Source organism: Lacerta agilis, chromosome 6, assembly GCF_009819535.1.
Source record: "Lacerta agilis isolate rLacAgi1 chromosome 6, rLacAgi1.pri, whole genome shotgun sequence".
Taxonomy (NCBI): domain Eukaryota; kingdom Metazoa; phylum Chordata; class Lepidosauria; order Squamata; family Lacertidae; genus Lacerta; species Lacerta agilis.
Genome location: NC_046317.1, coordinates 90,210,358 through 90,353,851, shown reverse-complemented (window position 1 = coordinate 90,353,851; position 143,494 = coordinate 90,210,358). Strand labels below are relative to the sequence as shown.

At 45.7% G+C, this 143,494-nt stretch overlaps 5 protein-coding genes across 8 annotated transcripts; 2 read left to right on the top strand and 3 right to left on the bottom strand.

Annotated features, from left to right (window-relative positions):
• The first annotated feature begins 12,315 nt into the window (after positions 1-12,315).
• FNDC11 (fibronectin type III domain containing 11) lies at positions 12,316-17,802 on the top strand. Its single transcript, XM_033153807.1, has 2 exons — positions 12,316-12,440; positions 16,783-17,802. Exons 1-2 carry the CDS (start codon positions 12,427-12,429, stop codon positions 17,732-17,734), a joined length of 966 nt encoding a protein of 321 aa, XP_033009698.1. The 5' UTR covers positions 12,316-12,426; the 3' UTR covers positions 17,735-17,802.
• Positions 17,803-24,785: 6,983 nt separating this feature from the next.
• On the bottom strand, positions 24,786-61,122 carry HELZ2 (helicase with zinc finger 2). The gene is made up of 19 exons (XM_033153806.1): positions 60,111-61,122; positions 58,933-59,116; positions 57,010-57,117; positions 55,565-56,091; positions 54,050-54,682; positions 51,780-52,566; positions 45,761-45,836; positions 40,687-44,203; positions 38,633-38,718; positions 36,617-36,751; positions 36,096-36,254; positions 35,330-35,474; positions 34,463-34,579; positions 31,755-31,950; positions 29,787-29,921; positions 28,117-28,338; positions 26,467-26,623; positions 25,550-25,717; positions 24,786-25,348 (listed from the first exon to the last, which is right to left on the bottom strand). The coding sequence occupies exons 1-19, from the start codon at positions 61,109-61,111 to the stop codon at positions 25,224-25,226; spliced, it is 8,478 nt and encodes a 2,825-aa protein (XP_033009697.1). The 5' UTR covers positions 61,112-61,122; the 3' UTR covers positions 24,786-25,223.
• Positions 61,123-83,690: 22,568 nt separating this feature from the next.
• On the top strand, positions 83,691-84,385 carry LOC117047813 (securin-like). The gene is given in 2 exon segments (XM_033151040.1): positions 83,691-84,000; positions 84,003-84,385. Coding segments are annotated over 2 exon segments (570 nt in total). The 5' UTR covers positions 83,691-83,729; the 3' UTR covers positions 84,302-84,385.
• Positions 84,386-90,294: 5,909 nt separating this feature from the next.
• Positions 90,295-107,825, bottom strand: GMEB2 (glucocorticoid modulatory element binding protein 2). Of its 4 annotated transcripts, none has more exons than XM_033153800.1 (10): positions 107,744-107,825; positions 103,593-103,795; positions 100,829-100,935; positions 99,143-99,270; positions 98,786-98,889; positions 98,320-98,477; positions 96,317-96,388; positions 95,338-95,475; positions 93,932-94,054; positions 90,296-91,753 (listed from the first exon to the last, which is right to left on the bottom strand). In XM_033153800.1, the coding sequence occupies exons 2-10, from the start codon at positions 103,721-103,723 to the stop codon at positions 91,107-91,109; spliced, it is 1,608 nt and encodes a 535-aa protein (XP_033009691.1). In that variant the 5' UTR covers positions 103,724-103,795; positions 107,744-107,825; the 3' UTR covers positions 90,296-91,106. The 4 variants fall into 4 exon arrangements, with proteins under 4 accessions (XP_033009694.1, XP_033009691.1, XP_033009692.1 ...); XM_033153801.1 differs by having other exon boundaries at positions 103,593-103,791; positions 107,743-107,792; XM_033153802.1 differs by having other exon boundaries at positions 90,298-91,753; positions 100,838-100,935.
• Positions 107,826-120,518: 12,693 nt separating this feature from the next.
• STMN3 (stathmin 3) lies at positions 120,519-138,453 on the bottom strand. Its single transcript, XM_033153804.1, has 5 exons — positions 138,234-138,453; positions 125,184-125,279; positions 123,222-123,397; positions 121,817-122,008; positions 120,519-120,861 (listed from the first exon to the last, which is right to left on the bottom strand). Exons 1-5 carry the CDS (start codon positions 138,250-138,252, stop codon positions 120,802-120,804), a joined length of 543 nt encoding a protein of 180 aa, XP_033009695.1. The 5' UTR covers positions 138,253-138,453; the 3' UTR covers positions 120,519-120,801.
• Between the last annotated feature and the right edge of the window lie 5,041 nt (positions 138,454-143,494).

The window sequence follows — 143,494 nt, the reverse complement described above, 5'->3', positions numbered from 1 at the left end:
GACACTGAGGTCCAGCTCCGAGGGCCTTCTGGCGGTTCCCTCACTGCGAGAAGCAAGGTTGCAGGGAACCAGGCAGAGGGCCTTCTCGGTAGTGGCGCCCGCCCTGTGGAACGCCCTCCTGTCAGATGTCAAGGAAATAAACAACTCTCTGACTTTTAGAAGACATCTGAAGGCAGCCCTGTTCAGGGAAGTTTTTAATGTCTGATGTTTTATTGTGTTTTTAATATTCTGTTGGGAGCTGCCCAGACTGGCTGGGGAAACCCAGCCAGATGGGCGGGGTATAAATATATTATTATTATTATTATTATTATTATTATTATTATTATTATTATTATGCCAGGTAGCAATAGATGCTGGGACAGTCCTCTGCCAGAGACCTTGGAGGGCGGCTGCCTGTCAGAACAGGCAATACTGCGCCAACTGGGTCAATTGGACTGGCTCAGAACAAGGCAGACTCTTTCGCCTCCCACACTTTTGGGGAAGGAAATTCTCCCTGAAGCCTTACAAGCCTGAGCCTTCCCGTGTCTGACTGTAGCACCTCCTGCCACCCCCTCGCCTCTCACAGGAGCCAACGCAGGCAGCTGCCTCTGCTCTCCAGAAATAAAGATTAACTTGGCAAGCTGCAAGTTCTCGCAGCTCAGCTAAAGGAAAAACCTCCCAGGAACCAGAAGCCTAGTTCGGCAGCGATCCTTCTCTCTGGGCTTTGCAAGGCGAAGAAAGAGGCAATGAGATGGAAGACTTTCTATTTTGGAGACACAGTCAGATCCTCCCAGGGTATGCAGGTTAAAAAAAGAGGATTTTAGCATCTAACTTGCTTGTAGCTGTTCTAACTTGGACCCTAACTGATTCATGGTGGGATGTGTGCCTTCATCGAATACCACCCGGTTCTGACCATCGTGGGCAGAGTGTCTATTCCACAAAGCTGAGAAGAATCATTCCTGGACAAGAGGGAGATTGCATTTTAGTCTGTGCGACTCACACAGACTTAGAATCATAGAATCCTAGAGTTGGAAGAGACCCCAAGGGCCATCCAGTCCAACCCCCTGCCAAGCAGGAAACACCATCAAAGCATTCCTGACAGATGGCTGTCAAGCCTCCGCTTAAAGACCTCCAAAGAAGGAGACTCCACCACACTCCTTGGTAGCAAATTCCACTGTCGAACAACTCTCACTGTCAGTAAGTTCTTCCTGATGTTTAGGTGGAATCTTCTTTCTTGTAGTTTGAATCCATTGCTCCATGTCCGCTTCTCTGGAGCAGCAGAAAACAACCTTTCTCCCTCCTCTATATGACATCCTTTTATATATTTGAACATGGCTATCATATCACCCCTCAACCTTCTCTTCTCCAGGCTAAACATACCCAGCTCCCTAAGCTGTTCCTCATAAGGCATTGTTTCCAGGCCTTTGACCATTTTGGTTGCCCTCTTCTGGACACGTTCCAGCTTGTCAGTATCCTAGCAGCGGTCTTAGCAGCAGACTTAGCAGCGGTCCATTCCTGGGCCACGGGGAACCTTTCGCTTTTGATGAATGCTCCCACACCCTGTCAGCATCCAGATATACGCTTCAACCTGTCAGCTTCAAAGATAACGACAACGTCCGAGTGGCGGAAAAAGCTGTATTTGCAGTATCTCTGATAGGTGTTTACTCTCCAAAAGTGACTTGTGAAACAGCTTGCTGCGCTCAGTCATCGCCACTCTGAGTGATGAGTGGGTCAATGCCCCAGGATGTCGCAGGCTCAATCTACCCAACTGCAGGACCTGTCAGGATAAAGCATAGACTGCAGTACGGGGGGGGGGTATTTTATTTGTTTAGAGAGTCTATCTCCTGCCTTTCGAATTTTTTAACGCACAGGGCAGAAAGATCACAGAGGGATGCAAATTGAAAACCAATAAAACCATAAACCACAGCAATTGTGCAATAACCATAGCAGCATCTGGGATTTATTATTATTATTAATTGTGTTTCTACACCACCCATCCTCCTGAAGGAGCTAAGAAAAAAGATATTTAAAATATAAAACCCTTTTTTAAAAAAAGTACGACTGAGCTAAGTTCCGCAACACATTGTAAAAACCAAATGGTTTGTCATTTTTATTTCCCTAAATCAGGGATGGCGGAGCTAATTAGTGTTGCAGGAATCCAACCCCTGGAACCTCTGGGCTTTGGCCACTCTGGCTGCAAGGCATGATGGGTGCTGGGAGTCCAATAGTAGTAGCTGGAGAGCCACAAGTTCTCCCTGCTCAGGAGAACATGAGTAGAGGCCAGAACGTTGGCAGGTCAGGGGAGAAGTGCCAGCTCACTGGATGACCTTGGGCCATGGGCCAGTCTCTCTGCCTCTCAACCTAACCTACCTTGCAGGGTTGTTGTTGTGGGGATTAAATGGGGAGGGAGAGATCCATATACGCCACCTTAAGTTCCTTGGGGGGGGGGGGGAAGTTGGGTTATAAATGCATCAAATAAATCCTGGGGGTTAAGGCGTGTTCCAGGGTGCCAAACAGCCTACGCTTGTCAACGTGACTGTTGATGGGATTCCCTGCTGATCTCCAGGCCCAGGTCAGCAGATATTGGAGGAGGCGCTTCTTCAAGCACGTGAGCCCTAAGCCAACATTGTTGTTGTTGTTGTTCAGTCGTTCAGTCGTGTCCGACTCTTCGTGACCCCATGGACCAGAGCACGCCAGGCACGCCTATCCTTCACTGCCTCCCGCAGTTTGGCCAAACTCATGTTAGTAGCTTCGAGAACACTGTCCAGCCATCTCATCCTCTGTCGTCCCCTTCTCCTTGTGCCCTCCATCTTTCCCAGCATCAGGGTCTTTTCTAGGGAGTCTTCTCTTCTCATGAGGTGGCCAAAGTACTGGAGCCTCAACTTCAGGATCTGTCCTTCTAGTGAGCACTCGGGGCTGATTTCTTTTAGAATGGATCGGTTTGATCTTCTTGCAGTCCATGGGACTCTCAAGAGTCTCCTCCAGCACCATAATTGAAAAAGCATCAATTCTTCGGTGATCGGCCTTCTTTATGGTCCAGCTCTCACTTCCGTACATTACTACTGGGAAAACCATAGCTTTAACTATACGGACCTTTGTCGGCAAGGTGATTTTGCTTTTTAAGATGCTGTCTAGGTTTGTCATTGCTTTTCTCCCAAGAAGCAGGCGTCTTCTAATTTCGTGACTGCTGTCACTATCTGCAGTGATCATGGAACCCAAGAAGGTGAAATCTCTCACTGCCTCCATTTCTTCCCCTTCTATTTGCCAGGAGGTGATGGGACCAGTGGCCATGATCTTAGTTTTTTTGATGTTGAGCTTCAGACCATATTTTGCGCTCTCTTCTTTCACCCTCATTATAAGGTTCTTTAATTCTTCCTCACTTTCTGCCATCAAGGTAGTATCATCAGCATATCTGAGGTTGTTGATATTTTTTCCAGCAATCTTAATTCCGGCTTGGGATTCATCCAGTCCAGCCTTTCGCATGATGAATTCTGCATATAAGTTAAATAAGCAGGGAGACAATATACAGCCTTGTCGTACTCCTTTCCCAATTTTGAACCAATCAGTTGTTCCATATCCAGTTCTAACTGTAGCTTCTTGTCCCACATAGAGATTTCTCAGGAGACAAATGAGGTGATCCAGCACTCCCATTTCTTTAAGAAGCCAACATTACTCATCGCTTTTGACTGTGTCAGAACCTAGGGTCCTCCCACTGGTTTCCCCAACTGAAAACAGTCAAAACCTGCGCCAATTACTTGGCGGAATATCACCGATCCCACCCTTCGGAGAGTTTTCACCATGGCCCATTTTCAAACTATCCCTACGGCCTATCTGTCAGGCAGATTTGCAAAAATCCCGGTAGAGCACCGTATATGTTCTTGTCACATGAGAACCAAAGAGGATCTCACACATTCCTTGTTGTACTGTCCCATCTACTCGGCCTTCAGGGATGTGATCTTACAAACTATTCCCAAATCAATAGTCAACTCTGAGGACCAAGTAAAGTTTCTGCTGGTGGACGCTGACCCACGGATTTCTCACGTGGGTGCGGTCTTTGTGGCGAGGGCTATGAAAACTAGGGTGGGGTTCCTGGATGAAGTAGTGAGGTCCCTCCCATCGCTCTCCTAACCTGTTGTTGTATCCTCTTTCCTGTATGGTGGGAGGTTTTGGGTTTTGTCTCCTTTGCTGGGACAGCGCGGCAGGAATTTTAACTTATTTTAATATTTTTATTGTTTATCTTTTTAATAATGTTATATGGTATTTTGTGTAAAGGCATGGACCTCACAAATTTAATAAACTTACTTACTTGACTGTGTCACTCCCCTCCCCACTGGGAAATAAAAAGATAAAACTATGACCAGCATAAGAAAGAAATATTCCTCTCCTTCTCCTGGCTCTGCACTTTCTAGTTTTTCTTGTGCCTTTCTGCTTCACCACATCAGGCACCTGCAACCCTCATCCCAATACCTGTGCTGAAGGTGTTCTGGAGCCTCCTCCACTAGAAGCAGGTTTGGGACATCGGAATGGAGGCTGGTCGATTTGGTACTCCGCTTGCTTGTTTTGCAATATTTGTACATTCTGGCTTCTACTCAAAGAACTCAGAAATAGCACTCAGCTGCCTATGTATGTTTTCTGGGGAACTGTTGTGGCCAAACACAGCTCTTCCGTCCGTTGAAACATCGCTTTATTGCATTGCAACTATCGCTGTTTTGATTATATAGCAGTGAGCCATATGCTGATGATGTGTTAAACTGAACATCTGGTAGGTAAGCAAACCCCTACGAACACATGCTTTTAACAAGAATGCAAAGGGAGCTTTTCCTTTTCTGTTTTGTTTCACACATAGTCAGCCTTCCTAGACTGCCAGCTGCAAGCGGAGGCATACCTAGGCTCCCTTGCACCCTTGTCAAGGAGCTGTATTGGTGGCGCCACACACACACACACAGTTCCTTGCACCCTTGGCATGGAAATGTATGTGAACCTCCAAAGCCAGAGAGAATGGGCAGGTGAGCTCCTAGCCACTCCGAGCCAGAGTGGAGAGGTGCAATTTTTGCACCCACCTGGGCCCTGCACCCTTGGCAGTGGCCAATCTATCCAACCCCTATGTGCACCCCTGGCTGCAAGACTAGCTCCCACACTTACGCTTGTCGCGCGATTTCAAATCACAGGTTTTCTGCCAATTGATGTTTGCTCCGATTCAGCGGTAGAAGGCTTTCCCAGGGAAAGTGGGAGGAGGAAAAGACAAGAAGTCCCCTTGGATCCTCGGCTTGAAATCAGGAGGGCAAATGGAAGGATGGATGAGCTCTACCTGTTGAGTTCGTGGCAGAGGTGAGGTTTGATAGATCAGTCTTGTCTGCAATGACACTAGGGTCCTTCCAGACAGGTAGATTTCGTGTCTATGTATTCTGCAACACGTCACTGAAGCAATAATAGGGAATTAGTGGTGGATTTGTACCGGACCATATCCACAAGTCATTCCTCTTTCTTAGCTGTTCTGTGGTCCTTACCCAACTTTACAGCATTATTGCTTTCTGGAGGGGCTGTCAGGCTTCAGAGAATCCTATCCCTCCCACACTGGGATGCCAAGAAGCAGCTAAACAAGAAGAGTTCTTACCAAGTAGTTTATTCAATATTCACAGAGAGACGAAGGAATGTGGTATCTCTTAGATAATGGCATTGCTCCAAGTAAAGTCCCACTCCCTCAGTCCCTCCTATTCTACGTCACCCCTGTGCCAGCTGATCTGTGCTTTCTGTTCTACTACTCTCAAGGCACGTCTGATCCTGGGAGGGGGGGGGGTCAGGAATGCTTTCTAGAGCCTCTGAGTCTGTCAACTATCTCTCCCCTGGTGCTTCTTCTTCCTGCTGCTCTCCCAATACTTCCCAGCTTCTCCCCACTGCAGCCTCTGAACTGTGACCTTCTGCAAACCACTGTTCTAAATCTATAAGAGTTTTTTTTAGTGTACTGGTCCAGTAAATGCTTCTGCTGCGCAGACCAGCAACACTTCTCTTTGCAGAGCATTAAACAAGTCCAGCTGTGGGGTTCTTGTTGCAGCAACGAAATGATGACACACGGAAGCCCATCTCTCTAAAGACAGGTTTATTGCAGACAGATAACAAACACTCCTCCGGAGCTTTCAGACATGACTGCTCCACACCCCAAGAGGCAAACAAAACAAACACTCTATATATACTGAACATCTTAACAATTTAACAAGCTTAACAACTTAAATCATGTGACCTTGCTAATTTGCCAGCGTCTCAGGTTTCAAGCCCTAACAATCTATACTGTCCTCCTCTTCTTGGCAAGGTGCCAGGGAGGGAGGGCGGTCCCCACCATTCCTTCTCAGTCCAGTCCCTGACAGGGGCTCTCTTGAGCTATAGCAACAAATAATAGGACAAAACGTTAACTGAAACCTTTGAGGTGTAAGTTATGGGACATGCACTGATTGGAAATGAAGCTGTCTGTCCGCCCTGAAGGCACGAACACTGAAATTGGGATAGCCTAAAACCACCTTGATACCATCACCACAATCTTAACACTGCTTGCCTAGGAATAAGTCCCACCGTATTCAATGGAACTTGCTTCTGAGTAGACGTGATTAGGACTGCCCTGTATGCCAGCTTTCTCCCCTCCCCTCAGGACATGCAGTTTGCCTCGATCTCTCCATCTCCCACACAAGTTGTCCTTGGAAATGGCTTCCGTCTTGGTAAGAGTTCAAAAGCACACGCGCACACACTCGGATGTGGTTTGTATTTCACTCACTAATGGAGATGGAGTGGGGGTTGAAACAGCGATCCAAAATGTGTTGTGTCAAAGCTGTGGGTTGGAGGTGAGGGGCACCGAGCAAGAACTCCGAAACTGACGAGGGTGGGTTAAAAATAAAAGGAAAGCGGTGGGCGGGCGGCTCAGAAATAAAAGAAAGCATCAGTCAGGTGCTTGGGGAATAGAAAGGTGAAGTGAGTGGGCTCTGGATAAGACATCCAGAGTGGCAGATGTATGATGGAAACCACTCAGTGGGGGTGGTAGCAGAGGAGAAAAGTGGTGTCCCCTAGGAGTGCTACCCTAGGGTGCCAGTGGTGGGTAAATTCCATGGTTCAGCTACTGCCATGTTGGAGGGCAGCTTTTTCTTACCATTTACCATTTAAGACACCTCTTTGCACAGGGATCTCCTTGATCTCTTGAACCGAGTCTCGCCTTTCACTCCCCTTAAGGAGTCTCAAAGCGGCTAACATTCTCCCTTCCCTTCCTCCCCAACAACAAACACTCTGTGGGGTAAGTGAGGCTGAGAGACTTCAGAGAAGTGTGACTAGCCCAAGGTCACCCAGCAGCTGCATGTGGAGGAGCGGGGAAGCGAACCAGGTTCACCAGATTACGAGTCCACCGCTCTTAACCACTACACCACGCTGGTCTATCTTGTTACACGCCATCCCCCAATCTCTGAGCGACAAGAGAAATCCAGCAGTTCCTCAATTTTGGCTTCTTTGGAATGAAGGTGAGCGGAGAACGCGAATATCTGGTTTTTTTATACACATATGCAACCTACAGCATAAGGTGACGGGGCTCACAGCACAGACACCCCAACAGATCTTGCTTCTCCGTTAGTCACAGCTTTGGGTCCAGCACAGAGCAAGCAGGTCTCTGTGTCTGCAGCCTCCAGCCTGTTTGCAGCTCTGCTACACTGGCTATTGTTCTCCTACCTAGCAGTTAGGTGAGGGGATGGAGGAAAGGCCCACCAATTTTGTTATAAGGCACCGAGCAACTTCTTTGGTTATGCTAATCATGGTGCTTTTTAGTCAGCCAAAGCCACTGCCCTGACAAAGGGACTGGTTTGGCAACCTTTCTACGTAAGAAGTCTATTTTGGCATTAAGCGGTGTATAAATCAGTAAACGATCGTGATGGCACCACCTCTAGAGCTGACATAGCTGAGAGCTCACTTCTTGCTATGCCAAGGAAATGAGGGAAGTAATAGTATATATTATAGTATATATTATAGTAAAGTAATAGGGAAGTAATAGTACCACTGTATTCCGCCCTGGTCAGACCTCACCTGGAATACCGTGTCCAGTTCTGGGCACCACAGTTCAAGAAGGATACTGACAAGCTGGAACGTGTCCAGAGGAGGGCAACCAAAATGGTCAAAGGCCTGGAAACGATGCCTTATGGTGGCTTAGGGAGCTGGGTATGTTTAGCCTGGAGAAGAGAAGGTTAAGGGGTGATATGATAGCCATGTTCAAATATATCAAAGGATGTCATATAGAGGAGGGTGAAAAGTTGTTTTCTGCTGCTCCAGAGAAGCGGACACGGGGCAATGGATTCAAACTACAAGAAAGAAGATTCCACCTAAACATTAGGAAGAACTTCCTGACAGTAAGAGCTGTTGGACAGTGGAATTTGCTGCCAAGGAGTGTGGTGGAGTCTCCTTCTTTGGAGGTCTTTAAGCGGAGGCTTAACAGCCATCTGTCAGGAATGCTTTGATGGTGTTTCCTGCTTGGCAGGGGGTTGGACTGGATGGCCCTTGTGGTCTCTTCCAACTCTATGATTCTATGATTCTATGAGGGCACTCAGAACCCTGCCGACCCATGGCTGCCCCTTCAGCCCTAACACCATTTGAATGCCACCAGTGGAACTTCTATATGCACAGAGTTTTTCACAGACATACCAGGAGGGGTAGAAGGGTGTCTGGCAGCCTGAGTGCAATTCTTTCCACTGGCAGAGTGGCACACATACATGGTGCCATCTGATTATCGGCTTTAGGGTGGTGCTCTACAACTCATTTTTGGTGCCCAGAGAGGCAGTGCAGGGTACAGCAATGCTGGGATAAAGACAACCTCCTAACTTTAAAACAGCCATAACACACACACACACACACACACCGCATACACAGAGAATTACATCAATGCACGAGACCAGGAAACATACCCAAGTGTGAACTGTGCCCATTCATTAACGCCAGCAATATGACTTAAAACACTAATGATGCCACCCACCACATCCACAGCACATAGACAAAAATATTTCGACAAAAATATTGCATGCATGATATCTTGACATTAGAAGCCTGTACTGGGTGCAGCCTGAGCTGTGTTTGATATACACGAAGCAGCTGCATCTTAAGGAAGACCAAATCTGGCATATGAGTAATTAATAAATTATTTTTTAGGATAATTTACTATCCTGCTCTCCAGGCACACTAAATTCTCAGCAGGATCAGAGTACTGAAAGTTTTTTTCTGGTTTTTTTCCAACCTCTGAAAATTGTTAACAAAATGTTGCCCTTTTCCTTTTTTTTCGCTTTCTTTCTCTTACAGATATATTTGCACTTAGGGCCGAGTCAAACACATCCCTGACACGCGGAAGTGATTTAGAATCCACGTCATGGGACCGTGCTCCAGATGGGCACGGTTCACATTTTATGCAGCTTGGTGCGTGCTTAGGCATAATTGCATGTAGGTGTCTCCATGCCAACAACACCCTGGAAGATGTGGCGGTGACATGGAAGATTTCTATGCGATCTGGCCGAGAGTGGTGAGCATCATTATGCAAAGGAGTGGGGGGTATGCATCCACACATCAAAGAACAGGTGTGCACAGAGTATTCTGCAGTTTGTTGCAGCTTCCTGTCACCAACCGGTCTATACATCATGGGATAAAGACTCAGATGAGTGGGAAATAATGGTGCTGTAAGAACATCTGAGCGGGTGGCACTGTGGGTTAAACCACAGAGCCCAGGGCTTGCTGATCAGAAGGTCAGTGGTTCGAATCCCTGCGACAGGGTGAGCTCCCGTTGCTCAGTCCCTGCTCCTGCCAACCTAGCAGTTCGAAAGCACGTCAAAGTGCAAGTAGATAAATAGGTACCGCTCCGGTGGGAAGGTAAACAACGTTTCCATGCGCTGCTCTGGTTCGCCAGAAGCAGCTTAGTCATACTGGCCACATGACCCAGAAGCTGTCTGCGGACAAACGCTGGCTCCCTCGGCCTATAGAGCGAGATGAGCGCCACAACCCCAGAGTCGTCCGTGACTGGACCTAATGGTCAGGGGTACCTTTACCTTTAAGAACAACCTAGCCCTGTTGGATCACGGCAAAGGCCCATCTAGTCCACCATCCTGTTTTCACAGATGCCCCAAAGCAAAGCCAAAAAGCAGGGCATCAGTGCTCTATGGCATCCGCCACTACTGAAAACCCCAGCAGAATTTGAACCCATGTGTGGGGGACAAGGATTCCCATGGATGATGTTCCTGGCCAGCTCTCACCAGGTCCTAAATTTTGGAAGTTCTTAAAGCACAGCTTCTTCCAGGATACTCATTGATAATCTGAACGCTCCTTCATGAGCAATTAGAGAGATTCCTTATAAAAATACACAAAGAGCTCTGCAAGATCACACCGAAGATCCGTTTTGTCCAACTTCCCGTTTCCACCAAATGCTTTTTGCGAAAGCCCAAAAGGCATGAAAAGAACAGGTCGCCCGTGCTGTGAGCCCTCTGACAAATGGTATACTGCCTCTGAACATGGAAGCTCCATTTAGGTGTCATGGCTAATACCCACTGATAGGCCTGTCCTTCAGGAATCTGTTTGTCTAATCCTATTGTGTGAAGCAGGTAATCTAATATTTTAACCAGGGCACAAATGAACTTCAGGGTGGGAATTATGGATTCCCACTCAAATTCTAGCATGTAAAATCCATCACTGAAAACACTCATTTTCAAAATGTCCTGGTTTTTTAAACATATGCGAAATGTCTGGCTCCCCACCCCCTGACATTTAAGACTGCTTCTTCTTCTTTTTCAATGGGCCTGAGAAGCCACAAAATCATTAAGTCTACAAGATCCTAGAAATAACCCAACATTCAGCCATTTCAGAAGTGGAAAAAGACAACTTTGCTGCCCTCTTGTGGGATAAAAAAAATGTCCTTTTGTAAATCAGGACCTGGGAATCCAAAAGGATTTGCACAGAAAAAGGCTTTTGGGCACAAACGGACCCTTCTACTTTTGCAAGAGGTTTTGGTGTGGGGATTGGGGGGGCAGCTGCTCCCCCTTGGCTAATCCCGTGGTGATGATGATGATGATGATGATGATGGGTGTGGTCAGGATTTTTGTTGCAGGAGCAGAACCACACTCAATTAAGGATTTTTATTAATTGTTATTGATTTTTATTGAGCACTCCCCCCCCCCCCTCAGCTTGGCTAATCCCATGATGATGATAATAATGGATGTAGTCAGGATTTTTGTGGGGGGGGGCAGGATTTTGTTAGGAGAGGTAAAATCTCAGTTACCGGTAGTTAAGGATTTTTATTTTTTTTTTACTGGTTTTAATTGATGGAGGGCAGCTGCCCCCCCCCCACTGATCCCAGTGATCCCAGAATTTTCCAGTGATGATGATGATAACTGAGTTTTCCACTGAGTCATAAGTCAAGCGACCTGCATAACAACAACAACAACAACAACAACAACAACAACAACAACAACAACAACGTTTGTCTATAACAGGCATGTCCAGGTAGATCGTGATCTACCGGTAGATCACTGGACGTCTGTGGTAGATCACCGGCAGATCAGTGGCTCCCTCCAAAGAAGCTAAAAAAACTTTGGCTCCCCTAAAAAAAAGCTCAACATCTTTGCCCTGCACCCCTAAAATGACCTGAACCACCAAAAACAGGACTTTCCTTCCTAAAAAAAGAAAGCTCAGTGTCGCTTTTCTCTTCCCTAAAGAAGCTCAACAACTTTACGTGAACCTCCCAAAACAGGGCATTCCTTCCTAAAAAAAAAGCTCAACAACTTTGACCTGAACTCCCCAAAAGGGGGTAGATCACTGCCAGTTTTTAACTCTGTGAGTAGATCACAGTCTCTTGGAAGTTGGCCACCCCTGGTCTATAAGGTGCTACTGGACTGCGTCAGATCATGGAAAGCACCACACTGAGCCCCATGCTGCTTCAGTGTATCTGAAGAAGTGTGCATGCCCACGAAAGCTTATACCAGAACAAACATAGTTGGTCTATAAGGGGCTACTGGACAATTTTATTTTTATTAATAATAAAAACAACTGAGTTTTCCAGTGTCGCGAGTCAAGCGACCTGCATAACAACAACAACAGCAGCAGAGCTTTCCAGTGAGTCGCAAGTCAAGCGACCTGCATAATAATAATAATAACAACAACTGAGTTTTCCAGTGAGTCGCAAGTCAAGCGACCTGCAACGATACAGACGGACGGGCCCCTTCCTCATGTCGCCCCCTCTGAAGCCTCCCCTCTCCCCGTCCCCGCCGGCCCCGGGTTCAAGTGCGGCCCTCCCTCCATGGCGCGGCCTCGCGATGCCTGCGGGGTCCAGAACGCGGCCGCGCGGAACAATGGGTTGCCATGGCGACGGGCGAGGCCTGCGCGCAGCCCCGAGCCTGGCTCCGGCCTCGGGCCCGGCAGATGGGGGGTGTCGGGTGAGCGGCTGTCCCGGGAGCAACCATGCTAAGCCACAGGTAAGGCTCCCGGCGGGGGGGGGAGGAGAAGGGGAGGGGGAGAAGCCTCGGGACCCCGGGGGGGGAGCGAAAGCGATGGGGGCTGCATAGGTGGAAGAGAGGGGAAAGGGGCGCCTCCCCACCACCACCCTCATCCCTGGGGCATTGGCCATGGGGGGTGTTTGCTCCGCGGCTTCCCAAACTTGGGTCTCCAGCTTTTGTTTTGGACTACAACTCCCATCATCCCTAGCTAGCAGGACCAGTGGCCAGGGACGATGGGAATTGTAGTCCCAAAAAAACAACTAGCTACCCAGGTTTGTTTGTTTTTTATGGAAATTCAAATTCAAACTTTATTTGCGTAGCCGACTGGCCATAGCATCTAAAAGACAAACACCAACAAAAATACAACAAATATGGCTACCAATAAAACCTTATAACCTATTAAAACTCAAGGTAATAGCTCCAGTATAGACACCCGGATTCCCAGCATAGGATTTTATTATTATCATTTTTATTATCATTTTACTATTTATGGCTACCCAGGTTTGGGGAACCCTGCTTTATGGGGGTGGGTGGGAGCCTTTGCAGGTGTCCCCCCTCAGATATTATTATTATTATTATTATTATTATTATTATTATTATTACTATTACTATTATTATTATTTATACCCCACCCATCTGGCTGGGTTTCCCCAGCCACTCTAGGCGGCTTACAGCAAAATATTAAAATACAATAATTCATCAAATATTAAAAGCTTCCCTAAACATGGCTGTGGGTGTCAGAAGTGGAAGTAAGGTCGCCTTTTGCAGAAAGGAACTCACCTGTCTCACAGGTAGGAAGGAGTCAGGTGAGGGAGAATATCTCTTGCCACCTTCACCCAAATCCATCGAGGGGTTCAGGGGGTGCAAAGTGAGGTACCCACTGACTCCAAAGCACAGCGGGGCTACAGAAAGCAGGATGAGCCCCTAGGCTGCAGTGTTTCGTTCATTTAATTTCATAAATTGATATGCCGCTTGGTTTTAGCCGGGGGTGGGGTGGGGTGGGGTGGGGTGGGGTGGGGTGGAATGGGACCTGACAGCGGTTTGCAAAGAAAGAGGAAGCTTTTTTTAAAAAAAAAACCACACACACAAAAATTGCAACCATAATTTAAAACGTACCTAAAGGTTAAAGCCACAACTGGCACGGATTAAAACAAATTAAAACTCATGCATGGAGTGGTAGAGCTGGAAGGGAACCCCAGGGTCCTTTAGTACAACATTGCAGGAATTGTAACTAAATCATACATTACACCTGGGCAGGCTTCTCTAAATGAGAAGGCCTTCAGCCCGTGCCAAAAATATATATTGAAGGCGGCTGCCTATTATCAATAGGCAGGGAGTTCCAAAGTGTCCGTGCTGCCACACTAACAATACCGCACATCAATATATGGGGAAAAGGAGGGGGGCTCAGGTCCTAGGAGGTGGTTCACACAGTCATTTTGCCCGCTGTACTCATACAAACACCTTGCATCCATTCTTAATGGGGAAATGTGCCATGTGAACAAGGTGTGTACCAGACAGCAGCAGCAAGTATACCTTGGGTGTAATTTTTCCCAAGGATTGGCTGCCAGGAAACCAGCTGCCCAGTTGTGATTTTACACACTACAGTACTTTCTCCCCCTATGACTGTGATTTTGATGCACAGGGGTAAAAAAAAAAAAATGACTGCTGGCTCACCCTATGTGCTCTCTTTAAATGGTTTAACTTTAAATGGTTTAATGACCATTGATAAACCAGCGGGTTCCAGTCTGGTTGTTGCAATAGATCGCAAGCTGAAGAGTTTGTGAGCGTCTTTAATTGGCCTCCACCCCCTGCCCCCATGAAGGTTGAGGAATGAGAACATGGGACATCCTGGGGGATGAGAAGAAGGGGTTCATAGAAGTCCAAGGAACAGGAGGATTCATGGCTAAGTCAGCTTTCTATGTTCCTATGAATTTAAAGGCTCTCAATATAGCCAAAGTCAAATACAGCATTGAAATTAAAGTTATTTTAGGGGACCCTCAAGCTGCCTACTGTATGTCCCCTTGGCTTTTGCAGCTCTTTATTAGTGCTTTATAGCTAGCATTGGGCACATTTAGCCTTACTTTATCTCTTAAGCTAGATGATGTTTTAAGTAGGTTTTGGGATCCTTAGCTAAGGAGCTGAGCTATGAACCATTCGAGTTTTACTGAATGGTGGTAGTCATTGCACATGCCATCTTACAAAAAAATCCCACCTTTGCTTTTTTTTTAAAGGGAATAACAGTATGTCTCTAGAGATCATGGCTGCGGAGATGAGTAAAAAGCTGAAAATACTGAGAATTGAGAATGCCTGAAAGAAAGTCACAGAGCGACCATGCAGATGATCCTTGTTGATCTCCGTAGGCTAGCTTTTCTCTACATACCCAGACTTCATCATCTTGTTTATTTGTATGCCACTTTCCTGCACAATTGTGCTCAAAGTGGCTTACAACATACCAAATGAACAATAGCAATTCAAATACATGAAATAACCATAATCTTTATAAGTTAATGCAGAAGAAAACTCCACATGCAGCATTGCATAAAATAATCTGAATAACCTAACCTAATTTATTCCCACAGTTTAGCCTTTAACAGAGAGCGCTTTTCACAGGCTGCCACAGAACACCTCTAGTTTCAAGGACATGGTGCCTCTTTGCATGATATGCTCATTTTACTGGAAAACCTGCAGAATGTGTCATTCAGGGTCATGACATCTGTCAGGCTTGCAGGAAACTACTAGTGCCTGTGTTTCAACTGAGCTAAATGCTCAAGAGTATGTGCCCCTAGCGCTGCCAAGAGAAGAAAACATGCTGTCACAAGAAGGTACATCAGAAACATCTTGCAGCCGTTCAGGGATGTCTCATGGCAGGGCTCCCTCTCCTTATGCACACACCAGATTTTCTGAGAGTTCTGCTGTACAACAAAAAACACAAGTCCATCCACCATTTTCAGGCTTTTGGTCACACTGACATATGCCCACTCCCAAGCGCCTGTGTGTTTGCCTTGATATTGCACTCCCTGACAGGCACTCAGAAAGGCCAACGTAAGTGGATTGCCCCCACCACCACCACCACCAAAAATGAAATAATATCAAGAGGAGATGTCATAAGCGTAACCTCTGCTTGCTTAGCCGTACCTCTTAAATAAAGCAGAGTGGGAAATACCTTGTTCCAGGATGAGCAGCAGACATTATTGTAGCCTTGAAGGGATGTTACGTCTTGTCTTTCCTCCTCCTGCTTTCCACACATTCACTGTAAATGCACTAAGGGATTGTCTGATGGTGGTAAGGTAGCCTCCAGGAGGAATTAGTTTAGTTGCCTGCTCGTCACTGGAGAGCTACATAGCCAGAAAGCCTCTAGCTCCCATTGGTGCAGATTCTCTGTTACCTAAAGGCTGATTCGTGTCTATGGGCTATCCAGCTCCTTTCCTAATCTGAGTAATACCCCTCCTCACTCTTTCACTATATATAAGGGTCTGGTGACTTCTATTTCAGTGTATCTGAAGAAGTGTGCATGCACACGGAAGCTCATACCAAGAACAAACTTAGTTGGTCTCCAAGGTGCTACTGGAAGGATTTTTTTATTATTATTATTTTGTTTTGACTGGCAGACCAACACGGCTACCTACCTGTAACTTTTCCTAAGCATGTTTGGCTAGTGGACTGGAAGTACACATTGGCAGAACTGCTCAGATCCTAGAAAAAAGCATGTGTGGCTTTCCATGTTTGACTCCCGACTCCCATCAGCCACAGCCAGCATGGCTCAGTAGTCAGAGATTATGGGAACGGCAGTCCGACAACCTGTGGACAGCCACAGGCTGCCTATCCCTGCCTTAGGCATATAGACTAAGCAAGAGCCTCGGGAAGGAGGAGGAGAGAACAGCAGCCAGCCAGGGGACTCAAAGGGGTCTGGGAAGGTAGGGTTCCCATAGGGAGTGATCCAGATGAATAACAGGGTCAGTGGGAGGAGTTTAAGAGGCGGGGAGAAACCAGGAGAGGAATGGCAAAGGGTCCAGGGGCTTCAGAACAGAGGAAGACCCTTATCACATTTATAACTGGACCAGAGCTATCAACCCTCCCTGCTGTTCCCCACTGCTACATACATAGCTGTCAACCCTCCCTGCTGTTTCCCAATGCTATAATAAGGGAATTTCCCACAGAAATGGGGGAAAAGGTTGACAGCTATGAACTGGACAAACTTTTGGCTGCAAGCCTCTGAGAACCAAAATTAACAAGAGTAAGAGGGGTCCAGAAGCCACCGCAATGACAGTCTTTCAACTGACTTGCTCTTTCTTTGTGTGCCTGTTTTGTTCTTGTGTCCCAGCCCAGGCATGATGAACATTGGAACTATTGATGTCTATTTGAACAAGTATGGGGCCAACCTCCAGACGGTGGTGTATAGTGAAGAGGAGCAGGAGAATGAAGCCTGGAGGATGTACATGGAGAGGAAGAATGTCGTGCTGGAGTTCCTGCACTCAGACCTGAGCCTCCACCTGCTCAAGCGCCACCACAAGAGGATTGAGCTCCTGAAAAAGTGCTCCTACTACATTGAAATCCTGCCTAAGCACTTGGCCCTGGGAGATCAGAACCACCTGATGCTCCCCACCACCATGTTCCAACTGATAGACCCCTGGAGGTTCCAGAGGATGAAGAAAGTGGGGACCATCCAAACCAAAATCCAGCTGCTGCTCCTGTCTGACCTGTTGGAAGAGCTGGAGAGAGGTCGGGAGGAGCTGGTCCACTTCCTGGAGACCTACGACATGATGACTTTCCTCTCCAGATGGGATGCTGTCAAACCAAGGCTGTCGAGTCTCTCTGAGCAGATGGATTATTTCCTTGCTATGCTGGTACCTGGGAGGCTGTACGTCAAGCACCGCCTGGTATCGGACGTCGGGATTACCAAGATCCCTCACATCAGGCTTGTCCTGAGCACAAAGATGCCCGTGATGTTTGACCGGAGGGAGTCGGTGGCTCACGAGGACTGGGTGAGTCTCAAGTGGTTCGTTACCAGCCAGCAGCCGCAGCTCGAACAGTACGAACTCAGCTTTAAGCTGCTGGAGCCCAGAACGCCCCAAGAGCGAGTCCACTGCGGAATAATGCCGGTCACGTCACACACGTGCGAAATCCACAACCTGTTGCCCGACCGTTTGTACAGGTTCACTGTCAAAAGGGCAGAGACTTACACACTTGTCTATGAACAGTGGCACGATTCCATCCTGCTTAAGACAAAACCGTACCTTGAGGAAGAAATGGAGACTGCTATGTCTGAACCCTGACTTTCCCATCGTAGCAATTCACAAGGAATGTAAAATAAGTCAAATTAAAAACTTATTTTTAAAGGTTTTGCATCAAACCACAAACTTTTTTCTGGTCTTGGGTGGAAACTTGGCAGGCCTTTAGCTGCCAAAACAGTAGTCTGTAGACCACTGAGGTTCCCACAGCAGTGGAGGAGAATATCACCCAGTCCAGATTTACCCCCTTTAAGGCATCAGACCCACATCCAAACACCCAGCCACCCACAGGCAAGAAAGGAGTCAGTAACAGTGTACCTATGAAGGTAATTTTTGGTAATCTCATGGTGCTAACTGGTAATTCTTAAGGTTTTAAGGGGGACAGAGAGAAATGAAATGAACTTCTGACATTTCCCCAAAACTTTCAAAATTTTACTTTCAGTGAAGGTCCAGATATTATCCTCATTTCTATTAGCAACTGGCAAAGATGTAATTGGCAAAAACAAGCTTCACGGTGCATTTCTAACATTTCCTTCCGGACTTCCTGAAATTGTACCAGTTCACTTTTTTTTTTTAGATAGCAGGGAAGACCTGGTTTTGTCTTCTCCAGTTGGATGGTTGGCCAAGGAAATGCTATCCAAAGGGCTTTCAAGTTAGGGTCCTATAAATTAGGTTGGGGGGAAAGAGTTTGTAGTAGCCCTGGTGGGTTTCACTTGTGGGCCACATGAAGACATGCAGCATAAAGAGATGCTCTTGGTCTCACCTGGAGTAAATGGAACTCAGCAAAAGCCACTGTCTTTTGTTCTGTGAACCAACCACTGCCCCCAAGATACAGCAGTGGTCTTTAAGATGGCTGTTAGTGGTTAGTTTGATGCTCAGAGGCAAAAAGCCACTGAAACAACAGATGAGGAGGCTTGTTGTTTTCACGACCCATTTCAGGACTTTCCACAGACATCTCAGTTCTTGGCAACCATGACATTTTTAAGCCATGAGGGTATTTGATTGTTTTCAATTTATTTAAAAAATATTTTGTTTGGTGTCACCTTGGGCTCCTTTGGGCAGAAGGGCCGAATAAAAATCCAAACAAATCAATAATTTAGTTTGCCATAGTGAGAAAACGGACTTGGTGGGGACCTCTGATCTAAACCAGCAAGACTCATCTTGGGCCACTGCAAGCCTCCTTTAAACTAGCGACCCAGTCTTTCTCAGAGATGCTAGAACTCAAACTGATAGCTTGGCTTGCCTCAGGACCACTGCCCTTTTCTCCCAGGCATGGGGAACATACTCCTGACATGCTCTAATGCAGGGATGGGAGAGCTGTGGACCCTCTGATGTTACTGGAGTCCAGCTCATCACACCAGCCGACATTGCTTATGGTCTGGTGATTGCAGCAACATCTGCCTTTTACTTGTGGTCCAGGAAACAGATTATGGCTTGTGTTCCCCCTGTGAGCCATATTTAAACACGCTGTTCTGTTTATTCTGTCTTCTATTGTGTCTCCTCCAAAATTCGCACCAGCTTTATATGCAAGTATAATTTGGAGCCTGGACAGCTCAGTTGGTTAGAGCGTGGTGCCGATATCGCCAAAGATACAGGTTTGCTTTCCGTGTGGGACAGCTGCATATTCCTGCTTCACGGGGTTGGACTGATGATCCTTAGGGTCCCTTACAACTACAGTTCTATGACTGTTGGGTCCTTCCACCCACTGTGGAGTGTCAGCCATTTGTTTTAATTCTGAGCCCCTCTAGGCTCCAGACTTCAGGAAAAGAGCAAAGTTTAACTTGAAACACCTCTCTCTTTCACCGGCTTCCTACAAATCACTATTGTTGTTGTTACTACTCCAGAGCACCTGAAGAACAGGTAGGTCAGTAGTTCTAAATACTGAAAGCCAAATTCTTAATACAGATCTCCATTCCCCAAAAGCATCCAGTGGGCTACAGGGGTTAAGTAATTCAGTCAGTTCCAACTAAACCATCAGGAAGAACTTTCTGACAGTAAGAGCTGTTTGACACCCCCACAAAACCCACACCATGTTTCTGTTGTTCATGACTTTGCTATCAAACCACTTGGCGATGTTTCATGGGAAGGGAAATGAATAAGTAGTTGTTGTTTCACAGTGGAATGGACTCCCTCAGGAGGTGGTGGACTCTTCTCCTTCACTGGAGGTTTTTAAGCAGAGGTTGGATGGCTGTCTGTTATGGATGCTTTAGCTGGGATTCCTGCATTGCAGGGGGCTGGACTAGATGAACCTTGGGGGGGGTCCCTTCCAACTGTAGGATAGGACTAGAGGAGAGGGAGATCAGCCCTTTCACCCAGCATCATTTTGCCGCTGAAGATGCTCATAATTGTATGTGTAAATTTCCCCTAACTGGGCCAACAGCAGTTTGGGAGACAAGGGATATGGCGGGAGGGATTCTCATGTTCCCCAGGGCCATAGTCCCAGTCCACATGCCCCAGTCCAGCTGCTTTTTGCAAACATCCAAGGAGGGCATTGCTACCAAAGGCTACTAGCCAGGATGGCTACGCCCTCCCTCCACCCACTATGCCTCTGAATCACAAGTGGGCAAAGTGCACGCCCAGCTTGCAGGCTTCCCTCGGGCATCTGGTTGGTCACTGTGAGAACAGGATGCTGGACTAGATTGGCCACTGGCCAGATCCAGCAGGCTCCTCATGTTCTTAACATGTACAAGAACTCCCAAAATCCAATCATAAATATCTATTGTATTGTGGGGCTCTTGTCTGTCGATTAACAATTAAATAAGCCTGTGTATGCTAAGGGCATAAACTCCGTAGCTTGGAGCAGAGTTTCACAGTTTTAACTATGAACTATGTAAAGAAGTATTCTTTTATCCTGATTCTTCCAACGTTCAGTATCATTGGATACCAACGAATTCTTGTTTTACTTTCTCTGCTCCATACTTCTGTCGTGTTCTCTCTTACTTTCCTTTTCTCTAAACTAAAAATTTTCCCCCAAAGCTGCAATTTCCCCTCCACCCCTTTGATTATTTTCGTGGCTTTTTTCTGAACCTTTTCCAACTACAAGAGTTGGGGGCAACCATTAGCTTTCACCTTGTGGGGGTTTATTTAGTTTGGAGCATTTTTAAAAAAATGTGACCCCTCAAGTGAAGGGGCCATAGCTCAGAGGTAGAGAGACCGCAGCCCTCCCTTTGTACATGGAAGGTCTCAGGTTCAATCTCTCGCCTCTCCGGAGTTTGCTGGGAAGGACTCCTTCTCTGAAACACCCACCCACCAAATAATTCATCACCCCGATCAGAATTCAGAAAAAGTTTTATTTCGCATAATACAATCAGCATCACTGAAAATGTTATGGTTCATATAAACATCACAGAAATATTTTAATCAGCCTGTAAATTGAAACAAAAAAATAGTACAAGGAGCCATAATTTATAAATATTAAAGCTTAAAATCTATTAAAACTTAATTTCATGCCCTCAAAAAGGGTGCTTAAGAAATTGTACATGCAAATCCAGTTTTTAAAAAAAAAAAAATACAGTGTATCCTAAAAATGGAATCCAACAGATAAAATCAAAACCAACAAGATAGCAGTGTATGTATAAAAGCAGGATTTAACTTAGTATTTCAGGGTGTTGGACTAGATGACCCTTTGGGTCTCTTCCAACGCTTACAATCCTGATTCTGTGGTTACGGCTCATCTGTCTTTTAGTCCTTTTCACAGAAAAACAAGATTTCATGCGCAGTCCAGCTGGAAACTCATGAAATGCATGGAGGCTGTGCAAGAGCCAGGCCCCCCTCAGTTCATTTGTGGGGCAGGGCTGGACTGTGTGCTTCATTTGTGTTTAAACAACATTTATTGCACTAAAAGTTTTTTTTTGTTGTTTCATTTTTAAATTGCCTCTGCCTTTATACTGATTGTCTTAAGTAGAAATGCATTGGGACGATACACGGCACAAACCTCTAAATACTTTTTAAAATACTCAGTGTTGAACATTTTCTTGAAGCACATACGTTGCAGCTATTTGAAGATAAAGTTCTACTGACGAAAAGCAAGTGAATTACTCGCTGAGGCTAGGACGCAGCCAATTACTGCAGCGTTTTCTCCTCACAATAGACTACAGGAGGAAGTTCTCCTTTGCGAGTTCCACTGAAATGAATCAGACTTGGTATCACAGAATTGTGGAGTTGGAAGGGACCCCTGAGGGTCATCTAGTCCAACCCGCTGCAATGCAGACTTGTGCATGGGTCCACTTACATAAACCCCATTCATTTCAGCAAGTATGTGCAGTAGAAGAGCCCAGGGGTTTGTGCCTAGCGGTGCCTCTCCAACACTCGTCAGACACAACCACGTAGAACTGTAAAAGGTCCCAATTACAAACTTCCAGCAGGAATGGGTACCCGAGGGTCAATGCTACAGGGAAACAAGGATTTTACCTTATATTTCCTTGCTATAACCTAGCTTGTGCCCTCTGGATAAAGATACCAGTCAGATAGGGTAAAGCAGGAGTCAACAGCTTGCTAACCTAGCAGAAGGGTGAGGGAAAAACGAGGCAATTGTGGTTTGGGAAGGAGCAACAGTGCAGGTTATAGATTTCTGCCAGGTGTGCAGCAACTACTGTATAAGGCACAAAGTTGGAAGTGGAAGAAAGGAACAGTTGACCAGGAGCAGAGCAGCTAGAATGGGCAGAAAGAACAGAGAGCAGCCTCCCGCAACCTGGTGTCTCCCATAAGAACAGCCCTGCTAGATCGGGTCAGTGGCCCATCTGGCCCAGCATCCTGTTCTCACAGTGACCAACCAGGTGCCTGTGCAAGCAAGATTCCAGCACAAGAGCCCTCTCCCTCCCTGTGGCTTATAGCAACCGATCTTACTGCCTTCCCAAGAACTCCACGTTTGGGGCCAAAACATCTGGAAAGGACAAGATTGCGGAAGGGAGACAGGATGCGGGCAGGGAAGATACCAAGTCAGGGCACAGAGGTGGGCGAGTTCAAAATGAAACGCCTAGTTTGCGAGAAGCAAAACTACAGGGAACCAGGCAGAGGGCCTTCTCGGTAGTGGCGCCCGCCCTGTGGAACGCCCTCCCATCAGAAGTCAAGGGAATAAACAACTACCTGACATTCAGAAAATACCTAAAGGCAGCCCTGTTTAGGGAAGTTTTTAAACTGTGACTTTGTATTGTATTTTGGTATTTGTTGCAGGCCACCCAGAGTGGCTGGGGAGACCCGGCCAGATGGGCGGGGTATAAATTATTATTATTATTATTATTATTATTATTATTATTATTATTATTATTATTATCACCTGTGGTGAGTAAGGATCGCCCTCCGGGTAGCCTGCAATGGAAGCTTCATTTTTCTATTTAATAAAATGTGGCGCTTGTTTTCTCTTTATGCCACTTATTACCCATGTAGTAAGCATGAAGGCTAGTGAAAATGGGCTGGCAGATTTAATTTCGAAGGCTGGCTTAAAAGCTTCCATCGCCGTTGCACAAAGAAAGGGGCGAGTGAGTAGCAGGATACGATGATGTCTGTGTACTGACTTGCTCTTTCTTTATGCATCCGCTGCTGTTCTTACAAGATCAGCACTCCTGTCCAAAACTTCCTTCCCGTTCCAGAGTAGAGCGATTCACGAAGCTGCATTTGCACTAACAAAGTTCAAACATTCACATTTAAAACAATCGAGGTAGAACTAAGGGGCAAAGAGCCTCCCCCCCCTTTTTATTGCTATTAAGACTCCTGGCAATAAGTAAACATTTCGGGGGGGGGGAGAAACCCTCATGCTAAGGGAAAGGGAATTCCAAAGGTTTGCACAAGAATTAGGTTTGCTGCTTGCAGAATTTAAGACCCTCATCCCATCCCACCTGCTGTTAAAAAGCAGCCCCATATATACATTAGTAAGTTGGTCTGTGACCGTAAAAATAAATTCATTCATTCATATATACATCACCAAAAGTGGAGAGGTGCCGGAACAGAAAAACAGTGCCCACAACCCTCATTGTTGAAGAAAAAGTAGTCTATCTTCAGAATCTTACTACAAACACGGCTCTATTCATCTCCATGGGCTTTGCAGAGCTGGATGAGGCCAGGCCAGAACAGCTAAGTCCATCAAATGCTGACTGGCAACTCAGTTTGAGCATCAAGGTCCCTGTGCATCAAGCCTCATGCAGACTTTCTCTTTTAAGGTAGGCACTTAATGGAATGATAAAAAAATAAGCCTTCTCTCCTCTCCTCTGGTGCAGTTCACACAACCCGTGTGGAAACAGTGCAATGCACACGGATCTGCTGAACTAGGTTCTCAAAGCCATGCGATATTGGGAGACGGTACCCAGCAAAGTTGGGCAGGTACATTCAGTTATCCTAGCATGACCAGGCACTGGATTGGAAACGACATCATTATGGCCCATACAGAGATCATGGGCGGTGTGTGTGTGTGTGTGTGTGTGTGTGTGTGTGTGTGTGTGGAGAAAAAGCTACTTTGCAACACCTGGTCATTCTTGGCATGCGGGGTTATTTTCTGGAGACTTGCACTGCATGTCCAGAATTGCTGGTGGATCGAAAAGCACAGGGTTTGCGGTTCTACAGTAGGTGCAACTTTTAAAAAGCAAGCTACAAAAAATATACATTATATTCTTGCCAGGAGGAAACACTTTTCAAGTAAAATTTAAAATATACGCTTTAAAAATATTTACAAAAAAGCTCCCCAGGAGAGAGGCCACCTTGTGTAAGTGATTTGGGTATAATGGCTGTGATGGCTTCATTATTTAAAAAAAACCACAAGAACTTAACCTGGGCTTGGTCCTCTGTACGTTGCGGTGTCTCTCGTCCCCAAATGCACTAAGCTGGTCTGCTCGTTTTGAGCAAGGAATCGGTGCGGCAATCGCAGCTGGGCTGGTGCAGTTTCCTTTGGCAAGCAGCAGGATCCTGAACATCCCGTTTTGGATCTCCTTTTGGTTTTCTACAGCATCCATTTGGACCCCAAGCAGAAAGCTAAGATGCACTTCCCAAGCTGGACAGGTGGCGTGTCCACAGAGCCAACCAACATTTTGCCCCTTCCCCCCCCCCCAATTCTAAAAGATTCTCTACACATATACACAAAATCAAAAGGAATGCATTCAGAAAAGAAAATGGCACAGTGTTGCAAGTGGTTGGTGCCATCCAGAGAAGTCCAGCTTCCAAGACAGCACCACCCCATGCAGCCTCCATGACCCTTAATTTACGAGAAGGCAGCATGGCAAGAGTCAGGTCCACCCAGGCACATCACAAACTCGTGCTGCCTGAGCCACGTGGTGCTGTGCTGGCCACAATCTAGTGCAATCACCAAAATAAGGTTGGAGGTCGTTCGTTGTGCTTTCTTCCCGGCTGAATGGCTCAAACGGCAGCGCCTTGCATATTATCACATAGCCATGTTCTTTACACAGTAGCATCTAAGTAGCCGTTCCCATGAGCTAGACAGGCCACTGATTCTGCCTCCGCCCAGCAATTATCGTGTCCATTAAAAAGGCGCCTGTGAAACAGGTGCCTTAAAAACGCAGAGGGGTTCTCCCCTGACCGCCGTTGGTTCTCATCGGCGAATTGCCTGCACCTTCATGACCTGGATCTCGGTGGCAGCAGTGAAGCACCAGCGGCTCCTGTAGTGTTCGAGGAGTCTATGCCACAAAGGGTTGCTCTCCAGGAGGTAACGGTTACCTGTAAGCAAAGCGGGGGAAGGGAGGAGGGGTTGGGGCAAGAGAGAAGAGTTAAGCAACAATGAAAAGCAGTCCATCCCTCTCCTCGCAGCTTCCTCCTCTTGAGAAGGCATCTTTTCAAGAAAGAAAGAGGCTCCACAGCAACGAATTTGCCCACCTCTCACTGTTTCCCTTAAGCCATGTACCTTTACAGGTCACCTACCTATAATGCAGAGCCCTTCCTGCGCCCGAGTGATGCAGACGTTGATCTGGTTCGGGTCGGTCACGAAACCCAAGTGCTTCTTCTGCCAGCTTTTGGTAGGCTTCCGGTCAACCTCGGAACGGGCGCAAGACCGAACGGTGGACACAAGGACGTACTTCCATTCGCTTCCTGGAGGCCAGAAATTGCAAACAAGGTTAAGCCCTGCTCCACCCAGGAGCCTTGCAGGAACACGAGAAGAAAAGCCCTCCCAAGGTTCAGACCAAAGTGTCTTCTAGCCCAGCATCCTGGTCTCACAGTGGCCAAGGAGGTGCACATTATGGGGAGCGCATGAGTGCAACAGCATCCTCCTCACATGCGATTCACTTGGTATTCAGAGGAGAACAGGATACCCCTGAGTACTGAATTCAGAGGCATACTGAATACCCCTAACTCACTAGTGTGGGGTGGGTGACTCTGGGCCAGTGACTTTTCATCCACAGTTCTGCTTGCCACGGCGTATGACCCGTCCTCGGGCGAGCATGACGACCCCCCCCCCCAGCTCTTCCCTTTTCCATGCACTATCAGAAAAAGATAGCCCCGAGTGCGGTGCACTTAACCTTATCAAGAGCAGTTCCTTGCTGCAGCAAACGGAAGTTACAAACTTCGTTCCTTTGCACCGCTTACACAGCTAGCAGTTGGGAGTGGGAAGAGCAGGGAAGATTAGCCATAGGGGTAATTATAAACGCTTGTGTGCAGACACAGGATGTTTTTCCCAGTGCAGGGTGGCTACCCGTCAGGTCATAAGAACATAAGAGCCTACTGGGTCATGCCCTTCTAGCCCAGCATCCTGTTAACTATGCACTGCATGAAGAACATCAACGCCAGGCAGGTCGTGCTGGCTAAAACGCAGCGCCCCGTGTCACACGGGCGCGACTTACCTTGGCTTTTCATGATGGTGCAAACAGTGACATCTCGCAGCCCTGCCTCGGAAAGAAGTTTCTTGATTTCGACCACCTGGGCATTGTAAGGAGTCAGGATGGCAATCTGGGCAGGTTTGGTGGTCCTGTCGAGTGTCAGCTGCTTTGCTATCCTCACCTGAAAGGCAGCGGAAAGACAACCATCTTTGTTTATTTCACCCACAGTAGCGTGACTCAGAAACAGAACCCCAAGATGCACCGGGCAGATGGAAACCTACCTGAGTCTCCAATTTAGGGCTGGCTCTCCAGATGTTGTTGGGACTACAACTCCCATCATCCCTGACTGCTGACCAATGTTGATGGGCAATGCAAGTCCATCAACATCTGGTTGCCCCTGCAAAGCTATCCCGAAGCTCAATTTATTTTTATTCATTTATTTTGACAGCTTATATACTGGCTAATTCCAATACTCTCTTAAGTGGTGTACAGGGAACTTTATGAAGATAAAAATGAGTCAAAACTGTAACAGCGGAGACCACAAAAATCAAATCACACAAAGAAAAAACTGTGATCTTAAAAATCTGGGTTCTTAACATCTGGTGTGTAACTAGCTTTTTCTGCAACTTTTTCTTTGCAGGCTGAAAAGGGTTTGTGCTGGTATATACTTCTTTGGTTCTTCTACTTTCATGTCTTATTTCTTGTGAGTCACAGAAATAGCATGTTACTAGACGACCTGTATAAATACAGCCAATAATAACAGCGGTACCTCGGTTTAAGAACAGTCCCGTTTACAAACGATTGGGTTTAAGAACTGCGCAAAACCAGAAGTAGTGTCCCGGTTTGCGAACTTTACCTTGGTCTAAGAACGGAATCCAAATGGTGGAAAGGCACCGGCGGCGGGAGGCCTCATTAGGGAAAGCGTGCCTCGGTTTAGGAATGGTTTCAGTTTAAGAACGGACTTCCAGAATGGATTATGTTCGTAAACCGAGGTACCGCTGTATTAATAACTGCTGGATGGTGGATAGATGTTGGCATCCGGGGGTGAAGTCAAACCGCTGGAGAATCACAGCACCTGGTGTGGCTGCAGAGGCAGGTAACTTGTAACTGCCGCCTTCCGTGCTGTTTTTGCTGCAATTGGCAGAACCAAGGATACCTCCCTGGGGTGTAAGCCTGGGCAGTGTGCATGGAGGTCCTAGGCTGCCCAGACAACAAGACCCCTATCTTGTGGTCCAAAGTAAAGTAGATTAATATGTTTGGCACCAGCTTGGCAGAGTTGCCAGAAGGAGGTGTACAAAACATCATCCAACCACCTTAGGGACTGCACTCCAGATTTGTGCGGGATTTGCCAGGGGTGCCCAAACTTTTTTCAAAGAGGGCCAGATTTGATGAAGTGAACATGCGTGAGGGCCGACAGGTTGTTGACCTCTTTTTAGGATTGAAGTTGTTGAGCTTTTGGGGGGATTTTACCCCAGGAAATAAACTGCCACAGAGGCCGGATTAAACCGACTGGTGGGCCTCCAAAACAGACTTTGGACATGCCTGCCTTAGCCTTATCTTCTCCCAAGGATGTCCTGTAAGGCAGGGGGTAGTTTTTTTCTCCTCGGGGTTTATTTTCAGTGCATTCCACATGAGGGGCAACCGAAGGAAGCCAAACCCTTACTCCTTACTCACCACTTGCTCCGCTTCTTCGAAGTTGGCCCGAGAATTCTCATTGCCGTCCTCTGTGGAGACCATGAGGCTCTTCTCTCTCCCCTCTATGTGGCCAAAGATGATGGCACAGCAGCCGGCCCTGTCCTTGTGGAAGAGGGCGCTGTGGCCACGGGCAAGGTTGGCAGGGGTCTTCAGCTTCCCGTTGTAAAACTCCTCGGAGGGGAACTGGCAGATGTCCCGGTGCTGATGGGGTGAAAAGGGGAGCCATTTGTTGTTAGTAACAATAGTAGTAGCAAATTTATAAACCGCTTACGTGCCAAAATGGCTTCTAAGTGGTTTAAAAGTCTAAAAATCAGTTATAAAATATCCACACATCATTAACCTTCATAAACTATAGGGTAAAACAAGCATGTTGGGGGGGGGGGACACACACACATAACCACCAGTACAGATAAAGGAACAATTAAAAGTATTGTGCGAGAGAAAGTCCGGTGTAGATTCACCACAGGTTTGTATAAGGGCATCAGTAGTTTTGTTTTCAATCTCTCTCCTGAGGATCCCAACATGGAACCTGCCCTTTCCACGATGCCAGACATCTCTTAGCCATGACCACTAAACAGAACTGCCATATATAGTGGCATTCTACCTCCAAATACCAAATGTTGGGGAGAGTGGTAGCAGAGGGCTGCAATAATTCATTTACCGTATTGGCTCGCAAATAAGCCGCACCTGCAAATAAGCTGCACCTTTAACATTCGGCGGCTTGGGAGATGCAGGCAGGCTGGGCACCGTTGCCCTGCGCTCCCGGGCTGTTTGCAGGGGGGGGGGGAGCTGCATCGCTTTGCCGGCAGCGTGAGGTCGAGAACATAAGCCGCACTTTTAACTTTTCACAATCAGAATTTGGAAGGGGGGGTATATTCGGGCCAATACGGTATTTACTGGTGTCCTCCTGCCTCCCCCCCTCCCCCAAAAATAAAATGTGCCCAGGGCACCTATCAGCACTAAAACTCATGCAGAGTAAACAACCATATTGTAGATAATGTTACCATGTGAGAAACAGATTAAAACAAACAAACAAAACCCACACCAATGATCTAGCACGGTATCCCCCAATAAACCGGCACAAGGGGAGAGATCCAGCAAGAAGCAAAAGGCAAAACAGGTGGACAAACTATTGTGCATCCTGCTGCAATTCCTCCTTTCCTCCAAACTCATCATGCTTTGCCAGCCTCGTCTCAACTTCGCAACAAGCAGCTGTTGGTGTTGACCTTTAAAGCCCTAAACGGCCTCGGTCCCGTATACCTGAAAGAGCGTCTCCACCCCCATCGTTCAGCCCGGACACTGAGATCCAGCGCCGAGGGCCTTCTGGCGGTTCCCTCACTGCGAGAAGCCAAGTTACAGGGAAACCAGACAGAGGGCCTTTTCGGTAGTGGCGCCCGCCCTGTGGAACACCCTTCCATCTGATGTCAAAGAAATAAGCAGCTATCCTATTTTTAAGAGACATCTGAAGGCAGCCCTGTTTAGGGACGTTTTTAATATCTAACGCTGTGTTGTTTTAACATTCGTTTGGGAGCTGCCCAGAGTGGCTGGGGAAGCTCAGCCAGATGGGCGGGGTACAAATAAATTATTATTATTATTATTATTATTATTATTATTATTATTATTATTATTATTATTACTGTGTCTCTTACCATGCGGTACTGGATATTCAGCATCAAAGCCCAGTCTTTGTAGCGTTCAAAGAGCGACGTCTCCATCCCGAGGTTCTTGCAGAAGTCATTGTGGACCACGGGTCTCAGCTGCTTATGATCTCCCAGTAGGACCACCTGGAAGGAAATAATTGTGGTGATGCCCGCTATGTTGAGGAGGAGCCTGCAACTGCAAAGAAGGCGGAACTTGTTGGTGTGATGTGAATGGTTTTTGGACTGTAGGGGAGGTGGAGGTTTTGTCTATTTGCTTATTAGTGTGTCAGAGTATTGCTTTGTTTATTATCTGAGTGCTGCTAATGTTGACGCGGGTGGCGCTGTGGGTTAAACCACAGAGCCTAGGGCTTGCCGATCAGAAGGTCGGCGGTTCGAATCCCCGCGATGGGGTGAGCTCCCGTTGCTCGGTCCCTGCTCCTGCCAACCTAGCAGTTCGAAAGCACGTCAAAGTGCAAGTAGATAAATAGGTACCACTCTGGCGGGAAGGTAAACGGCGTTTCCGTGCGCTGCTCTGGTTCGCCAGAAGCAGCTTAGTCATGCTGGCCACATGACCCGGAAGCTGTACGCCGGCTCCCTCGGCCAGTAAAGCGAGATGAGCTCCGCAACCCCAGAGTCATCCGCTATGGGACCTAATGGTCAGGGGTCCCTTTACCTTTACCTAATGTTGTTCGTTACTATTTATATGGCTGCTATGGGGTCGTTCCCCCCACCCACCCAATGGATTTATGGGGGAAAAGTAATGGATTCTATCAGTTGTTCCCAATTAGCTAAGTACTGCAGACCCCCTTTTTTCTAAGCACTGCAGACCCCCAACTTCTGACAATATTCATACCTCTGTGGTAGTTTTTGGTATGTGAATATCTTGATTTTATTCTGTGAACCACCCTGAGACCCCCGGGGTATAGGCCTGTGTCAGAGGACTGCCCTCGCTGGAAGGCAAGGAGTTGGCAGGGCGTTATCGGTATTGCGAGCCCCCGTCCCAGATGCTGAGCAACTCATCTTCATCGAGTGGGGGAAGCAGTGATCCCTCTAGTGGGGAGGGGGAGATGGCAGCAGGAAATAGGAGTCAGGGCTCTGACAGGGGAAGAGAGCCCTCGCACCAGGCAGAGGCTGGAGGAGAAGCACCCCTTCCGTCTCCCCATTTGCGCAGGGGGGAAAGACGCAGAGGGGGTAGGCGGGGGTTCCGCATCCCGCGCCTTTTATGCTGGGCAAAGAACTGGAAGGGGTCATTCCCGGACTCTGCCAAAGGATGAGCTGGACGTCTTTTTCTTAACTGCACTGGATATAATTGCACAATAAAGAAACTTAAGTTTCAGAAGTTTCGGCGTCAGCCTGGTTACTCATGAGCAGCCACTGAAAACCTTACAGCCTGTATATAAATTCAATAAATATTAATAATAATACCCGCCAACACGTCCCAGCACAAAACTGGTCCGTGCGAGTCACATGAACCCCAAGAGAGCACAGAGCCCCCAAAACACACATTTTTGGGTGCTGCGATCTCACAGCCCCCCAAAACAGGAAGTTCTGGACAATAGACAAGATATGTGTCATGGACCCCCACTTGGTCTGCGGACCACCAGTTGAGGACAACTGTATTATATGATTCCCTCCCCTCCGTATTATGTATTGTACATTTTTATTTGCTGTAAGTCACTTGGATGCCTTTGGGTGACAGGTTTAATAAACCGAACAAATGAACGAGTAAATAAATCGGCGGTTGGCAATGTGCCACCCACGCGTGGCGCCCCCCCCCCCCCATTTTGCTGGACTCCAACTCCCAAGCAGCCTGGTCAGTGTTCAGTTGCAGAGGCTGCAGTCCACCAGCAATCTGCAGGGGACCCTGGTGGCAACCTCAAGAAATAAAACAGAAGCCTGTCTGGACGTTAAGGGATATCTAAATAAACGAGCCATCCGCATAACCCCTGTGGCTGTAATCGCAAGCGACTGGCTCACCTTCTCCATCTTCTTGTAGCTCACCAGCGGGATGAGGGTCTCTGGCTCGGTGGACATGGCGCACTCGTCAATCAGCACTTGCTTCACCTGAAGGTGCTCCACCAGGGCTGGCGCAGAGGCAGTGGTGCAGGTGCACAAGATGACGTCGTGGCGCTTCAGCTCATGCGCCCGGGCTTTGCTTAGCAACTGCTTATAACTGCAAGACCGCAATGGAGACAGCTCAGGGCCTCGGCATGACCCACGACCTTACAGGGAGGCAGGTGCCTGTACCTCCCCTTTAAATCCATTAATAAATAGTAATAGTAATAAAATTCTGCACTCTGGAAATCTAGCTTCTACCCCCCTACCCCGAAAACCTCCCCTTATAGATAACACAACTGATCCCACTCATTTTGACCATCTTGCCTAACATTTGTCTAGACTGCTGACTGGGAGCGGCCGCCAAGACCACATAACACTGGTCCTGAAAGACCTACATTGGCTCCCAGTACGTTTCCGAGCACAATTCAAAGTGTTGGTGCTGACCTTGAAAGTCCTAAATGGCCTCGGTCCAGTATACCTGAAGGAGCGTCTCCACCCCCATCGTTCAGCCCAGACACTGAGGTCCAGCTCCGAGGGCCTTCTGGCGGTTCCCTCGCTGCGAGAAGCGAAGATACAGGGAACCAGGCAGAGGGCTTTCTCGGTAGTGGCACCTGCCCTGTGGAACACCCTCCGACCAGATGTCAAGGAAATAAACAACTATCTGACTTTTAGAAGACATCTGAAGGCAGCCCTGTATTGGGAAGTTTTTAATGTTTGTTTTTATTCTGTTTTTAGTGTTCTTTTGGAAGCCGCCCAGTGTGGCTGGGGAAACCCAGCCAGGTGGGTGGGGTATAAATAATAAATTTATTAAAACAAAATAAAAAATAAATTCCTTCCAGTAGCACCTTAGAGGCCAACTAAGTTTGTTCTTGGTATGAGGTTTTGTGTGCATGCACACTTCTTCAGATACGTGCTGGAAGGAATTTTTTATTTTGTTTTGACTATGGCAGACCAACACGGCTACCTACCTGTAACTGAATAAATTTATTGTTAGTGGTATTGTTATTGTTATTATTCTGTCCAATGGGACTTCAGCAGCCTTCACTCACACACTTTGATGTCTATCTTTGTAAGGCTTACAAACTTGAATTTAAAAAAAGTGGGGGGGGGAGATCCAGAAAGGGGGAAAGCGGAAGCCACCATGTTTGTGGGCATGGGAGTACAGTGGACGCTCAGTTTACGGACGTAATCTGTGATGGAGCCAAGCGCGTGACGCAATTCGCCACTTCTGTGTGATTTAGTTCTTCTGCCCATGCGCAAGCACCGAAACGCAGAAGTAACCCGTTCCGGCAGGGGCGTTCTTAGCCCCTTGGCTGCCGGGGGCGGGAAGCCAAGAGGCACCCCTGGGGGCAGGGCATTGCGGTGCGTGCGTGCGTGCGTGCATCATGACGTCATGACGCACCGCCCCCGGGGGTGCCGGGCGGCGGATTCGGGAGACTCCTGAAGCCTCCACCCGGCGGCGGCACCCCTTCATGCCGCGGCCCCTCTCCATGCCCTGGCTCCACAAGCCAGCCAGCAGCGGAGCTCGGCAAAGAGGCAAGGGGCGGGCCAACCAGGAGGGGATGGCACCCCACCTTGCTGGCCCGCCCCTTGCCTCCATGCCGAGCTGCGCCGCTGGAAGGGGGGGGCTATTGTCGGCGCTGCTGGAGCGGAGCCGCAGGGGTGGCCAGCAAGGTGGGGTGCCATCCCCTCCTGGTTGGCCCGCCCCTTGCCCCATCAACCCCTCCCCTGCGTTCCGGTACTTCCGGATTCGGCGCAGAGCGCAACCAGAAAACACATACCCCGCAGCGGCCGTAACATGAGATATGACTTTATATTTTTGTCTGAGGCAAGCCACAGATAAGCAGCTGCTGGTTCACATATTATTTCTTTTATGAGGCTGCAGCAACAGGCCCCATCCAATAGTGGGATTTTGAACATATGAACCAGGGATGTGGAGAGGCTGAACAGAATGAGGTCCCCAAATCCAAACCCCTATAAAATCCAGCCTGGTGTTCCCTTTCATCTCTGAGACTTCAGCAAAACAAGTGTCAGAACTTTTCCTGCACCCTTTGAGGGCTAGAATGTTTTAAAAAGTTTGACGTTTTTGAAAGAGAATGAAGTCTCAGGGGACTTCATCATAGTCAGCTGAGAGCAACTTAAGTGTCCCGTTGAATTACAGCAAAGTCCACCTAGCCCATTATCCTGTTTCCCCACAAGACCACAGTTCTTTGTTATGTCCATGCTTGGGAAATGGTGGTTTGTTGAAACTGGTTAGTGAGAACAAACCAGAATCAAGCTGAGGTTTAACAACCTGGCTTGTTCTCCAGCCACAGTTCAAGCAAACCATAGTTCAAGCAAACCGTACTTCTCCGTGTGAAGACATCACAGGCTACTGTGGTTTGTTGCGAATCAAAATCAGGAGCTTTCAATCTCCTATTCTGACACACATTACTAAGGGAGCTAGGAGAGTGCAAGGCCTCCAGGGCTCGTCCACATAGTTATGGTTTCCTATGAGACTGCCTATCACCACGGGACTGTCTGAAGGACCGATTCTGAAATCTCAGAATGAAAATCAAAGCAATAATAAGATAAAAGGTTTCTCCATCGAAGGCTTGGCAGAAAACTAAGCTCTGTGCTACACTCACTCTTTAATTTCATCCTCTGCTATCTCCTCTCCTCTCTTCACACGTGCATCGAATTCACAGATTTCTCTCGCAAAAGGGTTCGATGGACGACGGATCACGTAGTGTAGAGTTATGTCCCTGTGCAGAAAGTATTACCTTTTAAGTTAAAGACTAAACACAATGCCCAAGCAATAAGAGCTACCCCTTGCAAGTTTTCTCCCAAAATCATTCCAAGTTACTAGACTTTAAGATCATTTAATTACTCAATTAAAGCTTTAGTCAATCAACAAGACCATTTTATTGACAAAACTGAGAATTTGGGCTCCCTTTTCATTTTTTAGGGCTGTTTTGGATTCTGATGTGTTGCTGCTGGACAAAATGGAAAGATATATGAAGAGGGTCTTTGCCTGTAACAAGTTGGTAGTTTGGACTCATTAAGTTTTCTCCAACCCTCTTCAGTTTCTTAAAAAGCACCTCCATTTAGCTTTGCTAAAATGTCATTTGCTTTAATTTGCTTTAATTTGAGCTGTAAAAATGCAGAGGCTGCAATCCTAGCACACGTATGTGGGAGAAAGCCCCAGAAAATTTGAGTTTGTCTCTTCAGATGCAATGGGAAACTATGGTTTGCCAGAAACCAGGAAGGAACTAATTCAACACAGGGCCAAGGAAAGGAAAAGGGGAAGTGCACAAGCCAAATATTGTATCCAGGATCATCCTTGTAACACCAAACTATGGTTTGGTATCCCATCTGTTTTATATATATTATTCTCACTAGAAAAAACAATAACATTAAGCTGTACCAAATCATTTAAATAAGCAGGTTTAACTTTAAGCACTGTTAGAAAAATGTCTACATATCAGATTGCGTGAGGAAATTGAAGTTCAAACCTGATCTCCGGCTTGGATTTTGAGTCCCGCTGGGATTTCCGAGACACATGTAGGCTGCTTCCTGGATAGGGGAAATCCATGGTCTCTATAGTGTCTCCATACACCCTCAAAGGCCTTAGAGAATTCTTCATCTTCAACAGCATCTCTGCAGAGGCAGCAAAACAGCTAGGCTGAAAAACGAACTCTGCAGCCTATTAAAAGTGACCCAAAGCTTAAGATGCTACTGAGTAATACCCCTCCTCACTCTCTGACGATATATAAGGGTCTGGTGACTTCTATTTCAGTGTATCTGAAGAAGTGTGCATGCACACGAAAGCTCATACCAAGAACAAACTTAGTTGGTCTCTAAGGTGCTACTGGAAGGAATTTTTTATTTTTTATTTTGTTTTGACTATGGCAGACCAACACGGCTACCTACCTGGAACTGGATTTCTTATGGACAGTCCCAATCCTGAATGTTTTTGGATTTGAGACCATTATGCTCATTTGCCTTCAGTAGCAGCAAAGCTCTGCTGGATGAAATATTAATAGCCTCTGGTCTATTTTGGGGGGTGAATCCTGCAACGTGTTTACATTGTTACTCTGCTATACATCAGAGTTCTACTCTGGATCAATATTGAGTAGATTTTCAGCGACAGAGGGTGGAAGGATGGAGCACAGCTGTGATGGGAACAGCCCAACCCAATTTACACCCCAGACCATCTCCACTTTGACTGCTTCTCCATGATGTAAGAATGGATCTTCCGCACTCAACAAAGACAATTACCAGCAACAACATCGACGGATTTGTTTGACGGCCCACAGTACATGATGTGGCTCTTTGCTTTGTCCGGATCATCCAGAGTTGGTTCTTTCCCTTTATCTTCCAGATTCAGCTGATGGAACCAGTAGACGATATGGACACCAACCACGGTCTTGCCAGTCCCTGGACAAGGAGGGGGAGAAATAGCAATAGAAATGGCCTGCCATTATAGAATCATCGAGTTGGAAGGGAAAACAAGAGTCATCTAGTCCAACCCCTGCAATGCTGGAATCTTTTGCCCAACATGATGCTTGAACCCACCACTCTTTGAGATGAAGAGTCTCATGACCTACCGACTGAGCTACCACCACAGATATCCCTGACTTGGCGCTGGTCCTACTGAACTGCTAATGGGATTTTTAATGAGATATGTATAAATAAAGTCATGGAACAGTTGGGGCAGATTTAATATCAGCAACACATACACACACAAACACACCCGCCAAGAATCAACTGCGCACCCCACCCCCATGTTGTCAACTCACCTGGCGGGCCTTGGATGAGTGTGAAAGGCTTTCTCAAGGCCTCCGAAATGGCATGGTTCTGGCTCGGGTTGAGTTTCCGGAAGCTTCCAGGAAGATCAAAGCTTTTGAGTGCCCAGAACTTAGACTGCCTCACTGCTGTGTATTTTTAAAACAACAACAACAACGTAAAACAGACATCAAATCACCAAAACATCAATTGCATCGTTTTCGCCTGCACTCACGTCATAAATCTGCTCAACCCCGCTTTTCTGATTTTAAAAAACACATGAAAATTTCACATTTAAATGGTATCACCCATCCCTGAAGTATCACTCAACACTAAAGTATGCATCTTGAGGACTTTGCATGTTATTAAATGCATTATTACAAAATAAAATAAAATAAAATAATAATAATAATGATAATAATAATAATAATAATATATTATTATTATTATTATTTGTACCCCACCCATCTGGCTGAGTTTCCCCAGCCACTCTGGGCAGCTCCCAATCAAGTGTTAAAAACAATCCAGCATTAAATATTAAATATTTTACTTTTTCATATTAAAAATACTAAAAACTTCCCTAAACAGGGCTGCCTTCAGGTGTCTTTTAAAAATAGGATAGCTGCTTATTTCCTTGACCTCTGATGTAATATTACATATTACAACAGCCCCCACTGTTTAAGGTGGTGGAAGGAACTAACTGCAAAAAGTAACCAAGTAGGCATAGAGCAGGGTTCCCCAAACTTGGGTCTCCCGCTGTTTTTGGACTACAACTCCCATCATCCCTAGCTAGCAGGACCAGCGGTCTGGGATGATGGGAATTGTAGTCCAAAAAGAAGCGGGAGACCCTGGTATAGAGCCTGAGTGGGCTCTTCAGACCCTCCGGACTTTGTCCTGTAATGAGTTACTGAATAAAGTCTGACCAACTGAGAAATGGGTGTAAGCCTCTGCACTTGAATCCCCAGGAGAAATTTCTCCCATGCTGAGCAAATTTGTCCCCCACCCCTAGTTCCGAGTTGATGCCTCAGATTGACAGCAAAATCCTGATCAGCGTGCATGCAATTGAACCCTGAATCTTGCAAGCCCTAACAAAAGCGTTAAAGATTATTAATATTTTGAGCATCTCAAAATAACAACTAATATGAAGGTTCTGATGATATGCAAACTCAGTTGTGTAGATCAGGGGTGGCCAACTTCCAAGAGAATGTGATCTACTCACAGAGTTAAAAACTGGCAGTGATCTACCCACTTTTGGGGGGTTCAGGTCAAAAGTTCTTGAGCTTTTTTGTAGGAAGGAAAGTCCTGTTTTTTGGGGTTCACGTAAACGTTGTTGAGCTTCCTTAGGGAGGAGGAAAACGACATTGAGCTTTTTCTTAGGAAGGAAGGCCCTGTTTTTGGTGGTTTAGGTCATTTTAGGAGTGCAGGGCAAAGATGTTGAGGTTGGTTTTTTTTAGGGGAGACAAAGTTTTTTAGCTTCTTTGGGGGAGCCACTGATCTACCGGTGATCTACCACAGATGTCCAGTGATCTACCGGTAGATCACGATCTACCTGTTGGACATTCCTGGTGTAGATAATCCACAGGTCAATCAGTTAAAAGGCACGTGACTCAATCAACCCTAATAATTATTGGAAAATATAGACAGTGACAATATTGGTTTAGATTTCTTACGCAAACTTCCAACATAAAAATCCCCGTGCGGGTTACAACAATGTAAATCTACAATGCTAAAATAATGTACAATCCAAATAATGGCTGCTTTTGCAGCATCAGTGCCTATTATGGTTATTATTAAACACAATAACCTGCACAGGCAGGTAGCCGTGTTGGTTTGCCATAGTTAAAACAAAATAAAAAATTAAAAAAATTCCTTCCAGTAGCACCTTAGAGACCAGTGTAGCTGAAGAAGTGTGCATGCACACGAAAGCTCATACCAAGAACCAACTTAGTTGGTCTCTAAGGTGCTACTGGAAGGAATTTTTTTATTTTTCGTTTTGTTTTGACTACAATCTGCAGCTTGTGTCCACTTACGTTTTTCAGATATTTCCTTGCCGAGGGCAATTTGCTGAGCAAGCTCAGTCGCGTGCTCCAGTTTCCAAATGGCAATCTCCTTCCGGCTGCAGGAAGAGGAAGAAATGTTGTGTGAGGTTAAAGCCAATGAGAAGCAGGATGGCATGGAAGAAGAAAAAAAGGAAGGGGCAAGTCTGGAGAGGTTCCAGCCAAGAGTGGGAGAATGTGCTGATCTCTCTGTTTCTCATTTTTCTAATCTTGTACAGTGGTACCTTAGGTTAAGAACTTAATTCGTTTTGGAGGTCCGTTCTTAACCTGAGATACCACTTTAGCTAATGGGGCCTCCTGCTGCCGCCACCGCACCACCACCAGACAATTTGTGTTCTCATCCTGAAGCAAAGTTCTTAAACCGAGGTACTATTTCTGGGTTAGCAGAGTCTGTAACCTGAAGCGTCTGTAACCCGGGGTGCCACTGTATTTGGTTCCTCGCATTCCCTGCAGCAGTGTGTAATTTTAAAAGAGCTCTTTGTGAAAATCCACCAGCAATTCAGTGTGAATTTCTCCATAAATACACATTTGTGTGTGCCATTTTTGCATAAAAGGCACCTTTCTGCAAACTTAATTTTCTCTAAGAGCATGAATTCGAGAATGTTACCTTCACCAATGTATGCCCTTTTTATGCACGTGTTACTTTGCTGGAAAACAGCATTGCACAATTAGGAGAAGTGCGAATTTTGAAAGTTGGCAGTTCTCAAACTGTTCTGGAAACTGCTGATTTATTAGTAAAAGTAAAGGGACTCCTGACCATTAGGTCCAGTCGTGTCCGACTCTGGGGTTGCGGTGCTCATCTTGCATTACTGGCCGAGGGAGCCGGCGTACAGCTTCCGGGTCATGTGGCCAGCATGACAAAGCCACTTCTGGTGAACCAGAGCAGTGCATGGAAACACCGTTTACCTTCCTGCCGGAGCGGTACCTATTTATCTACTTGCACTTTTGACGTGCTTTCAGACTGCTAGGTGGGCAGGAGCTGGGACCGAGCAACGGGAGCTCACCCCGTCACGGGGATTCGAACCGCCGACCTTCTGATCAGCAAGCCCTAGGCTCTGTGGTTTAACCCACAACACCACCCGTGTCCTGCTGATTTGTTAGGTTTGCCTTTAAGTGCCAATAATACAGATTCTCCCTTGTGCCAAATTCTCCCTGTGTTAAAATAGCAATAGAATGGCCTTGGAGGTATAGCAGGAGAGAGGGCCAATGTTGCTTTTGCATGAAGAGGAAGAGGGAACAATCACCGGACGTGGTGGAAATGTCTCAAAAGTGGGGAGATATTGCTTCATAGTCAATGGTGCCCACTCCTGACATGTATGGCGGGGCCCTGCTGTTCTGCTGGACTCCCAGCTCTGACAGCACCGCTGCTCACCATGGAAACTGCACTCCCACCTTTGCTGCAAACCAGTTGTGCCCCGTACTGGCAAGTTGTACCCTTTGCTGGCCTAGTGCCCACCCCACATTTTGGACTACAACTCCCATCAGCTCGGCTGGAGCTAACAGGAGTTGTACAGGTGAAACTCGAAAAATTAGAATATCGTGGAAAGGTTCATTTCTTTCAGTAAATTCAACTTAAAAGGTGAAACTAATATATGAGAGAGACTCATGACATGCAAAGCGAGATATGCCAAGCCTTTATTTGTTATAATTGCGATGATTATGGCGTACAGCTGATGAGAACCCCAAATTAACAATCTCAACTTTGGGGTTCTCATCAGCTGTGCGCCATAATCATCACAATTATAACCAATAAAGGCTTGACATACCTCGCTTTGCATGTCATGAGTCTATCTCATATATTAAACTCCAGTAGCTAATGAAAACAATTGCTTACATAAATGGACTTTTCCACGGTATTCTAATTTTTCGAGTTTCGCCTGTAATCCAAATCAACTGGACGGCACTAGGTTAGCAAAGACTGCTTGTAGCATTGTGAACTGTGGACTATCCATATGATCCGCAATGATAAAAGTTCTTGAAACTCAGCTGCAGAACAAGCAAAATGGTTCGGAGCAATGCAGACTTACATATCAGGCAGCAACTTTGGAATCAGCTCCACAGTGAACCTTGACGTCTGCTGGGTGACCTCCACGGGGATCTTTTCCATGGACATAAAATGGATGCTGAAACGCACCATCGATGCACCTCGCTGGTCAGATTTATCGTTGTCGTCAAACTCATCGGTCCTCCCGTGGGCCACCCAGGTGTACGTGGCAGGATCAATCGTGAATTTGCCAGCCTCAGCGCTTCCCTTAGTCAAGCTGAGCTGCTGGAGGCCACGGCTGAGGGCTTCTGCATCATCCTGGTCCCCATCAGCTTTCAGGCCCGAGAGGCGGACACAGAGGTAGCAGTGGCTCAGGTTCACTTCAATGGCACACTCCTTCATGAACTCCTTGGTCAAGGAGAATGTCCCCAGGAGGTGTCCTTTCTTTGACCTCTGCTTCTCCCAGGAAATCTTGACGTCGTGCAAGACGATGGAGTCGTTTTCTGCCACGGCGCACGAGGCCGCTTCCATGTCGGAGATCGGCAGCCACACCTTGCGGTAATCGGAGGCATCCTTGTAAATCTCCTTGGACGCCAGAGTGGCGTATTTGGAGAAGCAGTCAATGGGCCTCTCGGAGTGCTGCAGACATACATCAAAGCCTGGGGCCACAGTCCACAGTTGCAAAGACGGCACCAGGAAGCCCCGCTGGACATCTGTGGTGAGCTGGAGGCACAAAACATCTCCGGCGCTGAGCTCCAGTGACAGTTCTACGTAGTGTGAGCACTTGCTCCTCTCCATCTTGCCCATGGTTCTCAGCTGCGTGCTGTGGCCCTTCTCAACGAGGGAGATCATCTCCTCATAATCTTTGTTCCTGACCGCTGTGAGGATGTTGCGCCAGGCCTGCACATTGAAGAGGGAGACACTCTTGTCCCACAGCACTGGAGACTTTGGAGTGCACTCCTTTGAGGTCACCACGGAGTAGATCCTCTTCTTCCAAGTCAGCTTCACGCTGTTATGTTCCTCGATGAAGGCCGGTTGCGCCACCAGCTGAAGAGCTCTGTAGTTGACGAGTTGAGGGTCTCGAAGGGTCTCCCTGTTCAGAGGAAACATGATTCTGAAGTTCTTGGCCATCCCTTCCACGCACATCACAAAGGAAACCTTCTGTCGGACTTGTTTCTTCAGCTGAGTTGCCATCTCCAACGAGTGGGCCTTCTTCTCATAGGCATTCGCCATGCTGTTTTTCCTGTTGAAATCGTGGCAGAGGAACTCAATGTCCTCTGAGGAGTACTGCACTGGCTTCTTTAAAATCACAGACAGGATGTGACGCTGGAGGATCAGGTCCATGTAGCGTCGGATAGGGGAAGTCGCCCAGGTGTAAGAGTCCACGTGCAAGGAATAGTGGCCCACTTTGGACTGAGGAGACGAATTGGAACGGAGGAAAAATGAGCGGGACAGAAGCTTCCGGAACTCCATGTTCACCGGGGCCAGCTTGGGATGGATGTCATCTGTTGTAATAAGGTCGAGCATCTTGGGGACATCGCAAGCATCAGCAGCTGACTTGAGGTGGTCCCACAATGAAGTCAGGAGGGTAAACTTCCCACTGGTCCCCATGTGGACCCTTGTGGCTGGAGCTCCCAGATGATGCGAGAGGTGGGTGGACAGAGGAATTATGTCACTGTATTTTTCCCTCAGCTGAGCCATCTGTTGTGGGTTGGGCTCCACCTGGCAGCGCAGAGGGGTTCGATCTCTGGTGGAATCCTTGTTGGTGAGGAAATCGCCCACGGAACTGTTGAACATGATCATGAACTCCTCGACCATCTGGTGGGAACACCTCTGGCCCAGAGGACATTCCTCATCCAGTTGATCATAATAGCAGTCTTCATGAAGCCGGGACAACCGATGTACGCGGGAGAAGTGGTATGCGACCGCAACACAATCCTCCAGGGTATCAAAGTGGAGGGATGGCGCCTCTGCCTTGTAGCAGTTCTTGATGATGCCCTCTGCCTCCTCATAGGTCAACTGCCGGTCTGAGCAGATTGTTGACACAGCAAAGGAGACAACCGCCATCTGGTCCGTCTTCTTATCCACCGTGACGAAGAGAGAGATCACAGGCCTATCTTTCTGCGGCAGGAGACTGCAGAGGTCTTGGCTTAGCTGAGGTGGGAGCATGCAAACCGGCTCTTTTCCGGGAGCGTAATAGGTGGCTCCCCGGTTCCTTGCTTCCGTATCGAGAGCGCAGCCTTTGGGGATCACGGAAGCTATGTCGGCAATGTGGACCCCTATCTCATATTTGTCACCCAGGTCTCGGACACTGATGGCATCGTCCAGATCCTTTGCACCTGGGGGGTCAACGGTGAAGGTGAGGTATGCCCGAAGGTCTTTCCGGTTACCCTTTGTAAGAGAGGGCTTGCTAGAGGAGAATGTGGCCACCTCTTTGTTCACTGAGGGTGGGTGTTTGCTCCTGAGGCAGTATTCTGTGTCAAGGATACGCAACCCTTCCTCTAGGGTCTTAGCCAGAGGAAGAACCTCCGTAATAATCCCTAAGGGGTAGTAAAAGCCATCCCGCCACTTGACAACTTGGACCACAAAGAGGCAGTTCCTCCTCAGTTCTTGGGTTACCTTCTTGCAGGTCTTCAGCTTGATCTTGCCCCCTTGATCCACCCTGCGGATAGGAATGACATTGGGCTCATCTCTCAGCCCCGGGACAAAGATTTTGGTGACGGTCTGGTCAATGGGGACCATGACGCGGGGGTCGAACTCGTCCATCATGCAGGTGAAGATGCGGTCCCGGTCAGCCTTCTTCAGAACCCCCACCACTTTCCCACGGACGCTTCCCTCGGCCGTGGCCTTCCCTGGGGCGGGCTGCAGGATCTCCACCAAGACCTGGTCCCCAGTGAAGCCCACCCCACAGTGAACCCGGCCTTTGATGTGGATGTTCAAGGGAGGGACGTCGTCCAGAGTGAAGGCAGACGCTCGGTCGAATTGCTCCTTGATGAGCTCGCATCGCTTGTACATGTTGGGGTTCATGCGCAGACACTCCTTCATGGTTTCCGGGCGGAAGCTGACGTACTCCTGCCTGCTGCTCTGGACGGTGGACACCTCGGACTTCACGTTCATCAGCCCTTCGTCGGAGACCGTCACCACCATGTCTTTGCTCTCGTCCAGGAGCTCCTGCAATATGGGGTCGTCGACGTTCAAGCTCTCTGCATCCGACAGCCAGGATTCGGTGTCGCTGCCCTCTTCCTCGAGCTGGGGGCTGCCCCTGTTCCAGCTGGCCCGGTCGCACACCGCTTGCCTTATCTCCTCCAGCGTCAAGGTTTCAGGAGTCACGGCCTTCTTGTCAATGCACTCCTTGAGGAAGCCTTTCCAGACTTTGCTGCACTGTCCGAAGGAACACAAAGCCACCGCGTCCCCCACGACAACGACCTGGGACTGGGCCCTCGTCATGATGGTGTTCAGCATCCGAGCATCGTTGAAGAATTCCAGGTTGGAGCAGTTGAGGTGGCAGAGGCTCTCCCTGGTGTGAATGGTGCTGATGATGATAACGCGGAACTCCCTCCCTGTTTGGAGAACAAGATAGAATTGCAAGAAAATTTGGAAAGGGTTGCGGCTTCCAAATGGAGACCATGAAGCAGAGGTAGATACAGTCAAGAGTCCCTCGGACGGGACCCACATTTGCCGCAATCTGATCGTGGAGGGAAAGGCTAAAGGTGGGAACTGAGAGGTGGTCTGAAACATGTAATTTGATCCAACCAAGTTCAATGCAACCTGGGCTTGTATTGCAACTAAGCCCTACTCACAGCATTTCCATTGATTTCAGCAGGACTTAGTTGGATCGAGACCATTGGGTCCACGTAGCTCAGTGGTGTCTACTCTGACTGGCAGTGGCTCTCCAGGGTTTCTGGCGGGGGACAGAAGCTGCCCCAGCCCTACTTGAAGGCACCAACCAGGGTTTTAATCTGCGACATGCAAAATGGGATGCTGTGTAACCGAGACCTAGGCATCGCTGTCAACTTTTCCCCTTTCTTGCGACAGGGTGGATTTGATTTAAATCAAACTGATTTAAATCACGATTTAAATCACTAGTCAATAAGGCTTGATTTAAATCATAGTTTTCTACATAAAGACTAATTCTTGCTGGTATAACTTTAATATGCAAGTAGATGAAGATTTTTAGAATAACAACTTTTCATATTAAGTTTTTTTATCCCCAGTTTAATAGGTTAATCATTCATATTTGGACAACTTTTCTGTTGTACTTAGGAAGGAGAAAAATAATCATTACCTTAATAATAACAATTTAAATAGATTTATTAGATCCATTCCACTCCAAACAATCAGAAAAATATTGTTTCTATTCTATTCACTGAACTTCTTGAAACTTAGCACTGAAGGGGTTGGTTCTTTTATTCATAGGTTTGTAGAACAATAGGATTAAGGTCTTTTTCTCAACTCTGTTCATGTGATAACATTTTTGCTGTGAAGAAGAGGCATGCGATCTCAGTTTTGAGAACTGCAAAAGTAAACCAAGCACCTGTGATATCATCTTGTAGGCAGAGAAACTGCCCAATAATCTTACAAAAACCTCTGGAAGAGCATAAATGACATTGTGAATGGATTAATGGAATTTATTTACCCCCCCCAAAAAAAAAATTAAACATATACAGCCTTATTCTACATAATTAAAAAACTAATCTTTATTTCATGATTGAATAACCTTTGGATGGTAACATATTTTCCTCAAAAAGCATTTTATTTAAAAAAATCCGATTTAAATAAAAAAAATCCGGTTTTGTTTTTTTTTAAAAAAATCATTGATTATTATCCACCCTGTCTTGCGAGGAATCTTATTCGGAATAAGGGAATTTCCCTTTTTAAAAAAAGGAAAATGTTGACAGCTATGGACCTAGGAGCACAGGAAGTTGCCTTAGACCAAGTCAAGTCAGTGGTCCATCTAGCCGAGCGTTGTCTACACTGGCAGGCAGTGGCGGAACAGGTGCTCTGTCACTGAGCTCTGGCCCATCCCTGTGACAGGGAGTGGCTGCTTGGAAAGGGTTATGGGATAGTGACCTTATTTCTCATAAGCTGCGGTTCCTTCTTTGGCTTCAAGTACCAACCTGGCAGGTTCTCGTAGCTCTCCACCATCACTTCCCCCCGGCGCTTCTTCCTCAGCTCCTGCCTTATTGCTTTCACCTGGCGAAAATAAAGAGGAGCCGGTCAATTCATCAACAGGCAGGTGGCATTAACAAGGCTGGATGCGTCTTCAGCAGCAAGGCTCCCTGCACAAGGGGTGTACCGTATTTTTCGCTCCATAGGACACACTGGACCATAGGGCGCACCTCATTTTTAGAGGAAACAAGGAAAAAATCCCCTTCATGGATCACTGCCTTGTCGTGGCGAAGGGGCTTGAATTACTCAGGGAAGCTATGAGCTATGCCGTGCAGGGCCACCCAAGATGGACAGGTCATAGTGGAGAGTTTGGACCAAATGTGATCCACCTGGAGGAGGAACTGGCAACCCACTCCAGTATCCCTGCCAAGAAAACTCCATGGACAAAGACAACAGGCATATAAAAGATATGACGCTGGAAGATGAGCCCCTCAGGTCGGAAGGCGTCCAACATGCTACTGGGGAAGAGCGGAGGACAAGTACAAGTAGATCCAAAGCTGATGAAGCGGCTGGGCCAAAGCCGAAAGGACACTCAGTTGCGGATATGCCTGGAAGCGAAAGGAAAGTCCAATGCTGTAAAGAAAAGTATTGCATAGGAACCTGGAATGTAAGAACCATGAACCTTGGTAAGCTGGATGTGGTCAAAAATGAGATGGCAAGAATAAACATTGACATCCTAGGCATCAGTGAACTAAAATGGACGGGAATGGGCGAATTCAGTTCAGATGACTATCATATCTACTACTGCGGGCAGGAATCCCGTAAAAGAAATGGAGTGGCCCTCATAGTCAACAAAAGAGTGGCGAAAGCTGTACTGGGATGCAATTTCAAAAATGATAGATTGATCTCGATACGAATCCAAGGCAGTCCTTTTAACATCACAGTAATCCAAGTTTATGCACCAACTTCCAGTGCTGAAGAAACTGAAATTGACCAATTCTATGAAGACTTACAACACCTTATAGAAATGACACCAAAGAAGGATGTTCTTCTCATTATAGGGGATTGGAATGCTAAAGTAGGGAGTCAAGAGATAAAAGGAACAACTGGCAAGTTTGGCCTTGGAGTTCAAAATGAAGCAGGGCAAAGGCTAATAGAGTTCTGTCAGGAGAACAAGCTGGTCATCACAAACACTCTTTTCCAACAACACAAGAGACGACTCTACACATGGACATCACCAGATGGGCGACATCGAAATCAGATTGATTATATTCTCTGCAGCCAAAGATGGAGAAGCTCTATACACTCAGCAAAAACAAGACCTGGAGCTGACTGTGGCTCTGATCATCAGCTTCTTATAGCAAAATTCCAGCTTAAACTGAAGAAAGTAGGAAAAACCACTGGGCCAGTAAGATACAATCTAAATCAAATTCCTTATGAATACACAGTTGAAGTGAAAAACAGGTTTAAGGACTTAGATTTGGTGGATAGAGTGCCTGAAGAACTGTGGATGGAGGCTCGTAACATTATACAGGAGGCAGCAACGAAAACCATCCCAATGAAAAAGAAATGCAAGAAAGCAAAGTGGCTGTCCAATGAGGCCTTAAAAATAGCGGGGGAGAGAAGGCAAGCAAAATGCGAGGGAGATAGTGAAAGATACAGGAAATTGAATGCAGATTTCCAAAGAATAGCAAGGAGAGACAAGAGGGCCTTTTTAAACGAGCAATGCAAAGAAATAGAGGAAAATAACAGAATGGGAAAAACCAGAGATCTGTTCAAGAAAATTGGAGATATGAAAGGAACATTTCGTACAAAGATTACCACAATTAAGGACAAAAGTGGAAAGGACCTAACAGAAGCAGAAGACATCAAGAAGAGGTGGCAAGAATACACAGAGGAACTATACCAGAAAGATATAGATGTCTCATACACCCCAGGTAGTGTGGTTGCTGACCTTGAGCCAGACATCCTGGAGAGTGAAGTCAAATGGGCCTTAGAAAGCCTCGCTAACAACAAGGCCAGTGGAAGTGATGATATTCCAGCTGAACTATTTAAAATCCTAAAAGATGATGCTGTTAAGGTGCTACACTCAATATGCCAACAAGTTTGGAAAACTCAGCAGTGGCCAGAGGATTGGAGAAGATCAGTTTACATCCCAATCCCAAAGAAGGGCAGTGCCAAAGAATGCTCTAACTACCGCACAATTGCACTCATTTCACACGCTAGCAAGGTTATGCTTAAAATTCTACAAGGCAGGCTTAAGCAGTACGTGGACCGAGAACTCCCAGAAGTGCAAGCTGGATTTCGAAGGGGCAGAGGAACCAGAGACCAAATTGCAAACATGCGCTGGATTATGGAGAAAGCTAGAGAGTTCCAGAAAAACATCTACTTCTGCTTCATTGACTACGCAAAAGCATTTGACTGTGTGGACCACAGCAAACTATGGAAAGTTCTTAAAGAAATGGGAGTGCCTGATCACCTCATCCGTCTCCTGAGAAATCTGTATGTGGGACAAGAAGCTACAGTTAGAACTGGATATGGAATAACTGATTGGTTCAAAATTGGGAAAGGAGTACGACAAGGCTGTATATTGTCTCCCGGCTTATTTAACTTATATGCAGAATTCATCATGCGAAAGGCTGGGCTGGATGAATCCCAAACCGGAATTAAGATTGCCGGAAAAAATATCAACAACCTCAGATATGCTGATGATACAACCTTGATGGCAGAAAGTGAGGAGGAATTGAAGAACCTTTTAATGAGGGTAAAAGAGGAGAGCGCAAAATATGGTCTGAAGCTCAACATCAAAAAAACTAAGATCATGGCCACTGGTCCCATCACCTCCTGGCAAATAGAAGGGGAAGAAATGGAGGCAGTAAGAGATTTCACTTTCTTGGGTTCCATGATCACTGCAGATGGTGACAGCAGTCACGAAATTAGAAGACGCCTGCTTCTTGGGAGAAAAGCAATGACAAACCTAGACAGCATCTTAAAAAGCAAAGACATCACCTTGCCAACAAAGGTCCGTATAGTTAAAGCTATGGTTTTCCCAGTAGTAATGTACGGAAGTGAGAGCTGGACCATCAAGAAGGCTGATCGCCGAAGAATTGATGCTTTTGAATTATGGTGCTGGAGGAGACTCTTGAGAGTCCCATGGACTGCAAGAAGATCAAACCTATCCATTCTCAAGGAAATCGGCCCTGAGTGCTCACTAGAAGGACAGATCCTGAAGTTGAGGCTCCAGTACTTTGGCCACCTCATGAGAAGAGAAGACTCCCTGGAAAAGACCCTGATGTTGGGAAAGATGGAGGGCACAAGGAGAAGGGGACGACAAAGGATGAGATGGTTGGACAGTATTCTCGAAGCTACTAACATGAGTTTGGCCAAACTGCGGGAGGCAGTGAAGGATAGGCGTGCCTGGCGTGCTCTGGTCCATGGGGTCACGAAGAGTCGGACACGACTGAACGACTGAACAACAACAACAAAGGAAAAAATATTTTTCTGGTTTTCCTCCTCTAAAAGCCCTGGTTTTTTTTTGAGGATCAGCTAAAAGTTTTGCAGCTTTTTTGCAAAGGGAAAAGCCCTGGTTTTTTGAGGATCAGCTAAATGTTTTGCAGCTTTTTTGCAAAGGGAGAAGCCCTCGGTTTCTTTTGAGGATCAGCTAAAAGTTTTGCAGCTTTTTTTTTTTTTTTTGCAAAGGGGGAAAAGCAAAGAGGAAAAGCCCCATTTTTTATGGGGTTCAACTCAAATTTCTGAAAAATCTTAAGGAAAGGGAGCAGTTTCTGCTGTTTCCAGACAGATAATCTAATCAGCCAGTCACATGTCCTGGGGAAACAAACAACCTCCCTCTGCAGCACATTCAACAAAGGAGGGTGGGACTGAAAGGGAGCCGGGACTCTTATCTCTCTCCCGATCTCTTGCTGATCAGCTGCTGAGCGGGGTCCTTTCAACACCCCCTTTTCTCTTTGTAAAATAAAAAGCACAGTCTGCTTTTGGCCCCTGGGCAATTTAGCTCCAGGGACCACCATTCGCTCCATAAGACGCACAGGTATTTCCCCTTACTTTTTAGGAGGAAAGTGCGTCTTATGGAGCGAAAATACGGTTATGTTTTTTGCCATTACAGGTCCTGCTGCGTTTCTGCCTATCATATAGCTGTTGGAAGCATGTGAATCATGTCAAGAGAGTGGGGAGCTGGCAATGTTTGCTATACAGTGGTACCTCGGATTACATACGCTTCAGGTTACAGACTCCGCTAACCCAGAAATAAGGCTTCGGGTTCAGAACTTTGCTTCAGGATAAGAAGAGAAATCGTGCTCTGGCGTCGCAACGGCAGCGGGAGGCCCCATTAGCTAAAGTGGTGCTTCAGGTTAAGAACGGACCTCCGGAACGAATTAAGTACGTAACCAGAGGTGCCACTGTAGATTTATTGCTTCGAAGGAGTTCTAAACTGCTCGCACAGTATAAGTGTCAGAGCAGTGCACAGGGAAGCAAAAATAAACATACAACACAGAACATAATCACAGTTAAAATAACAGGACAACGCCCAAAAATGATCAGTGGGCATTAATTAAAAATGCCGTTGAGAATAGGCTTGGGCAAATAAAAAGATCTTAACAGGATCACTTGTAATTAGTCTCCATATCGATACACAAAGCCATTTGTCTGGGATAGTTATCCTCATCTTGCTGGCTACTGTTGGGTAGGATGGAACTTTCCTCTGACCTGCAATATTTTCCCAATTTATTTTGCATGTGGTTATTTTGCATGCTTGCAACATTTGGCTTTGGAGATCACTGGCTTTGCTCTTGCTGCATACAAACCTCCTGGCTTATAAAGCAAGCATTTGTTTTGTTTTTTAAATGTCTTGGTGACCAGGCAGTAAAGTTTCCATAAAATGGAGAACATTATACAACGCAGGTGGGAAAAGATTAACAATGGAATCCATGGAGGGAAGTCCAAGGAAGTTCAGAGAATCCTACATTTCTATGATTATGTTTTATGTATGAGTGTAAATCAGGCACCCCCAACCTTCAGATGTTTTGGACTACAATTCCCATCATCCCTGACCACTCGTCCTGTTAGCTAGGGATCATGGGAGTTGTAGGCCAAAACATCTGGAGGGCCGCAGTTTGGGGGTGCCTGGTGTAAATGTTAAATGTAAAACTGAATAAAAAATTGTAATAATAATAAATGTTGCTCCTCCTGTCACTGAGCAAACAAACAAATAAATAAATAATAATAATAATAATAATAATAATACCTTTATTGTCAATGTACAACCCGTGTACAAGGAAAATTAACTGAGCCTCCCTTCCTCCCCCGAACACTCAATTTCATTGCACTCTGTGTGCTTGTCACACAACAAAAGTCAGTTGTACAGTGGTACCCCGCAAGACGAATGCCTCGCACAACGGAAAACTCGCAAAACGAAAGGGTTTTGCGAGTTTTTAGTTGACTCGCGAGACGAATTCGTCTATGGCTCTTTTTCGCAAGACGAATTCGTCTGGCGAGGTAACAAGATGGCGGGCGCAATCCGACGCCGCCCCTCCCGACAGGCACCGGAGCCGCAGGGCACCCGGACTTTTCCCCCCATGTTGTTGTTGTTCAGTCGTTCAGTCGTGTCCGAATCTTCGTGACCCCATGGACCAGAGCACGCCAGGCACGCCTATCCTTCACTGCCTCTCGCAGTTTGGCCAAACTCATGCCTGTCGCTTCGAGAACACTGTGCAACCATCTCATCCTCTGTCGTCCCCTTCTCCTTGTGCCCTCCATCTTTCCCAACATCAGGAACGCATAGGAACGCATTTCCCCCATAGGAACGCATTAATTAAATTTTAATGCGTTCCTATGGGAAACCGTGCCTCGCAAGACGAAATTTCCGCAAGACGAAAAGTCTTGCGGAACAAATTAATTTCGTCTTGCGAAGCACCACTGTACTATATTATTTTCCGTTCAGCAGCCTAGTAACAGTCCACGGATAGAAACTGTTTTTTCACCTGTTGGTACGACTGATTACGCATGACGTACCTGGATCCCATAAGAGACCACACATATCCTCTTCAAGTCCTGCTGTCCCCATTCATCCGGCCACCTCTGGGCCATCTCTTCCACCTTCTCCACGACCTGCCCGATCTCCGAGGCGTTGCGCCAGGAGCTGATGGCGGCATCCCACTCGGCGGAACCGGCAACGTGGCAGAACATGAGTGGGTGGAACTCGGGGTGCGGGGGGATGTTCCCCATAGCGCGGATGGCGTCCCCTTTCCCAACGTAGAAGTGCCTGGAGACGAAGTCGATGATGCTCGCCGTGGAGCGGTAGTTCTCGCTGAAGATTATCCTGCTCTTCAAGGCCACCTCGTGCTTCTCCTTCTGGTAGTACTGGAAGAGGCGGGTCAGGAGCGTGTGGTCAGCCGACTGCTCCACCGCCTGCAAGGAGAACAGCTTGGGGGTCGTCTGCATATGGTCCCCGGCGAGAATGATGCGGGTCTCGAACGTGGCCAGGGAGAGAGGGACCAGGGCCTCGCACTCCAGCATCTGGGCAGCCTCGTCTATCAGGATGTGGCTGAAATAGCCAGGGGGCAGCCCAAGTTCCCGGGAATACTGTGAGGTGGTGATGATGATCCTGTGCCGACCCAGCTCTTCCTTCGTGGGGAGGCGGAAGGAGTCTCGGTTCTGGGAGAAGCAGCAGTAGAGCTTTGTGGTGGGGTCTGTTGTATTGATATTACGCTTGGTGTTAATGACCCTTAATGGGATGGCCTCGGGGCGCCCAGATGTCACGTAATCGTGGAAATACTCACGGATGTACATATCAGCGGCACTGGAAAAAAAGATGGGTTTACTGCAGTGATTTAAAAACATAGACCTTGTAGCAAATCAGACCATTGGTCCGTGCAGTTCCATATTGTCTACACGGACTGGCAGGATTTCGAGCAGGAGTCTCTCCCCACGGAGATGCCAGCAGGGATTGAACCTGGGACCTTTTGCTTCCAAGGCGGACACTCTGCCGCTCAGCTACCACTGAGCAAGAGCTTGCTGAGCACAAGAGCGACTCACCTGTCAGGGGCTGAACTCAGGAGGAATGGTGGGGACCGCACCGCCCCCTTCTCCTGAACCTTCCCAAGAACAGGAGGACAGTATAGATTTAGAACAGAGGTTTGCAGAAGGCTGCGGAAGCTGGGAAATATGGGAGAGGAACAGCAAGAAGAAGCACCACCAGGGGAGAGATAGCTCACAGACTAAGTGTCCTTGGAAAGCATTCCTGATTCCCTCCTCCCAAGACTAGGTGGGCATTGAGGGTATAAGAACAGAGAGCTCAGAGGCAGAAAGCTCAGATTAACCAACACAGGAGTGACATCGAATAGGGGAGATGTAGGGGGGTTGGGACATTACATGGAGCAATGCCATTATTAAGGAAGCCTGAATTCCTTCATTGTTCTCTGTGAATTATTATTTATTTTTTCCCTAGGTTTTTTTAATGTTACATGCAAGAGGTACAGAAAACATGTTTACAAAGCCACACCACACTGTATGAAAGTTGTGTATAAAAACTACTTAACGGTGAGCAAAAAGCAAGTTAAGATGTCAGGTTTGTGAAACATTAGTGCGAGGTTTTGGTGGGAGTGTAGAAGTTGTGCACAACACACAAAAAATCCCTTATGAAACTACAGAAACAATTGGGTCTTTTGGCTGTTGGTTTATATAGTTCTCTGTGAATTATTGAATGAATTGCTTGGTAAGAGCTTTTATCGTTCCTCCGATTCTGGGCTGCCACCATGGGAGGGATCTGATTCCCCGAAGCCTAACATCAACCTTGTTAGAGATTTCAGAGTTGCCTACGTGCAGAAATGCAGCTGTCTATCTCCAAGCAATTAGCTAGTTGGCAGAAAGCCCAGATCTGCTCTCTCTCAGACCCTTAGCAACGACCTGTGATTGGTCAATGAGTTCCTAAAGACTGAGCTCTGTGTGAGAGTTTGTGGTTAGTGGTTAGTGTGGTTAATGTGTAGAGAGACAGAGAGGAAAAGATTTTATGTTTTGTTTCTTTTAGTTTGTAAAGTCTGTAAATAGTAACTTATGGATACTAGTTGCTTCAATCAATAAATATTGTATATAGTTATCCAGTGAGTTGCTGAGTTCCTGTGTTGAGCTGTCCAGTCAATTAGACAACAGCCAGAAGCTTCCAGAAAAGTCTGCGTCTAACTCTGCGGTGTCCAGGAATACGTTATACTCCTGACCACTAAATCTGGTTTCCAGCCCCTGGCATTCAGAAGCAAAGCCCTCTCCTCTCCAAGGACCCAACTTACCTGTTGGTGTGGGTGCAGATCAGGACACGGGTCTTTGGCTGCTTGATGATCTCAAAGGTGGCCATGGCCAATGTGTAGGTCTTCCCGGTCCCAAACGGCCCGTAGATCAAGAGAGGAGGCACTTGCCTGACCCCAGCCGCCTGCCCGGTGATGAAGGAGATGGCTTGGCTCTGCTTCTTGTTGGCCCTCTGCGGGAGAACCTGCCCGAGGGGTCGTGGGATGGAGCATGCAGCGACGTCGGGGAAGACGAGCTTCTCATCATGCAGTTGGTCCACGGCCCAGTGCCACTGCCGGAACTGGATCTGGTCAATCTGGAACTGGACCTCCACCTTGAGGGACATCTCTGCTCGGAGACCCAGCTCGACGCAGCAGCGCTTGGGCAGGAGAAGCCAGATGCTCTTCTCGGCCTTTGTCTCAAGGGAGACCTCAAAGACACGGTTGTTGACCGGAGGGTCCGGAGCCAGGAAGGCAGTTCTGACCAAGCGGTAGAGCAGGTAGCCTTCGTTGGAGTCCGGGGTCAGGGAGTAAGGGGTGGGGAGGTGGGCAAATAGCTCTCCTTCGGGTGCACACTTCATCCCCATGAAAAGGGTCTCCATCATCTGTTGAATGGAGATGGTCACTTGGAAGTTGAGCCTGTATATATGAACAAGGGGGAAATCGAAGAGGAGGGAAAGGGATTATTAGGAAGAAGAGGAGGAGGCAAGATGGGCAGAGAAATGTGCATGAATTTAAAATCCTGAAAGATCAATGGAAAACGCAAACAAACAAACAAACAAACAAACAAACAAACAAACAAACGGGTTCCTATTTGACTGAATTACCCCAGCCACTCTGGGTGGCTTCCAACAAATTCAAACACAGTAAAACACAGGCGCAATTTTCGGCGTCTGGGCATGTGCAGAAGCGATTTCCGGCATCGCGCTGCACCGGCTCGGCCCACGGAGGATCTCTGTGGGATTGATCCGGCCCATGCCCGGTAAGCCTTGCCGACCCCTGGGCCAGAACCTTACTTTTAAAAAACGACAACACTCATGGTTTATAGAACACTCGATAGTACATCAGGGATGTCCAACAGGTAGGCGCAATCGACAGGTCGACCCCAGGTCGCCAGAAGTCGATCGCAGGCTCATTTTTGTCCGCAGGTGAAAAGGAGAATTTGGCCCTCGCCCCTCCCTCTCCCCTTTATTTGAAGAGCGAAAGATGGAGTCTCCGCTGGCAGGATGACTTGTTATTTTTGCCCCCCTAAAAAAACAGCTCAGCAATTTTGACCTGCACCCCCCAAAAAAGGTTGACAATCTCTACCTCCCTCACCCAAAAAAAAGCTCAACAACCTTGACTAGCCCCCACCCTGCCACTTTTTTATTCCGTGAGTAGATCACAGTCTCTAGGGAGTTGGACGCCCCTGGATTACATTATCTTCTAGAGACAACCTGTATTATTATCCCCATAATGCAGAAGGGAAAGCTGAGGCTAAAAAGCAAGCCGCATGCCTCAGGCCACCTTGGCCTCACTCACTTGGCGATCAGCGCTTCCTGCGCCTCTTCCTCCCTGAACAGGAAGTTGTGCATCTGCTCGCGGTAGTTCAGGCGGGCGATGGGCTTGCCCTGGGCGCCGCGCTGGAAGTCCAGGGAGAGCGACGGGGCCTTGTACTTGGCCAGCAGCTCCAGCTCCTGCCCGGTGCGCTCCACGCTGGGCACCACCACCCGGTTGCCGCTGTGCCAACGCTCGAAGTCCACGAAGCGGCTGCTCTGCCCCGCGGAAGACAGGTCCACTTGCCAGGGGGCCTCCTTCTGCCCCACCCGGGCCTGCAGCTTCCGGAGCAGGACCGGGCGCTCACCAAAGTCGAACACCAGCCACTGCTCGTAGACGCCAAAGGTCTGGCACTCCAGGCACACCTCCACCTCCGTCGCCGGCGGAGACTCCCGTACGGCCTTGAATCTTTCTCCCGAGGCGTAGGTGAGACCTCGCTTGAGCCCGCTCCCTACCAGGTAGAAGGCAGCGCCCGGAACGCGCTTCAGCAGGGCCACATGCACCAGCGGCTTCTGAAATTGGAAGGCGGCCATGTTATCTCAGGTCACGTATCGCATAATCGACTTGGAATGGTAACCCTGAGGGTCATCTAGCCCAACCCCCTTCAATGCAGAAACACAGCATGGAAGGGATCCTTCCGTGAGCGAAAGCATCTCTGCTTGCCCAACAGAAACATCTCACCTTGCTGGAATCCTTGCACTGACTGCCAACCACAGAGTGGGGGGTTTAATAATAATCATCATCATAATCATCATAATAATTCTATTTATACCGCAGCCACTCTGGGTGGCTTCCAGCAAAAATATTAAGATACAAAAATTCATCAAATATTAAAAGCTTCCCAATACAGGGCTGCCTTCAGATGTCTTCTAAAAGTCAGATAGTTGTTTATTTCCTTGACATCTGGTGGGAGGGTGTTCCACGGGGCGGGTGCCACCACTGAGAAGGCCCTCTGCCTGGTTCCCTGTAACTTGGCTTCTCGCAGGGAAGGAACCGCCAGAAGGCCCTCGGAGCTGGACCTCAGTGTCTGGGCTGAACAATGCGAGAGGAGACACTCCTTCAGGTATACAGGACCGAGGCCATTTAGGGCTTTCAAGGTCAGCACCAACACTTTGAATTGTGCTCGGAAACATACTGGGAGCCAATGTAAGTCTTTCAGGACCGGTGTTATGTGGTCTCGGCGGTCACCAGTCCCAGTCACCAGTCTAGCTGCCACATACTGGATTAGTTTCCAGGTCACCTTCAAAGGTAGCCCCACGTAGAGCGCATTGCAGTAGTCCAAGCGGGAGATAACCAGAACATGAACCGCTGTGGCACTGACTCCCACCTGCAGAATGGGGCGGTTTAATCCAGCCCCGTCTTCCTAAAGTAAAGATACGAGACCCCCTCCTTCAACATCTCTAGGATTTATTTTGGCTTCTCAAGCTTACCTTGGAATGAACAGTGAAAACCCATCGGTAGCGCATCTTCTTGTCCTCCGACTGCACACGCAGAGGTTGCGGACAAGTGACCTTCACGCCGTCGACATCTTCAGAAATCTGGTGAAAGAGGCAACCAGATGAGCCAAGCGGCCAGTAACCAATGGCCTGGGCAGGGGAGATGGGACCCTTCCCCCTTTTCGTCAGCGTTCAGAAAAAAGATCCCTCTGGTACTACTTACAGAAATTTATTAAAACAAAGAGGGAGAAGAGTATGAATTAAAAGTATTTAAGGAATTATCAGGGAAATAAACAACATGGTTACAATATCATCATTTGAATGAGGAATTTAAGAAAGATAGGATATGAGGGTTTGGGGAACAAATATCTCGACTGGAGAGAGAACTGTTGAAATGTAATGTAATAGTGCTGTCTAAAATGTATAAAATATTATTGGAATGGGGGACAAAGGATGAGCAAGGAAAATCCTCAGTAATACATTGGGCAATAGATATTGGTCATAATACAGACAGGGAAGCATGGGAGCGATTGTGGGATACGGATATAAAATTTACAGCATGTTATGGTCTAAGAGAAAATGATATGAAAATGATATATCGTTGGTATCTAACACCAAGTAAACTGGCAAAAAATATTACAGGTATGTAGCTTTGTTGGTCTGCCATAGTCTAAACAAAATGAAAAAAATCCTTTTATCATATGTGGTGGTCTTGTAGGGTTAAAGCTTATTGGGAAATGATATATAATGAATTGAAAAGGATGTTTAAAATAACCTTTGTAAAAAAAAAAAACAACAACAACAACAACCCAGAAGCTTTCCTTTTAGGAATTATAGGGACAGAACTACCTAAATTGTATAGAATGTTTTTCATTGACTCCAGCGACAAAAATGCTACTTGCCCCAAAGTGGGGAAATGCAGAAGTCCCAACAAAGGAAGAATGGATACAAAAACTTATGGAATATGCAGAAATGGCGAAACTTACTGGAAAAATAAGAAATCAAGATAACAAGCTTTTTTTATAAAAGAATGGAAAGGGTTTGTAAAGTATTTACAGATAAAATTGCAAAACAGGTAAAAACATTGGTAGGAATAATCGTAGTAACATTGAAGTTTCATAAGTGTATATATTTAAAGTAGATAAATAAATGAGAAAATTAAATGAATTTGGATATTCAAAAGATATTAAAAAATAAATTTAAGGAACTTCCGAAAGAGGGGGAAGGGAGTCAAGTTTTGAAAAGTTAAAACGTTAAAATGATTGTAAAATTAATGAAAAGTATAAACCTGTAAAGTATAAATATTTTTTTTAAAAAAAAAATCCCTCTGAAATTTTGAATGTGTTTTATCTGTTGGAACAAAATAAAATAAAAAATTCCTTCCAGTAGCACCTTAGAGACCAACTAAGTTTGTTCTTGGTATGAGCTTTCGTGTGCATGCACACTTCTTCAGATACACTGAAACAGAAGTCACCAGACCCTCATATATAGTGAGAGAGTAGGGAGGGGTATTACTCAGAAGGGTGGTGGGAATGGGGGATTGGCTGATGGGTGGAAAACCTGTTAACGACTGCAATTGGTTTTACAGGAAAAAGCAAGGGGTGAGATGGCTGTCGTGTATAATGAGATAAGAATCCAATGTCTTTGTTCAGACCAGGTCTCTCCATGGTTTTAAGTTTTGTGATTAGTTGCAATTCAGCCACTTCTCTTTCCAGTCTATTTCTGAAATTCCTTTGTATTAAGACAAAGGATTCGAACCGCCGACCTTCTGATTGGCAAGCCCTAGGCTCTGTGATTTAACCCACAGTGCCACCTGCATCCCTTAAATATATATATAGCTCAATGAAATAAAAATTACCCGGCCCACCCACCACCAACCCCAGCCTCCTGCGCCTCCCTTCTTGCCCAGCCGCTTACGATTAAGACTTCGTTGTGGCTTTCCTGGTATTCAGCAAGAAGCCGGTCTTGATAAGAAAGGAGGCCATACTGCTTGGCGGTCCGCTTGTTCTTCTCAAAGACCTTTGTCCGCTGGATCCACTCTTCCAGCTCCTGGGCAGAATGGGCGTAGATGCAGTCCTCCCCGTATTCACAGACATCAACTCTGCAGGGAGACACCAACCCAGAGGCAGCCGTTGACTTATATGGGATAAAGGAACCAAGGCAGGCGCTTTTGGCACAGCCACGCCCCTTCAATTTGCATAGCCACGCCCAGGGGAGCCGAAGAATCATAGGTGGCCGGGTCACCTTTTGAGTGATGCAAAGGTGGAATGGGAACTGATCTGCAAAGTGTTCTGGGTAATCTGAGTTAAACCCATCGCTCAGCCCAGACACTGAGGTCCAGCTCCGAGGGCCTTCTGGCATTTCCCTCCCTGCGAGGTTACAGGGAACCAGGCAGAGGACCTTCTCAGTGGTGGCACCCTCCCTGTGGAACACCCTCCCACAAGATGTCAAGGAAATAAATAACTACCTGACTTTTAGAAGACATCTGAAGGCAGCCCTGTTTAGGGAAGTTTTTGAAGTTTGAAGTTTTATTCTGTTTTTAGTTTTCTGTTGGGAGCTGCTCAGAGTGGCAGGGGAAACCCAAAGTCACTCCCCCAAAGCCACTTTGAACAAGAAAGCCATCACCTGCCATCGGAAGGACAAGGAGGGAGGCAATCTGGTTTCTCAGGGTAGGAGGAGTTCCAAAGTTTGGGAGAAGGCCCTTCCTCCGTCTCCACCAAACATGCCTGTGATGGTGGAGGGACTGAGAGAATGCCCCCCGCCCCTTTAACATGTCAGGGCCTGGGAAGCTTGGACCTAAGTCTTTTGGGGCTTTATAGGTCCTAACCAGCATTTTGAATAGTGCCTGGAAACAGACCAACAGCCAGTTGAGTAGTTGCAAAAAGAGTTTCGCCTGCTCCCTATATCCAGCCCCGGCCAACAATCCGGCTGCAGCTCCCTGAGGCAGCTCCAGTCTCTGAACATTTTGGAAAGGCAGCCCTATTTGGAGCATATTGCAATCATCCGATCGTGATGTAACTTTTAACTGTGCAAATGCACTCCTGGATGCCAGAGAGACCCGGCCGGGCCCAGGAAAGAATAACTGCAGCCCTTACCTTTTGCAAAGGGTGAAGGCCGTCAGGCCGTAGGGAGGGGCACGGTGAGCCCACTCGGTCACGGGGTCCGTGGCAATCAGCTGCGTGTGCTCCACAGAGGAGCAGTGGTTCTCAAAGCACTCCTGGGAGTTGCAAGTCACCAGGCAGACCCTGCAGTAGAACTGCACGCTGGGCTGCGAGACCTCCTCGGCCGGCTTGCTCTCCGCCCCCGGCGGGTGGAGGAGGTCTCTGCGCATCAAGCCACGGTTCGCCTCCGCCTCCCAGATGGCCTGCTCCACGTCGCTGTGGGAGTAGTTGCACCGGTGAACAGTGTGCCGGCAAGGCTTGCCGGCGGAGACATATCTGCAGTAGCTGAACTTCTTAATGCCTCCCGGGCAAGGGCGGACTTCCGTGTACTGCTCCTTCTTCTTGCCGTCAGAGATCACGTGGACTAAAAGGGAGCCCCAGTGCCCCTGGCAAGCTGGCACCGAGTCCTTAACAGAGATCCTCTGTGGGATCTGGTAAAAGCAGACCCTGCAGATCTCCTGGAAACGGCCCCCGAACTCGCTCCGGATTTCCTCCGAGATGCTGAGAGCCGGAGGTTTGGAGAGGCCGTTGGCGGAGCTGCCGACCTGTGCCTGCTGCACCAGCCTCTTCAGGGCACGCCTTTCCATGTTGTTGGCGCGCTCGAACGTCCACACTATCACCTCCTCCCAGCTCCAAGCGAAGGTGCAGCGGTTGCGGTGCTTGGTGCAACCCAAGCCGGCGATGTAATACCTGCAGACGTCGTAGTGTGTCGGGTTCGGGAAGCTCGGCCTCCTGTCTACCTTTCGCCACAGCTTCCCCCGTTTGCCTCTGCGCCTGCCCAGGAGAATCTCCATCATGCAGCGGTGCGCCACCTCCTTCAACCTGTAGGTGCTCTCGTTCTCCTGCTGGGCACATTTTGAGCAGGCCAGGTGCAGAGCCAGTTTCTGCTGGAGACCGTCCAGCGGTGTCGCAACCGCCCCGTTCAAAAGGGGCATCTTTTGAAAGGGTCCTAATCAGTTCCGTGAGATGTCGATCCGGGCAGCTACGGATGCCCAGCAAAGGGTAGCTCCCGTTGCAGCTCTCAAAACTCCTAAGAATTAACAAGAGGAGGAGAATTAAGGAAATCTGCCTTGCAACAGGTCAACCCTTCTTTTTAATAAGCAAATAGTGTTTTATTCAGAACTAAGTCCACAGTTTTAAGAAGCCCTAAACAGCCTCAGTAACAGCCCTAAACATCCCCAGTAGTAATGTACGGAAGTGAGAGCTGGACCATAAAGAAGGCTGATCGCCGAAGAATTGATGCTTTTGAATTATGGTGCTGGAGGAGACTCTTGAGAGTCCCATGGACTGCAACAAGATCAAACCTATCCATTCTCAAAGAAATCAGCCCTGAGTGCTCACTAGAAGGACAGATCCTGAAGTAGAGGCTCCAGTACTTTGGCCACCTCATGAGAAGAGAAGACTCCCTGGAAAAGACCCTGGTGTTGGGAAAGATGGAGGGCACAAGGAGAAGGGGACGACAGAGGATGAGATGCTTGGACAGTGTTCTCGAAGCTACTAACATGAGTTTGGCCAAACTGCGAGAGGCAGTGAAGGATAGGCATGCCTGGCATGCTCTGGTCCATGGTGTAATGAAGAGTTGGACACGACTGAACGACTGAACAACAACAACAACAAAACAGCCTCAGGAATAGAGCACCTCCACCCCCCCATCATTCAGCCCAGACACTGAGGTCCAGCTCGAGGGCCTTTTGGCAATTCCTTCACTGGGGAAGTGAAGCTACAGGGAATGAGGCAAAGGGCCTTCTCAGTAGTGTCAGATGTCAAGGAAATAAACAGTCAGATGGGTGGGGTATAAGTATGTTGTTGTTGTTGTTCATAGAATCATAGGACTGCAGAGTTGGAAGGGACCCCTGGAGGTCATCCAGTCCAACCCCCTGCAATGCAGGAATCTCAACAAAAGCATCCATGACAGATGGCCATCCACCCTCTGCTTAAAAGCCTCCAAGGAGAGCCCACCACCTCTCAAGGAAGTCCATTCTACTGTCAAACAGCTCTTACGGTCATAAGAGTTCTTCCTGATGTTTAGTCAGAATCTCTTTTGTTGCTACTTGAAGCCCTTGGTTCGAATCCTACCCTCCAGAGGAGGAGAAAGGAGGAAAACAGGCCACTGTGAGAACAGAAGGCCAGACAAGATGGCCTCTTTGGCCTAATCCTGAAGTCAGGCCCTTAAGCCCTTATTTGTTTCCCTTCTGTTTTGCAAGCAACTTTGATTTCCCTAGATAGCAAAGCAGGGTAGCAGTTCTTTGAAATGTTTTAATGGAAGTACTGAGAATGGCCAGCAGTGGATTGGAGGAGTAGAATTGGCTTTAACAAACCTTGTTTGTGGACTACAAATGCACCCAGAGGAAACTATGCAATGGCACCTTTAAGGAGTGGGCAGCACACAAAACGACGCAGTATCTACTCTCTCTCTCTCTCTCTCTCTCTCTCTCTCTCTCTCTCTCTCTCGTCTTGCCAAGTACAATATCGGGATCATTGCTGTGACCGAAAATCCTCTCCTAAACCTTCCTTGCCCCCACACCTGGCTGACTTCCACGGGCTTCTCAGAATCCTGCTCCACCAGGCATTGGTTTCTCCGCCAACTGCGTTACACCAGCTCATGAGAGCCACGTCCTCCTTGCAGCAAAACAGGAACCTAGCTCTCCTAGCTCTCTTCCTCCCTATACATCACCCTACGCCAGCAATGCTGATTTGCTCCATTATGCTAACAGTGTTAGAAGCTCAGATATAAAAGCCAGGTGCCAATTGGCTCCTTAAACCAAGGCTACAGTCGCCAAAACGGAATGTCTAGTGGCCATTTTGGAGCACGATGGCTCTAAAAGCCTTATTTTTCAAAGGATGGAGTGGCTGTGAATGATTATCAGCTAAACATCTGGCTAGTTCAGATGATAACCGTGAGCTGCCTTAAGAGCCAAACTGCAGGAGGCAGTGGAGGATAGGGGTGCCTAGCGTACTCTGGTCCATGGGGTCACGAAGAGTCGGACACGACTGAACAACTGAACAACAACAACCTTAAGAACTTTGAGAACTCAAAAGAAGAACAGTCATTTGATCCAGGGATAGTCCACATGTATATCGGCCTATTCCGACCTCTTTTCCTTAATGGTGCCTGCTCCTACTCAGGCTGAACGGAAAAGGCATTTTGGTACCTGAAATTCAACAGGATGATGGGGTCTTTGTGTATGAAAACAGTCCAGATCTAACAATCCCCAGATGGTGGAGATGTCAGGCACCATCCTGGCACCAAGCATCTTCACTTGGTGGCAAGTGCTTGATAGGTAAATGTAAAGGGACCCCTGACCATTAGGTCCAGTCGCAGACGACTCTAGAGCTCATCTCACGTTAATGGCCGAGGGAGCCGGTGTACAGCTTCTGGGTCATGTGGCCAGCATGACAAAGCCGTTTCTGGCAAACCAGAGGAGCACACGGAAACGCCGTTTACCTTCCCGCCGGAGCGGTACCTATTTATCTACTTGCACTTGATGTGCTTTTGAACTGCTAGGTGGGCAGGAGCTGGGACCGAGCAACGGGAGCTCACCCCGTCGTGGGGATTCAAACCACCGACCTTCTGATCAGCAAGCCCTAGGCTCTGTGGTTTAACTCACAGCGCCACCCGTGTCCCTCAAGTGCTTGATAGCTAGCTGCAAAATGAGCCTGGCACCTGGCTAATTTCGAATACTGTAAGAGATATTTGCGCTAGAGGGACCAAGGACTTAATTTGGACTTTCTGCGTGCAAAACACATGGTTCTGCCCTCTCCAGATGTTTTGGACTACAGCTCTCATGAGCCTCAGCCAGCACAGCTAAATAAACTTTCCACTTCTCCTCCAGCAAACCATGGGATGTAAGCCAAGAACAAGCCATGATCCCCAATTCAGACAATGCCAAGCCATGTCAGGGAAAGCAAAATGTCACTTAGAGAAAGATCTGAGACATTTTCCTTGAAAGTTGGAATTGTTTTCTTCTGGATTGCTTTATTTGATGTTTCAATGTGTTGCAAACCGCTTTGAGGTTTTCTCTTTAAAATCTAAAGTGGTATAGAAATAACAACAACAAACAACAACAACAACAACAACAACAACAACAACAACAACAACAACAACAACAACAACCAACTTTATGGGGGGAATGGCACCTCCGCGAACGTCTGCCTTGTCTAGCGTCCATTCCGGCGAACGTCCGCAGCAAACCTGGAAGTACCAGAACGGGTTACTTCCGGGTTTGCCACTCACACATGCGCAGAAGTGCAAACCTCTCTGTGCGCATGTGCAGCACTTTACCCTGCGTCCGTTCCGGCTTGCGGCCGGGGCTCCAGAACGGATCCTGGTCACAAAACAAGGTACGACTGTATACCCGAGTTTCTAACACTGTTTGCACTCAAAGTAACTAGAAGAGGACTAACATCGTACACAGCCCTGAGTGTGGCTGGCGTTCCCCTTGGCGCAGCCCCGGGGAGAAGGATGGCTGGTTGGGGAGAAGAAGGAACAAAGCCAAGGTCACCAAGCAGGGTGAGTGTCAGTGCTGCATCAGCGGATGTGAGCCTGAAGCAATGACTACGGGTCGAGTCATCCTCAAAACCGAAAGGGAAATGTCTCCAGCAAACAAAACAAAACAAAATTAAACAAATAGGGAGTCCCAAGAGAAGCCCTCGAAAGTTAAAATGCAAGATCTGTGAGGCAAGATCTGTGAGTCACTGGCAGCTCGACCCAGAAACTGGGTGGGGCAAGACCACAACAACATTTGTTTGCAGAGATATGGTGCCCGATGTGAGATGAGATTTGCTCTCCAGCTGGGCAAACAAGTCACTCCCTGCATCGCTCTGACAAATGCAAAGCACTCTTTTGAGGGCCTCTGAGAACTGGACAAAAACTAAAAACAAAGGTGGGCGTTCGCGTCTGCTTGGCACTGGGGCACCCCCAATGCAAAGGAAAGCCCCCCCCCCCAATGCTAGAACCACAAAACCATGGATCGCCAACCTGGCACCCGTGGGTGCTCATGTGGCTTCACAGGCAGTGCTAGAAACTCGGGACATAAAAGCTAATCGCCAAATGGAGCCTTATTAAATAATTGTTTTTCATTTCATTTCTATACCACTTTATATTTTAAGGGGGGTGGAATCTGAAAGTGGTTTACAACACATTAAAACATCACATTAAAAAATCTAGAATATTCAAAGATTCAAAAATTCAAGGAAAATATTTCAGATCTTTCTCCAAGTGACATTTTGCTTTCCCCATATTTATTTACCTACTCAGTTTACAGAGCTGCCCCCTAGCAGAAGCACTCTAGGAAACCAGTGTGGTTAGAGGGTTGGACTAGGGCCTGGGAGATCTGGGTTCAAATCCCCACTCATTCAGGAAGCTGACTAGGTGTGACCTTGGAGTCAGACGCAGCCTCTTAAACCATCTCACAGGGCCCATTGGTGTTGTAGTACAAAACCTCTCCAGGGCACCTGGTTGGAGGAAGGCAGGTTTAGAGCCTCAGTTGTTCTGGTCTGTATAATGGGCACAATGCAGAAAGACCTAACGTCTGCAACTCTGAAAATGTGGGCTTCTTTGTCTTTCACAGACTGAAGAAGGGGCCTGATCGCGCACTCAAAGAGGGCAGCCAATGTAAACTGAATCCTGGTCGATAAGTACCGGGCAGTGACATTTCAACCCAAAATGTCACAGTTCACCAGGCAGGCTGCCCTTTTCGATAGCAGCCTTTCACCGTCAGCTCTGCCAGTTTAAGGGACACCTCTTTCCCCGCCAAGTCCAAAGGAACTCGCCAGCTTGCCTTTGGCGAGCGCATCTTTTAGTCTAGAGAGGGGAGAAGTCTCGGAAAAAGCCTCTGCCCCTCGCCATTTTCAGAATACATGCAGGGACTCTCTCTCTTTTTTTTTTTTTTTACAGAAAGACTCAGTCTTGCTGGTATAATGTTAATATTTACAACCAGATGAAGGTTTTTGGAATAGTAAATTTTCAGAGTAGTTTTTACAGTTATATAAAAAAATTACTGATTTGGTTATACTATTAGAAATACATAGACCAATAATTATGAAATTATTGTGAGGTTTAATAAGTTAACTGTTTATATTTGGACAACTTTTCTGCCGCACTTTATTGGAAGGAGAAAAATAATCATCTCCTTAATAAAAATTTTAAAAAATATATTTAACAAAAACAATAACATTATAGAATATGTATCCATGTTTGTCAACTGATGTGGTTAAACGATTAAAAAAAAAAAACATGGACTGAGTTTTAGCACACATGAAAAACTTAAAAGAAATCCTTATTTCCTGATGTATAGCCTTTGGACTATAATGTAACTTAAAGAGAAAACTATCTTTAGAAATATTTTTTTCCTCCAAAAGCATTTTATTTTAAAACTCCAATTTAAATCAAAACAATTCGATTTAAATAAAAAAGATCCGATTTAAATGAAAAAAATCTGTGGGGTTTTAAAAAATATTTTTGAAAATTGTTGATTTTTATCCACCCTGCTTTCTAGGCCAGGGGTACCCAACTTAAGGCCCGGGAGCCGGATCTGGCCCAATTGCCTTCTAAATCCAGCTCGTGGACAGTCCAGGAATTAGCATGTTTTAACATGAGTAGAATATGTACTTTTATTTAAAATGCATCTCTGAGTTTATTTGTGGGGCATAGGAATTCGTTGAAGACAGGAGTGCCTTGCGTGCTCTGGTCCATGGGGTCACGACGAGTCGGACACGACTAAATGACTAAACAACAACATGAATTACGGTAGTTAATTCCCACCCAAAAAAAATATAGTCCGGCCCCCCACAAGGTCTGAGGGACAGTGGACCAGCCCCCTGCTGAAAAAGTTTGCTAACCCCTGCTCTAGGCATCTTCCTGCTTTCTGAATGTCTCTGCCTCCAATCACCGGCATCCCAAAATGAGGGGAGCTTTTAATGTTTAATAGAATATTGTATTTTAATATTCTGTTGGAAGTCGCCCAGAGTAGCTGGGGAAACCCAGCCAGATGGGCGGGGTATAAATATATTATTATTATTATTATTATTATTATTATTATTATTATTATTATTTATTTCCCTCTGCAGGGTGAGAGCAGCGCACACAAAATTTTGTCTGGCTGTCTGCTAAGTCAAAATATGTCAACTCCTAAGGTAGCAGCTACAGAAAGAATCTCACCAGCTGCACTGTGCCATCTCTGGACCCTTTTGCCACATTCACACCTTCCTTCCCTTGTGCCACACTGTTGCCAGGGGAGGACACCTTATTTCAGGCTCAGATTCCACCTGCGGCACTGCTGCCCAGACACAAGCACCCCTCTCATCTCACAAGGTGATAAATGCCACTTAGTTTTCACTTCCCCGATTCTGACTGCTTTGCCTGGGAATCATTTTTGTGTGAGTGGGGGTGGGGGAGTGGAGAACCGCTAATAAATGATCTTTTGTTTCCAAGGCGAGCTTGGATAATAAACCACAGCAAACCTGCGCAGGTCACATAGCAGAGAGAAGCACGGGGGACATTCGAGGACACTTGAGGAGGTGTCCTATCGGATTGTAAGCGAGGTGTTGCTGGAATCCCAACTCCCATCAGTCCTAAAGCCATGCTGGCTGAGGCTGATGGGAACTGGAGTCCTCCTTCAACATCTGGAGGGTCAAAGTTTCCCAGCGTTGCTTTACAACAAACCTGTAACGCCAGACCGCATTTTTAACCTTATCTTGCAGAATGCAGGCGAGTAGCTTAAGGTCACCTTCTGGGCTCGCGGCACAAGCAAGATCTGAAACAGGGACTTCCCGATTCAGAGTTTACACACTTTTGCCACTATTCGACACGACAGATATACGAAGCCATGCTCTGCGCAATGGTGCAATAATGGAGCCCGGGCAAAGCTAGCTCTGCTGATTAAGACCCACAAACAGTCACAGAATGCAGGCTAGGAATAAAATGCTGTCCGGTTTGCAAATATTAACTGTTAGAAACAAAATCTGCCCTTCGTAGGTTCTCCATCGGTAGGAGGAAATAACAGAGGCCAGCCAGAAAATATTGAGAAGCAAAGCGGCTAGTAAGCCTGATCTTTATTAAACTAGTTGCAACAGGGTGCTCCCCACACACACAGGAGAGCGGGGGAGGACCTAGAAGAGGGGTCAGCAAACTTTTTCAGCAGGGGGCCGGGTCCACTGTCCCTCAGACCTTGTGGGGGGCCGGACTATATTTTGAAAAAAAAATATGAACAAATTCCTATGCCCCACAAATAACCCAGAGATGCATTTTAAATAAAAGCACACATTCTACTCATGTAAAAACACCAGGCAGGCCCCACAAATAACCCAGAGATGCATTTTAAAAACCCAGAGATGCATTTTAAATAAAAGGACACATTCTACTCATGTAAAAAAAAAAAAACCAGGCAGGCCCCACAAATAACCCAGAGATGCATTTTAAAAACCCAGAGATGCATTTTAAATAAAAGGACACATTCTACTCATGTAAATAACACGCTGATTCCCGGGCTGTCCGCGGGCCGGATTTAGAAGGCGATTGGGCCGCAATGAGACCTAGAACCAAGGTGTGCCTGCCCTTATCCTGTATAGACATTTAAATTTCCCACCCTGGAGTCCAAGACCACCCCCCAGAAACATCATACATACATCACAGAAGAGGCGAGTCTAAAGCAGAAATATGAGTGTGTTGTTTATCTCCTCTCTGGCAGGTTATATGATAATGCCTTATCTGATTGCCTTTCCTGGTAGTCTGGCCATTCCTTTGAGATGGTAATTACTTAATTCCTGAGACAATGGGAAGGTTCCCTCACCCCCTCCCTCCTCGCAGGGAAACATTTGGTCAGTTTTAGGAAGTGAGCTCCCAGTTGCTGTGTTTCCAAAGAAACCAGTTGCCAGCACATGCCTCTTCCCCAGTTCCATCCCACCTGATTCACCCTCTCCCTTCCCAACTCCTTTGACTGTTATCAGTCCTGCACCAAGACAGGGTTTGAGGATGGCTGTCACATAGCCTGAAAAGATGCAGGGGAGGAGCTATTTAGAGAGCCAGGTGCCAGATCTGAGGGGCAAGAGTAAGGCTTCTGTTTGTCAAGGCAAGAGGTGCCTGGAACCTGGACTAAATCATAGAATCGGAGAGTTGGAAGGGACCCTCAGGGTCATCTAGTCCAACCCCCTGCAATGCAGGAATGTGCAGCTGTCCCTTACAGGGATTGAACCCTATCTGTTCACAAGCATCTCAGTCAGACACAAAGCTTTTTCTTCACCACTGATGATTCTATCCAGTGTTGGAAATTAGCCAGGCACCAGGCATGTTTTACGATGGCGCAGGTCCAATTGCAATCATGTGGAGATCCCTGGACGCCAGGTTGGCAACAGACGTCTCCATCTGGCTGGCCTCTCCAGCTTTCTTAAGCAGCTAAGCAGATGAGCTTATTGATTGCATTCATATCCCATATTTCCCCCCCCCCAAGGAATAAATACATGGTTCACCTCCCATCCTCACTTAATCCCTACAACAACCCTGTGAGGTAGGTTAAGAGGCTGTGACTGACTCCAGGGTCACCCAGTGAGCTTCATGACTCAAGTGAGGAGTCATGCGATCTCCTGGGTCCTAGTCCGGTGCTCTAACCACTATACCACACTGGTTGCCTAGAGTACTTTGGCCATGGGGCAGCTCTATAGGTAAATAAGTACAGGGAATGCAAAATGCCATTTAGAGAAGGATCTGAAATATTTCCCTGGAAGCTTGAATTTCTTTTATTCTAGATTGTTTTATTTGATGCTTTGATGTGCTGTAAACTGCATTGAGATTTTTTCTTTAAAATATGAAGCGGTATAGAAATGACATTAATAATAATTAATAAATAAATAAATAAATAAAACTTCATGGAGGGGGTGGAATGGTGCCCAGACATTCTGCCGTGGCAACTGCAACTTAGGTTTAAGGTGCCACCTGTCATGGATGCTTTAGCAGGGATTGGGTTGGACTTGATGACCCTTGAGGTCCCTTCCATCCAACTCTACGATTCTATGATTTTATCTTCGTTTGAATTGATGCTTTTGAATTATGGTGCTGGAGGAGACTCTTGAGAGTCCCATGGACTGCAAGAAGATCAAACCTATCCATTCTGAAGGAAATCAGCCCTGAGTGCTCACTGGAAGGACAGATCCTGAAGCTGAGGCTGCAGTACTTTGGCCACCTCATGAGAAGAGAAGACTCCCTGGAAAAGACCCTGATGTTGTTAAAGATGGAGGGCACAAGGAGAAGGGGACGACAGAGGGCGAGATGGTTGGACAGTGTTCTCGAAGCTACTAACATGAGCTTGGCCAAACTGCGAGAGGCAGTGATGGATAGGCGTGCCTGGCGTGCTCTGGTCCATGGGGTCACGAAGAGTCGGACACGACTGAACGACAAAAACAACAATTTAGTTTGTAAGGCTGCTTCCCTCCCCTATGGCCCCTGCATTCAAATCGTTGTCAAGTGGCTTCTCTCTGTTACAATACGGAGGATTCCCAACGCTTCCTTCCTAACTTATCACCCTCTGGCACTCACATTCATGCTGCTGAGCACCGCTGGGCCCAAGAGTGGGCCATAAATAATCAATAAGAAGGAGCTTATAATAAAATCTCTGCAACACTCTTCACTCTCCCCAGGGTATCTCTCTGTCCGGCACACAGAGAACGGCTCCTCCTAGTCATCTAGTGGAAGTATCTTAAGAAACAGGACCTTGAACCTAATCTTCTTTGTGGTGGGGCGGGGGAAGAGAAAAGGAGGATACGCATTCCTGGAACTCAGAAGTCAGCCCCCCCCCCTTCGAAACTTAATTACGCACTGATAACGGGTAGGTTTGAACAAGCGCTCACTGTTTGGCACACCCCAAAGCAGAACTTTATCAGCACAACCACAACTCTTTGCAAAGCCGCAGGTGGGCATCCGGAAGCACCCTAAAAACAGAAGCTGCAATTTTGTGCAGGATCCCACGTTACACATGGTGGGAACATTCAGAGCCAAGAGTGACACCTTTTGCTCCGCTCGCCTTTGACTCTGGAGCTGCCCAGCCCTGGGATTTAGCCTTAGGGTTGAAAAAGTTTCCCACACCCTGGTCTAGAGAGCCCCTCATCCTGGCATTCCCCCACCCCCAGGCTAAATGCACCCCCACTCCACACACACACACACACACACACACACCTGCACATGGAATGCAAACAGCTGAAAAAAGTACCCCCTGCTAGTAGCAAAGCTGGATAATGCCCAGAGCTGCTTCTTTTTCTGCAGAAGCTTTTCCGTTCCTTAACTTCACCAGTCAGCAATACTGATCGGATGGCTTTGCAAACTGCAAACACAGGGTTGAGCAACCATGGCAGTCTCAGGGTTATTCGCTTCACTTGGGGGAAGACAAAGTAAAATAAACACGCTGTCATTTTCTGATGCAACCGTCTGCGTTTTACAGGGGGGGGGGAAGAGGAGCAAAATGGCAGGGAAGTCGCTGCTGCGCGATTGCACCAGCGGAGCCACGTATTATACCTTAGCTCAAAATCTATAAATTATCTTTGTTGGGTTTATATATTGCTATCTGTATCTCTCTCTCTTTTTCATGATTGTCAGGGGGGGTTTCCTCTCCCCACCCCCTTTGCATCCACAAGCAGCACCAAGACTTAAAGTTCATAGTTAAGTTACATCTGATGTGTCTTGTTAAGTTATTACGCAATTTTTGTTTAAATGAAAAACCTCCGCTGCTGGTGGGGTTAGGTCAGGGGTCAGCAAACTTTTTCAGCCGTGAGCCTTCCCTCAGACCTTGCAGGGGGCTGGACTATATTTTGAAAAAAATATGAACGAATTCCTATGCCCCACAAATAACCCAGAGATGCGTTTTAAATAATTAGCCAAATTCTAATCATGTAAAAACATGCTGATTCCCGGACTGTCCGCGGGCCGGATTTAGAAGGCGATTGGGCTGGATCCGGCCCCCAGGCCTTAGGTTGCCTACCCCTGGGTTAGGTGGACAAAGGCACTTGATTCCTGCAATGGAGGGGGTTGGACTAGATGACCCTCAGGGGTCCCTTCCAACTCCACAATTCCATGATTCTCCAGTGAATCACTACCACTGCCAGCAGTTCAGCCTCCCTCCTGCTTCAGCATGTCTGCTTGCGCATTACACGTGTGAGTTATGCACAAACAGAAATTACTGTGCGGGGTGAGGGTACATTTGCAATTCATTTCAGATGCTTCAACCTGCTTTGCGAACAGCTTTTGAGCTTTGTTCAAATACAAGCAGTATTTTTTTTTTTAAAAAAACAACTTTCCACATAGCATTTAAAAATAGGATGAGCCCTTTTGCGATCACTGTCTAGCAACCTCCTCAACCGGCAACAGAAGTAATTATCGAAGCAAAAGACTTAAAACTGAGAAATTCATTGTGGATTTCAGGAAAGGGGGAGAAGTCAAGGGGTTGTGGGGCAATTACCGTAGGCCTACTATTGTGCTTTCCAGCAGTCAGGGGAATCTTGAGATCCATGGGGGAAATGCTTAAAATAAAGTTTTAGTCTGTTCCAGCAAAACTAACAACCGGATATCACAGTAAATATATAAGCCTGTTGCTTTAATGATTTCTTATGGCAGCTTCAAGACTGATATGATTATTGTGGCATCATCATCATCATCATCATCATCATCATAATTTATTATTTATACCCTGCCCATCTGGCTGGGTTTCCCCAGCCACACTCCTTTCATCTGGGTCAGTGGACTAAAGCCTTGACTTGGCAAGACCCGGATTCGAATTCCCTCCTCCCTGCAAAGCTCAGAGGGTAACCTGGGGCCAGGCAATGTCGATTAGCCTAACCTACCACTCAGGGCTGTTGCCAAGGATAAAATGCAGAGGAGGAGCGAAGAGGATGACCCAAAGTCACAAAGCTCCCTTGGCGACTTACCTCACAGGAGTGTTGTAAAAACAAAACGGACAAGAGAAGAACCACGAATGTTACCCTAAAATCCTTGAAAGTAAGGGAGATTGCAAATATATTCGCATTATTTTTTTTTTGGAAGCATGTTTTTACACAATTTTGTGAGAAGGCAGTGTTGTGTAGTGGTTAGAGCAGCGCTCTCTGAACTTGGTTCTCCAGCTGTTTTTTTTTTTACTACAACTCCCATCATCCCTGACCATTGACCCCTGGCAGATAGGTATGGTGGGAGTTGTAGTCCAAAAACAGCTGGAGATCCCATTTTGGAAAGGGCTGGGTTAGAGTGCCAGACTAGGACCTCGGAGACCGGGGTTCAAATCTGCACTCAGCCACGAAGCTCGCTGATGGGCAACCTTGGGCCTGTCACTCACTCTCCACCTAACCTACCTCACAGGGCTGTTGTGAGGATAAATGGGGAGGAGGAGAATTAGGTAATCCACTTTGTGCTCCTTAGAGGAAAGGTGGGGTAGAAATGTAACACAACCACAAACCAACAAAATAAGCTCAGGCAGCAGTTGGGTGTGTGGGGAATACATGAAAACCCTTCCTGCCACAACGTGCAAGCCTTCGGGTCCCACAGAAGTCCTCGTTGCGGCTGCTGCAGCCCAGCCAGGCTCTGCTACGTCACCCTGTTGTTGTTGTTCAGCCTTGAGAACACTAAACACTAAGCCTTGGAAGGAAGGACCGCCCTGAACAGATGCGGGCAAGTCTTGCCTGGCAACCTGAAACATCTAGAAACCTGGAGGCAGGCAAAGTTCCAGAGGCGGAGGAAAAAGCAAAAACAAACCCACAGATTGGGGGGGGGGGGGAGCGACCTTGCAAGACTCACAATGGATGGGGCTGGACTGGAGCGATTTCGTCAGATGCATGCAAAGAAGACAAAAGTCTGGCAAAGTCCACAGGGGCAGAAGCACACCTGGCAGGTTTGCAGGGCGCGCCCCCCCCCCGCCCCCCAGCTGCTCTGGATTGTGCCCTCCAGGTGTTTGGGCCATGCACTGTGGGGGGACGACTGGTGGGAGTTGTGTTCCAACACATCTAGAGGGCGCCAGTTTGGGGAAGGCTGCAGGGCGCAGGAACCTATCAACCTGAATAGAGACCAGTATACATCTATTTATTTATTTTTTAATGTTAAGGACGGCAAAAGGTCAAGGGAAGAGAGAGAAAGTGCTGAGAAACACCACTCGCTCTGCGAAAAGATGAGAGAGAGGCTGTCTCGGGGAGTTCCGCCGGCTGATCTCCTCGCTCTCCTCCGCGCGCCCCGAGGGCTGCCTCTCGCCAGCCTCCCTCCTCCGTGCCATCCTCGGGAGATGGATCGGCGCAACCAAAAACCCGCTTTGCAAGATCGCGCCTGGCGCTCTCGGCTCTCCCTTCCTTTGTCTCTCCTTTTCTTTTCTCTCTTTTGTGGAGAGGCAGGGAGCGGAAGCAGAGACCCGGCGGATCCCAGACCTGGGGAGGATGCGGGGTGGCGGCGTGGGGATGGAGAGCGCATCCCGGCACCAGGCTAGAAGCGGCACCGTCCATCCCCTTGCGCTCGCCACGTGGGGAATCTCGACTCTCCCCCTCCCCATCCCAGCAACAAAAGCCCCCCGAGCCGCAACCCCGGCTCCGAGCAGCAAGTAGCCTCGCGATCCCGGGTGTGTGTGTGTGTGTGGATTCAGATGATCGGCAGACACGGGTTGTGCCGCCGCTCCGGTTCCCACGCGAGATCCAGGCTCCCTACGGGCAGGAGGGTGGCGGTGGGTGGAGAGATTGGGTTGGCCGAGAAGTGCCCCACAGAAACGCCGGCGGAGGAATCGCCCGCTCGCTTGTCCCGCGCAGAGCCTTACCGTGAGAACGCGGCCGAATCGCGATGCGCGTCCGATGCCCGCGACCAACCTGGGATGAAGTTGAGGGCGGACGAAAAGATGCACCGATGGAGGGGGAGGCAGCCGGGGAGTTATTTAAAGCCCGGCCACGGTTTCGTTTTCTGGGGCCTCGCCGCCGCCAAACCTATGGCAGCGCTTCTCGGAAATTACATCATGCGATGCTCCGGCCCCGGGGCGGGGCAGCCCGGCAAGCCGCGCCCGCCCCTGCTCGGCCCCGACGGCGCATCCAGCCCAGCGCAGCCGGCTGCCTCTGCGCGCGCCTCCGCCTCTCTGGAGCAAGTCGGGGCATTGCACGGACGCGATGGATTCCCGACGCCAGGGTGACCCGGGAGGCCTTGCATCGTGCTTCGGAGCGTGGCCCTTTCCTCTCCATCCCAATGTCTTATTTTAAATAGATAGATAGCAAATATGCAGTGCGATACTAATGATAAGTTACAGGTCTATCCTGTAACTTAGTTCTGAAGAAGTGTGCATGCACACAAAAGCTCATGCCAAGAACAAACTTAGTTGGTCTCTAAAGTGCTACTGGAAGGATTTTTTTTTTATTTTTTGTTTTTGTTTTGACTATGGCAGACCAACATGGCTACCTACCTGTAACAGGTCTCTCTCTCCTGGGTCATTGTTCCAGTATATGGTGGGCGGGGGGGGGGGGGTGAGTGATCAGCATTAAAATCAGACAAGGAATAAGCAAAATGACCACATGATATGTTCACAGTGGCCATATTATATTGGCAGGGGGTTGGATTGGATGGCCCTTTGGGTCTCTTCCAACTCTATGATCCTTTTCATAACATGATTGGTCAACGTTCCACCACAGAAATACCTGCAGTTTGTTAACAAAGTTACCGTCTAAATTCTAGAGACAGGTGAGCAGATGAGCAGAAAATTTTGAGAAGGGCATCTTGGAGGTTTGGCTCAGATGGTCTCCAATGTCCCAACTCTTTCTATTATGAATGCAGATTCTACTTGCAAGCAAACAATGGGTCCCAGGGAGGATGGAAGCGACATTGTCTTTAAATTTTGAGGAAAGCCATAAGCAGTGGCAAAAGCGAGTGTGGGGTAGTGCTTAGACTGTGTTGGACTAGGTGTGACGGATTGGCCCTCAGATGGAGGAGGTATGACAGCCCAGCACCGAAAGAGTTAAGCCACCTTCAATTTTGACAGTTCATCCTTTGGGAGCGGGGCGATCCCCCCCCCCAACGTTTTGGCAGTTGAAGAAGAGGGAGGGTGTGAGTGGTGACTGGAAGAAGAGGGTGTGTGGGGCCAGGAGAGTGGTGGTTAGGCTAGGATAGGATGAAGATTAGTCAGTTATACTGAAAGAGTTGATATTTTAGATGTAACTAAGCTGATGAACTATCGAAATACGTGAAGCATGATGTTCGGAAATAAATAAAGTCTTGTTTTTTTCTGTTGAGCCAAGAGAAAAGAGGCATTTATTTGGTCCAGCCATATATGGATGCTCATGAGGAGGTGAACTCAGGGAAAAGACAAAACTGACCTGCAGGGTGATAGTTTGTGTCTTGGAGTTTCACTCAGGAGGGGCAAAAGGGCAGAAACCTTTGTACGGCTACACAGTTACTAAAAGGGTTTAGCTAACTGATGCAGTGGGGGGATCTAATGAGAGAGAGAGACCCAGAACTGATAGAGCTGAGAGGTATTCTTAACCCAGGAGCCCAGAGCAATATATATATATATCAGGCCACGACAGCTGGACAAGAGAACCCCGTTACTAAGTTATCCCTAGTTATAGTAAAAGGGGATTATCCTCACAGACGGACCTCAAGGATCGAGGTGGCGTGTATGGAAAAAGTGACCCTGAACACCTCAGAAGTAATACACTTGGTAACAGAGGGGTAGTTGGCAGGGAGGTTCGTCGCACTAGGGCCTGGGAGAAAGTGACCCATAGCGAACTATAGGTGGGTTTGCTGCTATTTTCCACATGAGAATGGAGGTCAGCAGTAAAAGTGATAGGCAGAGCCAATTAATTCTACTTTTGCACCCATTCCAAAGCCTCTCCCTACTGAGCTCTAAGGGGTATCATAGAACTGCAGAGTTGGAGGGGAACCCCAGGGGTCATCCAGTCCAACCCCCTGCAATGCAGGAATCTCAACTCAAGCATCCATACCAGATGCCCGCCCACCCTCTGCTTAAAGACCTCCAAAGAAGGAGGGCCCGTGTTCAATACCACAGTGAGAAATAGCTCAGAATAATACTGGTATGTGCATCTATCGGGGCAACAGGAATAGCTTAGCTTAGCGAAAAGTCCTTTTGCTTGAGAGAATTGGCAAGATAATTACAAACACGGTTAAACACACACACACCTGTTTTCTGAGCTGACATTGAAGGCTAGGCCTTAGTCATGCATGGTTGCCATAATAAACTCAGTGGAAAGCTGAGTTTCAGGAAGACCGGAATGCTTGTCAAACATCAGGTTTAAAATATTGCAACCACTCTCAAAGATAGGAAACCAAAACCCTATCTAAAGCACAGCCACACAGTTAAAAATAGGAAGAGGGAGCAAGACGTGAAACCTACAGCTAGTAGGAAATCACCTCCAGCAAGTTCCAGTTACAGGTGGGTAGCCGTGTTGGTCTGCCATAGTCAAAACAAAATCGAAAATTCTTTCTAGTAGCACCTTAGAGACCAACTGAGTTTGTTCCTGGTATGAGCTTTCGTGTGCATGCACACTTCTTCAGATACCTTCAGGTATCTGAAGAAGTGTGCATGCACACGAAAGCTCATACCAGGAACAAACTCAGTTGGTCTCTAAGGTGCTACTAGAAAGAATTTTCGATTTTGTTTTGACTCCAGCAAGTTGAAATGTGTGGGTCAGGCAGGCAGCAACAGCAGCGAAGGAAAGCGGGGGGGGGGGGGAAGGAGCCCTGAGAACGACTTTGTGAAGGAAGCAGCAACAGGCAGAGAGCCCTGGAAGGGGCTGTGGCAAGGACCTCTGCTTCACTGAGCAGGTACCCAGAGAGGCAGGAAGACGGAGCAGGAGAAATAATGGAGTCAACAGCTGGATAGCTCAGTTGGTTAAAACATGGTGCTGATAATGCCGAGGTTGCAAGTCTGATCCCCGTATGGGACCGCTGTGTATTCCTGCATTGCAGGGGGTTGGACTAGATGGTCCTCAGGGCCCCTTCACTCTGCGATTCTGATTCTAACTATGTTCTCAAACTTCAGGCAGCAAAGTGATTCTCAGCAAGGAGTGCTTCAGCTGAGCAAATGGTTATCTCAGTCAGAACTTCCCCATTCCACCCTCCCCCTCTTCCCCCCTTTTTTCCTAGCCTAACATTGCATGCAAAGAGCCAGTGTGGTGTAGTGGTTAAGAGCAGTAGACTCGTAATCTGGGGAACCGGGTTCGCGTCTCCGCTCCTCCACATGCAGCTGCTGGGTGACCTTGGGCTAGTCACACTTCTCTGAAGTCTCTCAGCCCCACTCACCTCACAGAGTGTTTGTTGTGGGGGAGGAAGGGAAAGGAGAATGTTAGCCGCTTTGAGACTCCTTCCGGTAGTGATAAAGCGGGATATCAAATCCAAACTCTTCTTCTTCTTCTTCTTCTTCTTCTAATGTCTCGCAACAAATGAAACTGATCTGTAGAAAATGCAGCTTGAAAAGAGAGACAACGCACGTATTTTTGTAAACTTTTACAAAAATACGTACGTTGTCTCTTTTCAAGAGATTTCTTTTTTTTTTGCATTCTCATTTTTATTGATTTTATCTACATACAGTATATTATACATATCGTACATATTATTACATCATATCCATTCCAATACTTTGGCTTTTATAGCCCTGACTTCCCTCAATCCCTCCTTCTGGTTTCAGAGATTTTCCCTCTTATCTGTTTTTATACCTCTTATTTCTATCATTGCTTTACTGTTCATACTTAACATCATTTTTGCTTATTTCATTTTACAACAATATTTCTTCTATGACTACAAAGCCTCTTGTAATCCTATTAACGTACTCTTTTCAAGAGATTTCAATTATATATATATATAATTTCTTAGTTTACAAAAATACGTGCGTTGTCTCTCTTTTCAAGCTGCATTTTCTACAGATCAGTTATATATCCATGCACTTCCTTTAGGCTAGCAATATTTGGACACCTTTTGGGAGGATGGGGAGCCTCTCCCTTCCTCTTGGTTGGGCTACTCTTTTGTTTCTTTATGGAGACAAGTGGTCTTAACAATCCTTTCTCCAGTGTGATTGAATTTGGGCTCTAGGGTTAATGGGCCCATCTCTGGGAGGGGCACCCTATTGTTACGTTGGCTTGATGGGATTACCTTTGAACCAAGGTGACCTTGAATGACCACATCAACTTCCATTTAACTATATATATATTTCTCTCTATATATTTATCAACAACCTCAGATATGCTGATGACACAACCAGCAGAAAGTGAGGAGGAATTAAAGAACCTTTTAATGAGGGTGAAAGAGGAGAGCGCAAAATATGGTCTGAAGCTCAACATAAAAAAAAATTAAGATCATGGCCACTGGTCCCATCACCTCCTGGAAAATAGAAGGGGAAGAAATGGAGGCAGCGAAAGATTTTACTTTCTTGGGTTCCATGAGCCCTGCAGATGGTGACAGCAGTCACGAAATTAAAAGACGCCTGGTTCTTGGGAGGAAAGCAATGACAAACCTATACAGCATCTTAAAAAGCAGAGACATCACCTTGCCGACAAGGTCCGGTTTTGTTTGTTATGTATTTTTGTGTCTTTATACTGTAAACCGCCCTGCAATCTAAATTTAATAATAATGTTACAGGTAGGTAGCCGTGTTGGTCTGCCATAGTCAAAACAAAATAAAAAATAAAAAATTCCTTCCAGTAGCACCTTATAGACCAACTAAGTTTGTTCTTGGTATGAGCTTAAGTGTGCTTGCACTCATACCAAGAACAAACTTACCGGTAGCTGGTCTCTTAAGGTGCTACTGGGAGGATTTTTTTATTTTTTATTTTGTTTTTAATAATAATGTATTTACTTCATTCCGATCTTTTGTTGCATTACTTTCCTTTACACCGATTTTATAATTTCCCTGAACCGCTTAGAGATTCTTGCTGAAACTGTTAAGCACAATTCATATTCTGAATTAATAACTGAAATATAACATGAACAATGTTCAAGTCATTGTACCTAGTATAAAATCCTCCCACCAGATAGCTTGCAGTCTGCATTAGATGAAAGAAAAGTGGGGGAGGGAGGGGGGTTTGCAAATGAATAATAGAATTGTAGAAATCTTTTGCCTAATGTGGGGCTCAAACCCCTGACCTTGAGGTTAAGAGCCTCGTGTTCTACTGACTGAGCTACCGCTTGGATTGTCATTCTGAATCTGATCAAAACATTTGTGTGGATCTGAGTGGTCACTTGGGTCCTGGACGCTGAGGTGCAGCATAAAAACAAGTAAATGAGTAAAACGAAACAGCAAAACAATACCCCTTCCCTTTCCACACATTTAAAAGACTGTAGAATATTAATCAGCCAAGTCATTATTTACACATCCAAACAGTTTTAATCCATTCCTTTTCTTCCTCCAGGGCTGGGCTATAGTTTCCCTTTCCATTTAGTAAGGCAAACCACCACAGCTCTAGTCCATTTCGCTTTGTAATTGTCCTGAACTTTCCTTTCTCCCAGGCATTTTCAAACTGTTGCAAGGAATTTCCTGCAGAGGAAAATGTTGGGAGCCTGATGCAAGAAACCTTGAAAGTGAACTGAAGACTCTCAAAAGCAAAAACATTCCAGTCCTGTAACCTGCAAATTTATTTTATGCCCATTTCACTTATCTTTTTCCTGCCGTGGATTTAGCTAGTGTCCTCTGGCAGTATTGCTAACCTGCTCATTTATAGACATTTACATTCTGCTTTTTCTCCGAAGTGCTCCAGGCAGCGAATATCATTCTTCCTCTCCCCTTCTATCCTGACAAGGGCTGTGTACACTATCTCACTGCCGTTTGGGGAAGCAGTGAGCCCATATGGCCAATGTTAGCTGCCCTCCATATTTATCCTGTTTTTTTCTTATATGTACCACATTTCAATGTGTTTACCCCCAAACCAGCTTTGATCTGAATTCAGAAAAACGAACCAACATGTTAAGGCTATATATGGTGTCTCTGGGTAGCTGTAGTTACAGGTAGGTAGCCGTGTGCTTCAGGTATGAGCTTCAGGTATCTGAAGAAGTACGAAATCTCATACCAATAACAAACTTTGTTGGTCTCTAAGGTGCTGCTGGAAATAAAAAATTTATTCTGAGTAGCTGGTTAGGAGAGAGACCGTCTACTGAGGATGATGAGGTGACTAATATTTAGAACCCATATTTCAATTCATGGTGAAAGGTCTCTGGAGACTGGTGGTGTAGCAGAAAGAAACAGATGTTCAACCTGTTACCTTACCTGGGAGTAAGCCCCGTTGGATTCAGTGGGATTGCGGTCTTGAGTTTGCAAGAAGAACAGATACACAAAATGTCAGTCCACGACTCACTCCTCTCCCCTGGAGGAATGGGAAGGGAGGCGAATAAGCTTTTCTGAGAAATGGATCCTCTTAGCCCTGTTTCTCAGGCATGATCTTAGCAAAGGAACCCAGTGAAAACGGCACCTTTAATAAAGCTCAAGGGGCACTCTGCACATGTTCAAAGCAACTTTAGATTCCTGCGTCGCAAATCTACAATTCTATGAACTCTGCATCAATGTAAAAAAATTCCTTCCAGTAGCAACTTGGGAGACCAACTAAGTTTGTTATTGGTATGAGCTTTCGTGTGCATGCACACTTCTTCAGATACCTGAAGCTCATACCTGAAGCACAGGAAAGCTCATACCAGTAACAAACTTAGTTGGTCTCTAAGGTGCTGCTGGAAGGAATTTTTTTTTTTTTACTACAGCAGACCAACAAGGCTGCCTACCTGTATCTGCATCAATGGTTATGCCTGGTAGAATCTTGGCATTTAAGAGAGATTTTGGATGAATCCCAGCTCTCAAGTGAAGCTTCATCCTTATCCTCCCCCCTTTTTTATCTTGCCTCCTCCTCCAGGTGTACTGAAGGGGGTCGGAGCACAAGTTGAATGTGCAATTAGACTCCCTGGAAAGCCACTGCCAGGTGATACTGGACTGGAGAGATGGACAGAGTTTCACCCGGTAATTATCTGGCACCCTGCAGTGTTTTTTGCCATAACTAGCCCGTCCTTCTGAATTGGATTGCTCCGAATGGGAGGGAGCCAGGAACGATGTGCAGAGAGCAAAGGGCACTAGGACTTTAAGCCAGACGTTGCTGCAAAGCAGTTAAGTTTCGGTTTCCATTTCCCCCTTTGTGGTTCTGCCTGTCACGGGTTTTGCAGTGACGTGTCTCCGCCTTGCAGCTCAGAGTAATGACACACAGGCTCCTTCCTTTAGCTTGCCTGCCTGCCTGTCTGTTGCAACCAACTGCAAGAGAGAGAGAAATAAACAAACAAGCTGTACAGTATGCTGTTATTTCGGACGAGAAACGACTTCCTGCTTACCATAGTTTCATAATGATTAAAGAAAAGCATGCAAAAGCAGAGGATTTTGTTAAAAGATGCTGGCTTTTTTGTAGAGCAGGGGTCTTCAACCTTTCAAACCCAAGACCTGCTTCTTATAACCCATTTGGAGACCCCTTTCTTAATCTTTAAAAGGGACCCAGGAGGCACTGTGGGTTAAACCACAGAGTCTAGGCTAGGGCTTGCTGATCAGAAGGTCGGCGGTTCGAATCCCTGCCACGGGGTGAGCTCCCGTTGCTCGGTCCCAGCTTCTGCCCACCTAGCAGTTCGAAAGCACGTCAAAAGTGCAAGTAGATAAATAGGGACCGCTCCAGTGGGAAGGTAAACGGCGTTTCCATGCGCTGCTCTGGTTCGCCAGAAGCGGCTTTGTCATGCTGGCCACATGACCTGGAAGCTGTCTGCGGACAAACGCTGGCTCCCTCGGCCTATAGAGCGAGATGAGCGCCATAACCCCAGAGTCATCCACGACTGGACCTGATGGTCAGGGGTCCCTTTACCTTACCTTTCTTAATCTTTTGCCATATACTTGCATGCTGGTAGTGCTCCTGTTGTGTGACCCACCTCGGATCAGGTCACGATCCACCAGCCGAAGACCAGTGTTTCTGGCAGAGCGCCTGCAGGACAAATAGAAAGCCAAAAGGCAAAACTTCCCCAACTTGTACATAAGGAGAAATTGCACCTGTTGGATTTCAGATTACTGCATTTGTCGGATTTCAAGAGCCATGCCTTGTGAAAAACAACCACCCCCCAACCTCCCCCCCCCCACAACTCAGCACTTAATTTCTGTAGAGGGAAGCTGATGGGCAGCTGAGGCAGAGAGCAATACGTTTCCATCCCATTTTTCCTCCAATGACCCCAAGGTGGAGTACATCATGGGTGTGGCGGGGGGAGGGGGCAGGGAGAGGCAGCTGCCCCCCCCATATCCATAAAAATATATAGCAAACTGAGGTTCTGCCCCCTCTAACAAAAGGCCTGCTCCCACCCACAAAAATCCTGGCTACGCCCATGGAGCACATGGTTTTCCCGCTTCTCTATTATCCTCACAACAACCCTGGGAAGTAGGTCAGCTTGGGAGATGGTGACTGGCCTAAGGTTACCAGGTGAGAGTCATGGTGGGCCAGAAGCTGAAATCAGATCTCGTTTCACAAGCAACACAATGAACGCGTCTTCATTTTGAAAGTGTATTACGTTTCTGGCAGTTGGTGTGTCGCTTTTAGTCATTCCTTGGATGTCAAAGTGATGGCTACACAAATTTATATAGAAAAGGAGAATGATGAAATTGGCATGGTTGCTTCTTCTAAGGGTCGGGTGCAATTGGTATCTGCACCATTAAAGAGTTTTGCTGAAAGGTCTTGCCCCAAGACTCCACTTGTTGGAAGGACAGCTAACGTAAATCCAGCAGCATCCCAGTCTGTCAGGAAGGTTCTAGGAAATTTGAATAGGCCTTTAACAACAACAAAGAGTAACTTCCCAAAAGGAAAAAAGTCTTCTACGAAAAAGGCTACTGAAACTGCAGAGTTGAAAGCAGCAGCATGGTTACTGAAGACTATCCAGAAAAGGAGAACCTGTTTTCCTATGATCCTTTAGACTTTGAGAGTTTTGAAGTTCCCGAGAAGCACAGGCTGAGCCACATGCCCCTGACTGGAGTTCCTCTGATGGTATTTGAAAATGCCTCTGACAGATTTGCAAGCACAATCTCTCTACCTGCAAAAGAGCCTTCCATTTCATGGGGCTATGATACCTTGCAGTCCACTCAAGACTTCCTGGCTACTTTGGATGAAATAATAGTTGATCTTCCCCCTCCCTTATAATATGTAAACAGGCTTATCTCTTTTTAAGCTGAATTTTGAGCAAGCTGTATTAATTTTCATAATAAAGGACTTGGATTAAAATTGGGGAAAAAAGTGTATTACGTTTCCGTGCTGAATTTCCTCCCAAGAAGTTCATGGGCCAATTCACTGGCTCTCTTCAGAGGGCAGCTCCATTAGGCTCACCCATCCAGAAGCCAACAGCAGCCATTCCATCAGGCTGCAGCAGAGAAAAGCAGGGCCACTCCATTGTTGTAAACAGAAACCTGCCCTTATTCCCTTTTATGGGGTTCACAAGAGCCCTTGTAGAGTCCTTTGTAGGTTCTCCATCGGTAGGAGAAAATAACAGAGGCCAACCAGAGAATATTGAGAAGCAAAGCAGCTAGTAAGCCTGGTCTTTATTGAACTGTTGCAACAGGGTTCTCCCTCTCACGCAGGAGAAAAGAGGAAGACCCAGAACCAAGGTGTGCCTGCCCTTATATAGACATTTAAATTCCCTGCCCTGGAGCTCAAGACCACCCCTCCATACATCATAGTCTAAAACAGAATCCTGAGTGTGTTGTTTATCTCCCATCTGGCAGGTTACCTGCTTGCATTATCTGGAGCCTAGCCACTCTTTTGTTATTATAACTACTGTACTCAATTCCAGAATCCAGGTCCCAGGCTCACCCCATGCACACCTTAAATGTGCCCTTAAGGCAGGATCTGTGAGCACAGAGACAATGGGGAGGTTTTTTTCATTTCCTCCCTCCTTTCAGAGAAACATTTGGTCAGTTTGGGAGAGTCAAAATGCTTTCAGGACGTCCAGTTTGGGAGAGCCGGTGTGGTGTAGTGGTGTAGCGGTAGACTCGTAATCTGGGGAACCGGGTTCGCGTCTCCCCTCCTCCACATGCAGCTGCTGGGTGACCTTGGGCTAGTCACACTTCTCTGAAGTCTCTCAGCCCCACTCACCTCACAGAGTGTTTGTTGTGGGGGAGGAAGGGAAAGGAGAATGTTAGCCGCTTTGAGACTCCTTCGGGTAGTGATAAAGCGGGATATCAAATCCAAACTCTTCTTCTTCCTGTACGTGTTTGCTTGGTACATTTATGAACATTATATATATATCATATTTATATCATATTTATTTCATATATATGACCTTAATTTTTTTTATTTCAATATCGCCTGGCAACTTTTGGTTCGCCCTCTCCTTCGGCTGTTTCCAGCCTTGCTGGTTGTTCTAAGAACTAGTGGCCATGTTTGTCCCCTCTCCCAATCACCTCTAATTCATTTTGCATAATGGTTTTTAGATTATAATCCTGAAGACACAGGAACTGTTTTTTTTAAATTATTGATCGTTGCAAACTACTCTGGGAGCCCTTTTGGCGGATGAGCAGGGCAAAAATGCCCTAAATAAATATGCTTAGGTTTGCAACCCAAACAGGGATTAGTTACCCTTTAACAACCCAGCCGCAGTCACTCGCAATGTTTGGACAGCGGTCAAGGGTCAGCTATAACACCATTTTGTTTGTGGCCCGGAGAGGTCATTCCAATCCGATTCGTCGGTTGCATTCCTTTTGAGAAAAGGACCATCTTTTGATTTACCAAAGAATTGTGGGGAGGGCACAAGGTAGAACAGAGTATCGGATCCAGCTCAAACGTATCACTTTACCTGCATTGATCAAGAGAATTTGATTTTGAGCTGCTCACCAGACAACCTGCCCTGAACCACCACCACCCTGTGAACACAACAAGCCATCCCGAGGACAGAAGATGCTGTCTCCTTGTCAGGGTTAAAGTAAGATCTAAGTGCTAGTTTACTTGGCATCTGTACATTAAATGGTGGTAAGGTGGCATCATTCTGGACACCTGGGCAGGCCCTAATGACAAAAATAGCCCAAAAGCTATGTCAAGTTGTCAGATTCTTTATTGCATTAGTGTTTAGCCATAGCATAAACCCAACGAACAAAAACAAACAATACTGAATATGAACAACAGAGTACATAAGTCACACCAGAGGGTGTTTCCTATAGCAAAAGCTATATATTACTATAGGAAACACCCTCTAGCAAATGCCAATGCTAATATGTTTATATTCCACGTTTCCTCCCAAGATCTCTAGGTGTCATATTAGGATCTCTCCCCCTCTCCCATTTTATTCTCACAACAATCCTGGTTAGGCTGAGAGGCAGCGACTGATGCAAGTTCCACCAAGCCATTAATAAAGGGAGATCAGGTTCTGGGCAACACACCTAAAATTAAAATGGATATTGTGTTAGTAATTTCTCAACCAGGAGAGAGCCAGTGTGGTGTAGTGGTTAAGAGCGGTAGACTCGTAATCTGGGGAACCGGGTTCGCGTCTCCGCTCCTCCACATGGAGCTGCTGGGTGACCTTGGACTAGTCACACTTCTCTGAAGTCTCTCAGCCCCACTCACCTCACAGAGTGTTTGTTGTGGGGGAGGAAGGGAAAGGAGAATGTTAGCCGCTTTGAGACTCCTTCGGGTAGTGATAAAGCGGGATATCAAATCCAAACTCTTCTTCTTCTTCTTCTTTGGAGAGGTAGAACCACTATGAGCACCAACTCTCGCTTCTCTAAACCCTGTGTCATCTTTCCATAGGGAGAAAGTATTATTTGAGGGCGTAATTTCTGCTTAAAAGCAGCAGACAACATGGTAGCATCAGGGAAGGGAATTACTCTCTATTCAGTTCTGTCAAACAGAAAAAGAAATTAACAACCATTTAAACGTTTTCAGTTTCGGAAAGGTAGCGGGGAAAATGAAACCTTTGTCGTCCCCCCCCAGTGAACTCAGATCTTGAGATGAATCAGGCAGCCTCCCAAGTTATTCTAGCCAAGGTGAGTTCCCCCCCCCCCAGGGTTGAATCAGGATTGATACTGAAACCTGTGGTCAATGCACACCCCTGATAGTTATGGCATTGCATCAGGAAAAAAAATGCAAGCGTCATAGTAGTCTGTGTTGTTGGGAATTAATGTTTGTGCTCCAGCCTTTATCTCTTTCCTTGTTTCGCTTGGCAGTGACCTGAAGTAGTGTTTTGGAGAACTCGAAAGCTTGCTCACTGTTGGGTGACATTTAAACATCAGTCCTATCCTCCCTAATTTTAAGATTCAGTCTGAATCTACTTTTAGTTCTTTTTGCCGAGAAGCTTCTCTCCAGCTACACCCAGTGGCTGCAAAAGGAAGTTTCTCTTTCACATAAAGTCTCTTACACATCAACTTGGGACATGTCTGCCTCTTCAGTCCACACAATGCATGCCCCTCTCCTAGTCTACATGACTTGTTTTAAATTTCGGAGCATGTTGCTTTATGGATCTTTCTTTCTTTTTTTTTAAAAAAAGGCCTTTGTTTTTGCATTGCAAACCACCACGGGTATTCCTTCTAATAAATAAGCACAGGATATTCCCAAAAAATGGAAGACAGACAGACACGGAAATCTGGGGAAAGCTGGCAAAGATGTCTGCAGATGATCGCAGAGCCTGGAGTCAAGGCATTCAAGTTGTGCATCCACAGCAATGACCAGAGGAGAAATGACAGCTGAGAGATGCGCAGGGAGAAGAAAGACCATGGTGCCTCTACAGCAGAAGAACCAGACACCTTCACCTGCCCCAGCTGTAACAAAACATGTCTCTCTCATATGGGTCTCTACAGCCACGGCAAGCGCTGTAACCTTCCAACAGTTTTACTTCCTCCCCAAAGGCGCACTCCTCCATTTGTATCCTGAGACAGACGGATGCCAACCAACCGATGGCTTGCTCATGTTCAGAAATAGGGCATGCCACAAGAAATTGCCTATAATTATCCTGACTAGCCAAGGAAACCAGACAGCCCGTCACCACTTTTCATTTAAGGTACTGTCACCCACTTTCAGCTCAGTTCATAAGTTTATTGTTCTACCCAACAGCCATGACAGACTTGTAGTAATATTAATAAAATAATATTGAGCATCCTTAATACAAACTGACACTCATGATATAAGATACCAGAGACGCCAACAGGCTTAATTCTAGCTTAATTTCAAATTAATCGACATAACAATTTTATTCAATCCCTTTTCCTTTTTTCCCCGTCAGTGCATATAGTGCCACTTTGTGTGTTACAAAGCTGTTACTGTCACTCAAAAGAAACCGAACCATTTCTGCCGAACAGCACCTGCTTTCTTGAGAGAACAACAGTTTCAGAAAGCAATCTCTTGGGTCTCTACTTAAGGAGCAGGTTAACAGATAATGAGTGACATTTTCCACCTTAGGTTGACGACAAAGTCTGCGCATTGTTATAGCAGTGGGCATCAACTGGAAATGCAGGTCTGTGAAGACATTTCTTAAGGAAATTGGGAAAGGTTTGATTAGGTAACTAGCTCCAAAACACCGTTTTCAGGAGTGGGTTCCAAGGGGGAAGGGTCACAGGTGGCGCTGTGGTCTAAACCACTTGAGTCTTTTGGGCATGCTGATCGGAAGGTTGGTGGTTCGAATCCTCGTGACGGAGTGAGCTCCCATTGCTCTGTCCCAGCTCCTGCCAACCTAGCCGTTCGAAAGCATGCCAGTGCAAGTAGATAAATAGGTACCGCTGCGATGGGAAGGTAAATGTCATTTCCATGCGCTCTGGAGTCCATCACAATGTCCCATTGCACCAGACGCGGTTTAGCCATGCTGGCCACATGACCCGGAAAGCTGTCTGTGGACAAACGCCAGCTCCCTCGGCCTGTAAAGAGATGAATGCCGCAACCCCATAGTCGTCTTTGACTGGACTTAATCGTCCAAGGGTCCTTTACCTTTTACCTTTACCTACCAAAGGGGGATGTTGGTCGTCATCTCCTACTTCCTGTGGTGTCAAACCACCAGCTACCTTACATGGCAAACCTGAATAACCAGAGTCCGAACCCATATGAAGGAGCCAGTTCCTGCCGCATCTCCTTTGTTCCGATCTGCAGGGTAAAATCTTATGCCCAACAGCAGGCGATGGAAAACTACCTTTTGAACAATACTGAGTGATCCTCGTTCCTTACCAGTCTGAGATTTCTTTTTAAGACTGCCTAGGCTAGCTAGAGGGAAGTGGTGGCGCTGTGGTCTAAACCAGAGCCTAGGCCCTAGGGCTTGCCGATCTGAAGGTTGGCGGTTTGAATCCCCGCGACGGGTTGAGCTCCCGTTGTTCAGTCCCTGCTCCTGCCAACCTAGCAGTTCAAAAGCACGTCAAGTGCAAGTAAATAGGTACTGCTCAGGTGGGAAGGTAAACGGTGTTTCTGTGTGCTGCTCTGGTTTGCCAGAAGTGGCTTAGTCATGCTGGCCACATGACATGGAAGCTGTCTGCGGACAAACGGCGGCTCCCTCGGCCTATAGAGCGAGATGAGCGCCGCAACCCCAGTCGTCCGCAACTGGACCTAATTGTCAGGGGTACCTTTACCTTTAGGCTAGCTAGAACTTTGAACTGCTTTACTGCTCACCTTTTATTTTATTGTTGACTTCATTTACTTGCAATGGAGATTAAAGCCTTGGAATAATCTAACTGGTTTCACACACAAAAAACCCCCTCTCATCTGACTTCATAAAAGAAGCAAAAAACTGCTAACTTGCTCTCAAGCCCATTTGAAGGAACTGATGAGGATTCCTTGCAGATGCAGGCGTAAGACAAAGACAGCCAATAAACCACAGGGTATGCTTTCAAAAATATTTAATAGGTTATTCAAGAACTCTGCTTTTGCTGCTCTCGACAAAGCCACAGTGCAAGAACCCATTACCTTGGCAGCAGCATGTCTCCCCCACAAGCACTTCTTTGCTGGTTCTTTAAGAATACTGTCTTGTTATCAGTTCCTCAAGCCAGTTGGAGCAATCCAAAGCTAGCTCAGGAGCTGAACATTTTTCTTCTCCTTTCCCACCACACACCCTTTTGGCTAAAATGCCCTTTTCAAGGTTCTTGTGCACAGGGGATAAGGCTCACTGGCAGCAGCAGGCGGCAGGCCGAGTGGACATAGAATCAGCCCTCTGCTGGCATGGAAGCAGCTCAGGCATTCAACATTCAGTAGAAGGACAGCCCCTGTGCACCTGACTCAAAGCAGGAAGGACTAGAAGGCGTGATGTCCTAATGGAGGTATACAAAGAGGCCCATATGCCTCGGAGGTTATGGGCTTTCCTATGTGAATGGGTTTCTGCCGGCCCTGCATGCACACCCTCCTGCTCAACACCCAGGTCCCGAGGCTCCCCTTGGAATTTCATGCCAACCAGCTTGGTAATATGGGCAGATCGGGGCCGTGCCCGTCACTGCGTTTAGAAATGAGCAAATGCAAGAAAGCCTTTGAAACCCTTTCTGGTGCGTTTTGCCCGAGTCCACCTGCCAGAGCCCTGATCTTCTCAGCTGCTCTCCCCCACATGACAGAGAAGCAGCCAGCCGCAAGCGCGACGCAACACACAGCCCAGCCTGAACCCAGAAAAGGTCCTTCTGGCTGCGTGCCCTGTAATTTCTGGAGCTCAACGTGGCTGGAAAGCTTTCCTCCTTCTTGTCTCGCCTACCTCAATCTCTCTGCACACGCTCCTTGTTCCAGCTGGGGGTGGACCAGATATGGTACAGTGCTAACAAGCCGAGGATGGAAAGGCTGTAGCTTTTAATGGTTCCTGTGGAATAGTGAACTCTCTCCCGCCTTTTCGGTGGTGTCCTCCCTTCCACACCTCTCTCTGTTCTAGGATCCCAACCTCGCTATCCTCCCATTAGCTGATCTTGCCTCCCTTTCTCTACTCCCAGTGCCCCCTTTCCCTTCCTCCTCCTCAGAGGGACGGCCGTGTGAGCCCAGAGCACACCTCGGAAGGTGGGTCAAAGTCTCTGCTTCATTTCTGCTCAGCCTCGTCCCCCACTGTGGTTACCTCAATGGTTGTATGGTCTTCATTCGCTGTGGTGCCCTCAACAATGCTGGACGGCACAGTCATGATGCTGCTCCCGCTGGGAGACATTTGTGTAACGTTCTGAATGGCCGTGCCCAGTCCTGGCAGGGTGAGCAGTTGGAAGGGGCTCACCACTTTCAACACGGTGCTGCCATCCTGTATGGCCGCTGTGCTCAGGACCGTGAGGTTGGAAGCATCCGGGTGTATTTCAACGGCATTGGGAAAAGTGGAGCCCGCAGAGGCCAGGACAGTGTATCCGCCCAGCAGCGGAGAAGCCGGGGACCCAGCAGAGGTAACCTGTGCCGTGGTCTTTCCGAGAGCGGATGCCGGGAGGGCGGAGACCACTTTTCCTATGGGCAGGTTCGCCAGTTGCGTGACCGGCATCCCTGGTGCAAGGGCGATCTGCGCCGACTGAGTCAGGAGCTGGGAGGTGATGGCGGGAGGCCCCGAGGTGGCTCGGGTCAGCCTGGGGCGTTTCAGAGGGGACGGGATGGAGACTGGCGTCAGGGTCATCAGCACGTTGTTGAGGTGCTGCGATTTGTGCTTCAGCTCCTTTGCTCTCTTCCGATGCTCATCGCACTGCTGCTCCAGAGCTGGGGAGAGGGAGAGGGAGAGGGAGAGGGAGGGAGAGAGAGAGAGAGAGAGAGAGAGAAAGGGCAGCGGATAAGCGAGGGCACCCACCATGTCCAAACAGTCGGGAACAGAGGCTGGCCTCCTCTTCTTAAATGATACGGCAACTGTGGTATGACGTGGTAAGGACTGCTTTAAAATAAGGTGGATTTGATGTGAAAAATGTTTTACGCAGAACATGCTGCAGCAGAACCTATGCATAGCTGTCAACCCTCCCTGCTGTTCCCCACTCCTACAGGTGAAACTCGAAAAATTAGAATATCGTGGAAAAGTCAATTTATGCAAGCAATTGTTTTCATTAGCTACTGGAGTTTAATATATGAGATAGACTCAAGACATGCAAAGCGAGATATGCAAAGCCTTTGCTTGTTACAATTGTGATGGTTATGGCGTACAGCTGATGAAAACCCCAAAGTTGAAATTGTTAATTTGGGGTTCTCATCAGCTGTACGTCATAATCATCACAATTATAACAAATAAAGGCTTGACATAGCTCGCTTTGCATGTCATGAGTCTATCTCATTTATTAGTTTCACCTTTTAAGTTGAACTACTGAAATAAATGAACCTTTCCACAATATTCTAATTTTTCGAGTTTCACCTGTATATACATAGCTGCTGTTTCCCAATGCTATAAGAAGGGAATTTCCTGCAAAAAAAGGGAAAGGTTGACAGCTATGCCTATGGTGAAGTATACCCCCCTCCACCCCAATCTACAGCTGCCACTTCAAGAACTAGAAAGCTGAAGTATTTTCCCTTCAAGTTGGGGTAGAAAAGTATTGTTGAACAAATGTGGTGCCTAAACTAGAGTCCCACTTGCCTCAGTGCTCTGAGTTTTCTACCGGCTGATCCAAGCAATTTATTAATTAACTGTCATTGTTTTTTAACACCCCTCTATTAATATACAGTTGTATTTCACCATTCCCCCTCCTTCCTCTTCTCCAGTTTATCTTCATAACAACCATGTGAGGTAGGACAGGCAGAATGCAAGTGAATGGCCCAGTGAGCTTCACTGCCGAGTGGGGATTTGAACCTGGAACTCCATGGTCTGAATCCAACATTCTCACCGCAACCCAGCCGTACCTTAGCCATGGGAGAAAGCTCCAATCCAAAGGGAATACTGAAAAACACAGGCCACACTTAATGGAAAACAAAAGGGAAGGTAGCGCTGCTGTGGGAAGAAATAGCTGTGTTGCTATTTCTCTCTCTATCCTTGCAATCATCATTGTTTAGGAGGCATGACAAAATGGACAAGTCTCCAGGTAACGTCTAGAGAAGCCCCTGCTTAGTGAGTCAAGCTGAGCTTGAAAAGGAAAAACTTGAATTGAAGAATTCCCCTGCAAGAGTCCTCTCTGCAGGCCAAGTACTGGTATGATAATTGCAACAGGGTATAGCAGTGGAGGGGAAACAGAGTCCACTTTCCACCAATGATATCACAGGCACCCAGTAAACTAGTGACACGTGTGCATTTTAGGCAACACTTAAGGAGGGGCACGTCTGGGGCCTGCACAACAAACCAGTGACAACCGTACGTTTGTTGTGCCATCAACTTGTTGTGCAGGAGAGATTCCTAGGTGACCACCAAATCATCTTTGAGGATCACGTTCTGAAGGGCAACTGGCATTCAGGGCTGTGCTTTTTATTTTTTTAAAGCTTGCTGTTCAAAAGGGGCCGAGACGTCAGGACAGGTCACACTGGATTGAGCTGTGAAATACCGCAGTGGGGGGGACATGCGCAGAAGAGAAAGTATCACATCCATGCATTTCAGACAAGATGAAAGGGAATGCTTTTCTGCGCAATGGGACTGCCTCTACAAGGAAATGGCAATACCCAGTTTATAGCAGTTCTCAGGACATGAGTCCTACTTTCCCCATAGTTCCTACATAGTTCCATAGAACCTGTGCATAACCTGCCTGCCGATCTTCCCATCTAGATGGCAGATGTAGGGAATCAGATGCAGACACAACTTATGGATGCCGATGCTGGCATGTGCAAACCCCCCAATACCACGCTGTCTTTTCACTAGTACCGTACTACATCCCACGATTCTGGCAACAGAACACTCAGTTCAGAAAGTCCCCCTGTGGAGGTTTCATTAGAGTTGATAATGGAACTGTAGCATCTGGGACTAAGGAACTGTACCTGCCAAATCTCGCGTATACTGCTCTCGGGAACGGTCCATTTGGCACTTGTGACTGGCTAAAACTTTCTTCACCAGGTCCAGCATGCCAAAGTTCTGGACTGTATTGTTGAGCAAGACAGCATCTGGGGGGGGGGGGGAGAGAGAGAGAACCAACAGGTAAAAAAAAATCCTGACTGATGACACTGGAGAAAAGCAATTACAATGTCGTTTTTAAAAAAGAAAAAAGAAAAAAGAAAAGAAACCCATTATTTTTCTTATTGTAGAGATGGGAGAGGGAAGGAAGAAGTGGATCACAATGCTGGAATTTTTATTTATCATGATTTAAACTCCCATTTCTTCAACCCAACACTAAGTCAGTGTCACTCCATTTGCCTTTAAGTTGCAAGCTCTTTGGAGCAGGGACCCGAATCATTTTCTTCTGCTTATGATGTTCTATAAAGTGTCATACACACTCATTATTATTGTTAATTGTGCTTCTCATCCACCCTTCATGTAAAGGTCCCAGGGTGGCCAGAAACATATTAAAACAGCATAAAACAGCAACCCCAACCCACCCATAACTCCCAAATCCCTAATGGCATACTTTCCAATGATGCTTATGTCATTTAAAGCTATTTCCTCCAGTATCAGCAATGAATGTTTAATAAAAGAAAAGGAGGTAAGATTTTTATGATGCACCTCCATCTGGTGATATATACAGCTGTTTGTACTCTGCCCCCCAAACTGTGCAAATTCTGAACTTTGCACGCAGAATACATTGCACTAACTGCATTGGCACATCACCACCATCATGATACATTATGCATCCCAGAATCAGGTTACGAAGGAATTTGGAATAGTTTTGGTTATTGACCAAGGAGGCAGGAAAGTGCAGCAAAGGGCATGGACAGGTGGGAAAATAGCAGCCACTACTGTACAGAAAAAAGAACAAGACACAGGGCATGTCACTAAAGCTCCATACCCCACCTACTTGAAGCCATATGCAAGACGCCCCTGATATTGCAATGTATAGAAGATATCGTTCTTTGGAACCATGAGAACTAGTAGATTTATTGTTAAGTGAAAGCTGAGAAAAATCAGCACGCCAAATCCTGCACCACTCACCAGCTACAGAAGCAGGAAGCCCCCAAACCCTTAAACGCAGTGAGTAGAATCTTCTTTCATCAACTTCCTGATACCTGTATTATTAAGTCAGAAAGTGCATAGCAAATGCTAAAATAAAAAACAAACACCTCAAAGCCCAAAACGCTGTTTACAAACCAGGCTTCCCAATACTGCCAGCACTACATTTAACGCCCTGTGCTCCTTAGATGTGCTAGCGATGCAAGTGATCTGTAACAAGGAGACTTAAAAAGACGACGTCATCGTATTTGCAAGGAAGGGCACTGTGCCAGCCAGTTCGTACCACTGAGTTGCAAGGGGGGATCCTGAATCCTCTGCTGAAGGCCCTTCATGGTCTCCGTGAGCTCCGCATGGAACTCGTGAATCACCTCTTCCAAAAGACCGGCTTCCTTTAGACCCCGCCAAAATGTAAATGTATCATCTGGAAGGAAGTGAGAGAATCCTGAAAAACCTGAAAGTAGGCAGGGGGAATGAAGCTGACCGACTGTTTGATAGACCCACCCCCCAGGAACATAACATTTGCCAAAGAACAGCCTTGCAGTGATACCACACAAGCAAGAAGTCACATAGTAAAACAGTTCCTGGAGTCTACCACTTCAGATTATCCCTATGAATAGACAACGTGCATGCATAAACAGAACTCTTCTTTCTGAATTCTGCAGGTGTTGAGTTATTTTACACACAAGGAAGTTTTGAATTATGCAACTGCTCACCTGCAGTCTGAAGTGGTTGACTCCAGGAACAGTTTTTACAGCAGAATCTGCTACAAAAACAAGTTGCCATTAATGCAGGACAGGTAACGTGGTAACTCTGACTGAACCAACGTCGAATGGTTTAAGAATACGCAAGTTCCCAAGTTATGCAGCCTCCTTCATCAGCAAAAGTTGGACCAGTAAAACAAGTTATTCCTAAGTATGTTACTACCACCATGCCAAAGGCAAGGCACAGTGACGTGAAGAGATTAATGGAATCACGGACAAAGCATCAGTTGCAGTCTAGAGTTTCAGACAGGGGTCTTTCCAACCCTATCTGTAGATGCCAGGGATAGAATCTGGGGCCTTTTGTGCAAGAGGTGTGTGCTCTGCCACTGAGGCATGGCCTTATGCATAGAGATGGCAGCGCCACACAGCTTACAACCTACATGCAAGTTCCTTCGCACAAGCCTTTCAGATTTAGGCAGCCAATACGGAACAGAAGTGGCGGCACAGATGATGTAGTGGGCTGAGGCCAGGCCACAGGAACGCTCTGCATGTGAAAATCACCTCCAATAGCAGTGGTCCAGTCCGTGGAGTCTTCACACGTTTCTATGGTGATCGTGGCAGGAGACCCATTTACTATGATTGAAACAAAATCAACATTCAGAAATCATCAGGAAAACCACTTTTTTTGTTGGCATGCTGGCGAAACAAGTCAAGACGTGCCCTTCCAAGATGTATCCATTCTTCTATTGCTTTATCTTGTTTTACAGTTGCATTAAGTTTTTCTAACAATTTGGTACCATTGCCAGACAAAACCAAAGAGACATCTCCCCCGCATTTCTAAACCTAGCACAAATTTCAAAACAAAATTCTCAAGATCTTAGCATTCTGTTTGTAGGGGCTGGATTTTTATTATTGCTATTGTTATTTATTAATTCATACACACGCCATCTAATGGCAAATTGGCTTCAAAGTGGTTTATTTGATAAACCATCCTGGAATCACAAACCATGACGAGATTCCATATTTTCTTCATGACAACCACTATGACTAGCATCAGATCAGTCAGCAAGTTTCAAGGCTGGGTAGCATGGAGTTGGGCCCCAATATCAGTGTGTTATTGTTGTTCAATACAGAGAGCTTGGTTGATCCCCATACTTGGAATCAGAAATGAACTATCAACAAAGGAAGACACCCCTTGGAGCTTCACCAAGTGTCTGGTGGCTGTTTATACTTCCATGAAAGTATTAAAGTTAAACATACACACATGCGTACAGACGCAAATTCACATAACTGCTTGTACTCAGCCCAGAGGTCCATCTGCAACTCTATTACAATGAGTTCACCAAGGTCTCAGGCAGAAATCTTTCCCAGCGCTCATGCCAGGGATGGAAACTTGGACCTCATGTATTTCAAAGCACGTGTTCTACTGAGCTATGGCCCCACTGGGGTATGAAAATATGAAATACCAGGTCAGACCATTGGTTCATTTAGCCTAGAACTGGTTACTTCAGCTGGCATTACCTCCTTGATTGGAGGGGTTGATGAATTGAACCCACATGCAAAGCAAGTATACTGCCACCTTCCAAGCGGGTACCAACCTGCCCCTAGGAAGACTGGCTACCGATGCCAAGGTTTTTCTGGCTTTCCCCATACAGTCATACCTCAGAAGTCAAATGGAATCTGTTCTGGAAGTCCGTTTGACTTCTGAAATGTTCATAAACCAAAGCACGGCTTCTGATTGACTGCAGGAAGCTCCTGCAGTCAATCGGAAGCCCCGCTGGACGTTCGTCTTCCCAAAGAATGTTTGAAAACTGGAACACTCACTTCCAGTTTTCGATCATTTGGGAGCTGGAACGTTCCGACTCCCAAGGCGTTCGGGAGCCGAGGTACGACTGTACTCCCCTGGCTGAGTTGAAAGCCAGTGCGATGTAGTGGGCAGCATGCAACACTCGGACAAAGGAGACCTGGGTTCAACAGCTTGCTCTGCAGGGAGGCTTACTAAGTGGTCTCAGCCTAATAAACCTCTAGGGTGCTCAAAGAGGAATATAATCTTTAGGAGATAGGATAGGGGACACGGACACACACACACACAATCAGTAATGATCACAGCTGTTTGCTCTGCAGGCAGCCTTCTGTGAGACATCTGTCCTCTTAAGTATGATATCCCAGAAGCTGAAAAGCATGGGTTGATCAGCAAGGACAATGGAATGACTGTATCAATGACCACAGAAATATTTGACTCTCTTCCAGTTCTAGTAGAGGCTTGCAGCCAAGAACCAGCCAGTTAATTCAAATCAGCACAGGGAAATTAAGCCTCATCACCCATCCTCTACTGGGCTGTTATTGCCCCCCCCCCCGGCAAGATCGCAACAGTGCAACCGTGACAAAAGGAGACACAACAAGGATATTCCTCTTCTGTATCATTCTAACAAAGGTACAGCGAGCCTTATCAGGGTCTCAATCGGTGGACCTTCAGATGCTCCCCGGACAACAGCCCCCATCAGCTCCAGCCAGCATAACCCAGCAGTAGAATTTGTGGCCTAGTGGAATGCAGTTCACATTACCATCTGCAGAGGCTGGCGTGAGAGGTATGTATTCTGTTGACGTCTGGCTTGTTAGGGGCACTCTGGCTCCAGTCAGGTCGATTTTAGTGCTTCGGCAGGTATTGGAACAAACTTTCGTATGCTCGTAAAAATCCAGCTTCCCTGAATCCATGATCTTCCTAAAACACATGAAACCAACGTGAATGTCCATCTCAGCTTTATTATTATTATTATTTAAAACACCCTGAAAACTCCCAACAGTTGCATGTTTGTGCTTCGGCTAGCTGCGCCGAAATTCATTTCAATGAAGCCTACCTAGGAGACATTCCCAATGAACACCTTGTTTAGTTACCAGATGGCACAGGTTAGGGACTTGTGAATTTTGCCTCCCTAAGGCAAGGGGTGGGACACATACATGCCCCAAAGATATGTTTCAGTTCTGCATCTGCATGCAGGCACACACAGGCACTCTCACACACAGGCTAACCTTAGCATGATCCCATTCATCCGGATTGCCCTCTTCCAGTCCTTCAAGGTGGACTTGCCAGCCAAATGGACAAATTCCTTGGGACTTATCAAATGGTTGTCATACTGGAGGGAAGAGAGACATGTTGTGGTATAGGTTAATTATTCTAAAGGTATTTTGCTGCAATTCCTTTTATAAACCTTTTCGTGCCACCTAGTCAAGTGCAACCTTTTTCTTCTCCCAATTTCTCTTCCCTTTCATCTCATTTTTAAAAAATTTAGATGAGACCACGAGGCTGGGATCTGTGTGCTTTTACAAGCAATACGTAAGATTAGAGAATGGAAATGTTAGACATTACAGGATATAAAACCATCTCACCTGGACGCATTTCACGTTGATACCAGGGCAAACAAACTTCCTCCATATTAGGTTGGCTTTGCTATCTCCGCAGGTGATGGGATAAACGATCTCGGCCTCCACACAATCATCACCTTCAGCCATCTTCACTTCAGGGAGAGGGAATGGGAAAGATAATTTTTTTGAAAAGGTTACAACCATGGATTGCTGGTTGGCAAATGAGGTTTGGAATACGGTTGAAAGGAAAACTGAAAACAGGATGAAAAAGTATTTATTACTGAGCACCAGCCCGATGAACTGCTTCCGTAAATGAGATACAATACAATTATCAAGTTATTTACGTAGAATCGTAGGGTACAACCAATGAACGTGGAGATACTGTTCTATGTCCTGAGCAGCTAACAATCTAAATTTCACCAAATGGGTGAAACACCAAAGGGGAAAAGATGTAGTAATTGTAAAGACATAGATACCTGAATTAAAAGCACACAAACTGCTTTTTTCCCCTAACAGGCCTCTCTATTTTTGGCATTCTACCTGTCCTGCAACAGATAAAGTGGTAACTCTGGCTGAGTCAACTTCGACTGGTTTAAGAATACGCAAGTTCTCAAGCCACAGAGATATGGGGCACAAACCTCTGAGGCGGCAAGGGGGTCAAAGGGTGGCTTTCAACCACTGCACTCCATCAGCACAGGGATTTCCACTTGCATGATGGGATATCATCGCGGCCGCCGCCACCGTAGTCTCCCCAAACCTGATCAGGAGGGTTGGGGGAACCCCTACGGTTTAGGGGTTTGCATGGGGGCACCTGGGAGAAAGTTGGGACCATTCTGCACTTTTGCAGAATAAAAGAGTAGTGAGGCGAAACAGGCAGCGAGGTGTGTAGTGTAACAATATAGGAGGAGGAAGGGAGCTGTGGAATAGGAAGGAAAACTAATGGTGAATATCTTGAGCCAGGATTAATGGTCTTCAGCACATGGGCACAACACTGGCTCCTTAATTTCCCCCCCCGAATGCATACCTATAAAATAGGCAAATGATGACAGAAAGTGCGCAGGAACAAAGTTACTGCCTCCATCAAGGCTGGGGAGATCCCTCCAGATGTTGTTAGGCTACAGCCCCCACCATCCCTGAATATGCATGCTGGAGCTGATGGGATCTGGAGCCCAACATCTGGGGAGCCACAGGCTCCCTGACCTGTTCTTGACCTATGTGACTTTCCCATACATTAGTGGTCTTCTATTTAGGAACACTGAAGCCTACTGTCCATCAGGAAAGGACAGATCCCCAGCAGTTTCCCCAACCTCAGAATGCTCATTCCAGAAGCTGGAAACAAGAGCTTCAAACCCCTTAGCCTAAGAAGAAGAGTTTGGATTTGATATCCCGCTTTATCACTACCCGAAGGAGTCTCAAAGCGGCTAACATTCTCCTTTCCCTTCCTCCCCCACAACAAACACTCTGTGAGGTGAGTGGGGCTGAGAGACTTCAAAGAAGTGTGACTAGCCCAAGGTCACCCAGCAGCTGCATGTGGGGGAGCGGAGACGCGAACCCAGTTCACCAGATTACGAGTCTACCACTCTTAACCACTACACCACACTGGCTCTCTTCAAACCCCTTAGCCTAAGTGCTCTTGAGCCTTTCCCCTGGCAATGCTACCTGCTAATGCAAGTGACTGTGATACGAAAGAGGCAAGCCTCTGTCACTCACCCCACTTACCTAACAGGGCTTCTTTCAAATGTGCAGAGGCTGAAAAAGCAGCGGCGGCTGCAGCGGCTGCATTTTCCGTCTCCAGGGTGTCTTCATTTAGGTCATTGCTAGCAAGAAAAAAAGACACAAACAGTTAAAAAGAAATGGGGAAGCTGCCCGTGCTATGATAAGGCTTGCTCTGGAGAACGCTCTTCCCCTTAAGTAGGAAGTTGTTTACCCCCCGAAAAACAAAGTTGTACACAGTGCAGCAATTTCAAGACTGCAACCCACTGATTCATATGGTTAAAACAATATTAAGAACAAAGGGAAAGCAGTTGTAAGGAATTATGAAGCACTGCTGCTAAGCTTAGAAATGCAGAACTGGAAGTAGCTTCTGAAGCCTGGGGACTTGATCTTTAGTTATTTAACAACAATTTCAGTTTTCACTTTTTAAAGATGTGTGTTCTGTTTCTGCTAAACATCCTAGAACCTAAGAGGCATCTTGGTAGAGTTTATAGCAATTCAGGCAGAGGAACGGATCTTAATTCATTTAGCACGTCTCAAACTCTCCATATGACACCCAATATCTGTACCCCAAATGAGTCCCAGCTTACTTTCCCATTTTTTATGTGTATGTGAGGGGGGGGGTTGAGGGGGAGTGGAGAATGACTTGCACTGGGACTGAAACTTTCCTATATTAAAACAAACACAAACAAAAAAAACCACCTTCCAAACCTAGGTATTTCTTCAGAATAAAACAATGAGTATTAACTTGTGCAAATGAGTACACAGCCTTTTTTTTTAAAGTATAAACTCTAAAGCCCCCTTGGTTTTATACTGTACAGGTGCCCAGGAAGTTATCACTCTCTTGGTAGTGGCGAAGTGGGAAGGAGTGAAAAAAAAAGTAAATTGGAGGTGAAATATAATGCAGTTGGATGGATCTATTTTTCCCATCTGCATCACAGCGTTGTTTCACTCCCTTTTTTCTCTTATAAAACAAAACATCCATTTCTTCTAGCACAGGCAGCGCTGCTCTGTTCTTCCAAGGAGATGGCAATTACTCAGGCAGATCCACCCAATCCTACCATCAAAAAGCCGTTTGCACGGCTGGTTTCCATGACAAAACTCGTGGGTGGAAGCACTGCTCAGATTTTTTGCATGGAGGTCATGCTACAAAAGTCCCCCCCCCCCCAGGAGGTTTCATCAAGCAGGCAGGAAGATGATGGAAACAAGCACCACGGAAGAAGCAGGCTTGCTTCCGCTCCTGAAATTACTTTTACTGATCACGGGAAAGGTTTCTTTCCCAAGCAAAGGACAACATAGAAGGAATTACAGTAAGAACTACAGGTTAAATGGTATGTAGCCTAGTAAACTACTGTGGCCCTCCTCAAACAGAGAAAGGAAAAACGGTGTACAACATTAGTCCCTGTGATTGGCAGGCAGGATGAAGCCTCTGGATTAACCAAGCCTGATATAAGGACTAGTAGCGTGACCAACAGAGCAGACCCTTTGACTTGTTTCAATTCCACTACCAAGGGGTGTGGGGTTGGAGAACACAAACCCTCCATGTCTGGATTTGGGTATGGCTGCCATCAGCCGTAACTTGACATATATTGCTGACCTCGGAGTGTTCCTTCTCATTTCACAATGGTAAATGCAGCACGCTAGAAATGGCCAGGGTTGACCTTCTATTCAATTTCTTTCCGTTTTCAAACATTAGATGCACATGCCTGCTAAAAGCCTTCTAAAGCAAGGGTGAGGAACTTCCAGTACATGGAGGAGGCCACTTCAGCCAAGTCACACCCACCTGCCCTTTGAAATCAGGTGTGGGGCAGGTAAAGACCTGGCTCAGCGGAAAGAGTGCTTCAGGCACTGTCAATCAGCAGTGCCTGCAAACCCCCTTGCAAAGAGCCAGTGTGGTGTAGTGGTAGACTCGTAATCTGGGGAACCGGGTTCGTGTCTTCTCTACTCCACATGCAGCTGCTGGGTGACCTTGGGCTACTCACTATTCTCTGAAGTCTCTCAGCCCCACTCACCTCACAGAGTGTTTGTTGTGGGGGAGGAAGGGAAAAGGAGAATGTTAGCTGCTTTGAGACTCCTTCAGGTAGTGATAAAGCGGGATATCAAATCCAAACTCTTCTTCTCTGCAAGACCCGTTCAGGCACCTGAGAGCATGAGACTCCGAATCTCAAGAGTTGTGGGTTCAAGCCCCACATTGGGTGAAAGATTCCTGCACTGCAGGGGGTTGGACCAGATGGTCCCTGTGGTCCCTTCCAACTCTACAATTGTATGCTTCTAAGTCACTGTGACATCGGGTAATCACAGGTTAGAGGCGGAGGAAGTGAAGAAAACTGTCCAGCTCTCTAGCCAGATTAGGTGCCACACCCCTATGCTAGAGGTTTCACGAACAAGTCCTCCTTCCTCCCTTTAATAACAAAGATCAATTCACTGTGATATGTACAGCATGCAGAGATCTGTCCCCCGTCCCCCCATTTTATGTTGTTGGGTGATTTTTGTGGATGAACTGTATTTGTTTAGTTTTAATGGATTTTTATTGCATGTTGTTGTCCCTATAAATTGCTTTCGGACTCCTTTTTATGAAGCTGTACATAACCTGAGCAAATCTTATCTAACAGAGGCTGCTTTGGGTTCCCTTTAAATGCAGTTATATGTTCTGAACTGTGTATCCCCCATCCAAACTGAAGTGAAATGAACAGGGTGTGTGCAGCATCTTACAATGCTAACGTTAGCCATCCCGGAGGCTAAATAATTACCGTTTGCTTACCTGTGCTGGGAGAGATTGGTGGTAACTAGCACAGTTTTCACCTCCTCCATGCCACTGCTGTCAGCCATGTTGTCTGGAGTTGTTACAACCACCACCTCCTCCATGTGAACACTCACATCTGGGGTTGCCATCCGCAGGAAGGCTCGTATGGCAAGCAAGCACCAACAATGCGGGGAAAGCCGCTCCTGGAATCTTCACTCTGCGGTTATAGAACCAAAGAGTGAAGAGGTTATCGCTCTGCCAATCTGGCCAGCAGAATAATTGGTTTTCTACATCTGAATGTAAAAGGAATCAGAAGTACACATACACACACAAGCTACACACTTGGAAACGAGATCCAGTGCAATTTCAGAAGGACAGGGTGCTTAAGAGGAAGACGGCTCAACAGAACAAACCCATAGTGGCTCTTTCTGTGAAAGCCCACATCTTAGATGAGCTAAATGCCAGAGAACTGGATCCCAAGCAGATGGCTGCTTGTACATGTGATAGAGGAGCCAAAAAACTTCTGTAAAAGACACAGTGAGATTCTGAAGGGTCTAAAACTCCATTCCCTGGAGTAGATATTAACATACACCAGGCAACGCACAAAAAAGCTCTGCTGGACAGCTACTGAAGGATGCAATGGAGGCAGAGAAGCAAGGTACACTGGTTGTCAGATAAGACATTTAAGCTGAATACATGAAACTATCCTATACCAAGTCAGAGCCTCCGTCTTTGGCAGTGACTCTCCAAAGCCCTTTTAATCCTTTAATGCAGGAATGGAGAACCAGTGGCCTTCCAGATGTTGCTAGACTGTAATTTCTGTCATCCCTGACCATTGGCTATACATACAGACACCATGGCTCCTGCTATTAACCTGCATCTAGTTTCAGGCGCTTATGCAATTCTGGATTTTTCATAGACCATGCACATCCCCATACAGTTTTGGCAAGCACTTTTAGAAAATTAATTTGATTGTGTCTGTCATTTGCTCTGCTCTACAATAGTTTAATGACTTTATTATACATGGCTTTATTTTTTAAATGAGACAGCATTTTAGGAATCCTCTTACAATAAACCACTATATAGCCATGCATCTGACAATGTCTCTGTGTCCATGTGAGGTTCATATGCATGGCTGAAATAAAGTAAAACAGGTATACTGTAAGTGGCTAATGAACAAAGTTTAAAATCGGCAATGTGTTCCCAAGTCATCAGAGGTTCCTGTCCCTGTATAAGTAAGGAGGATGTTTAGGGAAGCTTTTAATGTCTGGTAAATTATTGTATTTTAATATTGTGTTGGAAGCCGCCCAGAGTGGCTGGGGAGGCCCAGCCAGATGAGTGGGGTATAAATAATAAATTATTATTATTATTATTCTTTTTTAAAAATAATTTTATTAAAGATTTTAACTTTGGGTACTAAAAGCCACAATTGCAGCACTGTAGCACTGTAGCACTGAGCCAAGATGGGGGTGCATTTGAAGATGGGAAAGAGACTGAATACAACCTTTAGATAGGCTGCAGACTCACCATATCATGCTATGAGGCTGTAAGCAGAGGAAGGAAAAAACAGGAAGGAAAAACAGTACCAGCAGCACTTGCAGCCTACGTTGAGCAAGATTTGACATTTCACAAGCAATGAACTGAGTAAGCAGATTTAAAAAGAGGGGATATCTGTGCATTCTCTTTAAACCAAGATTTAAGAGTGACCTCCAGGGCTCAACCTGGGATCCTGGGCAAACTAAAGAGAGAAGTAAATGGTACCCATTCAAGGGTTTGCGTCTGCAAGGTCTGTGAAACCCAAAACCACAGTCATTCCTGCACGGCTTGGTTGACATTGCAGTCATGCTTGCTGCTTTGCCCACCCCGTCTCCTGGCAAAGACCCTAATTTAGTCTGAAAGGGAGACACACGTCTCCAGATATGTGCAGGGGAACTGCAACTGGAAGAATCTGTGAAACAGGTTACTACCCACTCACCCTTTCAAGAGAGCTACAGATAAAATATGCTTTCGGTACGCAAGAGGAAGAAACTGGAAAAACCGCATACTGTGGGATGAACTCGGAGCTAATGCAAAAATACAACTAGTATGGTCCACCATCGCACAGCATTTTAGCAACCTGACATAGAAGGAAGTTTATAAAGCTGCAGTCATTTCATTTTTTCCCTGCCTGCCACTAGTTCTATCTACAGTATTACTTAATAACCTGAAATGAAGTGGTTTATCCCCTTACAGTGGTTTATATGCAGACATTGAGATTCACAAAATAGGTGCAAGATTGCTATTAATTAAGCAGGGGCTCTTTTTGCTGCAAATATTGCATGCAGCATCTACCAAACAAAACTGACTCACCTGTACTTTTTGAGCTTTGTGAATGATCTTTCTGCTGCTGGTTTTTATTTTATGCCACTGCCTTATTGTATTTTGGCTATTCTAACAATCTGAGATTGTTTTAAACTCTGCCTGTATGAAGTAATTTATTTTATTAACCCCCTTCCTTTATGTTCTCCCATGTCAAATTGTAAACTGCCCCAGCAACCTGTCCTCTCCTTTTTTAGAAAACACAATGCGCACCAGTTGGTGCCATACAAAGAATAACATTGATGTGGTCTTCATTTCGGTTTCCTTTTTTAAACAAAAAAAACTGCTTTGAAATTATTTGTAATTTTTAAATCTCATTTTGTTGCCACCCCTCTTTCAAAACTGCAGATTGTAAGGCCCTTCAGGGCAGGGGACTGTTCTCCTGCGCTTTGCAAAAATGAAGAAGTACTAGTAGTACTAATATATGTATAACGACCAGAGGAGGAATGACCACTGGGAGGAACACAGAGGGGAGACCCACCACACCTGCACCTGCTCAACCGGATGCCTTCTTCTGCCCTACCTGCAACAAAACATGTCTCTCCGGTATGGGTCTCTACAGTCACAACAGGAACTGTAAAACTCTCCAATGGTTGGACTTCATATCGGAAAGCGCACTCTTCCACTATCTCCTGACTAGAAATGGGAAGGCCTGGGGGAAAAAATCAGGAAAATTGGGGGGGGGGTCAGGTTCCCCCCCCCAATTTTCCCATTTTTTTCTTTTTTCTTAAATTTTTTCTTAAAACAATTCTTTATTACAAAACAATTTACACATAACATAAACAGGACAAAAAAACCATATAAACAAACGTAGACACTAACTACGTATCATTAACTTCCGATTCCCCTCATTGTACTTTTTACACCTTATTAATCTATATGCATTTCATTATTATTATTTTCTGTTACTTATCAAAAGAAATTTTACTTTTATAGTTTCCTTATACTGCACTTCAAGATTCAATCTAAAAATGTCAGGAGATCTGCATTTTCATAATACTTTCTAAGGTATTCTTTAAATATTACCCAATCTTTCCCATCTCTACTCCTGAGGCAGATGAGTGCCAGCAACAGGCTTATCACTGTTGCAAACCACATTGATTAAGAGGGTCATACAAATAAATAAAATAAAATAAAGAACGGCATACAAATAAATAAAATAAATAAACGCCATCGAGAAAAGCGCGGCATAAGTTTTCGGGTTGTTGTTTTTTTTAAAAGAAAAGGGTAAAGAAAATCAAGACTTCTATTTGGAAAGGGGCTCGAGCGAGGCGAGTAAGCAAAAAAAAAGAAGAGGCGAGCCTCCGTGCACCACGCGCGCATATGCAACAGTGCACGCGCGCGCGCGCGAGCGAGCCTCCCCGTGGAGTGAGTGAGGAGAAACACGAGATCCTCCTCCTCCTCCTCCGCTTTCCGCGGAAGGCTCCGCGACGACACCCCCCCCCCCCCGCGCAATGGGGAAAGCCGTCCAGCCCTTTAAAGCTAGCTGGCTGGCGACGCCGACTGCAGGCACGCGCACGCGCACGGGATCGCATGTTCCCTCCCTCCCCCCCATCTCTCTCTGCGCAGCGCGTGTGAGGCGCGTGGGGGGGGAGGGGGCGCCGCAGAGCGCGAGGAGGAGGAGGGCGCGCGCGCGCCTGGCGCCACTGGCAGCGCGAGGGAAATGCGGGGCGGGCGGCAAGGGGGGGGGAGGGGAGGGGAGGGTGACGGCCGAGCGTTCCTGCCGCCGCCGTCACGTCCTGACGCTCCGCAGGGACCCGCCGGCTGACGGACTGGACGGAGGCGGGAAGGCGGGGAGGGGCTGCCTTACCTCAGCCGCTTGCCGTCCGACGCCCGGCCTCGGGTTCCGTCCGAGCGGGTGGGGAGAGAGAAGAAGGAGGTGGGTTTTGTTTGTTTTCCCCCGCGGGGCGGGCGGGGGGGGTTGTCTGAAGGGAAATGGCTGCCTTGGCTTGTCTATATATATGTATATCTCTCTGAGGGAAGCTTGGGCTGCGGCGCGCGCGCAGGGCGCCTCGGGTCCCTTCTGCGCAGGCGCGGGCCTCCTCCTCCTCCTCCCCCCCCTCTCCTCCAGCTACCTAGCCGAGACTTATTTGACACGGTAAAGGCGGGGTGGATGGGAGGCCGCTGCTCTCAACTTCTTTTCGGGCTCGCCGGTGTGAAGTAAGTCCCGCCGGGAGCTCAGCGCGCCTGCGCGAGGTGGAACGCGGAGACGGGGAGAGCTTGCTTCGCCGGCTTCGCGCGCGTTGGCGAGAGAGAGCCCGAGAGCGCGCTTGTGTTTCGGGAGCGCGCCCTGTGAATACTCGGGGCGGCGTGCTTTGCTTTGCTTTTATTTTTTTATTTATTTAGGCGGGTTTCTGCGCTGCCCAATGAACAGCGTCCTCCGCCTCTGGGCATTCGCGATTCAAAAGCAAGTTCGATAAGCAAGTGCATATTTTGTCAAGCGCGGCTTCCGCAGCGTGCGCGTTGCAAAAACCTATATATGGGGGGGAAAGCTAGTAAGGAATTGGTCTGTTTATGGGTCCGGCCATCAGTTTCCTCCCTCCCTACTTCTCAAAGGTTTAGGGTAGGTAGCAAAGGGGGGGGGGAATCCACGTGGAGCAAACCAAATGCTCGATTAAAATGTGGGGGGTGAGAAAAACTAAAACCTGCACATCTTGAGTAACTTAAACACCAAGCCAAACAGGAAAGTGTTAAAAGCACTTCCTGCAAAACAATACTTTAAAGCATTCCAGATTTATTGTGGGGTTATTTTGCTTTTCAGAAAAAAACAAACAAATGCAGTCAGGACATCTCACAATGTTTATATTCTCTCTCATAGATATAGATATATTCAAATGAAATCAAGGTGTAGTGTTCCATGAGCCAGAAGCTCTGCATTGCTTAATCCAGATTATAGTCAAGCATGTTACAAAGTAATCATGGCATTGCTGCTTTTGTAGATGATTTCAAAGCCTTAACACTTCAGACAAGGCTTTAAATCTTGGTGTTGCAGCAGGTAGTAATGATAATCTTAGTGGGTGAATCATCCATGTATTTCAGTCCTCTTCTTGAGAAAAAAACATCCTCTCATGCTGTCCTGTTATTGCCAAGGACAAGGGTTCTGAAACAGCCGTGTATGTTTTCTGCTCCAAATTGTGAAAAAACACGAGAACAAGAAATGAAAGTTAATCTGTCATGAAATAGAATTTCACAGGGATTGTGAAGGCCTATGTGAAGATTCCACAGGCTGAAGCCATGTTTAAAAGAATCGGTGGTGGCAATGATATCATTGCAAAGGAAGTATCCTATCCTAGGCTGTCAGTAGCGGAAGCAAACTGAACAGCTTCAGCTCAGGTGCCATGCAACCTAGTTGAAAAAGAGAAAATACCAGTTGAAAAAGAGAAAATACTATGAGTGTGAGATCAAGTTGGTGAATTTGGAGGCATCTTTTTATTGGAGAGCACCCTTCAATCCTTGTGTAATTAATCTGTTAATTCACAGTCTCCCACCAATTTTACCTTTTCTGATTGTGAATATGTTACTATTACTAATAATAATAATTTATTATTATTATTATTATTATTATTATTAAAGTAAAAAAAATCAAGTGAAACTCGAAGAATAGGAGGGAAGAGAAGCAAGCCTTCAGGGCAGTTGAACTGGTGTTCTGAGTTACAGTAGTGCTCTATGCCTATGCTGGAGTGACTGTGGGCCAATAAACATTTGTTTGCATCTCCCTTGACTAGTGTATAGCAGTGGCACACTGGGTATGTAATACAGAAGGATGTGGACTTTTCAAGATAGGTAAATTTTAGGCAAGTGTTCCATGAATGTAGTTTTGCTGCAGAGAAAAACATGGGACATTCCCATAGTCTTTGCTTTGTGCAATGACATAACAAACACAAAGATATTCTCTTTTCCAGATAGCATGCCTTTGGCAATGTTCTTCAGGGACAGGCTGCTTCAGGATTACTGAAGTCATTTTTACCCTTAGTTACAGGACCTGATCCAAGGAGAACAAAAAACTAGGATACATAAAGGTCCAGGGGCTAATGATATATCCTTAGTACTCAGCTCAGTATCACAACCCACAGTGATTTTGAGGAGTCCAGTCCTTTTGGGTTTTCGTAGCTTGTTGGACTCATGTCTTCTTTGATGGAAAGAGTGACATATGCCATTCCCTGTCTTTCCTATAGAGTTCGTATCCAGAGATCAGTGTCTCACTGGTTTCCCTCCACTTTATTTTTGAAATGTAGGGACTGAACCTGGTATCTTCTGCATGCAAAATATATGCTCTACCACTGAGCTAGATCCCTTACCCTGTCAGAGGAGCTGGGCTCTATTAGGCAACAATCTTAATCTAGGCTACATTGAATTTACTGGATTTATTACATCTTAATAGGCATGCACAGGATCACACTGTTGGGGCAGCATTTGTCATGGACCAGCACTACACACAGTGGAGTGGCGGGAGGCACTAGCTGGGGAATCCTCACGGGAAGACGTCTCAGAGCCAAGGGATTAGTGATGGGATGATGATGAGTTAAAGAGGGAACAGACTGGGAGAAGGATGAGTTGGAAGCAGGCTTTGTGAGCAGGAAGAGTGTGACAGAGAGCAGTGGAGACCCAGAGCAGAAGAGGAGGCTGGAGAGGAGGAGGGGCCAAGAGGCAATGATGTCAGGCTGCTGAAGAAGCCAGGGTGTCTCCACCTCCTGCTGCAACAAGCTCCCCTCCGCCTTAGTCTCCCAGAACCTGAAGAGGTTGGAGCAAAGACAGGTAAGATGAAGGAGCCTCCAGATTGTTTTGGTAGAACCCAGGGAGGAGGAGACTTAGGGAGCTGTGGGAAAGCGGGTACTTTCAGTGCTCACATCTACCTCATTGGAGCAAGATCTACCAGGAGGAGTTGCTGTGCTCATTAGGCCTGGCCTCCTGCGCGGTATTGTTTCTTTGCATAAAGAGAGTTAACTTCACTAACACTCAGTGAGTTACTGCTTATCTACTCCTGACACCCACCCTGATAGTGTTCTAGGCTGTTCTAGCAAAAGCTTTGACCTGTATGGGGATGTGGTTGCAACTTCTTAGTGTGAGATTTCTTCCATAAGCTGATTAAGGAGTTTGGTTACTATTCATCCAAATCTGCATATGTCAGTTGCTGCTTTTTTTGGATATACAGTGGGGCTTTGCTGTCACTACAGTGAGCAGAGGACATGCTTGAATAGGAGAAAATTGATAATTGTGCTGTCTTGCAAGGCAGCTGAAGAGCTTCCCAGGAAGAACTGCACTGGAAAACTATTTGTATTAAATGAATTAATAAAAACTGAGAGTTGTGGTTTCATACCAAGTTTATTTCTTTTTTTCCTCATTAATCACTTCTTTGCACAACAACAACCTCAATTTGACAATGAAATGCACGTGGTAGATTTAAAGGAATCAGACGAGGCTTATCTTAAGAGTGAGAAAAGTCCATTCATGGCACTATTACACATTCTTTTTTCCTGTCTATTTGGAAAGGACAAAGACAGCACATGCTGCATCCTAAGAAGTGAATCTTGTGCAAGGCCAACAACATTCAAACAGACTATCAGGAGGGAATAGGAGGGCAGTTCTGGGGGGGAACTGAAACACCATCTAATTCTGGACAGCTACCTAGGTGTTTTGAAGTCCGCTTTCGTAGACTGAGCCTCCTTTTGCATGAATAGGAGCCTACTTTTAGGGTCATAATTTTATGTAATGCTTATCAAACAGCAACCTTTACAGTTCACTTGTGAAGAAGGTCTCTCCATTTTATAAACGAAAGGTGCTCGCCAGCCTTGTAGCTCAGTCATGACCATGTTTGCCCAGGTAGTAAGCTTGTTTGGTTTGATTGAACTTCCTTCCAAGGAAGTGTAGCCTTAATAGTTGTAAAGAAAGTTGATCCACCCACCTGCTAACTAGAATAAGAAATTCAGCAAGCTTGCATCCTTTCTTCGCACATCTTATGCACCGCTAGCATCCAGTGGTCACTACTCTCTTTCCATTACAGTAAGCTTATGGATTGTAGAAACCCAAATGCTGAGATGTGCCTGTGTTGTCATTGCTCAAGAGAGACAAGACCACAGAAATAGCTTTATTAGTGAAATCTGCTGTACAGTAACATCAACAGGGCCATAAAGAGTCATTCCTTGCCTCTTCCAAGTGTCTCTTGTATCTGTGTTTGTGTGTGAATTTTGCCACATGCATTTAGTGATGTAGTACATGCTGGCTATAAGTGTACCTGAATGGAGCCATTTGAGCCAGGCAATCAATAAAATATCTAGAGCTACTATAAGGATATTCATGGAGCAGCATGAAACTTCCTTTATGCTGTGATTGCAGTTCTGGGGCAATAACCACTTTGCAAGAGGACATTTAGGGAAGTGGTTCCCAATTAGCTAAGTACTGCAGGGACACCCCCCCCCCCGGTTTTTCAAAAGCCAAGTCATGGACCTCCTACTTTTGAATTTTTTCTTACCTCTATGGCAGCTATAAAATTAATAATTATAATAATAATACCCCACCCATCTGACTCGGTTGCCCCAGCCACTCTGGGTGAATTTTATTTTGCGAATGGTGCCACAGACCCCCCTGGGCAGGTGATGCAGACGACCAATTAGGAACCACTGATTTAGAGTAAGTCTCCCCCAACAAGAACATTGGCTTTGTTCAACAACACAGCAACCAAATAGTGCTTGAAATGAAAATTTCCTAAGCATGCATGTACAAAGACCATTAAGTCATAGACTCACTCTCCCCCCTTAAAGGCAGGTTTATAGCTCTCTTAAAATAAGTGGAAGATTTAGTGCTTGGAATATGATACAAAACTGTTGTAGCCCTTCTTTGGATTTACTAATGATAAATTGGAAAATTTATCTTCTCTTGCACTGAGCAGGGTCCACCAATATGCATATGGAAATGAGGCAACTCAGCTTTGAAAATGTGTAAAGCCACTCTGGGGCTCTTAAGCATTGCTTATTCCCTCTCAGCTGATTCCTCCCCCCCCCCCACCTTAATTTTAGTTGCTGTAACAGTTAATTTGGTTCATAATCTCTCAAAGCAGCATGCATTTCAGTAGCACACCTAAATGTTATTAAGACTGAATTGTATCTAGGCAAGGATACATAATGGAAGAATTTCCAATTCCATCAAAAGAAAGTAAGAAATTATAAAAGGAGGATCTGCAACAAAATGCAGTGTAGAACACTCCTGTTCAGGATACTCCTCCATGCACATGCTGGTCTTTGGTCTCCCCAACTGTTAGCCAGTGTTCTACAAGCACTGAGCATGACAAGTCCTCATTGCAGCCTGTTTTTAGGGTTTTTTGCTTACTCCTTTAGAATCCCCCAATTTCTTTTTTGGGGGTCCCCATGGCTACTGATACCTCTGCCTCATGTGGGGCTGGTGTCATTTTGGCATTATAAGGAGAGGTAATCAGAGAATTGAGTTTGCTACTGCTATATATGATAATGGTGTTGATTTGTAGAATATTGCCAGCAAACAAAAAATTGGGAGTGCCTGAAAAGGGGCTTGACACAGGAAACTCATGAAAGGCAAAAAGTTCCACTTCTAACACCCTTTGTAGTTCTAGGAATCAAACAGAAATGAATTTAATTTGTGGGTATGTGCACCACAGTTAAGAATTCTCTATAATCAGTTCAAGTGGGTACCTGCCCATTTTATTAGTGCCCTCCTGATTTGTTTGCACCATGAGTAAAATATCCTTATAAGCACCCATTGTAATTCAAGTTATATCCAATCCTGTAGAAAAAGTAATTTCTTGGATGCACCCATTGACACTGGATAAACTCATCCCCTGGCTTCCCTGATAAATCCAAATGTAGAGATCCTAATACATGTGGTATCATTTTCTTTACACAACATATTCCATCTGTACTGATTAACACCTGGTGCAAATTTCCACCTGACAACATGTCTGTTTTCTCTGTCTGATAACATCAGTGTACCCTTGGATATGCAGGCTATATCTCAAGGCACTGAAAGAGTTAAAAGTGAAGGAAATAAAGATCCCATTCTTCATATCTAAATGAGCACCACTGGAAGAATTCATTGACTGCCTAAGGCAGCCTTCCCTGGGCTGGTGCCCCCTAGATGTCTGGAAGGCACAAGGTTGGGAAAGCCTGGCCCTAAGGGCTACTCCCTTTTGTGTGTGTGCATTGGCAATTTGGATCTAATATCGCAGAACTTCCACAGACAGCCTTCCAGATATTAGATTCTCGCTTCCATCAGCCCTGACCAAGTCAGGGATGATAGGAGCTGTAGTCCTACAACAGCTGGAGAGCACCAGACTGGCTGTCCCTGGTATAGTGGCTGCACACATTTGTAAATCAAGCCTAAGACTTCCAATGATTGCACATATTGGAGTCTCCAGAACACAAATTATTCTTCAAGAACAGCATCACAAAATCAGGACTGGTTGTGTATCATTTGCTATGTAGATCTGAAATGATTAATGGGACCCAAGGAGCAGCCACAGAACACACTGAGCTCAGTGAATGTAGGGTCAGGAAGTGGAAGGAAGCACCTACAGAGAACATGACACCTCTGTCTAGTTGAAGGTTGCCTCTACCTTAAGAGGCAGGCTGGATCATTTGGACCTCAAGGCTGTAACAGACAAAAACTAAAGTGGACCCAGACCTTTCAGAATGTCAAGACTTCCTTGAATTTCCCCCCACTCTGCCCTTTTCCTCCTACCATCCTCAGAACAGTTTATTCCAGTACCTGCTTAACCTACTATTGAATTCTCACACTTTTTCTTATTTTGATCTGTGTTTCTTTTCCAAATCTATAGATTTCTTCATATATGAAACAGCCCATCTGTTCCAGTAAGCAAAAAAGACTGAGAATGCACTGGTATTAACTCTTCCTGCTATTACTCTAGCCTAGTTCTCACCAAGGCAGTAAACCTGCGGCTAAGCTGCACAACTTCAGACTGTAGGTTGGGCTTCATGATGGAATGCTCAGACATTCTTTACTATAAAAATAGCCCTGCACATACAAATCTAGGTATTAGGGAGAAGAGCTTTAACCTCCCTTTATTCCTGAAATGATAGCTTTCCATATGCACCAGATTCTGTTTTTTATAGAATCCTGTGAGCCCCCAGTTGCAGCCTGAAGTAGTACAGCTCAGATAGAGGTTGTTCTCCAATGACAAACTAGGTTCCATGCTTGACTCTAAATGCTTTTGATGCAAAATGGATAACTACCAGAGTAAATGCTGCTTTTGAGCTTGTGCTCATATGACTATGACATTTCTAGTTGTCATCATCATCATCATTATTATTATCAATATCAGCCATCATAACCATAGTACTAAAAACAGTATTTACAGCAAGTCAGAATTACACACCAAGCAAACACCCAGCACCACAGCAAAGAAGACATCGTTAACATCTTGCAGTCATTTTCCCAGGTCCCACCAGAGGACATGGGCACTGAGGACTGCAGCCACTTACACACAAACTCTATTTTTCCTTAAAATTTATTTAACATTTTAAACTGTATCATCACTATAGCATGGATGAGATGATTCTGCATTATACACAGGTGCTTATCTAGGATGGCTGCTATTTAGAAACTGATTCAATAGCTCAGACATTCAAGCCCAGTTCTTTCCTGGCTCCAAGCACCTGTCTTGCCACCCCTGGGATGATGCTTCTATCTTCTTTCTGAGCCTCTGAACAGTCATTTCTTTGTGACATGGTGGCCCCTTTCTTTGGAAACAAAGCTTTTCTGCTAATGCCTTGGTACTCCCAAGTGGAAGGCAGGATATGTGCTGGGGAAGGTGCACAGCTCCACCTGACTTCTAGCCAGTTTTTGTCTGTGCCTTGACTGGATCAGTTGGCTGAATGCTCACCCAACAGATGACTTCCCCAATGGCTCTATGGACCTTGGGGGTCTATCCAGTCTAGATTTTTCTTCTAATGAATCTAGGAGGCACACAGTAGTCATGTTTGAGAACTATGGCTCCAATATGGCTGTAAAGGCCTTTTCTACTAGAAAAGAAAATTTCTTATCCCATTTCTGAATTTCAAAGAGAAGCAGTTCCCATAAGGACCCTTGCCACCAAAGGGGAAGTAATAGCACAACCTAGACAAGAGAGACACTGGGAGAAGGAGGGGGAAGCATCTACAACATGATGTCACTGACAACATTGGTGCCCCCAAAGTGGCACATGGGTCATCAAACCGCTTACCTGATGTCTGAAAAGGCACAACTGAGTTCTGACCAGAAACCACAAAGAATGGAATCATTGCAGATCCAGGAAAACAAACAAAAAAGAATTGTCAGAGGAAGAGATACTAGGCTAGTAGGTAGTAATACCTACTCAAGGACAAAATACTTATTTGCAACTGCTGGGGCTGGCATTGGAGTATGTTTTGGTGCTCCACAATTCAGGCCCTACCTTCAGTGGGAACTCAAGATTTCAGAAACAATGTGGCTCTATGGCCAATGCAAGTTGAACTTACGGTAAGTTTGATGTAGGCTGAATTGTATGTTTGATTGTGGACAGTCATTGTCTCTCAGCCTTAGCTTTCATCTTAAAAACTGGAATAAGGATGAATTTTTTTCAGGGTGCAAAAAATTGCATTGCGATGCCCTTTGTACTAAAAGTGCTATCTAAAAGGTACATAACAATAGCCAAAGGAACTGCCTTGCATACAGGTAGGATCATTCTCCTCTAGCCCGCACAGTAACTACCGGTACTTAAATAACCGGAGTGTCATGAGATTAACTAGGGTGAATCTGCTGGAACTGGCAGGAGGCAGATCTTCAATCTGAACTAGGTTATATTACCTAAAGAGATTAAAGGCCTACCCTACTTTCCATGCTTCTGGTGCACTGAAGGGGGCTGTCTTGGTGGTTAACAGAGCACCTTTTGGCTTATGGGACATGAAGGATTCATCATGTAACAGATGAAAAACTCCCAAGCTACCAAATGGTATCAATAGGTTAGAAAGAGTTGTTAGAAAGGGAATGATGATAATCCTAGTATTTTGAAATATCACTTGTATTTGTAAACACTTTTCTTCTGCAGGCTTCCCAAGTCTGTTTTAAAATTAAAATCCGTCTAGCACATCCTGATTCCTTTGCACTACTCTCTAGTTTTGGTCCCATCTTTGCCCTGTACACATGCACTATACAATATGCCAAAGATGTATCATGGACAGCGCTCCAGACGTAACAGCAGATTGACATCATACTCTGCCCCAAATTATGCCAATTCCTTTCCTTCCTGCAGAGCACTGGCTCCCTACACTGTTTCTTTTGATCTCATCTGTGAAAACTCACTCCAAAGGATGCACTTTTGAAGGAACAGACCTGAGCCCCTGACTTATCAAAAAATGCTTTAAAAAACATGACGTGTTTAGCTTTTTAATAAAATCGAAAATTCTTTCTAGTAGCACCTTAGAGACCAACTGAGTTTGTTCCTGGTATGAGCTTTCGTGTGCATGCACACTTCTTCAGATACATGTGTGTATCTGAAGAAGTGTGCATGCACACGAAAGCTCATACCAGGAACAAACTCAGTTGGTCTCTAAGGTGCTACTAGAAAGAATTTTCGATTTTGTTTTGACTATGGCAGACCAACACGGCTACCCACCTGTAACATTAGCTTTTTAATGTATTTTAATATTTGTTGGAAGCCACCCAGAGTGGCTTGGGGGACCTACTCAGATGGGTGGGGTACTAATAATAATAATAATAATAATAATAATAATAATAGCTGCGGGCACTGCAACCTTGTGCACACAAAACTAAGATACAGTCCTCATTGAACTCAGTGGGCCTTGCCTTTGAGCAAATATGTATACAGTTGGCCCTACCTTAAAGCTCTGCCTACAATAAATCTCTTCCTGTCAGACCGGATGTTGCATTGGAACCAGCATTCATCCAACCAACCAACCAAACGTGTCTGATGGGCCACAGTACTTTGCCAGTACTTTAAGAATGTCCCAGTCCCCACCACCAAGCCCAACTGTGCAATGGCTGCTGAGGAGGCAATAGTTGGAAATTGCCAGGAGGTTCCACCTGTGCTGGAAGGAGCTAGGCAAGGGAGGGGAAGCAGTGCAGCTGCTGGGCCTCAGCTGGAATGAAAGGTGGGGGAACCTGGAGGATATTAAAAAGCCTGGGAGATGGGGAAGTGGGGCAGTGGAAGTTCAGCAGACAGGCTGCCATCGTTCCCTTGTCAGGGGACATCTTCAGACTCTCCTTAAGCCTCATTGAGCAAAGTCAAAGAGGGAATAGTTTACCTGGCCTCCCTTCTTCTACACGAACACATTGAAGTCCTTGGCTTAAGTCTGCCAAGGCCAACAGCGTGGAAGCCAGGCACCCAAGGAGAGGAGGTCTACAGAAGGGCTGCACTTGCTGTCGAGAGCAACCTGGGGCATGGCAGAGGCTGGCCTGCTGAAGCAGAAGACCTGAAATAAAGTCATTCTTGCAGCAGACTAGAGGGGAGTCAGTGCCTTCTTTGACCCTTTAGCTGTGGGTCCATGGGAAATAGGGAGCACCCACCACTTCCCTGGGGTATGGCACAATGTGCCATGAGGCACATCATTTCTATAGTGCTTGACTTTTTCTTAACCCTCACAGCAACCAAGTGGCATTCTTTAGGCTGAGAGACAATAACTTGACAAGGCCACCCACTGAACTGCAGAGTGGGAGGTTGACCACACATACCTCACCCCCCAAGCCAATGCCATGTCCAGCCTAATGGGCGAGGCATGCTTTATTTTTTAAACTCCACTATAAAAAAGAAAAGTTATCTGGATTTAAATGTCAAAACACATGCACTTGGAATGGCATATGCATATTTGAATGGCTGGCTTTCCCTGAAATTAATATAAAAACAAAAGCTAGGAACTTCTGAAACTGCCTTATTCTAAGTCAAACCATTGACCCATTGAGCTTAGTATTCTTGAAACAGACTGGCAGCAGTTCTCCATGAGTTCAGACAAGGCAAAGGGATGCCAGGGATTGAACCTGGGACCTTCTTCATGCAAAGCAGATGCTCTAAACACTGAGTGATTGCCTTTTCCTTATATCTTTTCTCAATTGTGGCTGCTTCTGTTTAATTGAGAAAGGGGGCTGAATCCAGCTACTGTATTTAAACATGCATGTGCTATAAAACCTTTATTTTAAATTTGTTTACTGTTTAACTTTTGAAAAAGGCAGGATAAAGCCCTTTTCTCCCATCAGGCATTTAGGGACTGAGGAAAATTAGGGTGGTTTTTGGTTTTTCTGGTTGCAGGTTTTTTTTTTAAATTTCATTACAATTTTGAAAGCATAACGCTGCCTTAATTTCTGCATTTTGATTGTTTTAATACCATGAGCAAGAAGGAGGGTTATTAATTAAGTGAATAATATTGACAACTGATGGTGCCAAGGATCTATTTTGCTATTTAAAGTTGGGTAATTTTTGGACCCAATTTTTTGGGGGGGAATGTGTATATTGGCTCCAACAGACCTTTGGACCGCTGAAGATTGTAACTGAACATTTCTACTAGCTATACAGAATCATACACTCTACTTTTGGTAGGGAGGCACTATTGGAATAAAAATATTAAGTTGCTTTCCTATTTGTATCTCTGAAACGTCACAATTAACACAGATGCACCTGTTCTACCATGCCTCCCTGTTACTTTTCCTAGACAGTCTCTCCTCCTTACTTATAGGAAGTTACAACAATCAGAGATGGTGACAGAGGGTTTTATGTCCTTTACAATATAGTACCTGAAAAAACAAAGGTGTGTGATCTGTACTCCAATTCTGCCTCCTGTAATGCTACTGACAAGATGCTTCCATCCTTAGGGGGAGGTGGGGGCTTACTACCATATTTAGCATAAGTCCAGCACATTGTATCTTTTCTGATGATGTGAATAGTCAAAAGTGAAATACTGGTATCTGAAATACTCCAGATTTCAAGATACCTCTTGTTTACCACAGACCTTTTGATCATGCAGTGGCCTTGCCTAGCCAGAGTTTCTTTGCCCTGAAGAGAAATCTCGTGAAAATAAAAGCATAATTCAATTCATAGGCATGATTAGGTCCGAGGCTAAACAGGGTAGCATTCATGTGTTCTCTAGGCTCTGAACTACTAAGTTAATTTACCAACAGCTCCAAATCAGACAACAGAAAGCAAGGAATAAGCTGCAAGAGGCTCTTTCTAACCAAATCCCTCAATCATCCAGTCCCTACTTCAGCCGCAGAGAAAGCTAAGGGCTTAGTAGGTCCTTTTCACACATTGCAGAGTGACAGACACATATTTGCCACTTAAGCAATGCCCAGCAAGGAGCCATAGCCAATCCTGGTTCAACTGTGTTGCCCTCACTTTACATTTCAAGTGTACTTTTAAAAGCTAGATTTATGTCTTTAAAAAAAACCTGTAACATGTGAAATTGCCCATTACCCTACTTGTCAAGGACAGGCTTCTCTTTGTCCAACCGCATACTTCATTTGAGACAACTACCAAGAGCAGCCCATGCTTCACAGAGAACAGTCCTCAGCTTCACAACATTGCCAAATATGTTCAGCGTGTCATCTTAATTTTTGTGCATGAATTTAAGGTTTATCTTTTTTTTTTCCTGAAGAAAAGCCCAAAGAGAAGCTGGTTTATGGATTCTATATTTAATGTTTGTGGACTAGTTGCTATTCTGCTGAGAGGCCCCTATGAACCCCCATGAGTTAAGGATACAGAGAGGAGAGAGATATGAAGCTTGGTACACCAGAGGGAAGGGGGGGAGGGAGGGAAATGGAAATGGAGAAATCAGATGTTGCCTCATCTAGACAAAAAAAAAGTGTTGAGTTTTGTTTGTTAGTTATTAGGAAGCAGGTGCTAGTTGTGTAGAAAAGCCCTTTATCCAGAAATCTCTTCCCGCTGCTCCTTGTTTCTGCGCACCTCAGCTGCGTGCAATTCCTGAAAGAGACAGAAATGAGATGCAGTGTGAAAAGTATCCATGGCAGCTGATCTCTAGCAAATTTCAGTGGGACAAACTTGCTAGTCAGTTGCAGAAGAAACAGGGGTCTTTAGGCATCTTAAAGACTAAAGGTTATCTCCAACTAAGACCTCCTCAGAGTAGACACACTGAAATCAATGGATTCCAGTAACTTAAGTCCTTTGACTTTAATGAGTCTAATCTGAGTAAGACTTCATTGGCGATCACACTAAAGACCAAACTAGATCTTCTAGTGAGCGCTGCGATGAGTTCTCCTTTGGTTTTTTAAAAGGCAAATGCACTGGGAAATGGGGTGGTGGATCAGGGCTGTGGTGCTAAGGGAGAGGGGCTTGACCCTTTCTCATGTGTATTTTCCCCATCAAAATCACTCACTGTCAAGGAGCTGCTATGTGTTCCATCATAGTACCTGAATATTTTTCTCCATGGGTAGCACCTTGGGGGATGGGGGTGGTCTGTGTATTGGATCAGGGAAATGGGGGTGGGGGTTGTAGCCAGGGGAAATGACAAAAGGGAGGCCCATCTGCATCTAACCATTCCGTTATAGTACTGTAGTTGCATTTGCCCTTTAAACCTCCCCAGATCATTTATTTCATTTGATTTGATTATATATATCATTTGATTATAATAAAACCTCAGAGCGGTCATGGGTTTCTAGCTGTCTCATCTACTTGCACCCTCAATCTAATGTATGAAACTTTAATTTTTTCTCAACATGCAACAGCTGCAGCAAAAAGTAGAGTTCGTTTTGTTAACTAAGTGTTTAAGGTGCCTTTGAGTGGAACAAAGGGGCTCCACAGAGGTGGCCCATGGTCCTTGGAATCACCTGTGATATGAAAAGAGTTGGGGCATGTTCTTCATATCAGAAATGATGCTGGGAAGTGTGGGATTTGTTTGGTGTGAGCCTCTGGCACTTACCTTCTCACGGAGCCGCTCCCTCAAGGCAGCTAGATGAGCTTCACGGATCTCCTTGCTCAGCTCCATCTTGTAGTTGAGCTTCTCCTCAGCCAGCCGGCTGAAGTTGTTGTTCTCTTCTAAGGCCTTGTGCAGCACCTCCCTCTCATGCTCCCGCTTCTCCGCCAGTTGCTTCAGGACTTGAGCCTCCTGGCTCTACAATGCAACCAGCAAACCAGATTAGATGAAAAGGCTGCTGAATAACCAACTGCTGGTCAATGTGCCTGCGCATCATCTTTTTGGATGGAGCTTATCACAATGCCTGGCTACCCCATACCAAATAATATTGTACATGGTATCTATTACTCATGCTCTTATTGCAGGGGTGGCTAACCCCCAGGGGCTGCGTAACATTTGTGGGTGTGACCACCACCACTGTGTACAGGACACACGAGTCCTGCTCCTCTTCTGATCTGTGTAGATCAGCTAAGGAGAGAGGATTATCATCCCTTCTGTACACATTAAATGATGGTTCTGATGTCTAGGAAGGGGGGTAATTGCACCCCCATGAAGGTGCTGGGTTGAGTGGAGACTTTCAATCCTTTCTGCCTTGTCTACTTTACTGTGTTCCTTTTCCCCACTGCTGCAAAAATTGGTGGGGTCCTGACAGAGGTAAGGGATTTACTTGGAGGTTAGCCACTCTGCCCTTTAGGGTCCTCTGTTGCTTCCCCCTCCCCTCAGCTCCCTTGCACGTGTGGTGGAGCCTTATATGCTTATCCTGTTTCTCTGATAGCCTTTAAATAGTTTAAAACACCAGGTGTTTCAATATCCGTAATACCTGTGTTTACAATGCTCCATTAGTCAAATTTACACTTGCAAACCAGGCGGGTAGTGTTTGGAAATAAAACAGGTATCTGGAACTTTGCTCTCCATCCACTGAATTTATTTATATTACCATCTAGGGTTTGTCTGCTTCTTAACATTACTAAGTTTTTTTAGTTACAGGTAGGTAGCCGTGTTGGTCTGCCATAGTCAAAACAAAATAACAAAATTAAAAAAAATCCTTCCAGTAGCACCTTAGAGACCAACTAAGTTTGTTCTTGGTATGAGCTTTTGTGTGCATGCACACTTCTTCAGATACACTGAAACAGAAGTCACCAGACCCGTATATATAGTGAGAGAGTTAATCCCTTAATGTTATTGATAATGCACTAGTATTATTTTATGACTTGGTTAGTCTCCTTCAAGAGAGAGGGACAGATCTTCATTTCTCCTCTGCCCACATACAACATTTTGGAAGACTGAACCACAGAATTGCAAGGATTTTCATAAGCCCTCACCAGCCCAGGATTTTAGCTCTAGTCAAAGCATTCTTAGAAGGTATTCTCTTGGGCTCACTCCAATGACAATTCCTTGACAATCCCATTACCTTCCTCCTCTCTTCTGCAGCCTCCAGCCTCTTCTGCAGCTCTTCCAGGGACAGGTCCCTCTTCTTGGGGGGAGAGGAGAGGACTGGGCTCTCAGGGGACAAATCAGAAGGTGACTTCAGAATCACTTCAAAGCTCTGGCCAGAAGCCCTCTTGTCCAGCTGCTTGACCTCCATATCTGAGCAAGAAGAAGACAGGTACCAAAAGGATGAAGGGTTGTGAACTGTAGTGTCAAATAAGGTCCTAGCAGCTTAGGCCCTGACTATCTGAAAGACTGCCTCCTCCTTCTTTGCAGATCCTCTCAGGTTTCAAGATCAGCAGAGGGAGGCATCTTGATATTCTGAGGGTTGCAGCCCAGGAAAGAGCATTCTGTGTGCCAGCTCTTAAGCCGTGGCATTTCCTCTTCAGAGGTGCATCTGGTACCTTCATTGCATAGCTTTTGTCATGCTGAAAATGCACCTCTTTACCCTAGACTTTGACACATGAGATATGCAGATGTATTTTAGAATCCACCCTAGTCTTTGGGTTGTAAATTGTTTTAAATGACTTCAATAATTGCACTTTAACTTATTGTAACCCACCCTGGAACCTTATAGAGAAAGGCACGTAAGAAAATTAATAAATAAATAAATAGTGCTGTGTCATAACTTTTTCTTCATTGTAGCTGGAGCAATTCTAATGGTCTCTCAAATACTCTTTCCACATGTATGAATCTTTAGGATTGTAAGTGCAAAGTCCTCCTTAAGTATTAAGGCTGGTTGCAACTAATCCTGCATAACTGATTCAGTTCTGAATGCTAATGGAACATATGTTGTACAACCAGTGAAAGTTATCAGCTAACGTGAGTGTTGTGCAGCAGCTGTGGCTTCAGACTCTGCCACCAATGCCAATCATGATATATCACCATCTGCAGTGGGCTCGCAACTCTTGGGGAATGGCAGAGACCCTGCATTGCTTACAGATGTTAAGCATGCTGAACACTACAGGGGGAAAAAGCAGGGCAGCAGGAGAGGAGACTTCCAAGGTGCAGTAGGAATTTGAAGTTCATGAAGAACTGACTCATTCTCTTCAAAAGATAACTTGTGTGCTCTCTGAGACTTACTGATAGAAATGCCATGGATCAATATATTGTTCTTCGTGCTCCTTCCCTTTTTCCTATCACAAAACGGGCGGCCTGACACTAAAAAAAACCTTGCAATATGATTCTATGGAATTTTGAATACAGTAATAAAATAGCAAACCTCCACAGTATACAAAGGCTGCAATCTTGAGCACAGTTGGGACACTAAATTCCCACCAGCTTTAGTAGGATTTAAGCAGACAAATGCTTGAATCACATGTGTATGTACATCACTGGATTACTCACTGCTTGATGACTTGCAACTGAATGTGCGAAATGACTTGCTTTGTTTAGTTACTCTATTTATATCAAATCTTTCTCAACAGAAAAACTAAAAAAAAATCAGAAGAATGTAGAAGAAAAAGTGGGTCAAAGTAGGCTTGTGAAAGGAGCTTTGTTTCGCCTCTCCCTCTCTGTTTGCTACACTTCAGAATGGTGGCCTTCTAATGGAATCGGAGCAGAGTGGGAACTTGTGGGCAGTCGTCTGGCAGGCCCCTGAAACCGCCTTGCTATCCCTTTATCTCCTGCAGAATGGCCAGCCATGTCTTAATTCAACACACATACTCCATATTACATGCCCATTCAACCACTTCCGAGTGCAGAACTGGCACTTTTACGAGTAGTCCTCATTCTGCACCTGTAAGGAATTGATCTTTTCGTGTGGCAGCAGCCTACCCAGATATGAAAAGTTGGAGATCTATTTAAATACATAATTTTATTTTATAACCTACACCTTTAACGGCTGATTATATTTTTATTTTTATTTTTATTTTTTTAAATAGGTTAACTTGTTTTTAACCCTGACTTTTAGTGATCAGTCAGGTCAGCAGTATGAGATACTTACCTCCATATTGGTATATGGTATTTGGGTGTGGCTGGGTGTGGAAACAGGAACAGATCAATGAAAGTAGAGACAGTTCCTTCATTTTCTCTTTGTACGCTAGAAAGACAAAAAAAAAAGTGAGCAGAAAGTTCTAATGGCAGCCATTTGCTATTTTCAGAGGACATGGAATAAAATGTTGACCCACCCCACAAGCCTGGGTTGTTCTTTAGAGCTATTTCCACAATCTCAAAAGGAGAAAACCAAGAGTGTTTGGACATTTTCACCGTAAAGCAAAATGGTAAAAGTAGCTTTCATAGGTAAGAAGAGCGTGATCATTTGAATGCCTCACATGCATCTTTGAGCAGAATTTTCAAACAGCTACATTCCCTCGTGCCTACGAGAAAATACCTTGTAGTTAGAAAAATAGATGGGTTGTATCCAACTAACTTTTACTCAGTGCTGACCCACTGAAATAAAAAGATCAAAGATAGTCATGCCCATTCATTTTGGATACAACCCAATGATTCTTCTATTCATTTTCATGGGGCACATGCATGGGAAATTCATTGTAGATTGTGCCCCTGGATATTCATCTCCTTGTTCAGGTAGGCTGCTTTTCTCTTAACTAGAAACAGCCTTCTTTCTGTCCATTTCAAAAAACTCTGTTGTCCTATCCAGGGCAATCCACTCCTCCCCTCTCCCATTTTCTAATTCCTCAGAAAAATCTGATTGCAAGTAAAGGTGCACTATGGAACACAAACATGAAGCAGATATGCAGGCCATTGAGAAACATCTGGCTGATGTAACAGGGTGAGTTTTCTGCTTCATCAACTCAGACCCAGGGATCAGGGCAGCATCACAGTCAGCCACTTGCCAGGTTGAATAGTATTTCTTCCTGGGTAAGTAGCTTACCAAAGTCAGCAGACAAACTGCAATCTGACCCATGCAGTGGGATTTCTCTGGTACTTCTCTCCAGCATTAGGCTAGTGGTCTGTTGTTTAAAGGTAAAGGTACCCCTGACAGTTAGGTCCAGTCATGAACAACTCTGGGGTTGCGCACTCATATCGCTCTATAGGCCGAAGGAGCTGGCGTTTGTCTGTAGACAGCTTCCAGGCCATGTGGCCAGCATGACTAAGTCGCTTCTGGCAAACCAGAGCAGTGCACGGAAATGCCATTTACCTTCCCGCCGGAGCGGTACCTATTTATCTACTTGCACTTGATGTGCTTTCGAACTGCTAGGTGGGCAGGAGCTGGAACCGAACAATGTCAGCTCACCCCGTTGCAGGGATTCAAACCACTGACCTTCTGATCAGCAAGCCCTAGGCTCTGTGGTTTAGACAGGTGTTGTTTACCCTTCCTTATAACACATAAACAAGGAAGAATAAAATAGGAAGAAATGGGCACCAGAAAGAGAACTGCCAAAATGAGCTAGTCAATAGACAGACAGTTGAATTCTGAATTGGTTCTAAATTGCTTTTGCTGAGTGCATGTCTGGGTCCTATACTACTCTTATAACATCTGTAGAAGAGGAGTCCTAATTGGGCAACTTTCCACTTTGCTCCTGACTTAGTTAGTGACACTGCCAGTTGCCAACCCTTTCACATTGGCATTAGTGTAACAACATGAGGTTCAGTCGTATGGAAGAGGCTCCTGTATCCTTGAGGTAATACCAAAAAAATAATTTAAAAAATGCTTGTGGTCCAGGGAAGTAGGCTCAAGTCTGTCCCAAGTCATTGTTTGGTTCTGGACAAATTACTTTCCATTCTGTAAAATGGGAATGGCAATGACTTACTTTGTGTGGACAGGGAGGAGATTTGCAAGTTTAAGATAAAGCACTTTGCAAATTAAGCAGTTATAAAACAATAAGCAAAAGGATATTTTCAGACAGTATAACTGCAACATAGAGAGTTCAATGTATAACTGCAACATAGAGAGTATGAATGGCAATCTTATGAATGGAGTTCATAACAGGGATTCTACAAACCCTAATTAGTGGTGAATAGTCTATTCAGTAATCAAGTGGCCAAGATAATCTGGGGATCTCATGTCTCTCAGCCTCTATCTACCAAAAGTAAACCAGAGCACCTGCTAACTGCATCTCACTGTATTAACAGAAGATAACTATAGTGAGATCCTGGCAGCCAGTGCTCTGGTTGCTAAGTCTCATAAATAAGACACTCTGGCTAAGTTAATTACTGTATTTTTCTGTGTATAAGACTATATTTCCCCCCAAATTTTTTAAGTTTAAAATTGGGAGTCGTCTTATACACGGAATGTTGCAATTATTTTTTTCTTAACTTTGGGCTCAAAAAATAGGGTTTGTCTTATACATGGTGGCATCTTATACACGGAAAAATACAGTAACCTAAATAATATATATTCTGTATTCTGAAATCTTGTTCTGAATTGCTTAAAAATTATCAAGGTGAGCCCCGGTGAGAATCAGGAAGTTGCAAATTTAACAAGATACTGAAATGTGCTTACTTGTATGACAAATTTAGGAAACATACAAAATCCAAAATTTGCTTTTAATGCTTGGCTCATCTTTAAAGAGCGTTCTTGGCTGGACACAGCACTCCCATATGTGACCAGCAAACCAATTCCATCAATTTCCCTGCTTCTTTTGTTTATTTTTGTGTAAGACACTAAGAAGAGCAAGTGAGTCAGTTTAATATGTATGTGTGCGTCACATGTAAGTGTACATAAATTCAGGAAAGAATTCAAAAAAGAGCCAAATGCTCCTTGTTGCCAATGTAGATTTTAGGGGCCAACTTAACTCATCTGATATAAGATTCACGTGTGAAAAACAACTCAACTGTCTGCCAGTTTACTTTTATGACAGGCACAAGCAATGCATATCAAACCTGCATATGTAGCTGGAGGCAACATATGAATAATGGATATTTTAAAAAGCTGGGGTGAGCAACTGTCCCTGACCCCTGCAATCTTCATTTGGGTCTTGTATTTAAAAGGTCTTGCCAAATACTGCATAATCTCAGCTGCCGTGTCTTCTTGCCTGCAAGCCCAATGCTGGGGCATCTTTCTGTCTCAGCCCCAGCCTGTCCCCAATTTTGTCTTTTGTACTCTCCTCCTGTCATGTAGTGAAGCCCCCTTCCCCTTCATCAATTAAGATAAAAGTGGGAGGAAGACAAATGCATCCCAGCTGCTGTCAGCAGCCTAATGAGATGAGGAAAGCAGGATGTATACATCTCCTGGCATTTCAGACTCTCTAACTCCATCTTGGCGCCAGCGATCAGCAGCAATTAGCCGATTCCAGTCAACACAAACTGAGGGGGGGGGAGTAGTTCTCTTGGCTCTGGATGTACTGGAGAGTCAGGGAGAAGCCACAGGGGAAGAAATTTGGAGGAGCTTTTGCTCTGAACTCAACCCCTTGCAATTAAATGAAGTTTTAGCTGAGTCTTCCAGCTGGAGCCATGTTTTGTCACAAAGCAGCTTTGGGAAACAGGGATGCAAAGAGAGAGGCTGTCCTTGCTCAGGGCTGCTTTCTCAGAGCCACCTGGCCTTGCCCCACTCCTGCTGCTCTGCTCCTTATCCTCCAGACAGGACCCACATCTCTGCAGGCACAGAGCCCCTGCACAAAACCTCTTTGGTGTGCCATTCGCTTCCCTTCTGATTCGGCAAGCAGAGCTCAAGGCTGAAGGTGAAGGAGCTGTTCTTTCAGCACCACTTCTGGCTGAGTCAGCTGCCAAACAAGCCCGACAAAGGGCCACACTTAATGAGTTTCTACCACAGATGGGTATAATTTCCATGTAAGAAATGTTGTATCACTTGCATATACATTATCATGTGTGTTTATTTTTCAGCTTGTATTGTCTGGATTCACTCAGTGTTAACTTTGGCTTAAACGTAGCTCACTTTGGCTTTAATGAATGTTGTATGCCACATTAACAACAGTCACACACAAGGCACAAACAGCAGGAGAGCCCTTCAAAGGCCATGAAGGTCCACTGGAGCTTCATGTGAGAGAACACACCTCTTCTCTTTAGCCTTGATTTAGCACTTGCACTATCCCCCGTCCCCCGAAAGGAAAAACAGCAACTAAGGTTGCAATCTCATATATGCCTTACTTAAAAATAAGACCCAGTGAAATAAGTGGGACTTATTACATTTGAGTAAACATAGCCACCTTGTTAAAGAAAACAGTAAATAAAGTGTTTCAATGAGAAACTCATCGTATTAAGAGATCTTCTGAATCTGGGACAAAACATTATTCAGTAAGGGTATCTGAAAAGGCCTTGAGCATATTGTCAAATCCCAGACAATATCCCAATCAATAAAAAATAACAGTAGCTCCCTTAGTGTTTGGTTTTCTTTGTTCCAAAGTGGTTGGCTACTGACTCACTACATTGCCCAAATGGAGTTTCCCTGCAGCAAGATGCCCTAAAATCTCGTTACTCCTGTAATGCACCATTTTGTGGCAAGATCTGTAGTCAACTCTTAAGGGACAGTCTGACCTGTACTTTAGAAGCTGCCCTGAGTGGGTAGTAAAAACAACTGCCCTGAGTGGGTAGCTTTAGAAGCTGCCCTGAGTGGGTAGTAACAACAACAACAACTATATATATATATATATATATATATATATATATATATATAGTTGTTTTGTTGTTGTTGTTGTTGTTACTACTATTACTATTACTATACAGTGGTACCTTGGTTTAAGAACAGCTTAGTTTATTAACTTGGATTAAGAACGCTGCAAACCCAGAAGTAGGTGTTTTGGTTTGTGAACTTTGCATTGGAACATGCAGAACATGTTGAGTGTGTTCCATTTGTAAATTGAGTCCCCTGCTGCTATGGGAAAGCACGCCTTGGTTTAAGAACGCTTTGGTTTAAGAACAGACTTCCGGAACGGATTAAGTTCGTAAACCAAGGTACCACTGTAATTATTATTATTATTAGGCAATCCAAGCCAGGCCAAGTTGCTTTGGAGGTTGTTAGGACCTAAATCCACTGACAAGTTGGTTTGGAGCCTTGCTCCCTTCCGAATCTACAAGTCTATGATCACAATTCCCTAAATAACATTGATCTTCACAATCATCCTTAATGCAAACCAATATTAGTACCATTTTACAGAGATACAAACTGAGGCTATTTGCAACTTGCTGAAAGCCACCTAGGGAAGCTAAATCGGAGCTGGCATCAGAGTCCAGTTCTCCAGGCTCTGAGCAAGACCTTGTTCAACAAGCTACCTTTGCTCTTGCCTTCCTTTGTAGAAGTGGGGTGATTGGAATGCTGTGAACAGGCTATGCTTGCCCCAGGGATGATACAGGTCAACATATGTGTGGGGAAGTACATAGGAGCCTGATGGAAAACTTAGTGTGCTGATTCTTTGAATGATGTAGCCATCTCCAGGATTTGCAGCATTGCAAGGTCAGCTGCCTAAGATCTGATAATCCTCTGGGGGCATAACTGAAGGCAACAAAGCTCCAGTTCAGAAGCACTTATAGATTTATAGATCAAAAAGTCAATAATGCACAAATGGGGGTGGGGCAAGAGGACAGGAACAAGGGAGGAACGTGAGCATATGAATAGTGATCCCTAAGGGAAAACACACACATTGCTTTGGAGTCCTTGTATGATCAAGGTAGAACAACGTAAGAACTATGCTGGCTCTATAATGGGAAATGCATTAATCGTTACTTGAAGAGATCTATCAAAGTCATCTCAAGGGGGAACTAGTCAATAGTTCACTTTTCCTTTAGACAGATGGACATAGTAAAGGCCATCCAGGAAGCTTCTCTGACCTTGCTATTGATTTTCTTTGTAAACCACACAGCTTTGCTGCCTCACTAAGATGCCAATGGGGCAAACTGCTGCAAATGCCTGACTGGTGCAAACTAGCAAAGCAGTCCATGTGCATAGATGCAGAAGATGTGTTGTTTGGTCCTTCAAGATGCTTGCTCAGTTTCCAGCTGTTTAAGTCCAAAGAGGCCTCCTTCATTTTTCTTCAGGGTCGTAGATATTGCTTCTGCAGCTACTGATGCATTGTGAAAACACAGATAATGGATCAGGATAATTTAGCAAACTCTGTAATAAGTAGTAGCCCAAAAAGGTTGCTGGATAGACTACCTGGGGAACCTGTACTTCACCCACATTATTGGGACCCATAGTACTGGGGAAGAAGGTCCTATTGGCATAAAGGCACATCCAAACATTTTATATTTTAATTATGAGCAGCTGCCAAATTCCTTCAGATGTAGAGCCCAGATAGCTGCATGGGTTACCTGCACAAAAGGTCATGTGTATTTTGTGAATATATGAAACTGATACATGAACTCTAACTCTGATGAAATGATAGCTTTCCGAGAACCACAACGATCACATTAAAAAATAAAACAAGTTTCTGGCTATGATTAATACAGAGAAAACCTGGATGGTGTGTGAACAATGCCTGGTAAAATTTCAAAACTTAGAAGGGGTCTGGAACAGCCTCCCAGTGCTGGCACAGCACACTTTTCTGTCCCCACAGCTTCTGTTCCTTAGTTCCTGCCGTCCATCTGGCTCAATCGCCATGCCTCCTCATCCTTCCATTCCTTCAGTCATTGTCAAGCCTTTCGAGAGCCTTTGGTAACTTGAACATTATAAACAGAATTATGCAAAACAAGCAAACACATAATTTCATTCTGTCACAGAACAGAGAATGCCTATTTTTGTCTGTACCAAAAGACCCTTCTGGTATACCAAAAAGACTTACTGAGGTTCCAAGCTGATTGAGATGACTTTGTTCAAAGAACTGTAGAGTTGGAAAGGACCATGAGAGTCATCTAGTCCAACCCCCTGCAATGCAGGAATCTTTTGCTCCACATGGGACTTGATCCCATGACCCTGCAATTAAGATTTTCATGCCCTACCAACTGAGCTATCCCTTCACTCTCAGCCTTTATGTGGCCTTGGTAGAACACCTCCATCTGTGTGCTTTTGTTTCTGTATCATTCCACTTTAAACAATCTATTTAAATTCTTCTAATTCTTTTAGTTCAATAATTACTGAGTTTTTTTAGCATTAGGAACAGACTACATGCCAGCTAGGGCTGACAGATCAAGGTTCGTACAGGGAAGTTGAACAAACCTTGCAGAGGGAAGTGTCTTTGCAAAGTCCAGTGAAAAATGTGCTTCTTCGAAGAAAGAGAATGTCAACAATGAGTAATGGAAGAATGATTTTCATTTGAAATTTAAGCCAAAGGCTATATTGAATTTGCTCAGAACAAAGATAACTGTCTTTGTAACTAAATCTACTGACAAAAACCAAAGCATAAACTGGGGCAAAGTTAAGGTAAAAAAAAAGACATCCAGTTCAACAAAACTGTAGTGTTTAGTAGATAATACAGACATGTTCAGACTTCTTCTATAGTTTCCTTTTGTGTGGAATTGTTATAATGCCTGCAATAATCAGTGGCTCTTTTAGCCAAAGCCATGCTTAAAACATTTCACCTATAGAATATTATGGTAGCTCTCTAACAAGGACACATTGGCCATGATTGTGTGACTTATCTTTATCAGCTACAATCTAGGTCAGGTGATTTGGAAACTGAATGATTCAGATTTTTTATTGCCAGCATTGTACTAAGAACTGGAAATTTGAATGATTCTCCCAAGAAGTCTTATCACAAAAGAAACTCAGCTTATGTGGAATCAAATGCAGGGCCCCCATCTTGATGGATGAGGTGCACCCCATTATACAGAAACACCTCCCAGCCCATATTCTGCTCTTCAACAGACAGGTCAGGCACAGATCCAACTGTTCTCCAATATCACTGCTGAAGAGATGGTGCCAATGGACAGCAACACATTCCCGGGACTACCTTATGTAAGTAGGAGTGGTCCAAGTTGTCCACTCAAGGTGGGGGTCAAACCTCACTGCAGAAAGCATACTATTTGTATGGATTTCATACAGTAAGCATAGTACATTTCTGAGGATGTCTTTGCCTGTCAACGAGTGTTCCAAAAATCTCTGGGGACAAAAGGCAACATTGAAAGGTTGTATGTGTTGAAGGCTCATGCATGCTAACTAGGGCCTTGAGCTGTATTGCTCACCCCCTGCTGAAACACAAAGCTAAACAGAACCATATTCATGCAAGAGTGGGGGAAGATGAAAATATGGAGTTGGGTGAGTTTATCAAAAAAGAAAAAGAGAAATGACACCACAATTTAACTGATAGATATGCAACATGTCCCAAGTGAGCTTGCAAAATAACTAGATCTAAAGGAGGGCAGTATTCTTGCACTTTGAATAGTTATGAAGAAAGAGAACTTTTAGCAAGCACAGCTTGTTATACAGGGTGAGAAATCTGCACCTTCCAGATTCTAAAAACAGACCCATCCCAATCCTAATGCTTGAGAGCCTTTAAGTTTATATTGTGATTTTCTGCATGGAAAACATTTATTTTTACATGTGTGCAGTTTACAGGCCACACTACAACAAAAGTTCTCTGGCTAGCTTAAATGGATTAAAACCAGCAAGTTCAATAAAACAACAGATACAGCTAATGCACAACATAAAATTATTTGAAAACACTGAACTTTGCAGCGGTGTATCAATTCAAAACTGCGGGTGGGGGAATAAAATCCTAGAACAGTATTAAACTATAACTTGGTATAAAAGACCTGGGGGGGAAAGTAAAAACATATTTGCTTGCTGCCAGCAGGATATTGAAATAGGTGCCAGGGGTGAGGAACGCCTTTCACTATAGAAAAGGCCCATTCTCTCATAGCCACCTGGTGTACCTTGTTGCCCCAAAGGGCCCTGAGATAACAACGTGGGACCACGCAGGGCTTTAAAGGTAAAAAGCACTTTGAATTGAACAAGTAAATGGTGAAGTTGCAAAATGCTCCTCCCAGTTAGTATTTGAGCAGCCATATTTTGCATTGCGTGAAGTTTCCAGAACGTTTGCAGAGACGTCCATGTGTAATGCGTTGCAGTAATCCAAACAGGAATTTATCAAGGCATCCATGATATCTCTGTCTAGTTTTTGTAAGGTTGGACACACTAAAACTAAGGTAGGCACACCGAGATTAAGGAAGGCACTAAAAAATATTATTTCCTAACCAGAAGATCAGTGCCTGAAGAGTGATTTAAATCAAAGGACATGGGTAGGATCTACCTGGGAAAACATATGAAGACGTTGTCAGATCAGGCCAAAGGCCCATCTAGACCAGTATCCTGTTTTAACAGAAGTCAAATGATAAAATGTGTGCAAGCAGAACCTGCACACAACAGTACTCCCCTACCAGCAATTCCAAGCCAGTTTCATAATCTTTTAAAGTCTTGCAAGCTGGCAGTCATCACTACCTCTTTTAGGTGCTAATTTTATAGTTTAGCTATGCACTGTGTGAATAAGTACTTCCTTTTATATGTCCTGAATCTTCCAACATTCAGCTTCATTAGATTTACATGGATTTTAGCATTATAAAAGAGGGAGGAAAACTCCGTATTTACTTTCTTCACATTGTGCATAAATATACAGCTCTATCTGCCCCCCTTCTCCACTTGTGATTTTTATAACTTAAAAAGCCATGTCGTAACCTTTGCTTATAGGGGAGTCTCTCCAGCCCCTTGATAATTTTGGCTGCCCCCCCTTTTTTACCTTTCCCAGCTCTACAATATTCTTTTTTGGGTGAAACAAGCAGAACTGTATAAAGTATGGTACTTCAAGTGTGGTTGCATCATAGATACCCAGATATGGAAAGGGACAAAAATAATAATTATCTGGAACTCATTTGTCAGGGAGCAAGATGCAGGGAGGACTGACGAATTCCAGTGGTTTCTGAAAGAACCTTTCAGCATGATTCTGAAAGTACTTGTTAAGAATCGCATGTCAGAGGGAAAATCACAGCCAGTCAATGCAGGGCATGTGCGGATGATTTGTTATTTAAATCCTGAATAATAATTCAATGCAGTATAAACAAATACTTGTCTGTTATAAACAAGAGGTTGAACCGAGGTATTCATAACACACCATAGCTGTCAACTTTTCCCTTTTCTTGCGAGGAATCCTATTCGGAATAAGGGAATTTCCCTTAAAAAGGGAGGAAAGTTGACAGCTATGATAACACACACACACAGAGAGAGAGAGAGAGAGAGAGCCTGATATGCCATGTCCACTATGGCTCCTCCTATTCCTACCTTCTGAATATAACCAGAGAAGCACTCTACACATTAGCACAGCAATTACTCATTAGGGAGCCAAGATGTTGCTGGGTTCTAACTTGCATTCCCCCTGACTGCTGACCATGCTGTCTAGGGCTGACAGAGTCCAACAACAACATTTGGCTGCCAGGGGATTTAAATATATTAAGAAAACAATGCTTGAAGTTTTGGGGGACGGGAAGGAGCCCAATCTAACTGTTCCCTTTTCCTTCCTTCTCAACCTCTCCAACAACAGTTTTTTCATTCTACATTCAACATTGGCTCTAATGAACAGAAAAGTGTCATCCTTAAGTCTGGAAACACATAAGATAGTGGACCAGCTCCCCTTATATTGTGTTCCAATGAGGAAGGGCAAAAAAAGACATACAACTGAGGGTATTTATTTGGGGTCGTTCTCCCCCTTCTCCACACAGCATATATCATTGCCAAAAAGTTTATTAATCCTCTCTGTATAAAAACTCAGCATTTACTTGCATTAGGGTTGCCGTACTTCAAAAAGTAAAAACCAGGACACCCTAACTTGGCAGCCCTAACTTGCACAGACCTGTCCCTTGAATTCCTCAACCAGCTGCTGGTCTGTAGTCACAGCAAGGGGACCAGTGACTGCTAAACATACTATGTGTTCCATGGATGGGCTGACCAGAACAAGAGGCATGCATTCACTACACAATAAAAGTCCCATGGGTTTTTCAACATATGGTACCAAATTAATTGCTAATTCTCAGAGAAGGTCACAGCTATTAATTCCCATCCCAAGTACTGGGGGGATCTGCATGTGCCATAGGTGAACTTGTGTGGCTTTCTGCTTTCTGTTGGGGGAGAATGTTCAAGAAGCCGTGGCCTTGTTGAGCCAAGGGACTGTCTGGGGCTAAATGCAAGATGTTTGCCTGAGCAGAATCCTTTGGCACAGCTCAGCCGCCACTGCAGCTGAGCCTGCACTGAGCATGTGCTGTTGCTTCCCCTGCTTGCTAAGTAGAAGTGATACTATTCTGGTGAACGGAATATACCGGTACTTGGGAAGCAAGAGGGACCAAAGCACAGAGAACCTGCTCCTCTTCCAGGTGTGGAAAAGGATATACAGAAATCTTTTGAGGCACACATAAAAAATACAGCGACCCTCCTTATTTTTCTTCAAGTGTGTTCTGCTTTTAAGAAACAGGGTAGAGCAACCAGGCAAGATGAAAAGAGAGGGAACAGGCAGTGATAAAATCTCACCTCCCAGCTCTATGTTTTGCATGTCTGCAACCAGGGATAGCAAGATGCCTCAAGCTCTGGTCTACCCTTCTCTTTGTCTTATGCAACACCTTTCTTCTTTCATCTCCTTGTTTTGATCACACTCCTGTCACCCCAGAATCTCTGTTCTTTGACATCAGTCTTAGGCCAAACCTAATCCAATTGGAACAGGAAAAGGATCGGAAATAGACCTCTGAGGCAAACTGCTCAGCTTTAAAAGCTGCATCCCACTGTCAGGAAATTGAAATGTATGGCTGGGGTGGGAGGGAAAGGGAGAAAGTACCATATTGTTTCAGAGCACCATATGGGGAAGGCACCTGGTACCCAGACATGCCATTCCCCCTCCCAACTCCTTCACAGCAGGGTTCTTTCAGCCTTCTTTGAGAACCCTGACCAACCCTGACGTTGTCATTTATTTAATTTGCACTGATTCTGCAATAAAATAATAGGAAAGGAAAACACCTATCTCCAATAAAAAAACATTCCTAGTTTTAGCTTTGCTTTTGCTACCCCGTCTCTCCCATTCAAACACAATGCATCTGCCCCCCCCCCCCCGCAGCACAGATCAAACATATTCTTTGTAAAAGGTTTCTGGCAAATTTCCTATCTCAAGCAAAGCTGGCTCTGCACATCCTCAGACAGGGGGACCCATCACATATACCTCCCCTTGTATTTTAAAAGGAAGCAGCTCAGAAAAGGAACTGCAGGCAACACAGGGATGGGCAAGCCCAGCGAGTACAGCAGGCAAGACTGAGCTTCTCCACAGCTAGTTTTTCATGTTTACGAAAGTATATACGTACATTTTCCTTCCCCCCCCCTTTCTCCCCATCTATAATGGTTTTCCTTCATTTTCATTTTTTTAAAAAATCAGTAAATAAACATGACCTGTGCCTCGATTTACAAAAGGTTTAAAGACCAGTAGTGAGTGGACATCACAAATCATCTATTGTCTATGTAAAGAGACAACATGCTTTTCCCCAGCCAAATTCCATGCACTTAGCCCCAGCCTTTAAAGAGAAAAAAAGGAGAAGAAAGATACATGTTTAGGAACTAGAAAGCAGATGCATGCACACACAAGTCACTATTGATGGACACGCTGTGAGCAAAGCTGTTCCTTCACCTCACCTACCAGGCCTTGTAACCTGGGAGGGCAACAGGGTGCAGCTATGCAGTGGTGTCACAGCCCCTGCAGGAAAGGATTGTCTAACAGCATTGGGTTTCATTCAGCGCCATGGGCGGACCACTCCCTCTACAGCAGCTGCTGGCTAAACAACCTGCCCTGATTCTACTAACCCAGATGTACAATTATTATTTTTTAAAATGTCATCGCCTCTTTGTTCTTTTTATACCCTTCCTTTCTACCATTGCCAATCCACTTTTACAGAAACTGGGTTAAAAAAATTAGACAAACCACAACCACTCAGGTAAATGGATTTTTAACCGTATGCATCGGAGAAAAAGAAATGATTTGACAGCATGTATCAAAGCCTGGAAATATACAATTCTGAAAGCAAGAGAAGACAATGATGCTTGCCCGGCTACCATCTGTATAGCATTGCAGACAAGCCCCACCTTGAAAAGAAGAATGGAGAATAACACTGATCATTGCAGATGGGTTCCTTCTCAATGATGCAGCTGCATATAAAGGGGGGAAATCCTTACTTGTTTTACCTGAGACAGTGCTGGCCATGATGGTGAGATGGGTAGTGGAGAGGATGCTGCAAGGGAAGATGCAGAGGCAGAGAGGCAGGAGACTGGCTTTTCTGCTGAAGTGCTGCAATGCTGTGGAAGAGAGGAAGGTCTGACTCAGCTCTAGGGGGCTGTGGCTATCCAAGAAGGGAGGAGAGAAAGAGAAGGAGAGGGGGAGAGGGAGAGAGGCAAAAGAAAGAAAGAAAGAAAAGGAGAAAGGGCTTGAAATACAGAAAATGAGTTCCCCGTTCAGAATATCAATGGGCCTCGGAGGGTAGCTTTTGATAGCCAATTCTTTTATAATGTCAGGAGTCTGAGAAGAAATGCAGAGCCTGTTAGCAAAGAGGATAGTTAGCAGACACGCCCAAACTGGAGATTTACCTCCTCCCTTCTCTTGTCTGACATGTATACCGGTAGTCTAGAAATCAGCTGTTTCATTTTATGTTAGGGAGTTGAAAACAAAATGTGAAAATGCCGAGAGTGAACTGAATTTAAGAGATAAAAAGCTTTGGGAAGCACAGCCACTCACAATTTCACAGACCTATTTGAAGGATGTATCTGGAATTCAAGTTAACCTAGCACGAAAATACCAGCTCCTATTCTCACCTAGGGTTGCCATTTCACAAGCCTAGTACTCCAGTTCACAACCTAGTTAAGCTACAGTACCTGAATTTAACTCCACTGGCACCACATGATATGTTTCTTTACATTTATCACTGTTACATTTAAAACTATGTCCATAGCAGGATTGAAAGCCAAAGGCCAAATGAAGGAGTACTGTTTTTAAAATTAATGCATAATAATAATAATAATAATAATAATAATAATAATAATAATAATAATAATTTATTATTTATACCCCGCCCATCTGGCTGGGTTTCCCCAGCCACTCTGGGCAGCTTCCAACAGAACACTAAAATGCAATAATCTATTAAACATTAAAAGCCTCCCTAAACATACTTTGCATACTCTCAGATATGCAAATAAACATTATCTTTCCCACCTTTCATAAGTCAAATATTTGGAAACATGCCATATCTATCTATCTATCTATCTATCTATCTATCTATCTATCTATCTATCTATCTAATTATCTAATATCTCCCCCCCCTCTCTCTATATATATCCCTATATCTCCCTTTCTTCAAGGAGATACAGTGGGGCATGAGGATTTTTTTAATTAAATAAGTCACGGCAGATCACCATCTTTTTAATTCCATCAAATGTATTAATTCTCATCTATCATCACATTAATCACCATGTTTTGATCAGCACTGCTTTCTGATAAGCCTAAGAATCAGGACAGCTGTATTAGTAGTCCCAGGTGCCAGCATCAGCCCCATTGCATCTGTGCTGAGGAAAATGCACTATTTGTTGATCACCTATCAGGCTGTGTGCAAGGCCTTGTTACTAACATATAAAGTGCTGAACAACTTGAGACCAGGTTACCTATACAGCCCCTGTATAGACCTGTTAGATTACTCAGATAAATTTTACTCATAACACTGCACCTTAAAGAACACCACAGGGCAGTGACCGAAAACCCATTTTCCCCAAACCCATTTTCTACTATTGACCCTACGCTATGAAATACCTTCCCATCCCCTGCCATATATGGAACATAATCTATTAGCTGCTTCAGCCATCTTGGGAAGAAGACATAACTTTTTGCCTAGGATTTCTCTGACCCAGTAAGATTGGACTCTTACTATTGCTGAATTCCTGTTTATACCTGTTGCTCTTTTTAATCAGTTTTATTTACTGGTTTCATGATACTTGGTTTTAGTGTTAATATTTGTTGTTGTTGTTGTTGTTCAGTCGTTCAGTCGTGTCCGACTCTTCGTGACCCCATGGACCAGAGCACGCCAGGCACGCCTATCATTCACTGCCTCCCGCAGTTTGGCCAAACTCATGTTAGTGTGTTAATATTTACAAATTTTTAAGTGGTATAGGAAGTGATTTAGAAATGCTTAAAAATAAATAAATAAACAAACATAATAATAATCATCAGCACCCTTCATATTTTCTGAGGTTCAAAGCACATCACCACATGCACTGTCCCAGCCATTTTTACAATAGCGCTGCAAGGCAGGTCCATGTTATCTCTATCACCATGTTGCAGAGTTGGGATTCAGTTTGAGACTTGCCTTAGGCCACTTTGGGAATTTACGGTTGATGTGATGTCTTCCTGAGTGGCAGCTCATGCTCTAACCATGGCAGTGCCCCAGCTTTCAAAAACAAATTACCCCTCATGTTTGAATATGCCTGAAACATACATCAGGCTTGACTGGTGATGCAATAATTTAGGATTCTGAAGAGCCAACAGACTGGAAATTAATATCTCTATATTGTTGAGGTGATGTAGTCTGCATAAATGATATTATTTAATGGGCATACTTTAAGCAGCTTTCCGTAAGGAGAAAACTTCATGCCAAATAAACTGTTTGGCTTAGATGGAGTCATTATATATAAAACTGAGAAGCTGAAGGGCTATTGAAAACTTAGTCTGAATACTTGAAAGTCAAAGAGTTCTGCAAAATCCCCAACCAATAGTACAAAACATGAAGTATTAGTATTATGGTTATGATTATGATTGCCCCGCCCCATCTGGCTGAAGTGAGTCTTCAATAAAATTGTCCTCAATGGAATTTCATTGGACCTTCAAACTGTCACATGGGTTCCAAGTACATAATGAGTAGAATGGAAATGTGGAAAGAGACCCGCCAAAAATTAACCAACAAACACAGAGTATTCTAAGAATGCACCTGAAGAAGCAAAAACATTTTCCAAAAGTGACTAGATGCCAAGTGGAAAGCTGATTCCTAAAAGTTACTTGCTCAAAGGTACTTAGCAGACCAAAACTGAAATGAAAGTATAGTTATACGTCCTGACTCAATTGGTTGAAACTCAGAACAGGGTCATTTCACTTGCTACCACCATCGGCATTATTGGCATTGTAGAGCTTCCTAAATGTTGCAGAGAGATCAAAAAACAAAATATTCCCCTACCCTCAGGTTCACAATCTAAAAGGCATAGTACAAAAGGAAAAAAGAATGGGAAGGAAAGAAGCTATGGCAGGTTCAAATCTCTGGTCTGCTGTGAGGCATACCGTGTGACCTTGAGTCGGTTACAATTTCTCAAACTAACCTTTCTCCAAGAGTTGGTGTAAGAATAAAAGGGGGTGAGGTGACATCAGGTGCACCACCTTGTCTTTTGTGGAGGAAAGGAAGGACATAAATGCAGTAAATTAGATAAATAATACATAAATATCAGGAAAGATTAAAATGTGTTGTGGAAATTATTGGCTATGTGGCGTCTTCCAACTCTGCCAATTATATAAAAGCCAGCTACACTGAGTGGAGTGTTCTTTCCCATCTTGAAGGATTGATGCAACTCATCACTACACACGGAGCATACAGTTTACGCAGAGTTGCAATGTGTGCAATTGAGCCAAATCTACTCTCTGCTTCTTTTGCACTTTGCTTTCTTCCTTGAGCTGTGCCTGGCAAAGGAGAATGTGTTCTCTTCCTGCTGCAGGGAAATGGACTTGGTTTCCCTGAAGGTAAGCCAGCCATGAAGGGACAGGCCAGAGATCTAGACTGCCCAGCTGCTTCCCTCTCTGCACAATACGACCCTGCTGACAGGGATCTTGCAATGAATGAGCCACATAAAACACGGGAAGACACAAAAAGGAATGGATGCAGCATTTTGTGGACTTGATAAAACCCTACAGTTTCCAGTTTTTTTCCATAGCCTTGTTTGTTTGTTGTTTAAAGGAACAATCTGGGCTTAAATGTAAGTATTTGATGCATTCAAAACCTCCCTTTTTGTTCAGGTAACTACCCCATACTTCGGATTATTCTCCCTATTGAAGGTTGCAATCCTAAACACAGAGAGACTTACTTGGACAGGATTGTCCTGTAAGTATTATTGTGAAGGACATCTTAAGGGCAAACAATGCAAAGCAGCATTGGGGGGCTCTTGAGGAAGTGATTGAGAGAAAAACCAGTGAAACTGCTATGCTAGAGTTGCAGTATTGGTAAACTAGGGCAAAGATACAATCCAATGGGAAGACAGAGAAGCATCCAGCCAGAGCTGAGTCACATCGGAATCTATCTATAAAAATAAAGCAGCTCCTGAGTCATTGTATTTGCTACTTGCATTTGGGAGCTGTCCAGGATTCCCTTTCCCTCACAGAATTTGCTTTCTTGATAATTACTGTATAATTTCCCTGAAAGATGCAGTAAGTTAAAAGTAACAAAGATGCAGTAAGATAAAAGGAACAAATATGAGCAATACATCCTGGAAGTATCACTATAGCATGCTATATGGCAGGTGTGAAAGAGGCTTGGAAGCTTTTGAAACTGGCACCTCAGTTCTGCAGATACATGTATCTGAGATGCAGAATGACTTGAAAGGGCTGCAGTGTAGTCAAGTGGATAAAAGGTTTGCTCTGCAAGGTGTGCCTTAAGAACTACTTTTCCCATTGAGTGACCATGATGCCTTGGAAAATTGATAAGCCTGCTATCAGCAACTCAATGATTGTATGCCTTTCTGTTGCTTTTCAAAGGGACCGGTGCACTATATTTTGTTTTGCTACACAAGATGGCAACAAATTTCAAATAAGCCCGCAGAACTCCTGCTGAAAATTGGTTCCCACTTCTCTCTAGTCCTCAAACAGCTCCCTCATTCTAATCTTGCCCCACCCCTTGCCTCTGATTTCCCTTCTTCCCACATTCCTGATGGAGCTGGTGCTGGCAGAGGCTCCTCATGCTGAAGGCTGACTTGAGCAGAAATAAATGACCATGACTATGCTCTCTCCTCTCCCACCAACAACCTCCACTGCCGCTGCTTGTTTCAGCCCCAGGGATTGACTAGAGGGTTGCTGATCCCTGGCTCCGGACATGTTTGAGCGCAGGAGCCCACTCCCTCCTCTCTGCTTGCAAAAGTGCCTGCGTGCTGCTATTGCTGCCAGGAATATTCCCTGCTGTCATCATGGAAGCTAGGCAGTGGGAACCAGAGAAGAATCTGACCCCCTCTTGTTTTCTCTTGCTACTGTGGAAGGTTGCTATTCTTGAGAATCTTTTCCATCTTGCTGCTGACACAGACATTCATCTTATAAACATAAGGACTGATACTCATAGAAGTATAGAGTGGGAAGAGACCCCAAGGGTCAACTAGTCTTACCCATTGCAATTCAGGTACCACATAGAATCTCTTGACAGATGGTCATCCAATGTAAT

Bases quoted from the DNA above. Each gene is read 5' to 3' on its own strand.
- STMN3 (XM_033153804.1), bottom strand. The intron at 123,398-125,183 runs GTAAGTATCTCA...CTTCTTGCTCAG, and splicing joins TACCATATACCAATATGGAG to ATATGGAGGTCAAGCAGCTG. The intron at 120,862-121,816 runs GTAAGTGCCAGA...TGTCTCTTTCAG, and splicing joins GGGAGCGGCTCCGTGAGAAG to GAATTGCACGCAGCTGAGGT.
- GMEB2 (XM_033153800.1), bottom strand. From the start codon at position 103,723: ATGGCAACCCCAGATGTGAGTGTTCACATGGAGGAGGTGGTGGTTGTA. The intron at 100,936-103,592 runs GTAAGCAAACGG...TTTTCTTGCTAG, and splicing joins ACCAATCTCTCCCAGCACAG to CAATGACCTAAATGAAGACA. The intron at 96,389-98,319 runs GTAATGTGAACT...TTTCAATCATAG, and splicing joins CACGCCAGCCTCTGCAGATG to TAAATGGGTCTCCTGCCACG.
- HELZ2 (XM_033153806.1), bottom strand. From the start codon at position 61,111: ATGCCCCTTTTGAACGGGGCGGTTGCGACACCGCTGGACGGTCTCCAG. The intron at 36,752-38,632 runs GTAAGTGGACAC...AAAAATACACAG, and splicing joins CAAGGAAATATCTGAAAAAC to CAGTGAGGCAGTCTAAGTTC. The intron at 34,580-35,329 runs GTTTGAACTTCA...CTTTCTGCACAG, and splicing joins AAATCCAAGCCGGAGATCAG to GGACATAACTCTACACTACG.